The sequence below is a fragment of the Cydia amplana genome, chromosome 18 (genome assembly GCF_948474715.1).
Source record: "Cydia amplana chromosome 18, ilCydAmpl1.1, whole genome shotgun sequence".
Lineage (NCBI taxonomy): Eukaryota > Metazoa > Arthropoda > Insecta > Lepidoptera > Tortricidae > Cydia > Cydia amplana.
Genome location: NC_086086.1, coordinates 4,622,286 through 4,747,108, shown reverse-complemented (window position 1 = coordinate 4,747,108; position 124,823 = coordinate 4,622,286). Strand labels below are relative to the sequence as shown.

The following is a 124,823-nucleotide window of genomic DNA, read 5'->3' as shown; positions in this document are numbered from 1 at the left end:
AATAAATAGGTAATTATCAAGAAACCCCTCGAGGATTTTAAACCAATGGCGGTAGCATGGTCGCATTTTTGTCACCTGTCACTTTCTAACAAGTATATGTAAGTGCGAAAGTGACGGGCATAGTGACAGGCGATAAAAATAGAACCATGCTGCCACCGCTACACCTGTGAGAGCGTCATGGGAAAAGCGATGAAAGTCGTGTCATTAGGCACATCGTTCGAATTTACCTATTTGGTTCGCATGAGACGCCTAGCGACGCGACGCTCAACGTTATTATCAGAACAATATCATATCCGTAACAAATTGTCAAATCAGAATCGGTCTGCAGGATCATCTAAATCAGCAGGGCCAATGACCTCATTTTAATCTTTACCTAAAAGTACAATAGTAGGTACTTTTATAATATGGGTCGCAGTCATGTTTTTAGAAAAATACTTTTATTTTTAAGTTACATTTTGACTTTTTTAAGTTGAGCCGGGTCATACACATTTTATAGTATGGTTAACTCGTTCGCGTCTTTCCTGTAGACATAGCAAAGTTAAGGGATTTTTTTACGCTACCACTCTAACAGACGTGATACATTTTTTCAGTACTTGAGACTTGAGACTCAAATACGAAAAACGAAATACCTTTGTAGGGTCGACTACAAAGAGATGTATCCACTTTTTCACCTTATTACAAGGCAGTAAGGTGAAAAAGTGGATACATTTCTTTGTAGTCGACTGTACATACAGGCCATACAGGGTTATATTTGGACCGTTAGCCATATTGTGCGAGGTGATTAGGTAGGCCATACTGAACAACTTATTCTATGGGACCAACTCGAAAATCACAAAAAAAAATTTTGCCGTTTCATACATTTTGGTCCAGTGGCGACATCCACCATCCACTATGGGAAGGGCAAATATTTTTTGTCATTTCGGGGTTGGTCCCATAGAAAAAGTTGTTCAGTATGACCTACCTAATCACCTCGCACAATATGGCTAACGGCCCAAATATAATCCTGTATTTATGTAGGTACTAGAATCGTTAACTTTTATGATAGGTATTGTCCACAAAAGTGATACTTAATTTACATTATGTATGTATGTTATAAATAAAAATAAATAAAATAAAATAAAATGCATTTAATTCAGACAAACATGGTCCATATTTTGTTAGTACATCTTAATCTAAATTTAATACTTATAGCTAAGGTTAACTTAAAATAAACTTAAATAACTATCTTAGGTACTAAAGATAAATGCAGAGAGGACCAGTGCCTTATCAGGCCACTGTCCCACCTGCCAGCCACGACGGCCAGGAGACTGTGGCGGCTGTCGCGCACCCTGCGGAGCGTCGCGGCGCAGCGCTTGCGCAGTGTCGCGTGGAAACCGTCCACATGAGCATCAGCGAACATGCCGGACGCACCGCAGTACCGAGGCAGCCGCAACAGTACCCTGAACGCGTCATTATATTGTACGCGCATCGCGTTAAAAGCCCTTTGCGTGTATCGAGTCCACAGGCTGCAGGTGTACAGCGATGTACAGAACGCTCGAAATAATGTTATTTTTACTTGCGCTGTACACCGGCTGAACCTGCGAGCTATCATATTGGCCCTCACGGCCAAGGCCCTCCGCTCCCTCTCGATATCAGCGTCATCGCAGAAATCGTCGGTTACCAAGTGCCCAAGGTATTTAAAAGAGGTAACCCTTTTCAGTTGCATGCCATTCAAACAAATGTGTGGGATGTGTGATGGGCACTTGCTTCCCGCTTTGAAGACCATATACTCGCTCTTGCTTACATTATATTTAAGGTTATGCGCTAGGGCATATGACTCACACCTCTCAATAAGCAATCTCAGACCACCGACCGACGGGCTCAACAGTACCATGTCATCGGCATAGCTTATGTTATTGAAGCATACCCTATCTATATGACAGCCCACACGTGTACTGCTGAGCTCGCCGATCAAGGCATCGATATACAAATTGAAAAGTTTAGGTGAGGTCAGTCCCCTCCCCATGTTATATGAGTCATAATAAGATAAATAATACCTTTCAAAGGATTAGCTTTTCTTTAACAATGATTGATACTCGCATCATTCATTATGATATTCATCTTTACTATGCAGTGCGTATTTTGCTTATGCAAGAATACAAAAACAAATGTCCCAAGAATGTTAGAATAAAAAATGATAAATTGAGAAAGGTATGTTGAGATGGTATGGACACGTGGAAAGAATGAGTGAAAGAAGAGAGTGTATAAGGGAGAAGTAGAAGAGGGAGTTGGAAGGAGCAGACCTCGGCGGACTTTCTCTGATCAGATCGGGGAAATCCTGAAGAAAGGCCAGGTCAAGAGTACCCTAAACCGGCGAGCGTGTATGAGGAATGTTATGTAAGTAACGGAAGCGAAAGAGGTATGTCAGGATCGTAGCAAGTGGATTATATTTATGTACTTATGTAAAAAATGATAAAGCCATCGTAAGTGTTTTGAGGTGAATCTGCTGTTGCGTATAGATTTTCTGCACTTGAATCCCGATATTTGGGATTACCCAAATGTATCCTGCTGTTTGCACAAAAATAAAACAGAAGTGCCACAACATTAAGTGCCCAAGTCGCCATACTAGCTTCTATAGAAAATTGGATACTTAATGTTAGGGCACCAACTGTACGAACAAGTACGAGCGAAATGGCGCGCAAATAATAACAAAATTACATAATTTTTGATACCAAAATGTAAATATCAAAATTTATTTATTCATTACACAGGTCAAAAACACAGAAATACAAAGTCAAAAAACCGGCCAAGTGCGAGTCAGACTCGCGCACGGAGGGTTCCGCACCATCAACAAAAAATAGAGCAAAACAAGCAAAACAAAACAAGCAAAAAAACGGTCACCCATCCAAGTACTGACCCCGCCCGACGTTGCTTAACTTCGTTCAAAAATCACGTTTGTTGTATGGGAGCCCCACTTAAATCTTTATTTTATTCTGTTTTTAGTATTTGTTGTTATAGCGGCAACAGAAATACAGCATCTGTGAAAATTTCAACTGTCTAGCTATCACGCTTCGTGCGATACAGCTTGGTGACAGACGGACGGACGGACGGACGGACAGCGGAGTCTTAGTAATAGGGTCCCGTTTTTACCCTTTGGGTACGGAACCCTAAAAATGATACAATTCATAATAAATACATGCTGCGTTTCCCCGCCGCATGGATACCTGCTGAACCAGATACGACTCAGAGCGAGGATAGCAGCCCCTCTCACGCAAACGACGCCCTAATTCCTTGAAGAAGCAGCGAGCCTTTGAACCACAAGGTCCCGCCGTCTCAATATTAGCCACCGGCACAAAGTCATAAGCTGATTACTTAGTGCTTCGACTTTGCCGCAGAAATGTAAATTAGATGTGGCCTCCTCGAGGACTAGGAGGTCGAACCCGATAAGTCAAAATATTTTTGACGTGATAACGTCTTATGAATCGATCGATCGAACACCGGTAGCATGCACAAAAAAGTCTCACGTTGGGAACAGATCTCCATGGTAACGTTGCGGACAGATCTCCATGGTAACGTCATGGACAGATTTCCATGGTAACGTTGTGCACAGATCTCCATGGTAACGTATAAAAAAAAGTATGCAATTTTTTATCAATGTTTTGTTATGTGACGTTATCACGTAAAATTATCGTCCGTAAACCGACTTTACAGACAACTATATTTTTTCATTCAAATTAGAACTCCACGTATGTCACATATAGTTCCAATTTCAAAAACCCTTTTACTAGAGTTATCGAGTTTGACCACCCACCCCTCGTCCTATTCTCTCGCTGTTTGGGTTTTGGGAGAAACTGTGAAAATCCGCAAATTGTGTCATGCTATCTTTTAGTCGCTAGTCGACATAACCATCATTTACATGCACCTTAAAGTATGAAAAATAAAAGAAAATAAAGTATTTATATTTCTTTACACGGTAAAATATTGCGTTTACGGATACAGTTACCATATAATTATTTATTCAATCGGTAATGTAAGACATTAAATGGCTACAGGTCCATTATTATCAGGGATCGGATATTCGGATTGATATTTACCTAAACTTTGGCGGCGTGAACGGTATGGAGACGGACTCAACTTTATTTTCGTAATAAATTTCCCGGGATTTCCCGGGATTTGTTAACTATGTAACAAGGCAATCTAAACTCATATTTGAACATTTTAATACGCTTATTTATTATGTATTTAATGTAATTTACTATGGAGAAATATTAAATTCAATGTACCTGAGATTTATTCAACTAGCGAAATATCATTATCATAACTTAGTTTAACGGAACTTGTCGTGAGTACTAGTACTTTTAAAACTACGAGTACTTTAGAAATTGTTTTCCTTCGACGTTTCAAGGACGACATTATGCCCGTGGTCTCAAATTTTTTCCCTTCCGCTATCTCTGCTACCGCCATTGTCTTACGCATAGCAGGTAAAAAAAGACGGGCAATACAAAGAAAATTCGTCACCACGTGTACTTTAGGTATGTACTTGGGCTTTATCTTAGAGATTAAGTGGGGTGTTGAGAGTAAATCATTGTGTCACGAATACCATCAAGATTTAACTAGACGTGAACCTTATGTACAACTGACAAAATTGTACCTTTTGCTTGAAAACTATAAACTAAAACCCTTGAATCTACTATAATAAGTAGTAAATAGTTATGTAAGATATGTATAGAGAAATGCTTACATTATTTTGCCAATTCACGCTGCGGCTACACTACATACACTGTTCTTGTTAGATCTATATAACAACATATTTCCTTACAAAAATTGTCAAAAATAGCCATAAACTAAACATGTAGGTAAATTTGTACCATCTTATGTCATTTCGTGCGATCCCGGAGTCCCGGAGCATATTTATTAAACTTATAATAAAAAAGAAGCCGACTCCATATTTTCCCAACAATTTCCGGAATTTTGCCAAGTTTAGGTAAATATCGATCCGAATATCCGATCCCTGATTATTATTCCATTTTTAAAGTGCAAAACAAGTTTAATATTTGAAACTTTCTATCATTTATATATTATAGTCTTAATGATTATTATGATACAGGATTAATTTACAAATATTAAATTTTATTTCATAAAAATCTATATTTGGCAACTTCTCTCTTAATTATGTTATATATAAACTAAACAGGCCATGTTATCAGCTTTGATTTCAGGTTTATCTTTTGGTATAAATACTTTACATGAAAGGGTTTGTTGTATATCGGCCTCACCGTTCATAATGAGGGCTTCATTGTTGTTTTTAGTCGTCGCTACGGGTAAGTACGGACATAATTGCGTTGTAACAACACCCATGTTTACTAGTTTTCGCTTTGATTTGAGTTTGAAACGTTCAACATTGTTCAGGATTAAACGTGGTCAGGAAAAAAAGGTTACCGTAAAACGGGGTGAGTAGGTTTCGCGGGGAGAGGTAGGTTATGAATGAGAAGGTTTGAGAGGAGGGTGAGAAGGGATTTTAAGGCTACTGCTACAAAAATAATGTATTCCAATTTAAAATGGAGCTATAGTAATAGGATTAATAAAAAAAACGATCCAACAATCTTCCAAAATCACCTTTGTATGAAAACCCCTCTCATCCCAAATACGAGGCACTACGTGGTGAGGTGGGTTTTCCTCTTTATCCTCAAAGTTATGAAATTGAACTACCCAAAATAAAATAAAAACTAAAATACAAACGTCCGGAACACTTATTATATACACCATTCAGTTTTCATATGTAAAAATAAAATGTTATCGAGGTATGAATTTCAGTTTTGACCCTACTCACCCCATTTTACGGTATCTAAATTTATAATTACCTTACGCATCGCAATATAAAGAAAAAGCTTTTTGCATTTAAGTTGAAGACTTAACTTGATTCGATACACAACTGTGGGCACAAATCAAATTATCTTATTAAATATACATATTTGATTTATGTTTTTTTTAAGTAGTCACACTACTATATATAAATTATAAGCTGAAATAGATGTCACCACTGGAGGGCTTCGTCACTTTTCCTTTAACATCTATTTCAGTGTATAAGTACTTGATTCGATATTTAATTAATCACTAGCACTGGTACGTTTTTGCCTCCGAAAACCGCGCTATATTAATAATGATACAAACACATGCAAAGACTTAAAATCTTCTTCCTGCAGTCGAATGAAAAGAGTTCCAACATGATAACAAAATGATAACACATTCTCATCAAACTGGCCTTCGTCAGTTCACGATTATTAATTGTGTTCTGTTAGCATGTGTCGCCGGGACACCGGTTCCGGAAGAGCCGGCTGACTACCATTACCCGCGATTCTTCAAGATGGCGGGAGGAGATGGCATGATGCACGACATCGACCTCGAGGCCAGACCTGACTTGGAATTACTGGAAGAAGTTACAAGGAACCCTGCTAACAACCAGTACTTCTTGTATACCAGGTAAATATTTAATAATACGGAGGTAAAATATAAAAAAAACTAAATAGGTCACTTGACTTTGGACGAACAATAGAGCAAAACGTATTTTTACATGCCCATAGCAAAAAAGGGGTTTTTGCACGGGAAAATGTTATATTTATTCATGAAAATCAATTCTTATATTAAATCACTACATATGGCTGGAAATTCCAGTTGCTTTATACTAATTGTAAATACTACCCACGTACATTTACCTACAGCATTTGCATAAATTCTTCTTCCCTTTCTGATAGTCTCAAGCAAGTTTCACAAACTTCACTTTTAATGGTGACGTTAAAAGTTTGCAAATGATAATTAAAGGACAATACCTAATATAACGGACATTTGACATCCTTGAAGAACTTTCTACATTTTAGTAAGTAAGTAAGTAAGTTATATTTATTAGCACAAGAAATTAACAAATTAGCATAAAAAGTAACAAAATATAATAACAAAAATTCATTAGGACGGACAGAAATATAAAAGAACATTGTGCTAAAAGGTCCCCACTCAGCTTGGTGTCACGAAGTGAGTCAGGACCCACAACGTGACGCTGAGTTTCAGCGAGGCCTGATAAAACTAAAAACTAAAACTAGAACTAAAACTATATCTAACAAATAAAAATATCCGGGAAAACATATAATAGTTGCTTTTGGCCTGCGCGAATGTGTGTGTATGTATGTATGTATGTATGTATGTGTGTGTGTGTGTGTGTGTGTGTGTGTGTGTGTGTGTGTGTGTGTGTGTGTGTGTGTGTGTTGGTTGCCTTAGTAATGCAATTTAAAAATGATTTGTTTGTTTTCAGGCGTAACTCCATCATCTCACAGACTCCGACTATCAACAATGCGAACACCATCCTCAACTCAAACTTCAACGCTAACAACCCCACGATCATCATTGCCCACGGCTGGCTTAGTAATAGGAACACCGAACCCAATCCTACTGTCAGGACGGGTAAGGATTTATACTACATGCCTGTAAGTCTATAACGGTGTTAACCAATATTGTAATTGTTTGTGATGACTGTGGGCCCTAACGTACAATAGGCTACATGACTAATTTTCATTTACGGTATCAATCGAGCGGGTTTGATTTTAGGATCAACTGTCTATATGGGACCAATTGCATTAAAGTAACACAAAAGTCAGAAATTGTAGTCAAAGGCCGGCACTTCACTCGCGAAACGCCCTAAACAAAACGATAAGGGAACGTGACGTCAAGGTCTCTGGGAGCCCATCTTGTAGTATGGACAAAACAAGAAAATTGCGTTTTTGTCGGTGAAATATTGCGTTTATGTATATAGTTGCTGTACAATATTTTTTTGGATGAAATGTAAGGAATCGAATGGTATCCTTACTTTTATCGTTTTTGGAAGTTAAAAAAAAAAAATTAAAATTTGAAACTTTCAGGTCCAGTATTTTTGTAAGTTTTCAATATTTTATTTTAATATCTACATTATTGTGATAAATTGCTCGGTTACTATCTATTTTACTAGATTTTGTTATAAAATTCAACATGTGTCATCATCTCTATTGCGGTGGCAATAGACATAGACAAGGCTCATACTAATCCTTGATAAAACATTTTGGTTCCAACTAGCGGTATTAAGAACCAAGGACCGCAACATATTGTTTCAGATTATAGTTAATTTCTTAAAGTAAGCTTCACGGGCGGTCTTAAATATACCTGAATAAATTCTAAACACCTGTGAAATAATATTAGGGTTTATTGAAGAAATCGAAAATTCTGTCTTTGGTGATAGCCGAGAGAAACAAAACTTTGTGTTTATAAACTTGATTGCACGATATAAAATTGTACAATTGGCGGACTTAATGCCTTAAGGCATTCTCTACCAATCAATAATTGGGTCAAACATAAACTTAAAGTTTTCCAGCCTTTGTCACCAATACTATACGAGTATTTTGCTTGAAGATTTATAAATATCGTACCTGCATTTCAGCTTACCTCAACAAGTCCGATGTGGACGTCATCGTAGTCGACTGGAGCAGACTTACCCTCTCCGACTACGCGACTGCCGCGTTAGGAGTCCCAGCGGTGGGCCGCGGCGTGGGCCAGTTCCTTCGCTTCCTCAACCAGGTCACCGGAGCCTGGTTCGACAACATGCACCTGATTAGCTTCAGCTTGGGCGCCCATATCGTGGGCAACGCTGGCAGAGATCTCGGTGGTCAGGTTATTCGTGTCACCGGTAAGTTTGTACCTATTGACATCTCTTCATCCTAGAAAGTAGCCTTGCCCTCTCCGACTACGCGACTGCCGCCTTAGGAGTCCCAGCGGTGGGCTGCGGCGTGGGCCAGTTCCTTCGCTTCCTCAACCAGGTCACCGGAGCCCGGTTCGACAACATGCACCTGATCGGCTTCAGCTTGGGCGCTCATCTCAGGGGCAACGCTGGTAGAGAGCTTGGCGGTCATTCGTGTTACCGGGGTAAGTTTTTACAGATGTAGTGCTATATTCATAATTATTTTCCTTCGCATTTTCACGGAAACGTACGAACGTATCTTGTTATTTCAGGCAGTCTCGGTACAAAAAGTATTGAGGTTGATTGATGTAGCATGATAAATACGAACGTTGCCGAGAAAATACGACGGAAAACATATTTATTGTAATATTTACTTCCTAATTCAATGTTTCTTATAAACATTTTAAAGTATTTTTGACATCATTATCACACTAGAAAGTTACGTGATATACTATTTTATGCCAATTATATAAAATTGACACTGGAAAAGAAAATGAAAACACATGATACATTTCTAAAGGAACACGAGTAAACTAGTATAATAGATATTTAATTATCTAAAGCCGCTGATACAATATATCTTGTAGATTATAAAATGCCTAGTAAGTAATTAAATTAAGGCGAGATTTATTTTATCATTATCAGCACAGGTAATGATAAATGCTGTTTATAAACAGCATTTATCATTTGATATATCAAATTATCAGTAATTGTCAGAGATCGGACAGATTGGCGTCATTGCTCGCAATAATGTAGACATGACTCCAAATTTGATTAAATAATTAATCTTTTAATTAATTTTTTACCTGAGATTTAATTTTGTTCCCTAGTCAATAAATAGCACTTAAATATATTTTCGATATAAAAAATTTGTACCTACAGAAAATTTGGAAAACATACTGATTATTTTCTTTAATAAATTTACAGTTTAAGAAATCTTTGTGTTATTTATTGATTAGGAATCAAAATTAAACCTCAGATAAGAAATTAATTAAATGATTAATTAATTAATCAATCAATTTTGGAGTCATGTCCACACTATTGCGAGCAATGACGCCAATTTGTCCGATCTCTGGTAATTGTAGACATATTTTGCAGTAGAGAAAGAAATAGGTACTTAAATTAAATACAAAAACCTACCTAAATAAATATTAGGTTAGACTAGGTCAGTCTTATTCTATTGCGAGTATTACGACAATAGTCAATTTCTATTGATAATAACTATTGATTGATGAAATTGTATTAAGAGCCCATCAACGTGCACACTAGCGCCACTGCTAAATAATCGTGATTATTTCAATTTAACGAAAGATATTTAAAAAAGGGGGCCGCTACGTACTTTATCTTGTATTAAAGTTTTTAAATAAGTACATCAAACTAGTTTCTATGTTGCTGGATTCGTCAATCTATAAATATAACAAAACAATCTATATATAACAAAAAAAAAAACTAAAACGGCCGTTTTAACTTTGGACACATAGTTTGACGAATCCAGCAACATAGAAACTAGTGTGATGTATTCAAAATGGGCTCTTAACGTGTAATGCTTTAAACATTATGAGCCTATCGAACCAAGCAGTAAAGTTTACTGTTTGTACTCGTACGTTACGTATGTACATTTGTTGTAAAAGCAGTTAATCTTAATGAAATCATTTTAATGTGTGCTCGATAGATCATATTTTTTTCAGTGTATCCTTTAGTACATGTATTAACGAGGTTTTTTTAAAGCATATTTACAAATCATATCCAAGGTTTGGATCCCGCTGGTCCTATGTGGAACTGGACGCCGACTTCTTCCCCAACGGCGGAATCTCTCAGCCCGGCTGTTACACCAACATCTGCAATCACAACCGAGCTTGGGTACTGTTCGCCGCCTCCGTCACTTACAACCACCTGGTTGGGCAGCAGTGCACGACGAATCTTCAGATCACTTGGAATACGTGCCGTGGAACCAGATTGAATTTGGGCAACGATGACTTGAGGAAAACGGGGTAAGAATTTTGTAATCGAGGTTTATACTACCGCTTTTTTTAACTATTTTGACGGTATCCCGGATATTTGGGAGACGCCGCGCCGGCGCATAAGGCAAAGTGCACACATATATATAGAACACATTTCTATATATATTTATATTTATTGTGAGCCTATTGTGTCCCACTGCTGGGCAAAGACCTCCCCCCTTTTCTTCCATTCATCCCGGTCTTGAGCTACATCAGGCCAGTCTCTCAAAAAGGAGACCAAGTTATCCCACCTTTTTATAGTTTAATGAAATTAGGTATTACTACTTATCTTTAATAAAACCTAAACCGTTTGTTTCAGATCTGGCATGTGTCGCCTAGACACTGGCAGACGATACCCCTACTAACGGACCTGTTGCTACTTGTACGATTACAAAATAAAATAAAGCTTTAAGATATCTAGAGGAGTTTGAATTTGATTCTTCCTGGTTCTCTTTCATCATAATGACCAATATGGCCAACTGATCACCAATAAGTGCAGTCTCTGAACAAAGAACTCGTTTTTTTTCTTGCAAACATACCTACATACTATAATACAATATAATATGATATGATATGATATGATATGATATGATATGATATGATATGATATGATATGATATGATATGATATGATATGATATGATATAATATAATATAATATAATATAATATAATATAATATAATATAATATAATATAATATAAGTACGTATTCGCAATGGAATACTACTTTAGGCCTAAATTATAGTCTGAGTTGCAGGGATAGTTACTAGTAACACGCAATTTCTTGAGTCATGTCAGCCAAGCGGGTTGGGTAGCTCTAGTAATATAAATTCAACAATAATTTACTCCAATACTACAGCAAAAGGAAAGTATCCCTTAGAAACGTCACAGTCCGCTACGCCGACCCAACACTGCAGTAAAGTTTACAATCTGATCGGAAAAACTTATTCCCGGGTGTTCTAACACAGCCAACGCGCGAATGCAGAAATACTTTCCACCATATTGGAACTCCGACTCGAATCCCGAAAGCAAATACTGGAGTACAAAAACTTTGACTAACTTTGCGGACATAGAAATGGAGTCGAATGTAATTTATAAAAAAACTGATCACCGGTTAGAAATAATAAAAGCAACCAGACATAGATATACTGTATAATATTATGTAACATTGATCTTCATGTTAGTTTCATGTAATTTATAAATACAGGGTGGATTTTCTTTTTGGGTCAGTGAGGGCAGCTACCAGATCCCGTGCTGCTACGAGAAAACGGTCTTAGAAGACCTTCCCTCGATTTCAAATTAACAAATTAATTGCGAGAAAAAGGTCATTTTTGACAAAAAAAAAATTTCATGCCAATCGACCCCATTCCTATTGAGTATCAAAAGCTTGTATGGAACCAAAAAAGAATTCCGGCTAGAAAAGCCACAAATCGAGGAAAACGTTTCCCATACAATTTGTATGAAAATGAAAACTTTTATTTTTCACATGTTATTTTTGTATGCCAATCGATTCCATTCCTATCCAGTATCAATGGTTTCCTAGGGGTCAACTTATGGTAATGTACTAAAAAGCCACAAATTAATAAAAACTTTTCCACACAATTACTATGGAGAAAACGTGAAATTTTATTCACAATTTTCTATCTGCCCAGTCAGATGAAGGATAACAGGATACCATCATCATCATCATCATATATAAATATATATATTAAAGCGAATAGAAAATTGTATTTCGTCATGTAATATGTACAGATATAACCATGTTGTTTAGCGGTTCTCAGTATGTTATATTTATAACCAACGCTATCTATAAAATGAACAAAGAATAATTATACATACTTACATTTGTAAAGTAACAGAAATAGTCATTAGTGCCCTGTTTTTGTATTTTGCTATGAAGTGTAAGTAAAACATAATTGGATAGTTAGTACCTATAATATACGGTATATTATACTAGAGAAAGATCACACAATAACAGAAAAGATATAATTTATTTCATTATTTTAACAGCCGTGACTCCATGTCATCGTTGTTCTCAATGAAAGATTATTTCACCGCCTAAAGGGAAAAAGAGTGCAAAAACTTTAATTAAACAAGTTTCGGTGTGAATCCCGCTGGAGACTTTTGTAAACGGATAATCGAACCTTCACCTTAGGACTCTGAAGGGACTGACAATCTCAAATCAAAGTGGAAGTCAAAGTGAAGTCTGTATAATAAGGCGTATAATATGTTCGGTGATACCGACGGGCGGGATCGCTTTTATAACTTGCAAAGTTCGTCCGTGAACAGTTTGATAGAATTTTTACGGAGTTTTGATGAACGGGTTCGAATCAATTATTAAGTTTTCAAGAACTCGGATGTGTGATAGGGATTTTCAGATATAAAATTTCTTGACACTTTTTGACATGTTTTAAAAAGTTTGTACCTGCTCATAATTTTGGCTGGTTTTAAAAGTAATGAGCTCCTAGTAAGTTAAATTACTATCTGTGACAAAATGTTCATTGTATTAATACTGTTCTATGATATTGATTCTTATTAAAGTTAAGAATTTTATTTAGTTTGATAGGTAAATTAATATAATATTACTTTATTTTATAAATGTCAAATACATGTCATTATTTCATAAATTAATAAATACAATAATACAAGGTAAATAACATATTAGTATTTTTTTTACGCTGAAATGTTATCAGCTATGTATTGACTTATTTTCAAGTTTAACACATATATTACCTACCGTAACAATTACCGTAGGTAGGTACGTTTTTAGTATGTCTTTTAGTATGACCATCATTTCTATACTCAGCGTTAGTACGTCACAAGATTAGAACCATGCTATGCTCTTTGTACGAAAATAATTAGCCAAAAGTCGCCACGCTGGCCAGTGTCCGTTTTATTGAACCAAAGTATGACATTACCACTCCCCGCTCTTTGACGAGACCCGTGTGTGTTGTTTTAACGACATTGGACAGATGTGGCGATATTGCAGTGTTGGACCCTGTGCTGCTGCCGTAAAGTTTATGGCGTGACTAAAATTTTAATAAGGATCACATATAAAGATTTTTACTCTTCGTAGCTTGTGTTTCAACTTGTCAATTTGAGACTCCAAGAACAGAGGCACTAGACTTTGACATGTAGGTAATTTGAAGCATACCTATTCTACAATCCATATATCTACGACTATATTTCACTATCCACAGTAAGTAATACTAACTAACCATCAAGACAAATGTTTCTATTAAAAACGTTTTTGAAAAAGGGTTTTTAAAGGTTTTTAAGATGTCATTACACGAATTACATATTAACTCACATTTATAGACGGGTCTAATGCGAAATTTATTCAATTACCTTTATTTACCGACGTTTCGACACAGGTTTCACTGGTCATGGTCGCGGCTAACTAAATATTATATGTCATTACACGAATCTGCTTCGTTAAATCTTACTCCAGGGAATTAAAGGTGAATACAGAGTGTTATTCATTATTAGAAAAAAAAGGTGTCTTCCTTCTTTCTTTCTATTCATTATTAAAATAAAACGTTACAAGTACACTCAGCTGCGAAAGTGCATTGCCACTTTATCAATGAATTCTTCTGAATTCTGATGTTTCCATGCAATTTGTGCAGCTCGTTGCACAATAATTGACATATCATACATTTTTTTATCTCACTGCTTATGATAACAGAGACAGAAATACAATATATTTATATTTTGATTTTGGCAAACCTCGACGGCGATGGCGAGATGACCTTTGACGGGAACTGGTGGGAGACGGGTCATGACCGGGATACGTGGAAAGGGAGGAGGGAGGCCTTTGCCCAGCAGTGGGACACTCTAGGCTCATATAAATAAATAATTGTAAGGCACTATCGTACAGCTGCGCAAAACACTTTATATTAGGATAATATACAGTTAGAACTGAAGAGAATTGTTTCTATAAGTACCTACTTATTTCTTGTGTGAAAACTTCTGAGTGGGTATCTTAACTTTGCTAATAAAACAACTACACGGATCAGGTTTAAATAGTTCAAATTTGTTCAGAAAACTATGAGAAGATGAACTTAGAAAACTTTGCTAATCCCACAACCGCCGCACCGGCGCGCACACTTCGGTATAGAAAGTCTGCTTCCTGTTTTTAGAATTTATAAGATAGAATTGCAAAGTTCTTAATATCACACACATTAATATTACATTACCTAAGTTGTTATTGTTTTTGTCTTCCTTCGGTATCCTAGTGGTACTTTAGGCCCTCACAAGCTCCCACCGCGCTTTTCGATACCCAGCAGCGCTCATAGCATCATTTCAATAGATTTCAGAGATCAGAGATTTTAGAGATCTACGGTTATGTCAATTTATTGAGACCAAAACACGACTGGTTAGATCATTTTCCCAAAATCATAATTTACCTGTAGCATCATTTCTATTCGCATTTTTTCTAACATGATTTTTCCATTCGCATTTTTTCCTATTCTTAATTTACACCAGACGCATTAATTCCTAGGTTAAATTTTTCTCATATAGTCCGTCAACCAAATCTTGTCAGTAGCAATGTAAAGCAAACTAAAGTAGGGCAACACTCAAAGAGCAGTATTGCGCTAAGAAAAGCAGCAATGTACATCGAACCAAAAGATTTTTTTTTTCCGCTGAGCGCGCCCTGCGTACGTCAATTCAAATTGTCACTCGCGGTTTATTGAAAAAATTTAAACATGGACGATGGACGGACAATTTAAAAGCGATGTTAAAACAATGTTAATCAAAATTATGAACAAATTTGAAGATATCAAAAACAACTACCTATCGTAGTGCTTATATTCTCTTTGTTCCCTATCTATGTCTTCTAAGTTTACTAAAATAAAATCATATCAAAATGCAGATAATTAGATAGTGCATATATTTGTTATTTACAATATAATATGCCACTTGTTAATGTAAATTAGTGTACTGTTCTGGATGAATATGACATACCTGTGTATTTTTTTTGATTGGTATATATTGTACAATATACATATTAAAAATAAAACAATAACAATATTTCGGTGTTTATTTAATTTAAAGGTAAATAAGATAAGGGTCACTTTTCGACTTGGTTGCGTTGTACACGTACATAAACTGCCATAGGTAAGTATTGTCTGAAGAGATACTACCTACTACGAACGCCTTATATTGGGCAAGATTTAATCCTGCAACAAACATGTATGGATTAGGTAGATATTGCGAAAGAACGGCGATATAATCAAGGCTCTTAATACTGTTTAAAAGGTTTACCTTTGTAAATAGTCACAACTGATTGCTGAAAATATTAGACATGTGGGCCTATGGACGGTTTCCAGGACACAATTTATGGTCTTGTTGGATAGATTTAGGCATACGTTTTAATTTTATTTATGCCTTTTAAAACAAAAAAACTGAACATAATCTTAAAAGTTCGAAAGAGTTCTTCCAGTACTTGTTTGTTTGTTTCAGTAATGTTTACCATCAACGAGCATGATTGTACATTGTAGGCCCCTTAGCTTTGCTTATTCTTATTTAATGTATTGGTATTTAATGGTGACAGCAGAAATATCTCTTGAAACAGAAACGATTCAGAATGAAAACAAATAAGGTGACGGCTGTCATTCACGATCCACATTCCACAGATAAAACACAGATGACACGCGTTTTGGAATTATTTGAACACAGTGTTGCTAACCCGCGATTTTTCAAATTTGCCGCCTTTTACTACTGACAAGATTTGGTTGACGGACTTTAATTAATACTTTCCAAGACGTTTTATTCGCATTTTTTTTTATTTCTTAGGCGTTAATATTATCATGGTCCCACCGCACTGTTTCTTTTAAAAAAAAAAACATTTAGTTTACAACTTAGCTAGACGGAGCCCCGCCTCGCGGGGCTCCTATTTCTGGGCGGTTTGCCCTTTGGGCATCTGAAGCTACCTAACGAACCTAACCAACCATCACTTTTTTCCCCAAAGTGTAATGTTTTCATGGACGTCACACTAAATTAATAGGTTAGGTAGGTTAGGTTCGTTAGGTAGCTTCAGATGCCCGAAGGGCAAACCGCCCAGAAATAGGAGCCCCGCGAAGCGGGGCTCCGTCTAGCTAAGTTGTGAACTAAATATTTTTTGAAAAGAAAGTGGGGTGGGGAAATCGATTTTTTGATTATAGAATAAACGCCGTAAGAAATATTTGTGAGTGGCTAAATTATCTAATGGGAAAATATACGAATAGAAAAATCATGTTAGGAATTAATGCGTCTGGTGTAAATTAAGAATAGGAAAAAATGCGAATTGAAATTATGCTACAGGTAAATTATGATTTTGGGAAAATGATCTAACCAGTCCAAAACACGCGGTATTTTTTACGAAGCGAATTAAATAACGTTTAAGAACAACAAATATACTAATTAATTTTACACAAATATCCTTTATTCGGAAACAATTCATCAGTGTAAATTTAGATCTAGCTCAATCACATAATATCTCGATTTATATTCCGCAAATCATAGTGCATAAAATTTCCCCGAGTGCTGATTGATTAATGATTAGGCATAGCAGTAGTGCAACGAGATAGTTGTTAAATATGATCATGATAGCTCCGCATCCATTAATGTGGAAAATAAATGGTTAATCCATAAGTAGGGAGAGTCCGGGAGTCTTGCCCAGGTAGGAGATTTTATAAACTGTTCAATTAAATGTATTAATATATTTTGTTAATGTTTAATGCATACACATTTTCTTTGTTGTCGACTGAGGTCATATTGAAAGTCATAAATCATTCTAGTACAAAAAATCTTAGATAAAAATTATAAGAGCTCCTGACATAGGTACAATTTTCAAACTGTCAGCATTCCTAAAATATATTAAAAAAATATAAAGAGTTATATTTTCAAACCAATAAATGTTTTATTTCACTGCGTCTTCTCTAAGTGGCTCATTATACGAAGTTTCACCATTGCCTACGTATTATTAAGCTGCTCAATTTTATTGAAACAGACATTTCGTTAACGTCATTTTTTTAACTGCACGTAGGATATACTGGTGGATGCAGCACTGTACCCTTTGGGCTTTCTACCAATTGTTATTCATATTTGCAAATTGTATGCGTGTTTCGCTGTTTGTCGAACCATTCCGAGCAATCACGATACCTCAATACTACAAACACTAAATTCAAAATTCACAAACCTCTTATCTAATCCAAAATTAATTAAGTAAAATTAACTCAATCTTCTCGTCGTAAGGTTCAGACTTGAATGACAGGTCGGATTGGCACAGGTTAATTGGAAGAACATTTTCACGACAATCAGCGGCAGTGAATACATGACGGTGATTAAAATACCTAAGCGTGAGTGTGTAGTATTAGTCCCTGGGGCTATATTTTGATTAGAACATTGGATATATGTATCGGTAAATTGGCAGGATCAATGACTTTTATCAATTCATTTCATGGCCTGCTATTTAGGACCACCTACAAAAAATGTTAACTTTTTTCCTTACTGATGATCAAACGCCGTTATCAATCATGTAAAATTAATTAATATTAATTAATCAAGGGTTTGGCAAAAATACGTACCCTAAATTCGCCTATTGTACGTAACTTCGAATGAAATAGCATTAAATTAGGCTTTAGAATAAGGATTAGTTGAATTTTCATAATAAAATGTACCTATACCTAAGTATGAGTGTTGTGGCACCTTTCCCGATGGCAACGCGAAACTGACTATCGTAGCTAACATCGACTATTGTACAATTTACAACAAACATGCTCCATTCACACTGTATGTACTTTTCTTCACATCGATATCGATAACACTTGAGTTTATATTTAATCAATCACTAGCTGTTTTTTACCTTCGTCAAACCGGGGCGGTATTATCATGTTTGCTCTCAATACCTATGTGCAAGATTACGGAGCAATAAAGGTAAATATGTTCATTTTCTTTCGGTATTAATTACATTGAAATAGCGATCAATTATAATGTCCAAAGAGATGATCCCTGGCAATACTGATCACGTGTCAAATGTCGCAAGGTATTCCCTATTTGACGACTGTTTATCACACGTCCCATGCCCGATTACACACAACAAGAGTGTCCTGCTCAAACAACGTAGCACTGTCGGCGCACCTATAGCCATAAACTACAAGAGAATAGCCTCTTCAGCGATCTATGGTCAAATCCAGTCAAAAGAAATACTCGAAAAACTACTGTAATCATACACACTAACGGTTCAAAATAGAATAGCAAATAATCATGATAAGGGCAAAGTTGATAGCCGCCACTTCGTATGTGAGTGAAGCTCCCAAAATCGCATGCGCACAGCATCTGTGCTTCCCTATCTCCCTCTACCCGAGCCGCAGAAGGGCGTAAGTGTAAATACGGGTTTCGACTTTATGCGGGATAGGTAAGGTTACATTTGGAATGGTGGGGAAAATACCAAGAGAAGTTTTGACGTGAAACGCTATTGCAATAAGCTTAAAGGAGTTGTTTTTTAGATGTCTCTGGACCGTTCAGAGGCTGAGTCGTGCGCGACGGGCGGCCTCGCGAGTTTACGCGACCGAATTGAAACTCGGTTTCAGAAGTGTTATATTTAATTAGTATTAAGTGGTTGTTCTGTGTACTAATGAGATGTTTGTGACGGTTTTTGGGACTTTCTGGTTTTGAGGAGCGGTTGATGTAAGTTTAGAAACTTTTAGTCAAAGATTTAATTTTAAAAAACTTTTTTATTTTAAAATAAAAATAAGCTTATAATTCAGTATTGTGTTGCTAACTTGTAAGTATTGTAAAAAATAAATTTAATTTAATTACCAAATTTTCAGACCTCTTTTCGTAAAATGAAATGCGTAAATAAACGCACTGAGTATTTGACGTGCAAACACATACGTGATAAAACATTATCAACGTGACCTTGGCCATTCAAAATAGGTATCAAGTTTTTTTTAATAATAAAAAGCGGCCAAGTGCGAGTCGGCCTCGCCCATGAAGGGTTCTGTATTTAGGGGATTTATGACACATTAAAAAAAAAACTACATACTAGATCTCGTTCAAACCAATTTTCGGTGGAAGTTTGCATGGTAATATACCTACATCATATAATTTTTTTAGTTTTATCATTCTCTTATTTTAAAAGTTACATTACAAAATATATTTTTTTTCTAAACTGTGTGTCCCCCACACAGTTTAGAAAAAAAATATATTAGAAAACTCAATATAATTTTTGAAGACCTATCCATAGACACCCCACACGTATGGGTTTGATGAAAAAAAAATTTTTGAGTTTCAGTTCTAAGTATGGGGAGCCCCCAAAACTTGTTTTTTTTTTCTATTTTTGTGTGAAAATCTTAATGCGGTTCACAGAATACATCTACTTACCAAGTTTCAACAGTATAGTTCTTATAGTTTCGGAAAAAAGTGGCTGTGACATACGGACGGACAGACAGGCGGACAGACGGACAGACAGACGTTCGGTTTTTTGCCATTTGGCTACGGAACTCTATAAAATGAGTAACCTGCACCAAAGAAAGTCTGGTTCTTATTATGCTTGCCTACTTCCAAAATTTCATAATTTTATAAGTAACTCATTAGAGTTCAAGTGTGCCTTTTAAAAACCATTGAATTTCGAAGAGGAAAGATGCGGTGGTGAAAGAGAGGGAAGCCAAGTCTTACCAAGAAAAAGAAAAATTAAACCTCGTGTCGTATCAAAAAATCAAGAAGATGCCACAGAATAGGACTAAATGGAAATTTCGCCACTGACAAGAGCCAAAAGCGCTTAAATACACGATAATGAGACAACTCTACTTAGGTACGGCAAGTGGTTCAATAAAATTTTGAGCACACCTTATATTGTTAAAGAATCTAATTTTATTGTTATCGCACGAGATGATTGAAGATCTTGCGCTGCATCTAGAGAGATACAGAGCAGTTACGGTTTACAAGTCTAGTGAGAAACAAAACGTTTTGGGGCCCATTTCTCGAACGGTAGGTAATATTAGACTAGTAATATCATTAGTCCACGAAATTTCAAGTCGTATGGGTACCATTTACCATGGCAACATACTAATAATATTAGTCTAAACCCTTCGAGAAATGGGCCCAAAATTGGATTGAAGAGAATGCGTTTGCTTGAAAATTTTAGGAATTGCTAATTTATGCCACATAAAATGATTGGTAGAAAAGTGGGTTCTACTTTTCATTAACTATATAGGTATTAAGTAGGACTTAAATTATGATTACGACCACTTAGCCACGAAAATACATGGAGGAAGGCCAATTAAAATTTACACGTGTGCCCACGGGCCGTAAAGGTGACATTCCATTTCTGACCGCAGCTGCACTACTGGTACTGAACGCGTCGCTGTTACTGTCAATTTCCATAGTAAAATGAACAGTAGTGCAGCTGCGGTTGGAAATGGAATGTCACCTTAATGTGCGTTCGTTTGCGCATCGTCTGTCATTTTCCGTTTAATTCAAAGTGTTCAGATGGGGTCACCAGTGTGGAAGTGATGAGCTACTGATAATCTTCAGATGAGCGACAATGAAATTCTTCGTGTAACTCGACAGCTTTATTTAACCCTTAATCAAATACCGGGAAATTATTTCCCACTTCATTCTAATTTACGAAATATTTTTTATCTTTTTAATGACAGCACTCAGCGATACCAACCATACAAATTTAAAATCTTAGTAACATTTTGAATTTGAAAAATGGCAACACTTTTCTCTACTGGCCGCCATTTGTGACCATACGTCAAAGTCAATGTCAGTTGACGTGATTTTTTTTGCAATATCAACAGTTTTTTTAGTGTTTTGAGGTTAAGTGCGAAAAAAAAAATCTTGTAAGTGCATATGACACCGTAAGATTGTGAACCCGTTAGTTTATAATCTAACGTAGGTTAGGTTAGGTTAGATTATAATCTCCCTACCGTCAGTTTATAATGTATCTAGCGAGATTATAATATGACGAGTGTTTACAATTTTACGGTGACACATACACTGAATACTAGGTATCATAAACTAGACTTATTTTCCCTGTGTTTTGTTTGAAAATAATTGTGATAACGATATGATTTAGCCAAGATTTGTTCCGATTTACAAAAAATTGGTAGGTTTTATCAAGTGGGAAATTATTTCCCAGTGTTTGTTCTTCACCTAAATTTTAATTTGTTTCCATATATAAAAATATGTGCCCGTTTGTCTGTTACACAAAAAATCTGTGCCCTTTTTTGTTTTATTTTTTCTTTTATATATTTCTTTGAATTTCTTTTTATTTATTTCTTAGATTTTCTTTTTATTTGTTTCATTTATTTTATTTTTATTTATTTCTAGTAAAGAGAAATGGAATGGTTGTATTCCCAACTTCTTGTAATAAGATAATAAATAGATAATAACAATTTTTCATTTTAGGCCTGCATGTTAATTTTTTTTACTGTTAGGTACTAAAAATCATACTTGAATTCCAAGCAAAGCCGCGGGGAGCTACGAACTAGTAAAAAGTTCGTAACTGTATCGGACAATGGGAAACTATTTCCCACTTCATTCAATATTTTGCTATTCCGTAACGGATAACGGGAAATTATTTCCCATCGCAAAACCCCCCTTTACCCCCCACTAAAATTTTTTATACATATTTTTTCGTAATCTACGCACCCAAATTACCTAAAAACCATTCTTAGTTTTCAAAAATCTCATAAAAAGTGTTCCGTTTGATTAAAGGTTAACTTCTCACAGTATTTGTAGGAAAACAACAATTGATAATAAGAAAACTAACGACTCCACTCGCGATAGTTGAACTAACAGTATTTACATATTCATTATAACGGTTAGACAAAATCTTCAGAATAATCTTCACGTGACAGATCACTGACACACAAGATAGCTCTGGCCTGCGCGATTGCGCGCATCGGCCAGTGCTCGCCACGTTTCTATGAACGTATGATATTTATTATGGATCTTCACACTTTGTCACGTCAAAGTCGGTGATTGAATGAGAATTAAAAAAAATGTAATGCGAGAAAGGTATCTATCAATAAATCAGCAACAGCGTGTAAGTTTCACTTCAAAAGTAAACAGACAGAAACCGTTCATTGCCGTTTCTTTTGATAGTTATTTCGGGACGGACGTCTTTATTTTTAGCTTTGGATGTAACTAAATTGTCCCGTATAACACTGTTCAACTTATCCCGAGGGAACCCTTCATTATCCCGGAAAAACCCTGTATGTATTCAGGGATCTTTGATATTTCGCTAAGGGATTATGTAGGATTACGTAATTTATTATTTACACAAAATTATGCCTTTTGCATGTATAATTACAGAAGCTTTGAATTGACTCAAGCAATTCATCTTCTATTTAATTAGGTTAAAAAAACTGATTTAGGGGCCGTTTAATAAAAGACTAATATTTAATTGTTTGTTACCGTAAAAAACCGTTTTCCATTAAAACTAGTTTTGACTAGGGAAAATGCGTTTTCACTAGTAGCGTGCACTTTACTGACAGATTTTTGACAGATTGCTCACTCATATTTATTTGGCGACTGAACCTATACTTATAGTAATTTTTATTCCATGGCCTAACGAAAAACGGTGAATATTTTTGATCTTTCATCCCAGCAGCCACGGATATCATAAAAATATCGTAAACACGACAGACACAGCTAGGTGATTCGTAACGGGCAAACTTTACGCATATTTTTATTACGACGTAATAAAAGAATATGCCTAGGACTAGTCGTCGTTCTAGAACATTGCATGTTAAAAACCTTTACAGATTCCCGCAGCATACTAAAACTTTTCTAAGCCTTTTGTGCCATGTATTTTTCGTAGAGTATTTTTCGGTATGAATTTTGTGTACCTATGCTTAGTTTTGCGGTGGTTTTGTGTTTCATAGTTTCTGTATGGAAATATGCGTTGTTATTTTTTTGGATACAATAAGGTAAATTTCGAGGTTCTGTACCTGTTTTTTCTAATTAAATTTAGAAACAACTTTCTATGAACATTTTATTAATTAATTAAATATGCGAAATTTTATTTCTGTTCAATTCTAGTAAATATATATACCTCTCGCGTCGAATGATGGTCCCTATGACGGTTCATTTCTATATAGAGTAAAATATCACGTAAAATGTTTGTTTGACATTTTTTAGTTTTGTAGGTACTTACATTAATTTATTTAGAACATAAAAAACCAAAATAAAAACATTTTTTTGTTTTTAACATTAATTTATTTATATTTTTTTTTTTTATATTTTGAAATAAGCCCAATCAAAAGAGACTTAAAGGAACTGTCATAGGGACCATCACTTGACGCGAGAGGTACAAAGCTAAATTAAGGTTGAAATTCAATCATAATGTATATTTAGCATAAAGGCAATATTTTGTGTTACCTATATCTTTCGTCGTATTCTGTGTTATATCGTTAAGTCGTTAACATTATGACTAACTCTAGTAAAACTACCACTTAGAATTTGAATAACTAAAAACTAAAAAACTACAGTACCTACAAATATATTTTAAAACTTGTACCGACAAGCCAGATACTTTTCAGCCATCTTCTTCACAGAATGGTCCAACTTTTTCTAATAACCTCACCTTTAGATTTATCCTCGTAGCAAAACGGCACCGTTATAACAGCAATAACGTTAATCGAGCGACTATGCAGTTCTAGTGATGTGTCGTCATCGGCAACTTTAGCTGGGGATATACTCGTAGGGGAAACTTTCCTTAATCGTACCTACGCCTAAAACGTACCCTATCAAGATCTCGAGCTGTGAAACTGCAGTGGCGACGCCTGTGCTATAAAATGAAACTACTAGTTTGCCATCTCTCATCACCCGTATAACAATTCCACGCTGCCCTTCCGTATGAAAATATTAAAAAAATAAGTAATTTTGCTGTTTTCGAGTATTATTTTTGGTTGATACGTAAGATTTTCAATTCCGTACATGTCGAGATATGAAAATTAATTTTTTATGCTTAATTATATACTCTTTAACGGTTTGAAATAATGGACGACAGACGTCAGCCCGGCAGCCTTTTTTTACGCGGCAAATTTAAAATCATTAGTTGTCATGTGCCTTATTCATACTGAACACTTTGTTTTAATTCGTACTTTAGAAGACATATACAATGCACATATCGTAAAACCTGGATTCACGAACTATGTGCTGGAGTTGATAAAAATACTCATAATTTTATTTCTGATGACTGCAAGGAGTTAGAAAATACAGCTAGATCTGCGATAGATAATTAAAATGTTCATTCTATATTTGAGATGATTGGCGACAGAAGTGGACAAATTATTTAGATTAGTGAATCAATTATAATTAATATTACTTATGTATGTGAATTGCGGTGATTATGAGACTGATACAAATTATAAGATCTCATAGTTTGACATGGATACATACGGGTACGATATAGGAATATACGAGTACGTTTTAGGGACAATTAGGCCTAAATCGCACCTTTTCCACTTTTTTTAAAAACTTTTTTTTCTTAGAAGTTGTTGAGGTTTAAGTTTAACTTGCTACTTTTGTTGATTCGTTATTAAATAAAGATTCTTTACACACAATTTGTATTTTTTTATTAATTGTATTTCCAAGAAATTTGCATTTTCTCTTAAGGGGTACGAATTAGGCAAGTTTCCCCTACGTACAAGCGTGTCCGTCAAATCAGTATGGGTTTGGGTACATGACCGGTATTGAAAATCCCAGATCGCAAAAAAAAAAGATTTTTATGATTCTACAATTGACGGACACATAATATGTGTATAGAGTTGAGCCAAGATAACACAGCACAGGATCTGAAATGACAAAGTATGGGACACATAAAAAACCTCCTGTTTTTATAGAAATGTGTTTATACGGACTAGTTAGCTTAGACGGACTTTATATGCCTAGCTAGAGTTTTGCTGGAAACGTTACGCGAATTTCGATTCATTAAATTATTTAACTGACGGTCTTCGTAACAAAAAATGCTGATCTTCTCCATATTGGCCTTTATTTGAGACTTATTTTTGTTTTTTTTTTTCGCGTTAGTTCTTTTATATAACCAAATATTAATAATAATAAACGAATTTTCTAGGCCGCTAAAATTAGTTAGGTACCATGGTTGCCGCCATGATAAATATTTGTACTTAGCAAAGTTAGATAAGATAAAGATAAGAATATTTTTGGGAAAAATTGTGGGAATATTCCCGATGATGGGAATATTGGCATCGGCACATCACTAAGCAGCACCGACATCAGCTAAGCCCGTCGAAACTTTTTCAATTAGGTACCTATATATGGTGGCTCTCGTATTTATGACGGACGGTATGACCTGAACACGCTGGAAGTTTCTAGTGATGAAGGTTAAATGAAAATAGTTAACTGACGTTAAGAAATTTATGAAATTTTGTTAAGTTGGTATGATTAGTAGGGATGATGTGACGGCCGGATTCGAACTTTATATCTTAAAAAAAAAACGTGCCTTTTAACACAGATATATCCGATCCATATCTCATTTTTAGCAAATTTTTAACGTATTTTTGAAGTTCGAATCAGCCCGTTAGTGTAAGGCCTGAGTGGACGCTCGAAGCGGAGCGTTCGGCGGGGCGTGCAGCGTGGCGTCGAGCTCACAAGTGATTTGAGCAGCGTGCACTAAGGCCGCTCCTATACGCTTGCATTTGTTTCACGCCGCACGCCCCGCCCCGCTGCACGCCCAACTCAAGCGTCCACTCAGGCCTTACACTTAGTAATGCGACAAGCGGTGATGACTAGTTTAACTAAGTTTCGAAATGCTGTTTGTACCTAGTTAGTTTGTATCTAGTCTGTACATGTACATACTACAATTAAAGTTACGGACTTCGGCAAAGGCTATGGCTCGTGAATATTTAATATTGAAGTGTCTCCTGTGTCTTTAGTCTTCATAGTTGTTATTCTAAGGGCCAGTTGCACCAACCACATTTGACAGACTGATCAACATCACTCGGCAGAGAACTATGAAAATTCCCAATAAAATTTAGCGGACGCTTTAACGGTGACAGGCGGTTTGGTGCAACCGACCCTAAGTGTCGTGGTAAACTGTTAGAACCCAACTGACAGGCGATCGATTCAAATTTAACAATGTAATAGGGTTTTGATACGTCATGTACGATCGTGTTGGTGATTGGCTCGCATCTCACTTCATGTCGCACGCACCAATCATGGTGAGCGATTTCAAGGTCGTATCAAGATAAGATCAAAACCGTTACAAGTTGTTAAATTTGAATCTGGCTCCAGATGTTCTGCCCCATCACGTGCAACCGGAAGTGACGCTGGTAAATCAGTTTGAACTTTGCGCCAGAATACGTTAAACAATTGTATGACTTACCGATTTTTTTGTGTTGGCATTATGGCAATATAGTGTTCTTGTGCATGAGTTAATATATAGTCTGTGCGGAAAGAGAAGAGTCGTGGAATGTATTGGGCCCAATACATGTCACGACTCTTCTCTTTCCGTACAGACTCTATCTACCGGAGCGCTGCCGAAAAAAATTCCATAGGTACTGCGGCGCTATCATGGTCGCATTTTTATCACTTGTCATGCCATGAGTCACTTTCGCACTTTCATACCTTATTAGCCCCACTGGACGGTATAGGTAAAAATCATAGCATGTTGTTCTACACCATTTACAAAAACGTCTTAAATAAATTACTTTGCATTGACAACTCTGTATAATATTCTTCATGAAAAATAAATGATGAGTGGACTGAATTGATCAAACTTTTTAGATAAATAAATAATACTTCAGTCACACAAGCAAAAGGGGCTTTAGTTAAGTTTTTTATTTACATTATAATTCGTTTTATGGAGCAAATTGGTGTTAATAATTGAAAACGTTAAACTGTAGTCTAAGATAGGCAAAGGTTGCCGAGGTAGTCTTAAATGTACTTATAGAATTTGGGCCTCGTCGTTGATTCATCCCAGTCACCCGGGGTTAACCGGTTAAACCGTTAATCCAGTGTCAAATTGTACTGGTAACTATGGTAACTCCAGGTTTAACCGGTTAACCCCGGGTTAGTGAATGGTGCAAGTGGACTTTAGTGTTCTGAACAAACATTTTGTTTTGAGCAAACGTTTCCTCTCCCATTTACTATTGGAGCAGGTGCTTCTACTCAGAGTTCGAAAAGATAATTATCAATGATAGTTATCGCGATAAGCATCGTGATTTTTATGCCTGATAATTATCGTCAGGATAATTAAAAAGACTCTTCATTCATTATCAAAAAGACTATAATTATAACCCTCCTTCTACTTATTAACCGAACGAACGATTGCCCGCTCAGAACTGTTCAGAACAATAAGTTCAAACGCGTCTTTACTTGGTCGAAGCTAAGATTTCAAGCAATATTAATTAAAGCTAAAGCTAACCCGGGGATCAAAGGGACAAATTCATCAGCAGACAATGCGAACGAATATTTCTTTCAAACACCCCACTATGAGCTGCTGCAATAGACCTAATAGATGCATCAGTGTGAACAGGATAATTACAAGGTCCGATGCACACTTAGGTCAAACGAATGGGGGTGCCCTCCAGACATGTGGGTGTATTAGTGTGAACAGCCTCTCTTTAACATTATCCATCCCATTTTCTTTAATATAATAGTGTTTATAATGAAAAGAAAATATAAATACTTCGTTTGTTTAATTTTGGGACGTTAGAACGTGAATAAATAAATCTAATAGAATATAAAAGTAAATAAAGGAAAAATATAAATATACCCATATTTCGTTAACAATAAAGGTAACAGTTTTGTTTACAATTCGTAAGGATATGATATAGGTACATATAGACTGTAGGTCACACTTATTAACATTTAAAATAGGATAAAATCCAAAAATCGCGGGAAAAAAATAATGTTCTATGGAAAACTTTTACATTTTATTTAGCAAGTACGTTATTTTCTAAATCGATTGTATGCTATGGTAATTGGAATAGAAATATTAGAAATCACAGTAAAATTTCACATAATACAACAATCATCAAAATCCAATCATATTGTTCAAAATATCAAATTCATCTTTAAAACCCTCTTCATTAATAAATAAATATCCGGAGAAACTCATTATCATTATGATAATTATTTATACCTACCTAATGAAAATGTTTTGAAGCAAAAGTTGTAAACACAGTATTTAACAAATACTTTTCTTCTTACCTTATTTTTCAATTCTTTTTACTCGAGTTCAAAACTTGGTTAGTTTAAATCTGAGCCAGGTTTTTCTGAAATCCATTTAAAATTTACCATAGGTACTTATTTGTTTTAGGTGAATAACCCTTGTTTATATTTACTGCGTAGAATATATTTCCATATTTTTGTTAAAGCTGATTTAATGGGAAGGCTTTATTGATGTAAATACTTTCCATAAACGAGAATTTACTTATTTAAGATAGACACTCGTACAAGTTAGCAAGTTTAATTGGTATGTATCCTCCCGCGTTTGTCTATGTTCTTTCGTTGATGTTGACAATGTTCACTTCACACAATCATAGAGAAATATAGTAAGACAAGAGTGCTCACTCGATACATCAGTTAGACTATTAATTTCAGTGTCTACATCTAGCATCGAGTAGCGGAACTATCAGTACTGCTACATCTATTGTCAAGTAGCAGTACTGATAGTTCCACTACTCGATGCTAGATGCTAATAGTTCTTTTGGTACTAAAACTGATGTATGGAGTGAGCAATCTATGTATTTTTTTCTCTATGACACAATGTTGTTGATGTTGTTGTTGTTGTTTCGTTATGTTGTGGTGTTGTTGTGAGACAGAAAAATATATTATTTTGTCTAGAATCTAGAGCTTTATTCATGTTTATTTACGGATTATTTCCATACATCTAATTAATCCTTTCTTGAAAACATAAAGGTGAGATGTACAGGGTATACATTTGTTTTAATACTATGAGAACGACAACTTACGACGCAGGGTTCTTGCCGTTCAACAGGTTCAAACGGTGTTCGTGATCAGATTAAACAAATACTCGTAAGGACGTTAAATTAAGAGGATCGTAGTGGAGGGCTTCTCCTTACGTCATAGTCCCCATTTTCCTCTCTGGACATTGACATTTTGGAAAATATTTTTACACAGTCTGATGTATATAAGCCTACGCCTAAGCTACAAAATCTTATAAGTCAAAAAATCAAGAAAAGGTAAACGTATACAGCTATGGTTAGTAATAATATTAACCAAACATCAAACAACAAATTAACATCAAATATCATCATTTGATATAGATCAAATTGTATAAACATATTTTCCATAATGTCAATATCTAGAGAAGACATTGGGGACTACATTTGTATGGAAAAGGAGTACTCCACTAACCGCTTAACTCACCTCAAAAATGACTCAAGGTGAACCACGCATACGTAACTTTTGCGTCAATTTATGGTTTTTGTGCGTACCCAAATTGTAACCTGAAACGGGGCAGGGTCATGACATGACTTGCAATATTTATAAAGGCGAGCTCATATGGGTCACTAATTACTTTCGTAATGGCCCTCGATGTTACAGGTTAAATTGAATTCCTGGGCCGGCCTAGTAATAATTAATTTGGTTCATTGTTTATTCACTTAGCGCCACTTGCACCATCCCACTAACCAGGGTTAGCCGGTTAAACCTTGAGTTACCGTGGTTACCAGTACAATTTGACACTGGGTAAAGGTTTAACCGGTTAACCCCGGGTTAGTGGGATGGTGCAAACGCGTACGCCACGGCAGATACAGAGGCCGATTTTTGAATTTCGATCGCTCGACTTCGTGTTCTCCCTTTAATACTATCTCCACTACAAAGCATTTAAATTCAACAAATATAATTGAAAACGAGTGGTCAATACCACTAGATTCCCAATTTCTATCGTTCGTATTTATTCGTAAACAAATACCGCCGTTTTACACAGATTTTTGAGTGACGAAATCGAGCGCTCGAAATTCAAAAAGCGGCCAAGTGCGAGTCGGACTCGCCCATGAAGGGTTCCGTATTTAGGGGATTTATGACGTATTAAAAAAAACTACTTACTAGATCTCGTTCAAACCAATTTTCGGTGGAAGTTTGCATGGTAATGTACATCATATATTTTTTTTTTAGTTTTATCATTCTCTTATTTTAGAAGTTACAGGGGGGGACACATTTTACCACTTAGGAAGTGTCTCTCGCGCAAACTATTCAGTTTAGAAAAAAAAAATATTAGAAACCTCAATCTCATTTTCGAAGACCTATCCATAGATACCCCACACGTATGGGTTTGATGAAAAAAAATTTTTTGAGTTTCAGTTCTAAGTATGGGGAACCCCCAAAATTTATTGTTTCTTTTTTTCTATTTTTGTGTGAAAATCTTAATGCGGTTCACAGAATACATCTACTTACCAAGTTTCAACAGTATAGTTCTTATTAGTTTCGGAAAAAAGTGGCTTTGACATACGGACGGACAGACAGACAGACAGACAGACAGACATGACGAATCCATAAGGGTTCCGTTTTTTGCCATTTGGCTACGGAACCCTAAAAATCAGCTACACGGTCTGTAAAGGACTCGTCGAGCAGTAATTCCAGGAACAATACATATGTAATGTAATTTAAATAAAACAGCTTTGACAATTTCGATGAATTTTTGATATGGGGGATTACGAAAACGGAAACCCGACACGTCCGGGTTTAATTTCTGCCAAAATTCATTTCCTGAATTTTCATGCGCGTGAAAATAAAATAAATGGTTAAAATTTTATGCGAGCTACTATACTAGGTCAGCTTTCATTGTATGACTTTTAAACGTTAAATAGTATTGAGATATCAGCTGTCAAACTATCCTATCCTTAATAACAACTTATAACTTATTATTCTACTCACTACATAGTATAAACCAAAGTCGCTTCCCGCTGTCTGTTCCTATGTATGCTTAGATCTTTAAAACTACGCAACGGATTTTGATGCGGTTTTCTAATAGATAGAGTGGTTCAAGAGTAAGGTTTATGTATAATTTGTTAACCCGTGCAAAGCCCGGGTCGCTAGTAAATAAATAAAAATAAAAATATTAAACATTTCGTTGATTGCGTAGCGCAACCCCTCACTCAGATATGACTTGTGTTTCATTCTAAAGCCATTAAGGAAGCAATCAGGGAACGTTTTATTCGAACCGCTTACATTTTTATTGCGACGAACATCTGTCTGTACAACTTTTTTTCGGTTTCACGTGTGACAGAAATTTGATATGTTTTTTCTGCCCGAACTTGAACTTGTACATGTACACTTATGTTGTTGTTTATAAATATCTTATAAACTTGTTTTGGTTAAGATACTGTTATAATAAGTTTGTGTAAATGAGACATGGCCTATAACCTATTTAAAAACATGAAAGTAGAAGTGTATCTACTTACATGTATATTCAATTTTGAAAATATTTTTATGTATCTACTTATACAGGGTGCCATTTGAGTCGTGATCATTAATATGTTTTTCTAACTCCATAAACAACGAGTAATTTAATGCCCCTTCTCTTACTAAAGTCAGACAAGATTTTTTTATTATTTGTTTATTTTTTGTCATTTATTCTACTTTTATAAGTGGATTTAGGATATTACAACGGCTTATTAAGATATTTAAATTAGTAAATTGAATCGTCTCTTTGAGTCGGAACTGTCATTGACATCAATTTTGTCATTTATCCCAGTTAGAAATAATAATTTACTTAATATTTCATTTGAAATATCTTACAAAGCTGTTTAAATACCACATTGCCACTTGTAAAAGTATAATAAATGACAAAAAATAAACAAAAAAATAAAAAAAATCTTGTCTGATTTTAGTAAGAGTTGGGGCATTAAATTGCTCGTTGTTTATGAAGTTAAAAAAACATATTACTGATCACGACTCAAATGGCACCCTGTATAAACTTATGAAAAAATATATAATGTTCTAACGTGCGCCAATAAGTGAAAGCAGAACTGGCAATAAATCTAAAAGCACTCCACAAAACAACGGAACTTATACAAATAAGAGGAATAATTCCAGAAAATGGAGCTTAAGATTGTTAATAAATGTTAATGTTTCCCTCGCGCGCAGTAAAGATAACCGGGGCTTATTCAGAAACTTTAATTTTGATACCAACCGGACAACAATAGTATTAAATATAGAGAGTCGTCCATTATGAATCCTTTAGTAATGATTTGAATATTAAGAATATTTTTTATAACTCCTTAAGTTAGGTTGCACCACATCAAGTGCGTGACTGATCAATGATGGCAGATGATGATGATATTAAAATTTAGAGATAATAATGTAATGTGATTTAAAATATAGCTATAAAGGTGGCATCTAAAACGTGTTGATTGCTAAAGCATGTATTCTGTGAAAACGCACACACATGAATGTACGAGTACATTTCAAACTGCACCTAGGTATTATATTTATATTCTGAATAAGCATCATGCCCAGAAATGTATGCATTTATGTATAATACGAGTAATATCTACTTAATTACGGATTCAGAGAACACTTTGTTTACAGAAGTGCAGTATTAGTCTAACCAAAGAAGGGATTAGGTTGCACTACTTATAATTTTACGGTGGGATGCGAGTCAACCAACTCGTAAATTGAACAGAACTTCATATAAGTATACAGTCGTGCCGTAACATCCTTGTTTTAAAATATTGAACAAATAGGTATACTTAAGTAGTTGTTTTTAATTTAATACACCTTGTCTAGTGCAGTAGGGAATTATTCAAACAAGACGATAGAAACACATAGCTTTTGTTCAATTGTATTGTATGGCAGGTTTCTGCAACTCAAAACTGGCGCCTATTTAGCGTGATTACCTTACAAAACAACAATACAAAAGGTAATCACAGTTCATATCCCGGTCGATATATGTGTAGTGAAACTAACCGTCTATAATTTTAACTAAATTAAATCGTTTAGCACTTGTTAGTTAGTTCATATTCTTCTTAACAACATTACCGCATGAATAAAACTCCAAACCAAGTTTAAGCTTCATTGATTTGACTATCATGTAGTAATAGGCGACTGCTAGTAAGGCAAGCAGATGTCCCTAAAGAGTTAATTATGTTCTAAGAATAAACGCCGGTGGCTCCCTCGGGAACGCTCGCTCTTGTCCTTTTTATTTCTGTACTACGTTACAGGGAAAGGAGGATGGGCAGATTTATATGGATACTGGCCTATGAACCAATAAGAATAAGCGACATACCATTGGAAAGCTTTTTTATATACTCCATTTTTTTGTATGACGAGACTTGTCAAATCTCTGTTTAAAAAAAAAATATGACACAAAAAAACATAGGAAAACGAATAAAAAACTAAAATATCGTGATACCAAATCATCCACAATAACACAACCTTAATGATCTGCGACACAGGAACTTAGTATCGAAAAAAACTATACAGTCACGTTTAAACTCACACTACTTTTTGCGGTGATAACTTTTTTCACACAAAGATTTGGGACTATCTGCCATAGTAAAAGTTTTAGAACTTAGAATAAGCTATCCAGTGACATATCGCTTGTCCTTATTGGTCAATAGGCCAATCTGCCCACCCTCCTTTGATAAACATGCCTCATATAAATAGGTACTCGTAAACTGCAGGGTTTTAATGGCTACGTGTTCATCGTGGCGCCGCTGCGGGACCCATTATTCATTTTATAGTTGACAAGTCGCGTTGTAAAAAATAATGAACCTGTTTTTGTTAATAAATAATGCAATAAATAAAACTAAAGACTTAATTTATAATCAAACACTTTACTTTGAAAATAGAGTTCACTAATAGGTACTTAAGGCAATATTTTGTAGGAAAAATCTTTATTTTATGGCTTAAATTATGAAAGTTGAAACAGTTACCTATAAAATTAAATTAAGTATAAAGTGTACCTAGTGCCTGAATTACAACCATAATGGCTCCATCTACAATCATAACGGCTGAGCCGAGTCTCCTGGGAATTTGGGAATAGGTATAGCCAGGGGAATGAGATTGCTGTGGATTGACCCAAAAACTTTTTTTGTCATTTAGGTGTTGGTCATAATACTCATAATAATACAACAAAAGTCGTTTGGCATAGCGTAACCTACACATGCAACTTGCAATGCAAACTTGTAAATAAAGTTATTTCCATCTTTTATGATAAAAATAAAGATACGATAAAAAATAGTTCATTCAAGAAGGCATATTACAATGCGCTTATGAACGTCAAATAAGCATGTAGCTACACCGGCTCCAACCCTACACCTCTGCCTCTTTTGAAAATGAATATATAATATCCACAAAAGATATAACGTTCATGTAAAATTTATAAATTTTAATTTATTTATAATGGGAAATTCTAAAGCTTATGTCCCTTAGAAGAACAATAGACTACATATTTACGTTTCTATAGATCTGTGAAAACGGAAATCCTATTAAGGAGCTGTCCTTCAGCCCTCGGCGTCCTCTCGCGCTAGTGAATGGGAAATTGTACTTACTTACTGGGAAATAAACACATATCTCGGGGTCGTTTGTTCGATTTCATTACGAGTAGTTAACAGTTTTGGGGTTTTAAAGACCGATATTTTAACTATTGTATGTAAGAAGAGAGATAATTACCGTTATCTCACTTTTTGTATACAATTGCCTTTTAGAAAGGAACAAGGATAAGCGTAATTTTAAAGAAAATAAAGCAAAAAACAGCTATGTATGCCTAAACCAAGAACTCAGGGATTATACAAGTGAGGAATCTATCAAAGATGCTAAAAGATATCACTTGTTTACCACAATATTGCTATCGGTAGTGAAGGAAAATGGCGTTGCTTTGCGAGATTGATATTTGTTAAATACATTGTTACTTTGCTGCTCCAGCACATTGACGTGGCTGCTTATAATTGGTGTCAAAAGAAGACTCAAAGACACGCAAAGGGAAGGAGCGAGTTAAGTTCGAAATGTCTTTTGCGAGATGAAATTACAAATGAGAAGGATCGCAAAATCAGTGGGGAGACAATCCTCCTTTCGGGCAAACTCGGCTCCATTCGGCTCAGCATTGCTCCGAGCGATTATTAGGGTTGGCAGTGTTGGCACCGCTTGACGTCCTATTGCGTGCACGACCACAGATATATAAAGACTTGAATTTTGACAACCCTAAATAGCCGAAAGGGATAGTGCCATATAAGGGGTAGAGAGAGCATGATTCGTCCCTGAATCGCTATCAAACTTTGGTTTTGTAGGAAGCGTCCTTTCCGTACGGTAGTACTATTATTTATTATGTGGCAACTTGGCAAGAGACCCGCAGGGAATTGCCATGGTTAATTAGCAGCGTGCTGGAAAATTGCACCTAGAATCCATGGCTGCAGGAAGAAAACGTTGAGTTGTGGTTGTTAACTGAAAAACAAGGATTATGAAGGTCATAATAATAGTAGATAGGCGATTAGGTCAAAATAGCAGGAAATCATAAGAAAACAAACCCCCAAACATGAATCCTGAAAACAATACACTCCTTTTTTGGGGTTGTTGTGTAAAAAGGGCAGCTAGTAGAGGGTGAGGGTAAAGTGTATCCGGCAAAGGACAGCTTTCTACTAGACTAGACTGTTAGGTAGGTAGGCGCGTCAATGAAACAAGACGATCCGGTATAGACTGACGTTTAATGCACAGATAGTAAACCCATATCGAGGGTTGCCTGGTGAAACCCAATAAGTATGAGAAACCTAGTTTGGAGAAAAACGATGTTAAAGGTTTATGGTCATCAAATACTAATTTTTGATAAATAAATTTGTAGTTTTATAATTTCTTCGTGTAGGTAATTTTATCCACTTTAAGTTAATTTGTGTTTTAGTTATGTAACTCATTTAGTTTTCCTGTAAAAAAATGTCTTTTACCAAAGGGTCTCGACTTATTGGGTTTACGCAAAAAGAAAAAAGCCGTTAATGTTACTAAGAGGTTTTATTACTTATAAAAAACTCAAAAAAAGAAGTAAATCTACAAGTGAGAACGGAATTATTCTTCATCTGAAACATTTGGTGCTTTGCCAGCAAATGTTTTTAGGCTTCTTATCCATCCATGTTACTCCTCAGGTATAATTTGTTTCCTGCACATGGTCTCTAAATCTTTTTTTTAGCAATGCTTATAGGTAACTGACTACTGTATCTTGGCTCTAACTCTTCTGGCCATGGCATTGCAACTGATGGTGGGTTAGACTGTCTCTTAGCTCTTGTTATAGGTATATTTGGCTTTTGTCTCGAAACATCTGACGAAAATCCTCGGACATGTCGTAATTGAAGTAAATTTTGAAATCTCCTTTCACGTACCTAGTCCTTTTAATTTTCAGCCAGTTCACGGCCTCATTCGTGGTATCATTGGTTTTTGAAAGAAACATTTTTTACTATATGAACGCTTCTTTTTATTAGATGCCTTCTGTACTTTTCTAGTTTTAACAGGCTGAATTTTTATGCAAGAAAGAATAAAGTTCTTTCTTGCTCGGAAATCCATACTGTAGAAATAACGGCACAAACTGCTACGTTCTTCTTCGGAAGACTTTTCAGTACATTTGAATTGGGATTTATCACATTCAATAGGCTTTGGAACTTTAGCAGGACGCTTAATGCCTTGGGTCACACAAGGTAGCCCTTCCATTTTTCGCTTTTTGGCGATATTTATTTTCCATTCAGATGGCTTAGCTTGCTTACGTCGCTTCAAGGGTTCGACACGACTCCAAACTCTGTCTAAAATATTGTCTACAATAAAGTAAACAGTGTCTTCCACTTGTGAACGAACACCTGAACTTTCAGGGATCATACTGTCATTGCAGCTAGAGTCAGTTGGATGTAATACTTTTAATGGGTCGTCCTCTGAATCTGGAACATAAGAAGAAGCTCTTTTTATGCATTCACCTTCTCCAGAAATACAAACGTTGTTAAATATCGACAAGGAACGTTTCTGCTGTTTGCATGGGCTGGGAGTTTCAGGAATAATAATATCATGGCCGGAATCATTTTGCTGAGGTGTATCGTTTTCTGAATCTGAATCTTGAACATAAGCTGCTGCTGAATAGTCACCTTCTACAGAAATCCAAACTCGATCTAAAACACCACCAAAAAAAGTCTTCCTGTTTGGAGAAAGCATTCGGACTTTCAGGAATAAAATCAGAGTCTGAATCTATTTGCTTTGGTGAATAGTCCTTAGGATCTGGCACGTAAGTGGGATCTTCATCCGAATAGTCACTGCCAAATAAATTACTTTCATCATCTGGAAATAAATATAAGCACAATAAATTAAGTTACATATTAACATAGTTAACGAATGGATCCTAATATCATTTTTTTTATATAATCTTCAAAAGACTTACTTGAGTCTGCCGCAATATTATTATCATCGGTGACAATATTGTGCATTTGGGCGGCGATATCAATTTGCGATTCATCAAGATCGGAGGAGTCATTGTCTGAAAACGAATAAATTAAAGTATGAGTGCCAAAAACACAATAACTTAAAATCATTCACGGGCAGTAACGGGATTATAAACTCGGGTAAGTACAAATAAGGTCATACACAATACATATTTTAATTATTGATCTTATCCATAAGTACAATAATGTACAGGTATTTTGCGGACTATTTTGTACTTTTACAAGTACGCGGGGACTTACGAGGTTAATGCACAATATACTATTACGGATCTTTAAACCATGGAAACTTACCATCATTATTGTTTTGCAGTTAACATCTTATGTTTTCGTTTGCCGTTAAAACACTAGGTCCCGACATAGAAAATCTGTTATTAGAACCACCTGATCCCGCTGGAACGCAAAAAATAATCATTATTATTCAATAATTTAAGCAAGCATAATTTAATTTAAACTACATTTTTATTGTTTTGTACCGTACGGTAAGCATCACTCAAAGTCGCGTGGTTCGATTGATAGTTAGTGCTAAATCCCGATAAGCTCGCTTGAAGTCGCACTAAATGAAACTACAACAATTAAAGGGGTGAGTGGTCAAACCCGATAATTTGTGATTGGTATATGAACGTCATTTAATTTACCTACAGTTACAATTTCAAAAACACATTTGCTCCACTTATCGGGTTTGACCACGCAACCCTCGCACTGCTTTTCGTAATTTATTAACGGTTTCAATATCTTAGATATATTGTTATTTAAACACAGTACTATAAACACGAAGTATATCGTTCAGGCGATTAGGTCATAACATGATTAGGTATCCTTATTTTGTACGACAATTCTAAATGTATTTCTAGGTTAGAAAATTAGATTTTACCTGTTTCTAGCCTGTTACTGCAGGCTAGTTGCACTAATTTTCTGCCTCGGTCACCCATCGCACAACTTTTAACACATACACAACCTTCATTAATACAATACACAACTTTTAACAGCTATTTTCAATTAAAATAACTATGCAACGACGAAGCGCAGCGCTTGCGATCGTGTGAATCGCGTAACTAGTCACTACCTGTCGAGGCGGCGCATGACCTTGCGGTCGTCAAAAATACTTATTGGATTCTTCTCCGAACAACTTTTTAAAGAAATTTGTTAAAGGCCCGTGCGAGAATCCGATAATTAGACTAAAATAAATATTTTTAATGAATACTTATTATAAGTTTGTTTATTGGGTTACTCTTTTAAATAGTTTGTACGTTTAATAAAAAATATCGTAAAAGTAGAATCCGACAAATGCTTTAAACGTATTTTAATTCTTACTAAAATCGTCTTAAGGTTCGAATCGTAATGAGGTAAGACCGGATAAGTAATAGTAACTGGTTCTACATTGTGTGTTTACTTGAATTTAGTATAAATTACTCTGCACTAAATACCTATAAATGTGTCTTGTGTGGTTCTTCCACTAAGTAATATTAAAAACTGAAGCCTTAAATGTACTTGTAGTATTTAGTTCTAAATTAAAACTTCAAATCAAGTACTTATTGGGTTAACAACTCGGCATATTTCCGTGATACACGTCAAATCCGCTTATCCGATTTTACCATTAGATTGAGCGATATCGAATCAATCTAAAACTTTCTTTACATTAAAATCTCACTTTTCGTCACTTATTGGGTTTCACCAGGCAACCCTCGATATACATAACACTTTTCCCCCCCTAAATATTTACTAAAACTAACGATTTATATTTAGTAACTACCACAAAAGTTAGTAGGTAAAAGGTACAATACTGACTAAACATGTTTTCGTGTCACTCAAGTTACATAGGTACGAGATATGTACATACCTAGGTAGGTTACAGACTTAAATGGTAGCATTTACGAAAGACATACTTAATACAAAATGCTGTATAAGTAATATTTAAATTATGCGAAAAAAAATATATTGTTCATATGAGATGTAAACAACATGCAGCAATAGATAATAAAACCACTGGCGTAAGGCAGGTACATTGACATGCATGCCAGTATCTGCCTTATTCCCATCACATTAAGGTTTAACCTCAAGATTATATTGCACATAAAGGAATATCAGTTATACCTGCTAAGTGCTAAGATAACACAACTAACTAAAATGATTCAAAATTGAATCTTAATTCTATCATCAAAGAGTCGAGACAACATATTTATGTAGGTATCACATACATTTCCGTGTTTATGTTCTTATCTAAATAGGTATTACAATGAAGATTGCATTTCTTCTTTTGCATGACATTCTAGTACCTGAAGTTTATTTTTGTTATGCATATTAATTAAATAACTAGGTTAATTCTCTAAACTGTACATAGATATTTAATACTTTACGAGTATGACGAGGTAATAATTATTAATTAGGTAAGGTATTGGGAGCATTAGGAGGTTTTATGACCTGTGCAAGTATAATAATAGGGCAACGACTGCAACTAGGCATTATGTAACCTTTCTAGGCATTTTAAAGCCGCTTTGCGCTTTAAACGAGGACTACGATCGGGCACTGACGCGGACGGTACCTGTGCGGGCGAGCCCGAGCGTGCACCCGGCGATGCTGGGTCAGCTGAGTGTGCCGCTACACTATCATAAAACTCCTCTGTATCTACCTATGTCTTCCACAGGCCTGTGCGACGTTGTCTTAGGGTAGTTAGGACTTACCGGTGACTCATCAGGTACCTGACTGAGCGAATGGCGCGATTTCCTTAGGCTATTTGTTTTACTGCCTGTCAAAATTTGGTCAACATGACGCTTATGCGTGCGCCCATCGCTCGTTCTTACCTCATATGACACCGGACTTGATCTTTTTGTCACGACCCCTTCCTGCCACTTACGCCCCGCCTTGGAATAATCTCTAAGTAATACCTTGTCTCCGGGGTCAGCGACCCGTAGCGCGCCTTCGCGGCGCTGCTCGTGCGTCAGCTGCGCGGCGCGCACGGCCTCCTCGGTGTCCGGGCGCAGCAGATCGAGCCGCCCACGCAGCCGCCGGCCCATCATCAGCACCGCGGGCTCTCGCCCGGTTGTTGTTTGCTCCGAATTTCTATAGGTGAAGAGAAACCTACTAAGTGCGACATGTGGGTCTTCGTTTTCAAATTGCGCCTTTTTCAGTACGCGTTTAATTGAGCGTACTGCATTTTCAGCGGCTCCGTTACTAGCCGGGTGATACGGAGCTATCAACGTATGCTTTATGCCGTTACGCAGCAAATATGTGGCAAATTCCGAAGACGAAAACGGAGGCCCATTATCGCTGACTATTCTTTTTGGTAAACCGAATCGAGCAAACATTTTCCTTAGATGCCCGATTATCACAGGCGCTGAGGTGGTTTTTACTTTTTCAACTTCAATCCACTTCGAGTGGGCATCTATAACTACCAAATAATAGTCACTACAAAATGGCCCTAAAAAATCTATATGAAGACGAGACCATACCTGGGTTGGCCACGACCACGAGTGCAGCGGCGCCACCGGCGCCACGGGCCTCTGCGATCGGCACGCCAAGCATTCGTGCGCCACGCGCTCGATGTCGGCATCCAGGTTCTCCCACCACACGTAGTTACGGGCTATTTGCTTCATTTTCACGATGCCCGGGTGTCCGTCGTGTATTTCTCTTAAAATCTTCTCACGTAAAGATTTAGGAATCACAATCCTGTATCCCCACACGAGACACCCCTGGTCAACGTGCAAGCTGTCTTTCCGGCTAATGTATTGTTTTTCAATTTCATTTAGACCGTTGGATGGCCAACCAAACATCACATACCCATATATTTTACACAACAAAGAATCTTTCGACGTCTCAGTTTTCACATCTTTGAAACTGAGTGGAAAGTTGTCCTCTATGAAATGCAGGTAACTAAACTCTTCACGACACTTCGTTCTAGATCGAACCTCAGTCGATCCTAGAGGAAGGCGAGACAGAGCGTCAGCGAAACAGTTTTGAGTGGACCTTACAAACTGTATCTCAAAATCATATGCAGCTAATTTGACGGCATAACGCTGTAAACGGCTAGCGGCCGTTACTGGTATTCCCTTATGTTTGCCGAATATATAACTTAAGGGATGATGGTCGCTACGCAATATAAAACGCTTACCGTACAAATAGTGGTGGTGTCTAGTCACACCGAACACAATAGCGAGCGCCTCCTTATCCAACTGAGAGTAGTTGAGCTCGGCGGCGCTGAGCGTGCGCGACGCGCAGCACACCGGCCGCTCGCAGCCGTCCGCGCCACATTGTGTCAAGGCCGCCCCCAGCTCGTACGAGCTACTGTCAACTGACAAAATTAGTGGACGCGACGGGTCGTAGTGTGCCAGTACAGGAGCGCTGCTTAAAACCTTTTTTATTTTTATAAATGCCCTTTCGCAGTCGTTACCCCATTCCCACTTAACGTTTTTCTTTAATAAACCATACAGTGGTTTCAATATATCACTCATATTTACACAAAATTTAGCATAGAAATTTATGAGTCCAATAAAACTTCTCAATTGAGTTACATTACTTGGAGTGGGAGCTGCTACAATGGCCTCAATTTTTTTTTCGTCTGTGTGCAGCCCAAATTTGTCAATTTTATAGCCCAGATATGTAACGCTGTTTTTGAAAAACGCGCATTTACTGAAATTTATACGTAAACCGTTATCTTTGAGCCTTTGTAGCACCGCCCTTAAATTTGCCAGATGAGTGGGCCTGTCTTTGCCAGTGACACAAATATCGTCTGCAAAAACAGCCGTTGACGGCAAACCACTCAGCGTTTCTTCCATTATCTTCTGAAAATTTTCTGGAATGCATTTGATGCCAAACGGTACACGCTTATAAATAAAAGTACCGATATGAGTGGTTATCGCCGTCATCGGCTGCGACTGCTCGTCCAATAAACATTGTTGAAACGCATTAGACAAATCTAATTTTGTGAACTGCTCGCCGCCCCCCAGCGCCGCGAACAGGTCCTCGATCCGCGGCAGAGGATAGTGGTAATCTTTCAATAAGGGATTTATAGTAATTTTATATTCACCGCATAGTCTAATGCTGCCATTCGATTTGACAACTGGCACGATCGGTGTGCCATAGTCAGATCGCTCAACTTTACAGATTACCCCCTCCCGCTGCAACCGATCGAGCTCGCGCTCCACGGGCTCGCGCAACGCAATCGGCAGCGCGCGCGCCTTCACAAACACAGGCGTTTTATCTTTTAAATGCAAGCTTAACTCTGACTTAAATGTCCCCAACCCATCTGCAAAAACCTCCGGGAACTCATCTTTCAAGGATCTCGCCATTGAGTCGTCATCAGCAATATTATTAATATCGAATAACACTTTTAACTTTCTGATCCATGTTCGACCCAACAATGGCGGTCCTCCGTTTTTAAACACATACAATTTAAGTGTTTCCACATTATCGCCACAAACGACATCGACAATAATATAGCCTATTGGTTGAATGGGGTGACCGATGTATGAACGAAATGTTGACTGTTTATTTTGAATTGGTATATTCGAAAAATGATTTTTATAAAAATGTTCAGAAACGGCCGAAATTCTACTTCCCGTGTCTACTTCGAAGTTACATGTTACGTTTGCCACTTTTAGAGAATCGTAAAACGGGTCGTCACCCTCATTGCTAGCTACCAAATTATAAAAATGGCAATCGTCGCTGGCATCGCTGTCGCTGTCTACGGGATCGTTAAAATGTAACTGACCTTTTGTCTTGCCGTTCCCACGACCGACTGCACTTTTAACTTTGCACATTACCTTTAAGTGACCTTTTTGTCCACAATTGTCACACGAATAATGCTTGAATCGACACCTGCCATCGACGTGCCCCGCCTTGCCGCAGCGCCCGCACACGCGTTGCTGGGTTTTGCCGCGCGCGGCGGCAGCGCCGGCGCCTGGGCCGGAGCTGAACCGATGCAAGCCGTCGTCCCCTTGTGCTGGTTGTGTAGCCGGGAGCGCTGCGCCCTCGGCGCCATGCGCGCACGCTGTCGCCGCGTGCCGCTCCGCTGCCTCCAGCGCCAACGCCAACTCCACGGCGCGTTTGTAGTCTATATTCTTTTCAGCGAATATCCTGGACCTCATATCTTCATTAAATAGCCCCGACACGAACTGATCACGAAGGCAAGTCTCAAGGCAAGTGCTAAAATTGCACGTTTTTGCTAAATGTTTTAATGCTTGAAGGTAGTCTCGAACACTTTCACCTTGCCGCTGAGTTCTTTGTCGAAAAACATGCCTTTCCGCTATCTCGGACCTTTGAGGCTCGAGGTGTTCTTTTACTAATCTTACGAGCTCCTCATATGTTTTAGTTTCGGGGTTAGCCGGTGCACACAGGTCGCACATTAACTCGTAACATTCTGGTCCGACAACCGTCACTAACGTGGCTACTTTCAAGGTAGTAGCAATTGAATTAACTTGTATATACTGTTCAACACGTCTCACATATGTTTCCCAATTACCGCTAGAGATATTAAAACACTCAATATGTCCATAAGGCATTTTTAAAGAGAAAAAAATCACGCACGCCTCGATCAAATTTTAGTTTTAATATACTCGTTCGCCAGTGTTAGGTAGGTAGGCGCGTCAATGAAACAAGACGATCCGGTATAGACTGACGTTTAATGCACAGATAGTAAACCCATATACATAACACCTAGCCTTTCAGTAAAACATTATACCTTTAAATCCACTTTACGCGCTCCGTCTTTTTTACGTCTTTCAAAAGAAAATACTTTAAAGAAACTAAACAAAGCAACTGAATCAACAACAATCACACAGTACTGCATTGCCCATGGGATCGCTAAGTAAAGCAATACCTTGATTGCTTGGAGGATGGCGGGTATAAAATGGAGGCGCTCACGCAAGTGCCCTCTTTCACGTAATGCTACTCCCATAAACGTCTAACCCGGACCTTTGATACAGACAAGTGGAGGAAAATGCTCCCTTAAATCATAGCGGTTTAGTACGGCGCAGGATAAGTTTAGTGTGGCGCGTTGTGATAGTCGGAAAATTTGGCAAAAAGTGGTTAACTTTTATTAATCTAAGTAAAATTGTAGGCTAGGCCACCTCAACTACGGTACATTACTAGCACACATCTGTTAAGTGATAAAATGTGATCAATTATAAGATTGGGCAAGATTCACACATGTAAATATATAGTCTTTGAAGTACTTTTTACAACTCTAGTCTTTCTGAATATATTAATCATATTTTTTCCATGATAATATTACGTTAGGTTTTGAAACGCAATTAATTTAAGACTGTGTAAAAAATTGTTTAACTCACAATTCATCCAAATCATATTTCTTTTTTTTGTGTTAGGAAAATCTCTTACGATACGATTATTTTTATTTGGTAGCTAATATATTCCAAAATAATACTTAAATGAGAAATACGTTGTACTTACCAACTTGCCTTTTTGAAGCCTAGCTGTCCAGAAATCCAAACGTACTAAATAACCCTCCCCTTAACTAAGACGTTATCTTAATTGTTTCAGGTACCCAACGGCGGATAATTTCATTAAAAGTGTAGCAATATATTTAGTGGCCAAATAAATTACTTTTATTGGGCGTCATAAATTACAGACAGCCGATGTCATAAAAAAGTGTGGGCCATAACGCCCATAACTGTCTGATTTCGTTTATCTCGAGCCACGTTTGTTTCTGAGAACTGTGCTGTGTTTGTGATGTTGCGAGTAGCTGCCATAAAAGGCGGCGTTGCCGATAATACCAGTAGGGATGGGGGGCCGTAAAATGGAGTTATTTTCCTTCCGCGGAGACAAGATGCTTCTGACGCTCTACTTCGCCCTGCTTCTCTGGAGAATCGACTGCGTTGTCGAGAGCACCAAAGGTAACTTCTATTTCGCTTACGGACGTGCTTTACGCTTTTAAGATTTTTAGGAGCACGTTTAGCCTTTTTCGTTGGTTTATGTTATGATGTTGTAGATTTATGTAGCCTGTGGAGGGTTTGATGCATGTTTCGTACTTGCAAAATTTAGTATACCGTACTTGTACAGCAGTATACAACAATATAAAAAAACACAAGTCATTTTAATTTAAATTTGACTTGGAGAATTTTACGATGTCCGATCAATATCAATGCAATGGCGTCATTAAATTCCTGAAATGGGCTCATTCAACAGCAATTCCGTTGGAAACCGGTCGCTTTCTGAATTAACTATTCTAGCATTCATCCCGTGCTACTCCATTTATTGAGCCCGAACTCTGATCCATTCAAGTTTGATGTAACTGGCAAATAGTAATTTTAATATTTGCCATTAGAATCGTAGTTTTTTTATAAGACTAATGGCTTCATTAAGGTACAGATATAACCTGTTTAAATCATCATCTTCCTCGCGTTGCCCCGGCATTTTTGCCACGGCTCATGGGAGCCTGGGGTCCGCTTTGCAACTAATCCCAGGAATTGGCGTGGGCACTAGTTTTTACGAAAGCGACTGCCATCTGACCTTCCAACCCAGAGGGTAAACTAGGCCCTAGTCGGGTTTCCTCACGATGTTTTCCTTCACCGAAAAGCGACTGGTAAATATCAAATGATATTTCGTACATAAGTTCCGAAAAACACATTGGTACGAGCCGGGGTTTGAACCCGCGACCTCCGGATTGCAAGTCGCACGCTCTTACCGCTAGGCCACCAGCGCTTTTAGCATGTTTTAACCTGATTAAATAATAGGTACATTACTCTTGCATAATGTTTCTAAATATTTTAAATAAATCGATTATACATATAACCTAAAAACCTGATGTAAATTAAAAAAAGATGAAACAAGCCCACAATTTTCATGTTACTCGACTTCGGTTGACTAAGCGCAAGCTGAACAGCAAGTTTACGAGCAATAATTCCGTTAACACAAGCACCGATGCATACTCGTAGCTCGCAATTACCTTCGAATCAAGCGAGATAACCTTTACAGCCTTTAGCCTTGGAGAGTACGAAACAATAAACACGCGTCTACGGCAGCGGTACTAAAGCGGCGGGGTTGAGGATACAAATCAGATTTCGTGACGCAAGCATAAAACATTTCGCCTGTACAAGTTGTACGGAAAGCGCCACTAGTCCTCGCCCCAGGGAGTGACAAAACGTAACGAAGCGAGCGCACCATCCTTTTACCCAAATACATTTTTCGCCTCGCATGCCGACTTGTCTTCGGCTAGATTATTTATGTTGTCCCACCGTTTCCTTGGAGGTGCGACGAACGTTAGCCGGGCCCCGGCTTATTCCCGGGGAATCGTAACGCGAATAAAATTAATAGATGTGACACCTTTGAAGTTGGGATAATTTGTTTTGCGCGGCGGGGTTTCTGTGCGATGCGTTGGTGAAAAGATAAGTAATATTATATTTAATTATACGATCGGGTCTACCGCGATATAGTTTTGTTTTTACCTTAACTTCCGATTCAGCTGAGTTGCACCAGCTGTGGTCACGGAAAGAAGGAATTTAAGGTAAAAACAATGAAATTATATCGCGGTAGACCCGTTCGTATAATTAAATATGTGTACAAAACGCGAGAGTTTATAGTGTAATAAGTAATATTTGTTTGATTTTAGCCTTTTCATGCTTGATCTAGTTTAGGTTATCAACTATAATCTATCATAATAATAAATAAACAACTCCAATAATTAAAATATAATATGTAGTACCTAAAGTTAAATAAAGTATAGGTTGATAGTATTTTTGACAATTTATACTAAAGCTACATTCGAGACAATGATGTAAGATAACCTATTTTTACTCAACAGTCCTTCTTACCATTTTAACTATAATTATATTAATTATGTATTTGCGTCAATTGGAATCACCTATGAACGAAGAGCGAACGAGCGAATCGAAGAGTCTCTTATTAAAAACCTTTCGACGAAGACGATTTCATCAATATATTATTGACAATAAAATAATCAAATTACCTCCATTCTCTGTTTTGACTTATTTCATAAAGTACCTAACTTTTGACTTATGAGTAATGAGCGAACGAAGTAATTTTATAATCTTTACTGCTTATACTTAGTAGCGACACAGGATCTTTCATATACATTTTTAATGTAGCATTAAGGGCCTTGTAATCATTCGTAGCAAGCGCGAGCAAGAAAGTATCATGTGATCCTAAGAGTTTCAACGGCTTCAAGTTTGTTATTGTTTCGCGTTCTTGGACCGAAGAAACGTTTTTGGATAAAGTAAATTTGTTGCCATAATCTTTGTCTAAACATCTTATTCGATCCTATGTAAATGGCACATTTCATGTGCCTCTTTACCTTACATCGAACATAATACCGTCTTTATTTTGTTTACCAAACAACATTAAATCAATCACGTATTCAATGAAACCTGTATCAGGAAGATCCAAGGCGCTTGGTTACCTTCCTCGAAAAACTCGGTCTGTGGGCAAAAGCTTTTCACTAATTCTAAATTTAAATGCATGAGATCGAATGGATTCACGCAGAGTGGATCCGGTGCGGAGTTTTCCGATTGCCAGTGCTTATGTATTTAGGGGAAAAATGGAAACGTTGTTCGAAGGATACAAAGTGCGGTATCAATTGATTTTCTTTGAAGGATTTATTTCATACTGTTTACATCATACAATACAGATTTTACAATTAAACTGCGTTTTTAGGGTTCCGTAGCCAAATGACAAAAAACGGAACCCTTATAGAATCGTCATGTCTGTCTGTCTGTCTGTCCGTCTGTCTGTCCGTCCGTATGTCACAGCCACTTTTCTCCGAAACTATAAGAACTATACTGTTGAAACTTGGTAAGTAGATGTATTCTGTAAACCGCATTAAGATTTTCACACAAAAATAGAAAAAAAAAACAATAAATTTTTGGGGTTCCCCATACTTCGAACTGAAACTCAAAATTTTTTTTTCATCAAACCCATACGTGTGGGATATCTATGGATAGGTCTTCAAAAATGATATTGAGGTTTCTAATATCATTTTTTTCTAAACTGAATAGTTTGCGCGAGAGACACTTCCAAAGTGGTAAAATGTGTGTCCCCCCCCTGTAACTTCTAAAATAAGAGAATGATAAAACTAAAAAAAATATATGATGTACATTACCATGTAAACTTCCACCGAAAATTGGTTTGAACGAGATCTAGTAAGTAGTTTTTTTTTATACGTCATAAATCGCCTAAATACGGAACCCTTCATGGGCGAGTCCGACTCGCACTTGGCCGCTTTTTATGTTTGTATACATATTACAGGTCACATTTTATTTGATTGATTATAACGTTGAAGCATTGCATGCATTGGAGCGTAAACATCACAGTGTAAAGTAACGTTTTTTATTTGAAATTTACCGTCAATGTCGTATTTTGAAAACACGTTCAAGGTTAGAAACGTCGGAAATGTCGGATATTTAATAAATGTTAGTAACAGCTAATTAGGTTTCACGTATCAAATGTAAGTATAATGTTACCTTCTATATAATTATGTCTTATCATCCCGTTATAATAAGTTTTCTAAAGCAGATCCCCTTTTCTTTACACGTGACCCTTTATTTGAGTCAACATTAATAAATATTACATTAAGATTTAATTAGCTGCAGGGAATTCCAGCCAGTCATTGCACAAAAAAGAACATTACCCAGCAATATCCATTTTTTCCATATCTACAACCGACAAAAGGCCCCAAGTGACGACAAGTATAGTAGGAGACATTTTTACAAATAAAACAACTAGTGATGTGAAAAGCACAGATGTGTAGTGCGTTCGCCGCGTTTTAATAGCGAGCTGTCGTTGACACAAAGTGGCATTGTGTATTGCACAAACGAGCCACGGGGGTGAACAAAAAAGCCCTTCTAATTGTTTGCACATTTCGACCCCTTGAGATTTAGCACGCTAGGGACGAGGGACCGAGGGCTGGGTTGGCATTGAGCGCGTGATAGATGAATTTTCAAATTCGATTTTGCTTTGGGTGTTTTGATACATAGGTTCGGGGAGAGGTGATAGATTTGGTAATATTGGTTTTGATACGACGGATCATATTAATGACTATTTTATTTGGGAATACTCGTATTCATTCCCCGGCGACATAATCGTAGCTTAAAAATAAACGATTGACAGGCCTATTCGAATATACGCATGCATCAGAATGTCAGTTATCGTGAATTTCGTTCGTAACTACTTTTATGTAGGTACACTTGGCGCGAGCGAGACGCACGGATAACTAAGTAAATGTCGTTATTCAGATGTCAATGATGTCGGTATATGTTCGAATTAACCTGTTAGTAATTAAAAGTAAATAAGACGTAGGCAGTTAGATATGTTCTGACAAGAATAAAAAAATCGTTATCATGTCAATACTTTTTTTACATTTGATTTTCTTACTTAAGTTACCATAATTATGCAATGTACTTAAAATTTTGAGCATACGATGCGGTTAAGGTTTATCTGCAGTTAACTGTACTTAATGCGTGGTTACAATGCAAGTGTAAAATTGCAGTGTAGCATAATATATTATAATTAAAAAGTACCTACTATACATATTTTTACCAAGTAAATAGATTAGTTGCGCCTGACAAGCAATGCAATCGATCCTGTTCCCGATGTTATCTTAACTAGCTTGTTGACGTGACGTCACACGTAGTGAAATCGCGTGCAAAATACTTTTGGAAGGCTAAGACGATATTTTAGACTTGATAACCTGGGACGTATTTTGAAATAAATATTTTTTAAGATGGTAGCTAACAATCCAGTAGCTAAATAGAGTACAATTAAATACGTACGATTTTTATCGCTGGAAATAAATGATGTATGGTCGATATCATAATCTGATCTGTTTATCCTGATTGTAAAAAAAAAATCATATACTCCAACCACAAATAGGTAAATACGTATTTATTCTGTGGTTGAAACAAGATTGTATCCATCGCGGCAAAATCCCTACACTAAACAAAAGAAAAAGACGACCCTCTATTACCGATCACTTTTCCATCAGCAAAACAAAAAGTGCTCAGCGAAAATAATTATACCGCGGCTCGGCTCGGTCTTCTAATCGAAAATTGCACGCGTGTGTTTGTGAAACCATCTCGGCCATTGTAGCCATAGGCCATCGCCGGCCATTGTGTTCCAAGTGGCTGTTACGGCCTCATTTTTTCCCAAGCTCCCAACAAAGGATTGAGAAGAAATGGCGATTGTGATATCACCCTTCTGGGATTGGTCAATTATCGCCAGGGTTATTTAGATATTATGCCGAATAAACGGACGGTTAAATATGGTAGGTATATAGAAAGCGTTTAGCTTGGGTTGTTATATAACAGTTTTATTACTAGTCTTCATCTTAAAATATCTGGGGCGTATACGTATTACAAATTAAAGATATCTTATTGATACGGTTTTAACACCCCCTGGCACTGATTAAAATAACCGACTTGGTTTCACATTACATCTCAAAACTTTTTTGTAGTAAAAGCGTTGCGAGACTTGCACCTTTTTACATGTAATGTTTTCCCGATCTAGTTGGCAACCTAATACCAAGAATTCACGAACTAAGTAGTTTTCACGAAAACGACTGCCATCTGACTTTCCAACTCATAGGGGAAACTTGCCCTTTTAATTGGTATTTTAACGGCCTTCGGAGCTGCCAACGAATCTGGGGGTCTTCATGGGATTGGAGCCCCAGTTGGTAAGGGCTCCGGCTGTTTTACATATCGCATAGTATTCACAACTAAATACACTCGTATTATGGCTCCTCTGCACGATGGGCTAGCGCCGGCCACTCTAAGGGACGCGTTTATGCGTTAGAGGGAGCAAGTGATATTGCTATCTCATTCTACCGCATGGCTGCGTCCCTTGGAGTGGCCGGCGCTGGCCCATCGTGTAGAGGAGCCATTAAATACCTAAATATAATTCAACAACAGGAGTAGGTATTAACCTGGAGGTTTTTCCTGAATTAGTAATGTTTTAGCCGGAGACTTATTTATCATGATAACGGCTGCTAACTTAATCTGTCAGCTCCCACGGCTCATATATGAGCCAGAACGCTTATGGTGACGTCATATCGTGGGATTCGACAGGTTAATCAGTTAATGATCGTCTTTTGTCCCTATCTGTCGTTATGCCATAGAGAGGGACAAACGACGATCGTCAGCTGATTAACTTAGCAGACGTTTATTAATTACGTACGTAATTATGCCGTAAGTATATACGCCGTATATTATTGCCAACATTATTAGAGTGTCAATAAATGCTAGTCCGATACAAAACAACAGTAATCGGTCAGATAAGGGCATTTCTCAGGAGGGCCATTTTTACGTGTCCGGGGCAAAAAGTTATTGAATTTACTGTTCAATAAATCTGAATTAATTCAGGCATGATCTTCAGCATATATTCTATCTGGGACACTATGAAACTAATTATTTGTTATTTATATAATACATGAAAAAATATCCAAATGCGAAAAATGATGTTCGGTGGGCGTGTCCCGCGCCCAGATTTTTTGAAACAAAAAAATTATTACTCAAGATGGGGCATTATATCGAAGTTATTATTCGGTATTCACGCATAAGGTATTAGTTAACTGATCATATTCTTTATATCAAAATAATGTGTTAGCTCAACACATTGAATAAAACCAAATTTACGATGTGTCCCGGGCTGTAGACTGATTTCGGTGTAATTTACAAACCATGTCTGTACTCTTACAAAGTTGTAGACCAGGAACTCAGTGGCTCAAACAAAGTATGCTTTAGTTGTGCCTTAACCGTTGAATAAAGTAGAGGTGCAGTCACAGTATACTAAGGTAATTTTTTAAATGTTTCTCTGTCATTCGGTGGGTTTGGTTCTATGTTTTTTTGAGATCGGTGGTGCAATTTTCTCCCACAGTTTTAGTGTCTTTATCGTTATGCAAGTGATTAAGAAATCCTCGAAAGTACGTAAACCCATCATTATTACATCTCCTCTGTATCATTCATACTATTTCTGTAATTGCTAAAAAGCGATTAATTTTGACATCACTGGTGTTGATTTCCTTGGTTTCAGTGGATTTTTTGACCACCGATATCAAGAAAGTGATCACCGAATTCAAATCCTGCTTTGTAAACTAGTTTATTGTACTTTATTTTCCAACTTATCACACCTAAAAAGTACAAGATACGTTTTATAAACGTAAAACTATGCTTGTACGTAAATTAAGTCATAGTATAGGTAAACAAAATCACTAGTTTACAATTATTTCGAATGTTTATTTAACGTAAAAAATACAAACTTAATACTTAAGTACCTTATAAAGTTGACAATGAGTAGTTTTTTTTCACAAGACGTATGTTGAAAATCGTAGACCCAATGTATCTTTCTCTCTATCCGCTGTTGTCTTGATTTCTCTTCAAACCAATGGAGTATATTATGTGAATTTGTCGTCTGTATCACTTGAGGCCCTCCTACACCACGATACCTTGAACTTGAGCCAATTTAAATAAATGTAGTTACTTAGATCCCACTTCGTTTAAAATAACTTGTGTATTTACATACTACGCAAGGTGCACCCACAAAACAAGGGATTAAAAATAAAGTGGCCTTCTAATGTCGAGATCGCTTCAAAGGCATTGAACGTACCTACTGATCAATATTTCTAAAGCATAGCCATGAACACATATTCAACATAGCTAATGTTTTAACAATCCTCAATGTCTGATGTATTTATGTCTAAATATCGGAGTTACAATTTAGCTCAAGTGTTTGACGGTGCAGGAGATCATAATGAATAGGTGATTAGATCTTTAAGCATTAGTCAACAGCTTCAAATAGTTTTAAATTGAGGGAATACACGCTTTAAAACTCTGTCATTCAAAAATACTACATATTTTTAAGTCTAGCAAAAAAATTGTTTTACGTATTGTTTACATTGTTTTATAAGTGCATTAAATATTTTTGAGTATTGGACACCACTCAAAAGTATCTTGTTTATCGGGTGTAGGTAACATAAGTTTCTTTTTGATGAGTGTGCCGTTGGATTGTGTGAAACAAACATTTTCTTTTTCATGGCACTTAAGTATGTGCGAATTTGTGGCCGACATGTCTAAAACTCGTTTCGGGACCATACTTACTTCGCCCTATTGTATGAGGATAGTCAATTAGTGTGGGATATATTCTAGAGATGTTGTTTCATAAGCCGCAACTTGATTATTTTAAAATCTTGAGTAAAATTTATGTAAGCTATGCGATATCATTAGCCTCGCTACATCACTTATCATCAAATAATAATGAAAAATATGAATAGATTATAATATAATTTAGATATAAAATTGAAGTGTGATTTCTGTGTAAGCATTTTTGAATTCGGTGAGGCAAATTGATTTCAGTGCCTGCACATGATTTCGGTGTTTTTTAAATCTCAAATATCAAAAAAACTATAAGGTTCTAATGGAGGCCTCCACTAGCAATATTTTTTATATTAAGGCTAGATTTTAGGAAATGAAGTCGTGTATCAAATAAGTAAAAAATAAAATTCGGCACCGAAGTCAGGCACCGCACGTCATCTCTGAGAATCGCCCATAAAGGTAAACAAAGGTTAATATATATATATATATATATATCGGCGAAGGATGGTCCTAAATGGCGGTGGGCGCGTGGGGGTAGTACCTAGATGTATTACTTCACAGCCAAAATAGCAGGTACCGTAAACCGGGGTGACTTTCAAATGCAGGGGCGACTTCGATATTTCAGTTTTTCAGCCGTTACATATTTTTATTCGGATTTTTTAGTAGTAGGTAAACAAGTATGTATAATAATCTAACTTGTTACACGAACAGTTCGAGAAAATAATGACTAATGATAATTTAGTGGCAGTTTTAAAACTATCAAAGTATCCCCAAAATTTCCTAAAGTCACCTCGTTTTACGGTATGCCACCAACGCATGAAATAAACATTCGGACTCATCAACCATACCAGTGCCTACTATATTTCAGTACTAAATGATGAAAAGAACCAATTGCTATTAGAATGTTGACTGGTTAAATTGAAAATAAAAAGATCACATGAAATCGTTCAAATCTTTATTTCAGTCAAACTAAACCGGTTCCAACCCTACACCTCTGACCCGAGAAGATTCAACCCGGCAACAAACTCGGCGGGACACATCTTTTCAAAACAACACATAGTTTCTTTACTTTACAAAAGCAAGCTTCTAATGGCACATAAGAAATCAAAATAACACTTGGAATAAAACACTTAGCTAAACGGTTAAACAACGTGAGAATCTATAAGCTTTCAGAACAATCCTTCAGGTGTAAGCCCTCAGGAACGTAGCGAATCAGGCACGAGCCTGGCCAACATCCGATCTCTAGCGCGGCCCGATCAAGAAGAAAGAAGCCAGTTCCAGCGGCGGAGCCAACCGCTCCCGCCTCCAATTCAAGTTGGTAAACCTGCCTGACCAGTCTACCAACATAACGACAAAAATGCCTGCTCGTGCCTACGTTCACTCAAGATACACATCTTGACGTTCCAAAGCCTTCTACCTGTCATTTTCGTTCATCAATACGCCAATAGATGGTGGCGTTATTCACTACGCAACTTTATTATTTCGTTACAAGCAAATAATACGTAGCCAAACATTGCTAATCGACTTTTACAGGCGTCTAATATGAACTGTAATGCTGCAATATGTCTTTCTAGTGTCTCGCTCCGACATATATATATATATTTTTTTTTTTTGTACCAGTACAAATAGGTGAAATGTATACCTAATAAGTAATATCTGTAGGACGACCCTTCTAACTTCTGATTGATCTTGGAATTATTTATTTCACCCCTGACAGGGGTCGGTAATACGGCTATAAATATACTAACACATAAACAGACCTACTCAGATAAAGGTATTCTCCGTAATTTATTTCTGTCACGTATTAAATGGAATACTTAATGTCTAAGTATCTTCGTTCGTGAGAAACGATCTTGATCTTTCATTTGATTTATATAAAGTAACATACATGTGCTTATGAAATTTATTTAAGAACTTAGTATATAGAAAGTTACTTCATTTGTGGCATTACAGATCTAAGCTACATACAGCCAACCTTCAATAAGGTCCTAATTAACCATAAATAGTAAGTGGTACACGCGCCAGCTTAGAGCGTTTGCACACTGTCCGATCGGATATCAAAAACACGACTACAAGGAAGCAAAAAGTTTTTTTTAATTAAGTATATGTACAATTAATTATTGTTTGTCGAAGAAAACGTTAATGCAAAAATAAAAGGACTTGATGTCATAGGCCATTTTCTAGCTTTTTCTCTATAGGTAATCCGATATCGCAGGTCACAAAGAATTATTTGTCAGAGGGACAAAACTGTTAGAGTCTGTGCGGAAAGAGAAGAGTCGTGGAATGTAGGGGAGCCCATACATTCTACGTCTCTTCTCTTTCCGCACAGACCCTATCCTGATGTTGAATTAGATGCCTTTATACGCTTTTGGTATAGTTCTGATTCGTAATGTTTGTCCGTTTTGACCTTAGCCATATTTTTGATCTTCACTGTAAGGTCGGTGTGGCTAATTCCGTCATAGGGTCTATTCCGTCTACTAGCTTTCTCGACCAACGAACAAAATTGATAATTACATCGACAAAGCAGCGATTGCTTTTAGTTTTAGCAATCAAAAGTAGATGGCTTTTTTCCTACGATTTAAAGTCAAAGAAATATAGGCTCGTGGGCGGAATATTCCCTATATATGACGGAATTTGCCACATTGACTTTAGGTAATTTTCTACAGAACACCAACGATTAAGCCCAACACGAAAACTTAAAATATAACTTGGGAGCTGTTCATAAATTACGTCATCTATGTTTGAAGATTTTTGACCCCCCTAAAATCATCCAAAAATCGTGCTTCGAATGACCCCGTTTCCTGCTACGTCATGCTACCATCATCCGATGTCCAGACCCCCCCCCCTCCCCCATTTGAAATGACGTAATTTATGAATAGCCCCTTGGCAGTTAATTACCGATCTTCCAGACCCGCCTCCAGTGTCTGGGCTCGTATTTTTAATTAAGTAACTAGAATAATTTCGCAAATGCCTACTTCAGAAAATAATTTTATATTACTTCGCTATCCGATGATATTACCTACATTTATTCGATAGGTAAATAAATAATTTTAATTACGTATCAGTAATTAGATTCTGCGCCATTAACAGCCGGCTCAGCTACTCAGTTTATTTATAAAATTTAAATTCATAATATTTTAAGAGCCAACGCGAAATTGTAGTTGCTAATTATATAAAATTTATACACGTTTTTAGGGTTCCGTACCCAAAGGGTAAAAACGGGACCCTATTACTAAGACTCCGCTGTCCGTCCGTCCGTCCGTCCATCCGTCCGTCTGTCACCAGGCTGTATCTCACGAACCGTGATAGCTAGACAGTTGAAATTTTCACAGATGATGTATTTCTGTTGCCGCTATAACAACAAATACTAAAAACAGAATAAAATAAAGATTTAAGTGGGGCTCCCATACAACAAACGTGATTTTTGACCGAAGTTAAGCAACGTCGGGCGGGGTCAGTACTTGGATGGGTGACCGTTTTTTTGCTTGTTTTGCTCTATTTTTTGGTGATGGTGCGGAACCCTCCGTGCGCGAGTCCGACTCGCACTTGGCCGGTTTTTTTAATAAAGGGTATGAAAAAAATCACACGGAAACTAGAATATATTTTGGCAGACTCCAAATTAAAATATTAAAAGCCAAACTCGATATACAACAATCACGAATACATGTCGAAAATAATTTATTTTAAATCATATAATATACCCTGCATACTATAACTGTAAAGTTTTAGTACCTATAAACAACTAGTGCTTGAGCCGAGGGATCTGGCAAGCAAAATTTTAAATTTAAGTATACTTTCAGAGTAACTGAGATAAAATGTAAAAACCCGCGCGACGCCCACATTGGGCCCGATTCGGATTTTGAAATAGACATCTATTAGATATCTTTTAGACATCACCATGATACGATAACGATATGTTTAAGATCTAACCTGTCAAAGACGTTTGCGCGATTCTGGAGATACTCTCGAACGATATCCACAGGATATGACTTAGAGATCCAATTCAGATCTAATAGATATCTAACTCTATCTGACGTAAAAGTGACATTGGTTGCCCGAATTGCGCTGCAAAAGAGAACTAGTTGATATCTAAACTATAACGTATCTAGAATAGATCTATAGTACGTGTCGTCTCTTGTAAATATCTTGAAGTTCGAATACGGCAGATTATCCTTCGCATGAAAATGTGGCCGACAAAAAAAATCTATTTAATTATAGAACCAGCTCACAAATTTTCAATCGTCGTATCCTATCGACAAAATAATATGAAAATCAGCTTCTTAAGGCAACATTTCCATAATAGTTTCGCCATTATAAAATAAGGAAATAAACAGGGTGTTACGTATTACTGGAACATATTCTTAACGCTCTGCATCGCACCCCGGAATCTTATGAATTAGGGGCGGCAGCGCGGACAAAGAACACAGAACGCCCTCGGTATTAAGTTTGGTATGGCGAATGCCGTCCATCCATCCACCCATGTGATTCATGTAATACATACATACTTTACTAAACTAAATTATTCGCTATTCTAATAATATAGTAAATAGGTACTCATTAAGAGGAAATACCAGCAGAGACCCTTCTCAGATTTGAGAATTTTAGGCAAATATCTCCGTCGCGTTGACGGGGACGGTTACTAAAATTAGTGTGTAAAGGACAATTGCAGCTTAGGCAAAAAATCTGATTAAAAATCTCAGAAATCGAGTTTTCGTTCTCAACATTTTCCTACTCCAAAACTTAACCAATCGGCCACCGATTTCCAATAGGGAAAAGTGTGAAATTAGTTCCTACTTATAATGAATAGAATCAGGCGTTACTTTGCGGAAATCCGTATTAATAAATACCAAAATATTACTTTCCTACTTAATCCGCGAAAAGATTATAATAAATTAAAAATATTTTCTATTTTAGAGATTTATGCGGATTAGTAAAGTTATATTTTAGTATTCCTACTTATAATTTAAAAATATACACACATTCAAGACTTTCACTATACAAAGCTAACCTTATAGATAGAACTCGACCCTCCCTATTAGAACATCGATACAGCGAATCCGGGCCAACAGGGAATCCGTTTAAAGGTGTAATAAATCACTTGCACTCTGTATTAAACTCTGTTAGGGGCAGTCGGGGGCAGCCATGCGTATTGTCTGCTTGATTCAGATTACCACGCATAGACTTCGCATTAAGAAGCATAAAGGATGATTCATGCTACAACGGCCCGGCCCGGGCCGGAGCGCCCGTTACTTCGGTTTTCTATGAAAACGTCACGTAATCACCGATCACCCGTCAGAAAAATAAATGTCAGAAGCCACGTCCCGGGCCCGGACCGTTGTAGTGTGAGTCATTCTTAATATTACTTTACTTTACTTTATTTTGTTGTAAGGTCATGTACATAGTAAATCCAGATGTTATACAATAAATTCGAGTTAGACCATGACACCCTGTAAGGGCACACATATTAGGTACAGGGTCGCGCTCTTACCACATCTTTATAACCGTTATTTGCAAACTATACATACACATTTATCAAACAGAGCTGATAAATTCACCTGCATTTTTATATACTACTTACTGAAGAATTCTTGGTAATATTTGCACATGATCAGTGCCGTGGTCACAATAATTTATTGTGAGCGCCTACACTCAAAATCACTGTCTATTTAGGTAACTGTCTAATTGTTTTCCGTGCGCTATCTAGTGGATTAGTGATCTATAGAGCTGGCAGATGTGTGGGGCATTCGATTTAGGGAACGCCTAAATATATCTATATTTCGATAGCCGTTAATGATGCGTAGCCATAATCCAGATTACGAGTGGCAGTAGGTATCTATTTTGTCCGCGGTGCTTTTGTCTGTAATGTTTATGTCACAAAAAATTATATTTTATGTTGTCCACAAGAAAGACCCATAAACTTAATGTATACTAAAAAGTTTTTGACACTTATTTAAAATTACATAAAATAGCAGATTAGTAGGTGTCGTCGGTGCGAATAAAAAAATCGCTATGTATTTTTTTACGATTTTTTGATTTTGGCATATTTTAATTCCTTTTTCAATTTCCCGTCGACCTATATCAATATTTTTTTTATATCTATATTAATTTTGAAAATAACTAACAAAATTTGTACAAAAAAATAGCTATGTGATTTTTTTTTGCACATAACAAATCGCTATGTGTAAACTTTACACATGACGATTTTAAGTGAACCAAATTTAAGTCGCTATGTAGCAAAATTCTGGTTAAAATAATTTATATTGTAAAAATTTACGAAAAAAACTGTTTATATTCTGCATAAGTATCAATGTAAAAACCATTGATCTACCAGAAAAAAAATACAGATGCAACAAATATATTACAAACAGGAAAATAAACAGTTTTTTTTTGTCTCCTGTAAAGTAGCTAAAAAATACATGGCGATTTTATTATTCGCACCGACGGTATGTACCATGCTTTGCCATGATGAATGAAACCATCCTTGTGTTGTATTATGGTGATATCACATAACCCTCTTCAGAGCTTGTTAATAATTAATAATACAAAGTGAAAGTCAAAGTCAAAATATACTTTATTCATGTAGGCCTAGCAACAAGCACTTATGAATCGTAACATTATTCACCACCGGAAAGCTCAAGGAAGTAGCTTATTTAAAAAGCAAAGTGGTTTACTTACCGGAGGGTTTTGTATTTAAGTTAAATTTTATGAAACATGTATTGTATTACTTATAACCCGTGGTGATCAGTAAATGCGGGAAAATTTACCCGAAAAATACGCTTTAAGGGTCGAATTTTCCGAGAAAATAATGCTCTATTTGAGCATCAAAGCCATACGGTGAGATGAACAAGGTAAATAATTCCAGAGTTTAGTGGGATGGCCCATTATTCTCGATGAACAGGCCATCTATCAAGTGGTGGGGCTTTCAGCGGCCATAATGAACGTGCACCTAAATATCCACGGGGGGGTTAACACGGCGTGAAATATCGGAGAAATTGACAAGTTTATTTTTAATTTTAGCAATAGACGAAGAAAGAACGACATCTGCCGCTGACAATTTGGAGTGATATTGGTGCGGCTTTAAAATTTCTTCCTTGTGCTGATGGGGTAATAAACTTTAATTGTTTTCTGATAGGAACCGAAAGGGAAATTCAATTTAAAATATACGAAATTTGTAATTTCGCGGAAGGAATTGAACTAACTAATATAACACACAATATAAGAGGATTTACAGTGATATCACCCGGTTCCCGCAGCATGCAGTGTTCTGCAATATTGTACGGCAATGCTTTCGTAATCTGAACTTTACTTTATAAAGTACTAAATACTAGCGACCTGCCCTGGCTTCGCATGGGTTACACAAAACCTTAGCAAATTATACCTAAACCTTCCTCAAGAATAACTCTATTGATAGGTAAAAACTGCATAAAAACCCGTTCAGTAGATTTTGAGTATATCGCAAACATACATACGCACAGACAGACGCGGCGGAGGACTTTGCTTTATAAAGTGTAGTGATGAGTCGTAAAGCGTCGCATTAATGTCCAACACTTCATAACGCAACTTAACAAAGAGTTGCTAATGTGGTTTAGTAAACTAACATATTCCTAAAATATTATGACAATTCTATTCATAGCGTTTGATACACGTGAACACGGACATTAGCACTCCAACTAATGCGAGTGCGTTAATGTTGGGCTAATCTACCGTGCACGACCGTTATTCCCAAGCCACTGCTACTTGGTAAGTACGGTTGTTCAAGTAAAACCAACGAATACCCATAGTTTGCTGTCAGTTTTACTACCTATATTTTATATCGATCGCATAAAATGACAAGTTTCGTAAATTAAGTTTTGAAATAACAATTATTAGCTTTCACCGCCGATTTTTTTCGGTTTCTATGTGCGATCATTGGAAACCATCCTTGGTAAGCCAGCACCACCAGAGCCCGTACCATGAGTCACTGACAGTGTCAAAACTGACATTTACGCTATCGAGAACGTAATTTACTTTCTATACATCTCGTTTGCACAAATATGCGAGTACGAGCAAGATGTATAGAAAGTAAATTACGTTCTCGACGGCGTTTATGTCAGTGCCAAACTGATGGTAGCCGTACAGAGCTTTGGTTTTTAGCGGATCCATATGAAGGCCGCAAAGCCGGACATAGTAGGTATTATCCACGTAGTAGTTATTATCCACGTAACTCGCCGGTTTTCGTAAAAAAATGCCGTCCAGCGAAAGCTATAGGTAATTAGGTACTCTTGCAGTTTACCTGCTAACATTACGGAAGTGAGATTCCCTTATTTATGCAGTAATTTTACGTCACAAAAAAAATCCCATAACCGATCAAAAATTTGCCAGCTAAAAATTATAATTTTACTTTACGTTACTTCGCCCATCCGGAACAGCATGTTCATTTCCGTGACCCGCAGCTTCTGATTCTACTCAAACACCAAGGTTAGTGGCAAATAATGTTCCTAAACGGGTCACACAAATTTTGGTTCCCTAAGGCATGACGAGAGTTGGTAATACATGACCAGTTCGGTTGCGGTGTCGGCAAAATTATGCAAATTTGTTTAGTTGACTGCAGCCCCGTATATCACCGGCATTGCCATTAGCAGATAATGTGCTCATTACGACTTTGGTATTTACAATAGGTGCGTATCAGGATAGTTTATATGATTAGTAGGCATTTCAGTGTTGCTGATGGCAAATTACTACCTAAGTGTAGTAAATATTAACAAGCCATCCACAGGTTTTCTATTATATTGACTATGATCTGTATTTTGAGATACTTTTCTAAAGTAATAAGAACTTTGTGATTCTGACATAAAATATTCAAAGTATAAAAAAATCACGTTTCTTAGAATGGCGCACGAATGCTGGGTATATGAGATTTAGATATTTCATACGGTGCGTTAGACGTGGAAATGCCATTTAAATACAAACCCAACGATATTCAATTTGACATAAAGTCGTAATTATTAAATAAAGGAACTTATTTAAACTTGTAAACGTCCACGCCTTTGTAAGGGGCAATAATAACAATTACTTACATATAGTCGCCATCAAAGATATCGGAGCGGTCAAGGCATTCACAATATCTGAACACGCAGTCTAACACCCTGACAATAGAGGCGTGTTCAAATATTTGTGAGCGCCTTAGCCGCTCCGATATATCTGATGGCGACTGTACATAACATAGCACTCCCTGCTTCGTCAATCCCGGAATTAATAGATCTCGCGAACTATAGCGGATATTGAGGTTCACTTTTTCCTACCGCCGTTATTTGAGACACAACAAAAACCTAGCTCAGAAAAACAAAAAAGCGGCCAAGTGCGAGTCGGAGTCGCCCATGAAGGGTTCCGTATTAGGATTTATGACGTATTAAAAAAAAACTACTAACTAGATCTCGTTCAAACCAATTTTCGGTAGAAGTTTGCATGGTAATGTACATTATATATTTTTTTTAGTTTTATCATTCTCTTATTTTAGAAGTTACAGGGGGGGGGACACACATTTTACCACTTTGGAAGTGTCTCTCGCGCAAACTATTCAGTTTAGAAAAAAATGATATTAGAAACCTCAATATCATTTTTGAAGACCTATCCATAAATACCCCACACGTATGGGTTTGATAATATTTTTTTTGAGTTTCAGTTCTAAGTATGGGGAACCCCCAAAATTTACTGTTTTTTTTTCTATTTTTGTGTGAAAATCTTAATGCGGTTCACAGAATACATCTACTTACCAAGTTTCAACAGTATAGTTCTTATAGTTTCGGAAAAAAGTGGCTGTGACATACGGACGGACAGACAGACAGACAGACATGACGAATCCATAAGGGTTCCGTTTTTTGCCATTTGGCTACGGAACCCTAAAAAAGAATAAACTATAGGTCTTTCACTCAGGCAGTCACTAAGCCCCTCAAGTTAAGTCAAAGGTTCCTTTTTAGTAACTATTACGTTGATGACTTGATCACAGTCATCCAGCAGCGGTCGCTCGGCCGTCCATTACGCCATCGTCCCTCTAATATATGGCTCTCATTGTCGCTAACTAACAACAGTCCATTCTGGCTAACGGCCACGTTACGGCCTCAACGTCCGGCCATACACTTTAGGACAATAAAACCGTGGTTTGAACGGGTTTGATAAGGGATAGTTATTTAGTGCCGTATCGGAAGCAGGAGGGAAGGACGATGGCTTAACTTACATCTGAAATGGCAGCACTTTAGCCATAGTGGACTCAAATACAAACAGTAAATTAACGGGTAACTATAAAATAACGGGTTTGATAAGGGATAGTTATTTAGTGCCGTATCGGAAGCAGGAGGGAAGGACGATGGCTTAACTTACATCTGAAATGGCAGCACTTTAACCATAGTGTACTCAAATACAAACAGTAAATTAACGGGTAACTATAAAATCGTAACAAACGTCAGTGCATGATATAAATTACTTTAGACAGAGATTACAGTAAGTACCTAATCTGTGTCTATCTCGTGATACTTTGTGGCAATCTTTGTTTAGGTATTCTAGCCGTGCTCTTAATCATAATCTTTAATGATTTTTAACTGTAATAGCGATGAACTTTTCATCATTAATGTAAGATTAATTTTTATTTTCTTTTACTTGTAAAAAGAAAAAAAAAAGGAATATCTATTCCCTCAATTTATCTAGAATAAAATTATAAATATGGCACAAATATTGAGATATCAGTCTAGCAATACCTTTTAGGCTGTAATTATACAGGGTGGAACGTCACGAAAGACCTTCCCGGAAATATAGCGTCGTTTAAGTGATATAGAATAGATAAGTAAGAGCCAGAATCATGAATTAAATAAAAATTAAAAATAACAAATTCACTACTTTTTAACTGTGGTGATAACCCTATACCATAGTGTGGTTAGATTAAAGAAATCGCTGTCGGGAAAGCTCGGCGATTATCAACGTTTATTTCTGAACGTTGACGTAAGTAATCACACTAATGCATGAATGACGCGTAAATATGTCAAATACTTAAATTCATGAAATAAGTGCGAAAATATTAATATCAATTAAGATCTTTATTACATGATGCAGCCCGTGCCCGAGTATGAGATAGTACAATACAATACAATACAAATACTCTTTATTGCACTCCTCATTACAGAAAACAATACAAATAATACAGGAAGAAGAGGTATGATAGAGATATATTATAATAGATATGATAGAGAAGTGATGATGAAACGAAGCAAAAAGCTATTTTGTCACAGGGGAGATGAACCTCTTAGTATTGGCTTGCAATCCATCTTGGAGAAGGATACTCCGAAATTAAATCCCGGAATGGAGTTACCGTAAGGCGCGAGTAGGGTCCAACCTGAAATAAGCGGCAGATTCCTGCAGCCGACCTGCCTCCACACGTATTGGCTCGCCTTTCCTGTGGGTTAAGATAGTAAAGCCGAGAGGGTAATGCAGGTGCTGGGCATCCCTGCGTTTCCTTAATTCCGTTCCAGGCGGTGTTAAGTCTGGAGAGGTCATTGTCTCTCCGATTTGCACCATAAATCGTCTGCAATAGACGCAAAGGCCAATGGAATGGATGATGAGGATAGTGTATGCATTATTAATATTAACCTTTGGATTCCGTTCAAAATAGGTACCGCATTCGTTCATCTCTAGTCTATCCGCCTGTTGATCAACACATTATCCACGTTTGTTGGTCATTCTGAGCTTATTCGTGGTACAATGGGCTGATTGTCAGCAATCGAAATGTCAACCAAAAGCACGTAAAATCGTCCTACGCCCAGTCTGTTGCGTCCTACGCCCAGATATGTTTTTCTATTTATAAGAATCAGCCGCACTATAGTTGCATGTCGCGTATGATAGAAGCAAATTTAAACAATCAACAAAGGCTTTTTTATCGAATATGATATTAGGTAAGGTTAATGACAATGACATTCTAACCATAGTGTTGATTTTCAACCACGCAAAGAGGTCTCTAATGCACATTTTAAACTAAAATAATCATCAAACACAATTATTACATGAAAAAAAAATCCTGTTCAACCTGGGCACGGTTTCAATTTATTCGAAAACAATTTTATGAAACATGTCAAACCTTTTTATTACTCCAGGTAAACATAGGGGTTCATGGTAAAAGAGGTTACGATATTATTTTTTATTTTTTATGACGATTGAGTACTTTTGAGTGATTGCTTGTCAAGGTCACCATTTGCACTGTTTATTGTCGTTACTATTATTATATATTGTTTGAGGAATAAAATATATGGTTTAATAATTTGCTCTTGGTTTTGCAAATTTCAAAACACCCGGTATATATTATAATTTTTTTGTTTTATTTATTGGTATTTATTATACACAGTCACAATGATATTTATATATTACTAGATGACCCGGCGAACTTAATCCCACACAGTCCATCTGTAGGTCAAACATGGAAGCATGAATTCGCAGTAGGTATCATGCCAACTTATTAAAACAAGAGGGTTTTTGATGTACAGTGAAACCTGGTTAATTGGCACCTGACCTTGAGACCAAAAAGCCTCTATAATTGAAATTTTTGAACCTCTATAATTGCAATTTAGATTTTAGTGCTTTTCGTAATTTTACCTCTGTAATTGATCACATCGCAACTAAGACCTCTATAATTGACACACATTAAATGAAAAACCTGCTTAATTGACAAAAAATTGCCGGTCCCTTGAGATTGCAATTATCCAGGTTTCACTGTATATAGATCAACCTACCTACCGCTTCAATGTCAGTCAGTCTTTAATACTGTCGCGTGTTATTGTATCACGTCGCGTTATCTGTTTCAAGCCTTAATTGCATTTTGAAGTATCATTTTGTTTACAATCATGATTAATGTAACCGCTCATTACGATGGGTGGCGTTGAAAGCATTCCAAATAGATTGACGGGCGTGACATGTAAGGGGCGACCATCTAAAACTGTTGAAAACTCAACTGGCGCGCATTAGTTACTGTAAACTTTAGGTAATAAGAAACAGACATATTCGAACTGTAAGATACGTCAAATATTAGATTAGACATCACCATGATATGTCATTGTCAAAAGTGACGTTTCTTCAAACAAAAACGTCACAATTGACACTTGTTTGACACTGACAGATCTTGGTGATGTCCTGATGTCTAATAGATATCTACTTAGTTCAAAATCCGAATCGGGCCCGTAGACAAGATTTTTTGTACCTAGTCCCAAAAATCCACATGAAATACCTATATAAAAATTTCAGACGCACTCTAGGCTTTTAGCATGATTTTAGGTATTTTTAAATGGACAGTTTAATTAATACGCACCTTTTATCTATTAATTTAAGCGATGGCGTTTTAGTGAAACGTAGTTATAAATCTAGCCTCTGTGTTTTGTGAATTTGTGAGCGGCTAGCGGATAAAGTTGACTTTTTAACACATTCTTTTAGTACATTTTCTTTTACATACTTAACAATGCAATCAACGCTTATTTCACCTTTCGCTCTGTTAAGGATGACTCACACTAGACCGGGCTGGGGCCGGGCCGGAGCTTCCGACGCTACTTTTTCTATGGAAAGCACCACGTGATCACCTATCAGCCGTGATAGATAAAAACCGGCCAAGTGCGAGTCGGACTCGCGCACGGAGGGTTCCGCAGCATGAACAAAAAATAGAGCAAAACAAGCAAAAAAAAAAACAAACAAAAAAACGGTCACCCATCCAAGTACTGACCCCGCCCGAAGTTGCTTAAATTCGGTCAAAAATCACGTTTGTTGTATGGGAGCCCCACTTAAATCTTTATTTTATTCTGTTTTTAGCATTTGTTGTTATAGCGGCAACAGAAATACATCATCTGTGAAAATTTCAACTGTCTAGCTATCACGGTTCGTGAGATACAGCCTGGTGACAGACGGAGGGACGGACGGACGGACAGCGGAGTCTTAGTAATAGGGTCCCGTTTTTACCCTTTGGGTACGGAACCCTAAAAATTACGTATCGGACGCCTCGACTCGGGCACGGGCCGGTCTAGCGTGACTCATCCTTTTCTCTACTCCTACGCTATTTATTTCACCTTAAATATTACCTTATTTTGATTGAGACTTGCGCACAGAGACTTTAAACTTAATTATAGGATCCCGCGTATATAACATATATATAACAAGAAATTTGGGCTGTTCTTTAATGAGCGCGTGTTGTTTGTAACACAAGATACCCTGATTAAGATAACGCCTTCAAGAAATTCACTAAACAAGATAGTTACGTAACTAAGCTGAACGCCGAAATACAGTGTAGTTCTTGTATGTAAACCGGGCGCTGGTATGAGATGAACCAGTTTAAGACGATCTTTACATTCTATGGATACACGCCGTTCCGATGTGTGAGCGAGACACCGCTGTGCATGTATATAGCGATGTCCCACTCGTACACCGGAGCGTCAGTGTGATAAGTGATAACCGAGTAAGCCTGCGGTCGTAGCATGGTCGCGATTTTATCACGTCGCCATGCCTGTCACGCTCTAACAAGTATGTAAATGTGAAAGTGACAGGCATAGTGACAGGCGATAAAAATCTTACCATGCTACCACCTCTGAACTTCTGTGTATTAACGAATAAGCAAAGCAGTTGCTGATCTCCAGGCCAAGAGGGGCATCAAATCTCAAGGAATCGAAGGAATCTGACAGTAAAATTCATTTAAGACTGTAAATGTAGCTAAAGTAAGCCATAAGCAGTCTTCATTTTATGTAAGTGTTTAGTAGTGTTTAGCTAGATTTGTGTCTTGTGTTTCTTTTGCTGATTTTGAGTGTAACGCTATAAAAGTTTGGTTAAGGATTTCACAGTTTCTCATCGCTAAGACTATCGCTCTCGAGCTCTGTTGCAAGAATAACAGGCTGGCTTCTCATTGGCTTCCCAATTTAACACACTCGGTCGTAGAGAGCCATAATGGCGTCGTAAAAATTGTGAGGAACGTCTTACAATCAGAGGTAAGATTAGCAGCGGAGCCGCTATCGGTAGGCGGGTCATTCTTTTTTTAACCGGCTCTTAGAATGTTGCTTAACAAATTTTCAAATAAGATCTTATATTTGATTTTCTCATGGTACTACTCATAAAACAAAAAGCATTTATTTCCTAAAATCAAAATACAAATAGGTACCTTAAATACAACACAAACAAAGTAATAGATACATGGTAGAATGAGACCCCTTCCATAGGGTATAGGCCTGCTACAATACAAGTACCTACTTACCTAAATAAGTATTTTTCTTGTTGATAAGTAATGCCAGATTGCCTGAGTTACCGAAATCAGATGTAGTAGAAATGAAAAAAAAATGTGAAAAACTGGCATCATTATAAATTTTGTTACTCATTAAAACTGCATCCTAAAATTCATAAACAACTCCGCCTGTGAAATGAGCTTACTGCCAAGGTTTTCTCGAGAGAATATTTACATTAAGGTTCTTCAATAACAGGAATGTACAGGTTATTTAAAAGGTGGCAAACCGCATCTAATACCCCCAGAGTTGCCATCAGGCGGACCAGATCATCAGGCGTAACTTTGTTTGCAACCTTCGTAATAAATATAAGACAGAGAATAGTCCGGACGACGAAACTCAGAAATAGTGCCCCAAAAAAAAGGGTCACCAATTTACAAAAGGGGAAACAGTAGATTTTTCCTTTCCATTAAATGTGTAATGACATCGTAACTGAAGGATTTAGAGCCCGAGAAAAAAACGATAAAAATAACTTCGCTACTTTGAAACAGCTTACGTGCAACTGGAAATTTGTTGAAGAGATTAACGGGAACTCGAGTACTAGAGGAAATGTGTTAGTAGCTCAAAGTACTGGAACAAATTGTCTACAGTTTTCTTGAACAACGCAAGAGTTTTAAAGGTTAAGAGGACATTTTATCTGTATTTTTATGGCCGTCATAACTGTGAATACCACATTCGGCTTTATAATAGGACCTATCTTTGAATCACTTCCGTGGAATGCGTGTGTGACTTTCAAGGATATTGTTGATGAATTTATTTTAAATTTATTTGCATAATATTATCAATATAATGTTTTAGCATGGAAAATGTATAAGGTACACGTGTGTGTGTTTGTTATCAAATCACGAAAGTTAAATGACTCACTTCCCGGTTTTCCATGAAGCTTATACTGGTCTCGTTTTACAATCCGGTGAATGCACAATGGAAAGAATTGTGAGCAATAAAAGTTCATACCTACGTATTTGATATTGATTTACAGTCAGCAGCAGAAGTTGCTAAGCGGCCGAGGTGTTCAAAATTACCTTGACACGCTCTTATTCTCTTAAAAATAAAGTCGCGTCAAGATCATTCTGAACACCTAACCCGCTTAGCAACTTTTGCTGCTGACTGTACCAGTAGGTACCTATTTTTATAGCAAGAAAGTAGGTCGTAATGGTAAAGTAATGCGTTTCATGATATATTTCATGAAACGTTATCGTTACTAGGTAGGCCGAAGTAGGTTTCGGCTGACTTATATCTGTTGTTCTATTTAGCAAAGAAAGTATGACACGGAAGCTTAGCTACATATATTGGCGGTGCCCCAATATATTGAAAAAGTGGTATTTGATACTAACAATTCTAATTTATAAAGTGCTTACTTAAACTCCCAATGGTGCTGACTAAGCTCAAAGATAAATGCAAAATGAAATTCGAGTATGAGCATAATTCCCGACGTGGCACGGAACATAAAATTTTAAGTCCTATCCTTATCGATCGGGCTTCCATTGCAGCATATCCGATTTTTCATTGGAGCTTTATCCATTAACAAAAATGTAATACCTATTTATTGTTACCAAATTGAATGTGATATCAGTGTTTTGCGCTCGCATGTATGTTGGTATTATGTCAGTGTTAATTTATAATTTTGTGTAATGTTATGTTGACACTTAAAGTGCCCATTTTACGTATTAAATCGCGCTCTAAATATAATATTAATAAGAAATAGTGGTTTCAACATGCCATCTTTGTGTTAACAATGAAATGCTCTGGAATAGATTGCGATGACTTTTGACTGTGGAATTACTGAATGGAGTTTTTTAGGTAGATATTTATAATTGACGTATTGTTTAGACATTTTAGTTCTGTATAGTGCAAATTTAATTTTAAAAATAGGTAATCTGAATCAGGCCTCCTGCCACTGAAGGGTTTGGTCTCTTTGTCTTTAGTATATGAATACGATTCTTATCTATTTCAGCTTACTCTCAATCACCATTAGGTAGGTGATCATTAGAACTTGTACACCGGTTTGTTTACGATGTACTACCTGAAGTTGTGTCTAGCAAATAAATAGCGATGCGTATGAACATTGATTAGGCGCAATTAACCAATCACTGTTTATTCACCGAGGATAATCAATACACGCGAATCACGTTTCGTTACGTAAGTACTCATAATCGCTGTGTAAATCAATATTTAAACATTTATACTCTAAGTACTTATGGTTCAACTAGCCAATAAAATTATTGCAATATGTAAAATTAAGGTTGGTAAAATTAAGTAATATATGTACCTACCTATATGTCTTACCTATACTTTGAAATTCCATTTAAAATCTGATCACTTCATGATATGGTTAGGTTAGGTTTGGGTTTGACCTTTTCATTACGTGGCCAACGGATAATTAGGTACTTACATGAAATTATTGCCAAATTATCAATTCTAAGATCTGACTACGAAATATTATACATTTAAATTAATATAATAAATGCGAACTACCTACAAAAAAAATCGGTTACCTTTGCATGCTTAAACAGCAAAACTGTTTGAAGTAAAGGGAACGTCACAGAAAAGTGTTTGACTTCGGAGAAAATCGTGGCCAGAAGATGAATTTTAAACCTTTATAAGGCAGAGGGAAAAACAGACAAAATACAATAAAAATGGGTAACACGGCAGCTTGTTACCTAGTTACATGACAGGCCAACAGCGACTCAGATTTTAACCAAATATTTCTATTGAATCTTGTATTCTGAAATAAAACAGGAAAGGAAATCCAACTTATTTCTGTAAATGCGATTAAAAAAACAACAAAAAACAAAAGTTTTGAAAAGTTGAAGGAAAATCAAAATAGGTAAGTACCTTTTTATAGTAATTTATTTTTTATGCACGTAAAAGAACGTTACCTTGAAGACTTTCTTTTACCTGCTTGTTAAAAACTTAAATGAAAATACACTCATTACATGAAACTTTTGGGCTTAAAACTTTTAAGCTAAAGCATGTTTAAGTATATTTTTAGATAACTTACCTTATATACCTACTGACAAGCACATGATTTAACAAAACAAAGCTATGTTTCACGTAGCGGATTTTCTTGAAAAATAATTTTACATTTTTAATCGAAAATTAGTGAATGAACAAAACATAATATACTTACAAAATGCTCCCAGAGTTCACTAGTAGAATAGTTTAATTTAAATTCCGGCATCCCTGAGCAATCATAAAGCACAACACGGTCCTATCCTGACCTTTCCTGTTCAAGCTTGAAATCCTATTCTGTATTCTGTTACTTAATCGACCGTCGAAAATCACGTTCAGTACGAATACCTATTCCAGCGAGGCAAGAATCGGCGCGGAAACATATATCGTAACTCTAATTTGAATAGGGCTAGAGGGTCCGACCTCCTACTTGACTGAGGGTCGACAATATCACATAAATTACTACTTTATGCGTCCGTTTCCTATATCTTTGCACGCGGATGACCCACACCATAGAGAAAAAAATACATAGAGTGCTCACTCCATACATCAGTTTTAGTACCAAAAAGACTATTAGCATCTAGCATCGAGTAGCGGAACTGTCAGTACTGCTACTTGACAATAGATGTAGCACCGACCGGAAAGTCTTATGCTGTTGAGATAAGACTTTCCGGTCGGTGCTACATCTATTGTCAAGTAGCAGTACTGATAGTTCCGCTACTCGATGCTAGATGTAGACAGTGAAATTAATAGTCTAACTGATGTATGGAGTGAGCACTCTTGTTTTACTATATTTCTCTATGCCCACACGGGGTGAGGGATTCATAAGTGATCAGTATTTATGATAACGCTAAAGCCTGCTTTATGCGAGAGACGAAAATGGAATTGTCGTATTTTTTTACTTAATGCAATCCTTTCTCGGGCTGTGTCGAGAGTTTTCCCGATAAAATACAGGCTCAAAGTGAAATATACGAATCAGTTGTGTTTGTGTTGAACAATTGGTTGAGAGCAAAAAATAATTCGGCTCGTTGTTTTTTGACCTATTTACGTTTTAAATAAAATTATTAAATTATACACGTCACCGAGTATGTTGATACGACATGTTGATGTGAGTTTCGGTTCACAACATTATTAAATAATGTAGTTACTGTAAACTCTCTAGTAGTTTCAGAACGTTATTACCGCTAGCCTGTCTTTATTCCGTTTTCGCCCTGACCTGCGGGACCTCGTTGCATTTTTTAACGATTTCCAGCAAATGTCAGGACATTTCCCACTTGACAGTTATTAATAATAAACGCGGTTCCGCTAGCCTCAGACTTCACACTTGGAACATAAGATATATTATTCACATCAGTCAGTCGCAGCACTAGTGTAGATTTGCCTCGCCGAGGAGCCTGGGGAGTACCATCCCATTCCGTACGATCTATATTTTTTAACATTTTACTATTGGATCGTATTCAAAAGTGTTTGAAACAGGAAATTGAATAATGAAAAAGAATTTGGAACGAGAAATGCAACATCCTTTTTGTAATTAGGTTTTTTGATTGTAGCAATTTTCAATCGGAAAAGTAAGTATAAGACCAGTAGCTACAGACAAAATAACATTTTAGCATTTCTGGTTTTCCGGACTAGTACAATCCCTTTCACAATGCCATCATTTTTTTCCGAATATGCTATTTGATTAATAAAACCAATTCAATAAAGGATTCCATTTAAAAAGCCATGACTTGATATACCTATCGGGAATCATCATATTGATTCATGATGTTGATTATTTATGGTGGTACAACTATCACTATCTTCATCATATTCGATTACATACCTACTTACCTACGTACTTATAATTGTAATTTGTTTGGCAATAAATCTGTATCACGTACCTACCTACTAAAACTAATTGTACTTCCAAATTGTAAAAAAAAAGATGGTGTAACAAAAGATGTTCCTATACATGACTATTTCTTCTTGGTTAACTAGTATTTCTTGTATTAACCTGAGGCCGATTGCATAACAAACTACAACTAATATTACAAGCGGAACTCCTTATTTAATAAGTGAAATTAGAAAAGGAGTTCCGCTTGTAATATTAGTTGTAGTTTGTTATGCAATCGGCCCCTGGTCGATGTTATAGGTATCGTGTGTTTGCGAAATTAAATTAGCAAATATTTTCTTGCGTCTCTGTCCAACAAAAAGGCTGTATGTATAGTTCCGAACAATACTATCAATTTTTGAGGCTACTGTACAATTGTGCATTGACTACGTTGATTATTTAGCCAGAATAAATACTATTAGTAGATACTTTTGCGCCATAAATTGATTATAGAATAATTGATTCCTATTAATTTATTACTAAGTATCAGAATACTAATTATCGGACACCGGTAGCATTTTATGTCATTTTGACGTCCAACGTAATGACTAATTGCTCGTTTAAAGGTATAAGAGTGTTACGTTGGACGTCAAAATGACATAAAATGCTACCGGTGTCCGATCATTAAGAATAATAGAAGTCCATGGGCGTCAGGTCTGGACTTCTTGCAGCCCATCTAATCGTTCCATTTGTTAATGTTAGATTTAACGATCATTTTTATTTTTAAGACCAAATGTTTGTTAGAGAAATTTTATCCTGAATAATAATACTATCGATTAGTATAATAAAATATGTAGTGTTTTTTTTTTTTAATTTTAGTTGGTTCGAGTCCCGGGCGAGGCAAGCGAGTTTTAGAAAATCTTTGAATGCAGTTTTGTTTCTTTTTTAAAATAAAGGAATGTCTCCTTTAAGTAAAATGAGCCAGCTTAAGGATTTAAGGTAGTTTCCCCCCAGGGCCCGACTTATCTTTCCACACTGTATAATGATTTTTCCTTTGTTCCAGTGGTGAAAAGCAGCATCCGCCACCAAACAACATCGCCGCTCAGCCGAGTGGGCCCGACGGTGTCGCTCCGAGACGCGGAGCCCGACTTCGCGGGGCCCATTCAGAATGTCACCGTCGCTATCGGGAGGGAGGCGGTGCTTACTTGCTCTGTGCGCGATCTGGGGGATTTTAAGGTATTTGTAATTAAAATTTGATGTGTTTAAGTCAATATTCAATCAATGCAAAAAAGTAGAAACAATATTAAAAAAAAAACTTAATTGAAGCCCTAAGTAGAATACAGCAAAGTATTTTGTATATTTAGTCATGTTTGTAGAACTAGTCCTTAAATCTCTCGTCAGTTAATCCGAGAAGATGACATAAACTGGGTAACTGTGCGAAAGTTTCGGGAACTCTAAAAAAACACAAAATCAATGTTAGCTTCAAAAAGTTCAAAACGATTATGCTTATGTTAATAAACATATATATGTACATTAAATAAATATTAACAACAGAACAAATGAGACCATGCGCCATATTTTCTGCACGCAATTCCATAAGATTTAGTCAGTTCCTTTTAAAGCTCATTGAAAATATTTAGAAATAAATAACAACTATTCTAGGAGAAATGAAATTTACGTTTGCAGCTTCAACCACCGCGCACCTGGCCTTAAGTGCAAGTTAAAAAGTTACGACCCAATCAACTCTAGAAAGCTGTCAGCGTTTAATAAACAAAAATTCGGCCACACTAAAACTTCATTAATGCAGCAAAACGTTTAGTCCTCCTTGCGTCAAGTAGGTAAATAAGTAAGTACACGTCGAAAACAGTCCTTTACCAAAGGCTTTGCAAAAGCGAACCCAACTCTAAGTCTCCCGTAATTGTTTATAGGCAGAAACAATCCACCCAAAGTCTGGATTTGGTCACAATCCTTGTTAATCCTACCTATCCCAACGCAACATTGCTTTATTACACACGCCATGTTTATGTTTACCGTGTAAACAAATTAACAGACTGCCGGTGTTATGCTTAAGCTCGAAATAGTTGGGAGCTTGTTCAATCAACACTAAACAGCACGGTACGTTTGAGGGATGACAATTAAGTTTGATTGTAGATTTCAAGTTGTAGTATATACTACAACTTGAAATCTACAATAAATGTCAGTAATATATTTTGTAGTATCACTAAAATCGTCTTGTTGTGTACTCAGTGCTAGGAAACTGACATCTGGGTAGCTGTGAATGTCTTATAAGGCTAACTTATGCTACATATTGACCCAAGTGGGAGCTGCTTTTGTTAGGTATCTAACTAGCATCAAGTATTATTACGAGCCGTATTGAAAAAGCTACGTCAAGGCCTTTTTTATTTATTCTCTGTAGAATAAGTCAATAAATATTTTCTGAAGATTGACAGTAATCCGTACAGTATTTCGCTTCTCGTTTTGGTTGGAAAGGCAGCTTAGCGAGTTTTCCATCATGTACTATTGACGTGTCTAACAACTTCGGTATAATATTCTTTCACAACTTTGGTAACTTTTATTCACTACTGCTACCCAATACATTTTAAGTTGCTATGTAGTTACTCGTACTTACATTTTACTTACCTACTTATGTCTTACGTAATGAGAGAGAGCTAGCCCCAACAAAAATGTACACATTTTTGAGAGCAATGATACCTATCTAGTATGTTAAAGCTGTATATTACGCTTATTCTAATATTTTCGTGAGGATTTTATTAGTACCTAACCTACCTATTTAAAAAATCGCTAGTGAAACGATTCAAACGATACAAAAATCTTATAATACAGTTTTCGCATTTTCTCATGACCTTACGTATACCTATTCTCTTATTTCATTAGGTACACCATGAGCGGGAATCATGGGACACACAAAAAGGCTTAATGTTGATAATGTTTGCACATATCTGCCTACCAAAGGGCATTTGATCCCTCGATGCTTTCAATTTCGCAGTGAGGCGGTTCCTACGTTAAGATAAACTATCCTCAAATTCACGCTTCAATGGTATTGGAAATTCGCCTTTCATAAACTTTTCTTCGAAAACTTCTTTAGGGGGCATTCAATCAAATCCAACCGGACGGAAGTTTTAAAAACAATATTTTCGTAAATGGTTTTCTTGAGCATTGAGCTTAGTTAGAGAAGATTTGTGATTTTAAATAAATACAATAACTCAGTCGTAGAAATCGATTAAGATTTGTAAATCGTAAAGCCAAACACATTGCATGAGTATTTTTACTAGATATTTATGTACAATGTACTTAAACATTATACTATACAAGTAGGTAAAACATTGTACTATCGTACACGTAGGTAAAAGACATCCTGTACTTTAATGAAGTAGAAGCAAGAAATTATAGGAATGTACAATTTATTATATGTAGTACCTAATCGTAGTTACTCTAGCTTTTCCTTCAACGTTTCAACCGTGGCAAACAACGTACGGTCCGTTTAAAGTTTACATTTTGTAGCACTACTGAGCACTGGCTGCATTTCTGCAGAAGCACATGATCCCGGCCATCGAGATTGAAATTGACATCTAACCACCTAACTGCACTCCTGCAAATGAAAGGTCATAATTATTATCAAGGATTGATATTAAACTTACTGCAGAAATGCATAATAGCAGTGCTCAGGCTGGCCCCGTAGACAACATGCCAATCGCTAACGCTACGTATCGAACGAAAGGCAACTGTCACTGTCACACTAATATGGAAGAGTGATAGAGAGACACCAAGCGATTCGATGGCGAAGCGATATCGATCGTCACCTTGGCTAGACCGCCGATCTGTTGTGCAATGACAATTTCAATGTCAACGGCAATGAAGGAACGCTGATGGAACGAATCGTCTCATTGTTGCCCAAAATGAGCTCGTATGTATGTTTAAAAAGGAACTCTTATGCCTATAAATGCAGTCTGTAAACTATTGTATGCAGATAAACTCTTTTCTATATTAAAAGAAAATCCGTCAAAAAAAAAAAGATTATTAAATTTTTGACCACAGTATTTTTTCTAGACTACCATCGCCCACACTGTTAACTGTACACTGGACCTTATGCCTTTTGTAATAAGTTCCACCGATGTACAGTTAAGAGTGTTGCTGTTTGTAACTATTAAATGATTTCACGTTAAACTTAACTCATGTCCGTTATTATGTTAGACCTCAGCGTAAATTATTGAATCAGAATCCTTTAAACCCTTAGTAATCCCCCAGCCTAAAAATTGAATTAAATCTCACTAATGGTACTAACGTGAAAGTTAACGGTAGATACTTCGTCAAAATACTCGGAAGCAACTACCAGAGGGCAACAGATGGGAAGAGCTTAGCTAAATACGACTAATTAATAATTCCCATCAGTCAGTGCGAGGAAACAGACATGTTCATGTTCATAACCCTTGTAATTGAAAACATCCGGAACGTGGGAAATCTGTACCGAAAGCTTCAAAGAGAAAGTACCCACTAATGTAAGAAAAATGCGAAAATGTTTGTGCTTACATTGAAGGAACATCAGTGCGAAATATGTATGAGAGAAATTGTAAATTGCGTTCTTATTTAGACAAAAAATCAGAGGTGGTTTCTTCCAACCCCTTTTTACGTTTGTAGGTGAAGACTTGTTTTTGTTAATCTCCGTCTCCAACCGATAACTATTAATATGGCTTAGAAAGATGTCACGCAAAGCTAACCACTTTACTTCGTTCGTCAACGACGTGTCTTGTGTTATGGCACAACACGGCTATGGGCATGCTGCCATATTACGACAGTCCTCATTGTACAAAGAAACAACAATAATTTATGTGCTACCTTATTGTTTTGTTCGTACCAACGCTATGAAATGTTTTATTCGATTTTTTGGGTAACGTATTGAGACAATGAAATATTGGTGGCATTTTTGGAATGAATTCTGCTTCAAATGTAAAAGTTATCGATAAGCGCAGAATCAAATCTAATATTAAGTATATTTGGCGCTGGCGATGTAGATACTGAACTTAGATATATTTAAGGTACCTACGAATAACGAATGAATGAAAAATCTTTATTTAGGTACTACTCAACTAGTGACCCGTAGAACCCGTAGATGAGAAGATGTATCTTAATGCTAAAAACACTAGGTATTTAAGCGACAGAACAACGTGGCGTGGTTGTAAATAATTGGTAAAATATATATCTAATTATATAAAATAACATATTTTCCTAATCATATATTTAAGAAAAGCTTCATATAAGAAAATAACATTTGTAAATGACTATACAACCTAACAGTTCATAAAAGATTTCGTCTTTTCCTTCGTATCTTTGAATAAATATTTGAAATAATTTACCTTTTACAATTTTAGCAGTACCCAATTGTTGTTTCGTCTCTCATGGTTCTTGGAACTCACCTTCCCTTCTAACAAGCGGCAAGCCGATATTTAAAGCGCGGCGGTACGTATTTCCATGCGTCCGTTTTAACTGTCAGCCACAGTAACTCGTGCTCCACTTCGATTTATTCTGAAGCGTTCGGTTTACACGCCAAATTTCAGGTTAATTCTATGTACTAAAGTTGCCTTGTGAATTCTGGATTTACCTACCAAGTATTCTGATGAGAATTCACGACTGTTGGAAACTTATAATACGTATAATATTAATAGTACTGGTTTTAGTTTCAAGGCTTAGACGACTTCAAGAAAACATTTCTAAGGTCACATATTATCAATTCCCGTAGACTAGAGATACCTATGCTTAAAGTCATATCTCATCACTTCTCGTGATTTCGGGTGAAATTGTTCTTAAGCGCTAAACCAACCTCGTTGTTTAATTCAGCGTACTTACGCTTTGTTCTCAATTGTATTTTTAAAGAGCTGCGTAATATTAAAAAAGATTTACATTCTTTTAATTTCCTCGATCATGAAATATCCGCTTTAAACACTAGGAGATTTGCAGAAGCCAAGTCATTCTCGCAAAGCTGTATCAATTTAGATTAGTTATACCTAAGCCCTTAGCATACAGCTGAGTTGATATTCCTAATCTAACCGTAGCTTACGCTTAACTGTTTTATAGTCATAGAGATACTACCAAGAAGCTTAGTGGCGTTTGACTTGCCAAGTTTGTCTTTCGTAAGAGTGTGATTTGGGGTAGTTATCATCCCTCTCGGTAACCGAAGGCCGGCGCTTCTGCTACGTAGTTCTAAGCTGTTTAAAACTCGAACCTTACTTGACAAGTCACTTTGAACTTAAATGAAATATGCTCACTTGAAAGTTTCTCGTGCTACTTCTAACTTCATGTTATTACGTTCTTAGAGGAGGTTCAAGTTCTTGGTTTGTTAGCTAAATATACATCGACGGCATTATTTGATGCTATGTAGTAGTTTGGTTAAGAATTATCTAAACATGTATTACTAGACTTTTTATTTAGTTTGGCATTGTTAGTAGCTTCACGAAAACCTTTCACATTTGTTTAATTTTATAAACCCATGTTTTTTTAGCTGTGGTATCAGATAGCCATGCGAATCCCTGGTTCCTTTAGCACATCAAACTCAAAAACGACACTGACACACCCATGTATGGCTGCAAAGAAACGAGTCGTTGACAGTGTCATAAATCTTATAGAGGGACAGACCAAGCTAATTAAGCCTGACATTTGTAATGACAAAGTTTAGTGTGGTAATGTAATGTCAAATTTTGGTAAATAAAAACAATCTAAGTATACCACAAAAGTTTAAGTCAAACTAAAACTTGAATATATTTATAAAAGTGTATTTTAATAATATGTAAATAACACAATATTTAGATACGAGTACCGTTTTAAATACTTGTACTATAATAAATCTCAATAAATCCATCGACGCCCAGTATTTAATCCTAGACCGTAAAACATTTATTTGCCAGACCTACGCCTACGTAAGTACGGTCTACTCCTTGTATTTGTAGTTTAGTAATGGATACTTAAATGGCTGATATTTTATTGCGGTTAGATTGAGTGCCCTTCGGTGGCAAATGAGTTTTTTTTTTCGGTGTGACATCAATCATCTTAGATAAATGGCATTTAAACAGACTCTTCACTAAAGTAGTTTACTTTGCAAAACTAATGACAAGAAATTCAAATAATTTATTTATTTGTTTTTAATTTTTTCTCACAAACAATAAAGATTATGATTGTGATTATTACATGGGTAAAACCCAAATTTTGTTACCTACTTAACAAAAGTTTTGGCGGGACAAGGAAGGAAAAATTCGGTTATAGCAAGCTAGATTTTTTAATTAAATCTTTAAATCATCTGTCTGTCCGTTTTCATCAACAGCGTTGCTTTTTACACGGATTAACTTATTTGCGTGCTAATTAATATTGCTGGTTAGTTATAGTTACCTATTTATAGCCATTTTCTTATCAGATAAGGAATACCTATTTAGTTATACCTATAGGTCGAAGACGCGTTGTTTCGGTACACAGAAAACCTCTCTCTTTTTACTTTTTTGTGATTGTACCTATTTGAATGATATTATCTTTTTAATTTAACTTATTTTATTGGAAATAATCATATAATACCTGTAAGTACTCGTATATAAATTTAAAGAGAAAACAAAAACAATTTTTACCCGACAGCGCAACGCACAGGCATAAGGTATATGTATGTATGTATGTACCTATCAATCTTTTACTGATTTACTTATTGAAACCCTAAAACCACTTAACAAACTCAGTAACGATGTCAAACGCCAACACAGTATCGCATAAAAGCCACCGGCCGCTTTAGCAACTACTGAAATACGAAAACACAATTACGGTGTAACGGAGTATAAGATGCGATCAGTCAAAGTAGGATTAAGGTGGATTGCTTTCACGACTGTCCGGAATATTACATTTTTTGTAACTCTACTCGGAAAGCCGAAAGTTTTGTTGATGAAATATATAAGTTTCAATATGTTAGTGAGGAAACTTTCTATTGTTTATCCGGAATATTGAAGGTATAAGGTACTTCAGCATATTGACTTTTTTCCATTTTATCTAAGTTTTCTTTTCGTTTTTTCTCTTGTCTCAAAATATGCTTTCGAGAATAAAACGTCTGTTCTGGGAAATCTTCATAAAAATGATTGTATAATAAAGAAACAATCAACCAGATGGATTTCCAAGTAAGTATTGCGAATAAGTTTTTCCTTTAAAGCTCATATTTTTATTTAGCTTAAGCTTTTGGTTCCACGACTTCCACGAAGCTTAACAAAGTTGTCTAGTTAAGAAATATTATGTAGATAAAGCAAGTGAAATGGAAATATTTACTGAACAAGATTTTTTAAACCTATTGGATTGTGAAATATCTAATACTAATTACAATATTATCATGCATGCATGTCTGATTTAAATGAAGCTACAGAATTGTGATACGATCCTTAAATAGGCCGGTGATTCAATGAACCAGAAGACATAAATTTGCCTGGCTTGGAGAGAATAAATGTACCACAACAACACGCTTCTCCCCAAGTTTCTACTCCGCGTAATAACTTCACTACAGACATTTATAATATAACATGTAAGCTAAGCGGTAATTGTAAATCGTGACGCGATGTATTTACTAAATGAGCGTGCAAATTCAAACGTCTGCCCCAATTTGTTCTCAATCCCGAGCGCGTCCCGGCCGCCTGGCACTCTGATTCTATATCAGCCAAGTCACTGGAACACTGACCTCCGTCCTTTTCTAACAAACCGTGTTTCCATGATGTACAAGCAAGATAGAGCGATGTATTCGTACGTTTTGTTTCTGAGTTCTTTATCGCGGCTACAATCCGTGTTCGGGACCACCCGACCGTCAAATTCATTTGCATTTCATCCAGCCGTTATCTCATTACGATATGCTGATTTCTCCTCCACCTCATCAGTATCTCAGAAATAATTCATAAGACTTTGGGGAAAGACCGCGTTCACAGTTTGACGCGCCGTCGATACATATTTATTTATGGAAATCTTTATTGGTATTTCTTTCTCTGTAGGCTGATAGGATTTAGTTAAGAGTCCGTTATCGATTTTAGAGCAAAAATCTAAAATTGATAGATTTAGTCGTTGAAATTGTACACATTTTGTTACGTAATATCTAAATAAGAAGTATCAGGTTCTATATGCACGTCTTCTCATCTTGCCTTTTAATAATGAGGTCGCGAGCGTGCGTCACCGGTAATAGATGACGAGAAGAGGCAGTTTTTAAAAATTCATCAAAAAATTATGGTGCTAAATTGTACAAAATCATATATAAGAACAGTTTTATAAAATGTTGTAGATTGTTTAAGTATAAAAATTACGTTGAAATTAAGTCGATTTTCACGAGAAATTGCCACTTCTTTAGAAGTAATTTCTGGTGAAAGTTGATTTCGTCTAACTTTCATTTACTCTTGTTAAATATCATATAACACAAATATAGTCTATTAAAGATAAATGACAGGATATAAATAATACAACAACACCACTTTTAACAATCAAAACTTTTCAATATTTATAAATAAGGACTCTGAAGTCAGAGCTTTACGCGGATTTTCATAAACGATCATCAGGAAAAAAAAAACATTATTAAATCACAGTCTCCTTTTTCAAAATTGTGATTATGAATTGTGATTGAATTGTGATTGTGTGTTTGTGTGTGTGAATAGGAAATATAAGAAAACGCGCTAATTGAAATAATTACTGTTTATTTCTATTAGTAAACGAAAACTGTAAAATATCAACGATGAAGTTTACCAATTTCTGCATTTTTCAACTTTTTTCGTGCACGGGCTCTTAAATTCTCATAAACAATACTGTTGAGTTTGTCATTGATTGATTACTCTTATAAGTAGGTAGCAACGATGCGCGATAGGATATTGCTGGTTGAGTGTCTCTGTCATCGAGTTCATTTGTTTTTGAATTTGTTTTAATTGTTTATGATAATGCTTTCTAAATGATGCGTTTCATTTGAGGTTTTATTAATACTGTTTGATGTAACAGTTACATAGGTGACGTGCAAGCTGATACTAAAGACAAAAAGCGTTTTAACATTATTTTTAAACAAACCCACTCAAGACCAGCGTCAAGATACCTGAAAGGTAAGTTGACATCAAGCTGAGGGGAGGCTTTTTCAGTGACGTTTATGTTTTATATTAATAAAAGTGTTGTATTAGATTTAAGTAATACTGTTAGCGTCCTAAATAAATTTATTTTCTTTCTTTTTCTTTCTTTCAAATGCAATCCCAACATGACCTTTCGTATTATATTACCCTACAAAATCTCCTACAATATCGCTGCAAAATCGCGTTGCGCGTGTTTAATTCGTGTAGTTAGTTTATGAAAGCATAATTATAATAGATAAACGAACTAATGAGGGCATTAGTGCTGCGTCCGGAGCAGCCTCGGCACGTTGCCCACAGCGTATTGGCTTTAAATATTATAAATATTCTCTTTATATTATTTGGTTATTGCACGCTTTTGTTTAACTTGCTATAAACATTGGGAACTATAAGCAAATCTATAGTTTCATTACTCAGATTGTTCTACGGTCGGACTATGAGGATATTCTTTAGTGAAAACAAGAATAAAAATTGCAACAAGCGTGAACAAAGAGTTTGTGCTCTACTCTCTTCAGGTTTTCAAAGGCATTATCTAAATTGAATGTAGTTAAAGAATTATTGTTCGAAAAAGAACCGTCATGTGCTTAAAACATTGTGCTTTTGTTGTTACATAATTTTGTATAAGTGAGATGAAATGACAGATATTTGCCCAGACAAATTAGGGATTAACAAAATGTTTGCATATCAGTTAAATTTGTGCAGTTGGTGTACAGTCAGCGGCAGAAGTTGCTAAGCGGGCGAGGTTCTCAAAATGACCTTGACACGCTCTTATTCTCTTAACAATAAAGTCGCGTCAAGATCATTTTGAACACCTGGCCCGCTTAGCAACTTCTGCTGCTGACTGTACAGTCCTCATATAACATACAGCTGGGTGGTTCATCTCTATGTGGTTAATTAGGTATAATATATAAGAGACCATTAACTTTTGTATATACAAGCTTGAATATATATAGCTTGGGGGCTGGATTGATTCCATAGACTCTATGGAATCAATCCAGCCCCCAAACTATAGAGAAACGGTTTTACGTTAGATCTCAACGGTCGGGCCGTCCGTTATTACCCGCTGCTATAATTACCCGTGAGTCGGCAACTAAGTAATGGCTATCGAGGGCCTTATACAATGGCGTATCATGCAATTATTATTTATTTGATGATTAGGTATGAATAAAAGTATAATAATATGTTACCGCAAAAACTTTAGTGACAACGTTTCAATAATTAAATAAAACTTTTTTTTAAAGGTCTCGGTGAATTTTAACTGGGATTATTCAGTCAAAACTAGTTTTCGCAAATTGCCTTGATGAAAAATAGTTTTGTGATACAATTCAAATATTTATTTCAGTGAAAAGTAGTTTTACAATAATTACGACTGCGTCATCCGAATTTCACTACTTGTAACAGTCAAACTTCGACCAAAAATAAATGAGCCACCCGCAAAAACAAGTGATGACGTGTCTGAATTAGCCACGATTAGCCATAATTTTTTTGGGGCGGGCTGTCGTGACGTAGGCGAATACAAATGTACCAAGATTTGAATTACGTGACGTTTTAGTTTGAAAAAATGACAATATCATATCGGTATCATATTAGAATGAGATGTAGGTACTAACTAAAACTAAAATTGGCCCAGGAGGCGGAAATAGCACAGTTACCTAGTTAATTTCAAATACCATATTTGAAGTATTATTTTTAAGTTCGTATATGTATATTATGCTCCGATTACTGCTTTATGATCAGGAAGCAAGCTGTAATCATAGTTGCTTCCTGCATATTGGACCTGTACAAAATTTTAACATAAATAATTCATTTGCAATTTATAACTTTCATTTTTAATTGCTTTATTTTATACAAATAAAACTGTAGCAATTCCCTTTTAATACAATATAATGTTCATATATAAACACAAGTATTTTATGATTTGGTTGACATTTCCATATAACAAAATAAAGTATTTTTCAACGAGGTAGCAGCAGCCACAGCAGTATAATTAAAGTACAGCCCAAAATTTCGAATAATAAAATCAACTTCGAATTTTAACGCGACGCAAAAACTTATCGGGTGCGCGTCATTAAAAAATAATTAATTTACGTCATCGACTGTCATTGCAAACTTTTATTAAAACAGATTACAGACGGGATTTTATGGAGAGTATTCCTATCAATTACACTTTATTTCCATGGTGGTGGAGATATCTTAAAATATTATTATGTATAATGATCAGCGATAGATCTGGGGCCTATTGCATAATAAAATACTAGCTAATACTATTAGTGATTTTGTATGTAAAATCTCTAATACTATTTTCTTATGCAATAGGCCCCTGCTTCTCTGTGAAAAAAATAGTCTACAAATTTGACGTACCCAATCGGATATAATAATAAATGTCTAAAACGTATTTATTGCCATAACCTTTTTGAGAAGTTATTTCCTTTTTATAAATCAAACAACATCCCATTATGACGATAATTAAAATCTATATCGCGAGTCCTCAGCGCCTCACAAACGATAAATATTTTCTATTAAAGTCTAAAATGTTTCCCTCCTCGAGGTATAAACAAGGTATAGGTACATTTTGTATTATTCTCTTAAATATACGTTCTAAAACAATGTATTAAGAGAACAAAAGACAGAAACTTTGTTGTTTCATATAAACACATGTCGCACAAACGTCACAATAATTTGTGGCGTATTCCATAATATGTTTCAATTAAAATGAAACATGTCTGTGAGTTTCAGACAAATGACATTGAAATTGTTTAACACAAGAATACAATTTCCTTACATTTAATTATGCCTTTCGGCAAAATTTGTATCAAACAATGAAAGATAATTATTGACACGTGAAGTTTACAAATGCGAGTTAACTAAATAAATATTTACTAGTAAAATAAGGTAAGTAGGTACATAACGTACGTAAACTTTTTTTCTAGCTAAAAAGGTTTTACCTTAAATTTTTAAAATACCTACGTCAGGAAACCCCACACAATAACTTCTTGACCCCCTAGGCATGTCCTATAGGTCGGTTAAGGCGAGATGTGACCAGGGTTATTTGTAGTATTTTGCATAATAATATGGTGAGCTTTATGTTATCGTGTAATCATTTAATTATGACAAGAGAAGCCGGTTTTGCGTTAATTAGGTAAATTAATGGTAGATTGGTAGATAAAGGTATCATGTAGTAGTAATACTTTAACTTGAATAGGTGTAAACTTATTTTGTTGTTTTAAATTTAATTTTAAATAAATTGATTATTCGTATTGTATCTAACACTTTATTTTGTTAGAGATTCTGATATTCAATAACTTCCTTATAGTTATATCTAAAGGGGCCCACTGAACAAAAAGTTGACAGTTCCGAACAACTGACAGGCCGATACCGTCCGGCGGACTGTTAATCAGTGGGCCCCTTTAGTGGCTGTGAAAGCTGTAGACTAGCCAAATCGCCATAGCTTAGCCATTTGAAAGAAATACAGAAACTCAATCGTCAAAAAAAACCTATGTAAACAATAAAAAAAATCTCAAAATTTCACAAGAATTCGTAGAGAAATGTGACCTGTAGAGGAAAACATTTTTGCCCAAGGTGAAACAGAGTACTTCGCTTCGCTTGGTCAATAATAACCCATTAGGTATATCCATTATTTATCAGCACCGGTAATATATTCATAATTTATAATCAATTATTCATTGTACGCGTTTCATCGTTATCATTTTGTCTGTATTTAAAATAACCTACGGTTCGTTATTTAAGTACTAATAACTGTGTAAGGATATTAATTTCTCTCTGTTATCTAAAATCTTCAAATCTTCTTATTATTTAGTTATCTTTAGCGGTCTCATTAAAAAGGTATTCAGTTTGTTTGATCAAAGAAAATAAATGTTTTATATTTATTTTCGTATCTGTTAACTACGAGTATTTGTATCTAAATATACAAATAGTATCGTTCACTTCTAGACTTTGATGACTCGATATGTTTGTTTGTGAATAAATATGTAAACTTGCGAGGATTATGCTACTTTGATATTAAGTATCGGAATTACTAAACGTTTCTTTCCAACAAAATTGTTAGAGTTTTATAATTTTAACAAATATAATTTCGCAATAAATACTGTACCTAAGTATAGTATTGTTAACCTTTTCCACGTCGTGTCACTCAGACGCCACGTCATTGAAGTGTCAAAACTGAAGTTGAACTTTATGTATATGCACGTAGGTCGATGTTGCTCTGTGGTCTGTGACCGATTAATCGGTCTTTGGCGTTGAACCTACGGTGCGGATATATCGGTCATTGGCGTCCAAAAGCTTAAAGAAGAAAGCCTAAATTTGTTATACCTAAATGAACCCGGTGTGTTGGTTGAAGATAGCCTTTTAAATGTTTAGAAATATATTAGAGTATTACTTCAACTTTTGCTTTCAAATTAGATTGTAAAAGCTTCCCTTATATAGATTCCATCCGCCCTACTTCTACATTCTACCACCCACCTAAACCCCCTAAATAGGGGTCTCTTAACAACCGTATTACTCTTCCTACTACTTCTCCCTTATCTACTACCATATTTAACCTACCGTTGCCCTTAACCCAATATTCAAGTCTAATTACGCTTTGAAATTATTTTATTTTGAGATAAATTTACTAAATTGTTTGAACCGACAATTATGTCCTAATCTTGTAAACCATCTAAATTTTCCATTTCAGTTAGCCTTCAGCATAAAGTTGCCTGAATAATTTTAGTCTAATTTGATTTAATAAAATATTCAGTGCTTAACATATGTTTACGTAGGTAATGGATCCAAGATATAAGTAGGTAATATATATTATAACATGGGTGTATTATAGTCTGAAATGGAGCCTGTGTCCCGATCTCCCGATACAAGATGTATATCGGTTTGCTAAAAAATAAAAATCTATATCTGTCTATCAGGCACAAAAGTCCACACACACTGCTGAACTTTTAGGCCTCCCCCTTAAAGTGCTGTCCTGCGTAGACCGTATTTTTTGACTGCTAGCGACTCTTATGGTGCTCCTACACTGACTGTTATATAACGTTATATAATATTGTGAGACAGGTACGGTAGATTGGTACGCTATCAATACTATAACTGCCAGTGTGGGAGCACCATTATAGGTCGCCCATCTACCTGTGTTATCTTATTATAAGGACTACAATGATTAATAATTATTATTATATTGTCCCAGGTCGCGTGGATTCGCGCAGACGACCAGACCATCCTAACGTTGCACACGCGGCTAGTCACTCACAGCTCGCGATACGCGGTCACTAACGACTCTCCGGGGTCCTGGCAGCTGCACATTCGACCTCTGAAGGTGGAAGACCGCGGCTGCTACATGTGCCAGATCAACACCAGCACGATGAAGAAGATGATCGGATGCGTCGATGTATTAGGTAAGTGGATGATAGGTAATAACTTGTAATTAGGCAAAAAATAAAACGTCAACTGGATATAGGTACGTTAGAATTCTTTTTTACATTATCTAAATTCAGTTATATGTAAAATACGTAAAACAAAGAAGGTAATAAATGGTTTACTCGCTTTTAATAAAACTATGTACCTACCAAACATAGTTACCTAAGAACTTATCTAAAATTGTTACCAGTAGGTAGTTAAAATCGCATCAGTAAAAGTATTCAAAACCCTAAAAAAATGCCATTGAAAGTCGTCAAGAATGGCGGAATCCGCCGCGCAAATAGAACAATGCTGGAAAAACTGGCTCAATCCTCATGGACAAAGTGTGCCGCCGGTAAATCACCTCGAACATTCGATGCACCACGAGCGTGGACGTGAGAGGACGCCTATTGCGGCACGTGACCATTCGGGTCTCGCCGCTCTGAGGGCCTACCGCGAACCACGTTCGACGTGTTGCCTCCCTGTCACACTTACGTACGAACTTACAAGTGCGACAGAGAGGCAACACGTCGAACGTGTTTCGCGGTAAGCCCTCTGCCTTATGTTGTAAGGAAAAAAAGCGGCCAAGTGCGAGTCGGACTCGCCCATGAAGGGTTCCGTATTTAGGGGATTTATGACGTATTAAAAAAAACTACTTACTAGATCTCGTTCAAACTAATTTTCGGTGGAAGTTTGCATGGTAATGTACATCATATATTTTTTTAGTTTTATCATTCTCTTATTTTAGAAGTTACAAGGGGGGGGGACACATTTTACCACTTTGGAAGTGTCTCGCGCAAACTATTCAGTTTAGAAAAAAAATGATATTAGAAACCTCAACATAATTTTTTAACCTATCCATAGATACCCTACAGCCTACACGTATGGCTTTGATGAAAAAAAAAATTTGTGTTTCAGTTCTAAGTACGGGGAACCCTCAAAATTTATTGTTTTTAACAAGCTTTTTATTAGGTCGACCTGTATGTAACTAACTATGTAATGGAATCTTGCAAGTTAAATTTGATCCACTTCCCGGTTTCCGATTGAGCTGAAACTTTGCATACACATGTAAGTCGGGTGACAATGTAATATTATGGTACCATCGAGCTGATCTGATGATGGAGACAGGAGGTGACCATAGGAACTCTGTGATGAAACAACGCAACCTTGTTAGGGGTTTTTAGAATTGTCTCGATGAGTATTAGTTGTCTGTCGTAAGAAAAGTACAGTCAGCGATAAAAGCTTGTACCAAAAATGAATTTTTTGCCAAAAACTTATTTTTCTATTTTAGTATGAAAATCTTAATGCGGTTCACAGAATACATCTACTTACCAAGTTTCAACAGTATAGTTCTTATAGTTTCGGAAAAAAGTGGCTGTGACAAACGGACGGACAGACAGATGGACAGATGGACAGACAGACAGACAGACATGACGAATCCATAAGGGTTCCGTTTTTTGCCATTTGGCTACGGAACCCTTAAAAGTCAAAAGTATTTTGATAGCCATTCGAAACCTCGTTTTAGCTGTACGGCACTCTAGAGGGCAATGCAATTTAGTGAAGTTTAGTTTCAACGGTGTCAAATTTAGTTGATGTTATACGTTTTTCATTGGTCCCGTTGCGACTTGCAACTTGTTCATTGCTATGCACAATGTTAAACCAAATTTCTTAGTAAGGAATTATGTATTTTTGAAGTGAAAACTTCTTTAGCGGCGCTGGGCACTTTTTGAGGTGGGGAAAAAATTATAAACTCGAGACAGCAAATATAATTCAATAAAGCTACATCTTGATGAAATCGCTAATAAAAGTGAACTCTAGTACTAGTGAATAAAACTCAAAATATCATGACCAAATAAATATATTTAGATGCGAGGTCTGCAAGGTAACTTTACTTCTATTCGAATTTTAAACAATTAACTCTACAAATTTAAGCTCACTGACCAGCTATTTAGGAACTAAAGTTTTTCAATAGAAAGGAGGATGGGTCAATTATACATAGTGCTGCAGACATTTTGGACTAGTCATTGAGTTTTCACTTCTGTCGGCACTCCCGGAGTGCAACCCGTTGTTTTTATTGCTACGCTATTTATAACATCACTAAATTTAAATCTGATAAATATGTGTATTTTTACAAGTTCAAGATCAAATATACTTACTTTATTCATGTAGGTAGGCCTAGCAACATGCACTTATGAATAGTAAGTAAATATTACATCTATAATATCTATTATCTTAAGCTAATTATCATTACATTAGTCCATCTCCAAAATCCTTATCATTTATATACTTAAATCATCAAAATAATACGGATACCAAATTAATTCTGACCTTTTGCCACCTTAAACACTTCGGTTTGATCCCAAATCCAGACATTAAACTCACTTTATTCGTTATAAAAGTCTTTACTGAGCCGTTACTCCATTTAAAAACCAAACGAATTGGCACATAAATCGTTTAGTAAAGACACCAGCAACGCCCAACCAACCACAAAGAGCTCATTAACACGTCAATGTACGAGGATCGACCGCTCCGGCGGCGATGTTAAGACGAAACAGGAGCTGAGATTTAAATATTTTAGGTAAATATACCCGTCTCGCTAACGGAAGCGGCTCTTAAAACTAGTGCGATAAGGACAAGGCGAAAAATCCTGCGTAAAAATCTCAAAAATCGAGGTTTCGTACTCGACTGTTTCCTCCTCCCCATAACTTAACCAATCGTAACCAAATTTGGAAATCTAAATTATTATGAAATTATCTGTGTCGGACCGTTTTGCTTTTTTGGCTAATTGATATCAGTTTCGAATACCACGCCCCTCATTGCGGCATAGTCAATTAGGCCATTTTGGCCATTTTTGAAGGGCTCTAGTGCCTTAAAAACAAAAATAATTATCAAAAAAAGCAAAACGGTCCGACACAGATATTAACAATATTAATCTGTGTTGAAATAATCATTGCTTTGACGACCGGTCTGGCCTAGTGGGTAGTGACCCTGCCTGTGAAGCCGCGGTCCTGGGTTCGAATCCCAGTAAGGGCATTTATTTGTGCGATGAGCACAGATATTTGTTCCTGAGTCATGGTTGTTTTCTATGTATTTAAGTATTTGTATATTATATATATCGTTGGCTGAGTACCCACAACACAAGCCTAGAGCTTACCGTGGGGCTTAGTCAATTTGTGTAAAATGTCCTTTAATATTTATTTATTATATTTATTATTATTTATTTATTTATTGCTCTAGCTTCCAAACCCACGGAGAAAACAGTCGAGTACGTTTGTATGGAGAAATGATCACTCCTGTTGCCTCTTAAGAAAATATGTACCTTCAGAATAAAGGACTCCCTCTAAAGAAACTATGGAAAATAAATCGTCGCTATACTTACTCAGCCTCATATCTGCAAGAATCATTTGATGGAAATGTCGCTTTTCTTTCATTCGGAACACGGGTGTTTTTGTCATCAAATGAGTGTTGCAGATACGAGGTTGAGTAAGTATAGCGGCGAAATATAATCTACGCCCGGGAAATAATTACAGAGAGATTGTTAACATGATTACGTTGTCGACAAATATAATAATGTTAGAAGTTGGTACAAGGTATTAGTAGTAGGTAGGTATATTTCGCAGGATATTTATGTACTAGAGTTATTGGAATAACACAACAAGTGATATCGAGGACCAGCTAAATAATAATTCTGTTTTATCCGACGATAATGAACCTATTATTATGAAAAGATATTAGAGAATGAAATAAGTGGGTACCTACCTGTCTAATTATTAGCGTGCATATGTATTTAATTTCACAAACGGGTCTACCGAGATATAATTTAATTGTAGACCCGTTTGTGAAATTAAATCTGTGTACAAAACGCGAGAGTTTAAAGTGTTATAGTGTGCATATGTGACGTTATCTATGAAAAGGGACCTTATTGTCGATGGCGGTTACGCCATTATTAACGATGCTTCGATATAAATACAATGCCGCGCGACGCTGTGCGGCGTAAGCGCCATCGACAATAAGGTCCCTTTTCATAGATAATGCCCCATATGCTTTTGTAAACTATTTCTTTAAAATCGATCATTATGCAGTATGCACGTTACTCTTGTAATCCATAGATTAGTATAGGTATGTTATTTGTTGTAATCTAAGTAATTATCATAGTAATACGTTAGCAAATATTTGTAGATAGTTAGGTATATTTAATAGGTATATATTATATTCATTATAATATTTATAATACATTGTTTTGGGCAAGAAGACCGTAAAATTGGTATTTTCTGTGAGTTTTCATAGATTTCATAGATTTAAATTCACATCGATTTGTGTCACAGTGAACTTTATATTTTATAAGTTTGCATTGTAACAAATAAAATGTATTCACAATAAGATTATCACACGTAAATAATTAAGTAGCTTATTGATTGTAGTACATTTATTTCCGGAGTTTGAAAAATATTAAGGGAAAAGGCATAAGGAATTTTTGCTTGTACTTACTTTCACTTTAAATTTGGCACGTATTTAAGTCAAATATTTATTCATACGACCGGCTAGTCTAGCCTTCCTTCTAAGTGTAGCAGCCGAAGAAAATAAAATTCGGGTCTTGTCAAGGGTGTTGGACACGCGCTAGCCGTGTCCTTTAACACGCCGTACGTACGTGGCATTTTTACCGACAGCGATAGTGGCTCAAATGTAAATAGCGACCGTAGGGAACACAGGACTGGTTTACATTTTAGAGGTTATTTTATAAAAGATATATAGCTCACAGATGAAATGTGATTTTGTTATGCTTAACTAGTAGTAGGTATGAATATGCAAGGCACGCAGAACAAACAAATTTTACTCCAGCTGCCCGATTCGAACTTTAAGATACGTCAAACATTACGACTAGATACGATATGGATTAGATATGTCAGTGTCGAAAGTGACGTTTTTGTTTGAAGAAACATCATATTTGACACTGACATATCTAATTCATATCGTATCTAGCCGTAATATTTGACGTATCCTAAAGTTCGAATCGGGCCGTAGGACTAACCGCGAAATTGCGAAAAACTGTTCCACACAAAACATCTTATCCTTTTGGGTCTCTGGCTATCCTTTCGATTATCCATTTTAACTTTGTATTTTTAATTTATTTTTTATTTTGGTTGGTTTATTTTTAATTTTTTTATTTATACAGATGTTTATGTTGTATCACTTTACAAAGTGTATTTTCTTACATTTGACAGTTTTGCCTTTTCCTTTTTTTAAAACGCTGGAAATAAATTATTATTCTTTATTCTTTTACCTGACAATCTTGTTGTAAATTCATTTTAAAGTTTAGTACTTTAGGCACTCAACATACCGTCTTGCGATCTATAAAACTTTGCTTTATTAGCGGTAGCACAGTTTTTCCTCAGATCGGCACTTGGGCCGTGAGTTGGTAGAGCCATGGCACACTTTTCTCTCACATTGTTTTCCTTCGGCAGAATTTCGCTATTTTCGACAGCTTTCAACGACGAAGTGACCTAGTATTTTTCTTTATTTCTTTTAAGAACGGAAACTTATTGTCACTGCAATAAATATAGGGGAAAGGAACCCTCCTTTCCCCGACATTGAATAGTTAAGGAATCATCCTCATGATTAATTATTTTTAATAGTTTATGTGACTGCTACTTAAATAAAAAGCATTAAGATACGAGTATAAGAGTAAGCAAGCAGTCCTTGGCAACACTTAATAAACAGCCTTAGGGACCTAAAGCAAGTGTACACGTTCGTGATCGTTATCTCTGACATTAAGGAAATAAAAAAAAACAAGGTGTATATTGATGGGTACGAATTTTTTAAAGTTGTCTGTCTGTCCGACCACCCCCCCCCCCCCCCTTTTATCTCCGAAACTACTGGATCTAAAATTTTGATAAAAAAATACTCAAAATAGTTCTTGACCTATAGATGACAGGAGAACCTATTAGAAATGTGCAGCCAAGCGTGAGTCTGAATAAATGTACGGAACCCTTGGGACGCGAGTCCGACTCGCACTTGGCCGGTTTTTAAATGCATCTGTAACGCAGTGTCTTTATTTTTATTCCGAATTAAAAATGTACAAAAGTGGCATGATATTTAAATGTATAAAAAAACTCAGGCTTATAAATTTTGTGGCTATTGTTTTTTTTTTCAAGCCTGCTTTCAATAATGTAGATTGGATCACCGCCCTATAAATCATGAGATTTCCGAGCGTAATTTGTGATTAAATTATGAGTCACAGTATTTCATTTAGGCGCCTGGCCAGGATTTAACTTGCAATAATATATATTAAAGATCCGTATCAAGAGATTTATGTTGTCCCAGCACAGGGAAAAAATGGGAATGTAACGCTGTAACGTTGACGTAGAAAATTTATTCCCTTACCTATGTACAAGGCTCTCGGTGCATAAATTATATTTCCACAGTTGGGGCTCCCCATCCAACTTTTATGAAGTACGCGGATGTCTTATCCGTTTAGGGAATTAAAGGAACTTAACCACTTGCTTAAATACTTTATCACTTTAACATCCACGCTTCGCGTCAGAAGCTTATTTCTGTTTAATTTCTAAAGTTACTAAAATAACAAGTCTGCTTTGTTCAAGTAATGGTAAGCCAATTATGAGTGCTTCGGTTTTTCCATTCGACTGGTCAAACGTATGCGTTATGTATACGTATGAGGCGATCGGAATATTGTAATTATCACATTATGGACTGTGCTCATTGTCGGCAAAGTGATTCAAGTGGTTCCCACTAAAACATGATAAATATGTGCATTCATATGAATCATTCCTATCTGTCCCCGCCTCATGTATGGCGGGGATCACGTGGGGCGGGGACAAAAGGAATACACCAACATAAGAATACTATTGTGTATAAACGCATGTGTGACTTAGATTTCAAAAACAGAAATATTTTATGGAGTTATAAGTGTTTTGTTAGCGATATGGATTTAGCGAAATTTAATTCTGCTTCTCCAGTCCTTCACGGAATCTTGTCAATTTGTAGAAACTGTTCTTGACTTATAAATAAACTGTAAGTTTTAATTCCAGCTAGTTAAATAGAATAGAATAGTTTTTTATTCGTAAACACACAGAAGATACACATAATTACACAAAAAGAACATAATGAAAATAAAGTGTCACGAAATGGCCCCCTCTCAGCATGTTGCTGGCGACTTCCAGCGCAAATATTTACAAAGTATTTTATTTGTCTACCGTCTTGTCATCGAACCGTTTCTTTTTTCAACAGTTCCACCAAACATCGTAGACGAAGGCACCAGCGGCGATCTGGTGGCGAGAGAGGGGGAAGACGTGAGCCTCTCCTGCATGGCCGAAGGTCGGCCTCACCCACGCATACTGTGGCGAAGGGAAGACGGCACCAACATTCAGTTGAGAGACGAGACAGGGGAGCTACATAAAGGTATAAATAATATTAAGTCGTGGGTATTTTTTAGGTAAATCCCATGGCCGAGAGTCTATTTCAAAGTGAATACTGCAGCGACGATAGGCATTTAACGATTTTTCGCACTTGTATCGTAATGTACTATTTTTGTTTACGTTGGCTATGAGTTATTATATCGCAGCAAAGTTTAAATAGTCGACTTATGTATTAATGTATGGGCGGAGGGGTCAATCATCTAATGACTTAGTAGTTACGACGTAGTACATCTGTTAGTTATTTTGGAGTAATATCAACTATTACTTTCTGGACGCCTGTTTGAAAGAGAATAATCTGAAAGTGTAATGAAAGTTAAATTAATTTTCGGCTCACTTTTAAACTTAGATTTGGGTAAATGAAGTTACGGAGTTTCAGGTATAAGTTTACAATAAGATTTTGGAACCGCTAGCGTTGCCATTAACGTATAGTAAGTACATAATTAGAATTAAAAGATAAAGACGTTATCATGAATAATAAATAAATAAATAAATGTTTACATGAAATGAAATTACTACTTATCGAGGAACGTCTCAATTTGCCTTTATCAAATATAATTATATCGAGAGCACAATACACAATGGAACGTTGTAAATTGGAAGTAAAAACAATTATGTTTTGAAAATCAATAATCCTTCAATTGTCATAAGCCAACTGCGCAGCGACGACATTTTCTATAGCGCTGACTAAAAATAGACGCGTTGTATCAAACTAAGATAAATTCCATATCAAATTGTTAAAATAGAATCGGCCTCATTATCAATAATAAATAAAATAACCGATTATAAAGTTCTAATGCTGCACCAGCACACAAATGAACGGTTTCTCGTTACTACACGAAACCGCCTCTGCACCAAACTTTTACGAAGATTACCCTCCTCAGCGGAAAACAATGCTACAAGCTACGGCGCGGCGTTGCACGTAAATTCTCGATATTTGTCAGTAGCTTTTTGCTACTAAAAACTTTGCCAGAAAACCTGCAATTGCACCTGAAGGAAAATTCACTAGTGTGAAAACCTAAAATCGGGCCGTAAGCAACCGTATAGTTTGTCGATTTCTAACAGACCCCGACGGCGAATCCTTTGTCTATTGTTAAGTAAAACCGCACGTGCTACTTACCTGCAAAAAAGGGTCTTATTTATTCTAATTGGCACCTGAGCGCGGGCTAGTTCAGCGCTCAAAAAACCAGTGTAGGTGCGCTTTCCGATAACGCGCGTTTGTTACGCATCTCGATGATACATTTTAGACTGGTTCTGTAGCGATCGACTCGCCGGCACTCAGTAACCATAGTACTGAGTGCCAGCGAGTCAAATGACCGAGGACCACACACAGCCTAGAAAAATATTTTTCCATTAGTTCATTTTGAAACTTATTGCAATCTCCATAGAGTGGTAATTCAATAACCGGTAAAAACGACCCAACCATTTTTTTAGGCAGGTAGAAGCACGTGCGGTTTAACTTAACGATAGACAAAGGATAAGCCGTACGGGGTCTGTTCGACAAACAATACACTTTTTCCAAAACCCAAAGCATTGTTCCACACAACAACGTACACGTTAATTAATGTTTTACGTGCATGAGCTGCGCACCGATTGTTGCTCCCTCACTAGAATATTTGGTGCGTATGAATATTCATCAAACAATTCTTTGGCAGACACTGCAGCGCCTGAAATTAGGGAGGCGGAAGTTTTTAATAAATGGTTGTGACAGTTTCGATTTACGGTACCGGGGGGGGGCTTTGTATCCACTTTGCTTTTACTTTAATTTATAATTCTTTGTTTTCCGCGAATCTTCTTTGGTTACAAATTATATACATACATTTTTATCGAGGTCCGTATTTCTGTTTTGAAGTAAATGTCACATCAAGAACATTATTAAAGCAGCTATAAATGTGAAGAAAGAGCTTTTTACGTCCACCTCTATTTATGTTTTGTCAATGTGCCCCTGTTATAATTTTATGCCATGGTCATAAACTGTCGAAATGCTGAATTTGCATTACATCTTTTGAACGCCAAGAAGTCCAGAACGCCAGAAAGTAAAGGTGACAGTCCATTTCCAACCACAGCTACACTACTGTTCATTTTAACTATGGAAATTGACAGTAACACCGACGAGTTCAGTACCAGTAGTGCAGCTGCGGTCAGAAATGGAATGTTACCCTAAGTGTGCTGTAGTGACCGCCGCCCAGAACTACTTTTTACTATGTTTTTGTACCTGCGCTGCAGCACGCTGTTTCTTTTCAATTATTTTAGCTCTTAGTACTTTTTAATATACAACAAAATGCTAAAGTATTTTTTAGGTCGTGTACGACCAATTTCTTAGCCTTGAACCATTCAAATGATGAATTTCCTATACCATTTACTTTTTACTTGTGATATATTAATAATAGTGACATTTCAATGCGGTTTGTATTTTACATTATATTTAGTGTAATTTATGTGGCTACGTAACTTTTGAACTGTGTCCGTATTTAAACAAAATTAATATAAAGTAAGCACAATTCTGCTAGTATTATTGATTCAATTTCCACATCGTAGAACCTGATGTGACAAAATGGATACAATTTTTATTCCACTTGTTATTAAATAATAGCCTCTGCTCGCAACTGTCTGCCAAATAAATCGTTTTCATTTTATATCAACATTTCTGTAGCATTTTTAAATAAAACACAAACATTTGTAATGAATGACAGTCAATATGCCACAAACCACAGAACATTATTAAAGAGGTTAGAATGGCTATCGCGCGCAGTTAGTATCGGAATCGGAACCGGTGTCGCCGCTCGTTCCTCTTCACATTTACTAACACTCGCGCAACGGTAGTAAAAACTTGTGTGCCTGGTGAATGGATACGACTCCTTAAGACAGATTTGATGTCTGGCTTCTTAATCTGAAGGTTATTGTGGCGCAAAAAGGCATGTTTACTTCGTTTTCGGTCAGCGCGGGCGAGTAGCATGCGAGCGTTTGCTCAAAACCGGCGGCGACACGTACCCTGCTCGCATCGCCATTCTAACTTGTTCTGTGCCACAAACACACTAAGTTCATTAAATCGGTCCAGAACTGTATTAAATGCAATTTCTCCCAATCCTACAAACCGGACTATCTCCTGAACTGGCATAATTGACGACGTTGCAACGTCGCCATCTCATTAACATTTGAAGATGGGTCGTAAATTCAGGCGCTTAGTAGTAGGTACGATAATTTCCAGTGGCCAGGAATATTCACACTCAGTGCTCTAACCTTAGCTTAGAGCTTTTCTAGTCTCATTCTTTACCTTACCTTTAGGTTAGATATATCCCAGTTTCAACTGCAGCAGTATTTGCTGTTGCAGCGAAAAGCAGTCATTGTCAATTTACTTGATAGATACATTGATTTGCAGTCGTCGCTGCATTACTGTCGCGATTGGAAATATATATATTTACCCCTATTGTGAGGTTAGATAACTAACCTCACAATAGGTTAAATTATAAACTACTACGCATTCCTACGTGAATATTTCCGTCCCATATATAAGAGATCGTTTTTTAGCGATAAGACCGCCTGTTCTTTACCTGTGCTTGTATTTCTGTTTTCTTTTATTGATGTATGCAATAAAGAGTATCTGTATTGTATTGTATAACAAGAGACATGTTTCATGAAACGGTCGTAAGGTGCGAGTGAGGTTGTCTCTGAACAAACCGACAAAAAAATAAGTTATGCATACACTAACTGCATACACAACGTTTTATATTCTGCTAAATATTTATTTAGAAATTTAGAAATTGAAATCAGGCAACAAGGCCCATATTACTAAATACCTTACAGACTAACATACATATGTATTTTATAAACTTAAAACTAAACACTAGTTATTTAGTCGACAAAACGGCGTGGCTCCGTTGCATCGGCTGCTCTTGTGTCTTGTGTTGTGATATTGTGAAATTGAGGATATTTTTTAAAGGAGCAATAATAATTGTGTTTCTTTTCCAGTGGACATGTTCATGGGTCCCAACCTCAACCTGACGAAGGTGGAGCGACGGCAGATGGGAGCGTATCTCTGTATCGCGTCCAATGACGTTCCTCCTTCGGTCTCCAAGCGCATCATGCTTAATGTTAATTGTAAGTAAACTTGTTTTTGCCTTCTTCCTCGCGTTATCTCGACATTTGCCACGGCTCATGGGAGCCTGGGGTCCGCTTGACAACTAATCCCAAGAATTGACGTAGGCTCTAGTTTTTACGAAAGCGACTGCCATCTGGCGGCCTAGCCAAGGTGACAATCGCTATCGCTTCGCTATCGAATCGCTTTGTGTCTCTCTATCACTCTTCCATATTAGTGCGACAGGGACAGTTGCGTTTCGATCGCTATGGAGCGTTAGCGATTGGTACTTTGCTACGCGGCCTGATCTTCCAACCCAGAGGGGAAGCTAGACCTTATTGGGATTAGTCTTGTTTCCTCACAATGTTTTCCTTCGCCGAAAAGCAACTGGTAAATATCAAATGTTATTTCGTACATAAATTCCGAAAAACTCACTGGTACGAGCCGGGGTTTGAACCCGCGACCTCCGGATTGAAAGTCGCACGCTCTTACCGCTATGCCACCAGCGCTTCGCTTTGTACTAAGTCGAAAATATTGTAAAACTTGGTTAGTTTTTAAAAAAAATTAAAAAGTATTAAAATAAGTTATTAAATAAATAAATAAAGAAATAAATAAATATTATAGGACAGTATTACACAAATTGACTAAGCCCCACGGTAAGCTCAAGAAAGCTTGTGTTGTGGGTACTCAGACAACGATATATATAATATACAAATACTTAAATACATAGACAACAACCATGACTCAGGAACAAATATCTGTGCACATCACACAAATAAATGCCCTTACTGGGATTCGAACCCAGGACCGCGGCTTCACAGGCAGGGTCACTACCCACTAGGCCAGACCGGTCGTCATTAAAATATATTGCTTTGTTTTCGCATCAATGGTCAATAAAGTTCATTAGATATTTAGTTCATAATTTGTTACAGGCTTTAATACGTATATTTATTATTTTATTATGTTTTGTTCAATTAGGGCTATTTAAGAGACACTGGATCCGTAAAGACGAGCGAGCGTTCTACAACTAAAACTTCATAAATTTAAAATAAATATACCTACCGCGAGTTTTATGTATGTAGATACCTACAGCGAGTTTTATGTATGTAGATAATCATGATCATGTAGGTAATAATTATATATTTCTGCTCAATTAATTCCTCATAAAATAATTGTAAATGTTACATAAATATTACTAGTAATTCACACCGTATAAAACGATCTGAATCTGAATTCTACTGAATTCACTTGCAATAATTATTCATGCTGCAACAATGTCTGGTTGCATTGATAGGTATCCTGTTGCACATAATACTTACAACATAACAGTAACGTCCATTAGCCTGAAAATCATATTAAGCTTCAATTACATTACAGCGAACTATAATGGAATTCAACATGGCTCCGAAATTTCGGTTCAACTCTTAAGTGCGTTCAAAATAAGTTCTTGTCCACAGTTGGCCCTTCAATAGTGGTGGCGACAAAGGTAATAGGAGTGCCGACTGGGTCTCAAACGAGGCTGGAGTGTTTCGTCGAGGCCTACCCTCAGGCCATAAACTATTGGCTAAAGAGCGGCCAGGAAATGATACTTTCGGGGTAAGTGTGCGTCAATTAGTTTCTTAGTTTCATCGAATTTGAGAACGTCGGGCCGCGACGGTATACGTTAAAACGTTTTGTTGTACACATTGTATTGTGAAACTGAAAACTGTTTATCTTTGTCATTTGTGAAAATCTATTTTTCAAAATATAACATAAGAATGAGTTGATTGAAAGCTGTTGAAGTTTTTGTGACGTTGAATACTAGAGTTCGACGTTTAATAATATTTACACTTAACACACTTAGTCATTTAAACGATAGAATCACCTATTTATTTAATATACAATGCTGTACACAGAGAACGATGTGAACCGAGAATTACACCTTACAAGTTACATGACGGCTTTGCTTTTGTTGGTATTCCTCTCTCGCAGCAATTGCGATTTAATTTAATCGCGCCAATGTGGCACAATCGATTTGTTACAGAGGGCGACACAACCTCAGCGACGACCGCGTTCTGCCGTACCAGACACGAATGGTGCTCAACATTTCCGATTTCAGAGGCGAAGACGCCGGTACCTACACCTGTGTGTCTACCAATACTATGGGCAAATCGGAAGGCACTATCAGACTTTATGGTATGAGATTTTCTTACCTAAATAACGTAATGGCACATAATATCTGTTTTACTAAAGAAATATAATATTGATTTATATTTATTTTTAAGTCCCTCTGCTGGCCATTGGACTTAGATCTCTTTAATATAATGATAATAACTGAAATTGGCAATAAATGTATGGCAACTTTTTTATGGAGAGTTTAATTAATGAAAGATCAAATGCATTAATGAAATAAATATATTAAATAATTATAATTGAAAATAGTGGTTGAAATAACCCCCTTTGTTTGTCTACTTTGATTTTAATTTTAGCTTTCCCGTAAAATCATAAAAGAGCCATTGTTCTGAAATATGGAAAACTCTAATTAGATTATGAACATAATGTATTCGTTGTCTGTAATTAAGCTGCTTTTAATAAAGTAATAAAGTGAACTGAATAGTATTTTAATAAGGTTTTCTATCTTGTATTATTTCAGAGGCAAACTATATGGGATATTTGAAATTAAACTTGCACGAAAGTCTTAGTTTCTATCTTATCTTATGTGATATTTTGTTTTTGTGCAGAAATAAAAATAACAACAACAACCACGACGACGACAACAACAACAACGACGACAACGACAACTACAACAACGACAACGACTTCGCCGCCGACAACCACAGAATACTACCCGTCTCGTGAGTATTTATAGTAGACTGTACTTGACTGATGTAACTGCAGTGATACACTTTTAATATTATATTTTGAGTCAAAAGGGCATATTTAGAAGCATACCTACTATTTCTTTACTATTTCTTGCCGGTCCCATATTGGGATACCTTCCTCCATTTGAGGAGGGATTTAAATCTTCTCGAGCAGTAGTGTAGGGTTATAGCCGGCGCGCGGCGTAGCTTCACAAGCGCATTGTAATAGGCCCACTTTAAAAATAAACTTTAATACGACATGAATGTGGTTTCAATTTCAGTGGGTAACGCTCATGTAGGTATATCCTCACTGAACAGTTCATTTACTCATATTTTATTTTGAAATCAAATTGATATAAATATACAGCTTTGCAATTGAAATTCCTTGTTTCAGGATACGTGGTACCTTTGCAGCCGGCAGAGCAAAAGCATACTCAAGCGCAAGACGCAACCACTTACGGTAAATACATGGCTGTGCATTATCTGATTAAGATTAATAAGACTAGAGATTGCTGTGCTATTAATTAACAGGGTCTGTATTACTTGGTACCTATATTACAGCAATAAAGAGGTTTTGATTTGTGTTTGAAATATGATACCTACAATTTGTCCCGAAGCCGTATTAAGCACGCCAGGTGCAAAATAAATGTGCTTAAATAAAATCACGATATTGTGTATTAGCCTCGGAATACAGCAGGGAAATGCTGCCAGCGTCCTCGGCACCATACCAAAGGGGCCCAATTTCTTGGATTTATTTAAATTTTATTTAGTATTCGTTTTTAGTTTTAGTTTAGATTAATTTAGTTTATTATTTTTCTAATGTATGGTCAATGTGGCTGATTCCGTCATAGGGACTATTCCGTCCATTAGCGTTTTTCTCGAACAACGAACAAACTTGATAAATTCATTGACAAAACAGCGATTGCTTTTACTGTCAGCAATCAAAAGCAAATAGGGTATTTTCCTACGTTTGAAAATCAAAGAAATATACGCTCGTGGACGGAATACCCCTATGACGAAATTAGCCACATTGACCTTACAATGACTTCTAACCTATGTTACTAAAATAAATCATTAAATGACATTTACTGATATTGAAAACAAATCACGATAAATATGATAATAACCTCGACTACTAGGTAGTAGATTATGGGCTTCCACCTATACACTAGTTTTGTTGTTTTAGATACGATGCAAAACGTCATCGAACAGTCTGTGCTAGACAACAACTGGCTACCGACTGCGGAGTCCACTGGCTCCAGAACCCACCAGGCCCTCCCGCTGCCGACCCTGGCCGCCTTCCTAGCGCTTCCCCACCTCAACTGTATTATACATAGTAGCCTCCAAATATTATACTCAATACTCGCTAACATGAAACACGACGCAAGATGATAAGGTTACTGGCCGTTTGGAAATCAGTGTCAATTTTACATTTTACAACTTAGATAGTTGTTGTTTAGATATCTGGAAAATTCATGAATTAGTTATGGTTATTAGTAAGGTCAATATGGCTAATTTCGTCATAGGGGCTATTCCGTCCGTTAGCGTTTTTATTGAACAAGCAATTTCTTTTACGGTCAGCAATCAAAAGCAAATGGGTTTTTTTTCCTACGATTGAACATCAAAGAAATATGCGCTCGTGGACGGAATAGTCCCTATGACGGAATTAGCCACATTGACCTTATCTCAATATTGTTGTCGTTCACAAACAAACAATTTTGATATTCGAATAATAACCAATATAAGGTAAACGTCCCAGTGCTCGACACGCTAATGCCTAATAAATGACACTCTGCTGTCACCTCAATTTCTACATGTATCGGGACAGTGATGAGCACTCGGCCGTATACCAGACCCCGTAGACAACATGCTAATCGCTAACGCTCCGTAGCGAAAGAAACACAACTGTCACTGTCACACTAATATGGAAGAGTGATAGAGAGACACAAAGCGATTCGATGGCGAAGCGATAGCGATAATCACCTGGGGTAGGCCGCCTGTTATTTAAAAATACACGTCCTATGTATCAATACTGAGCAAATCCCGTTATCAACGTTGTAATTCTTTGAAAATCAGGGTTGGCAAAAGTATCCAAGTATATATATGGTGCCCAACTTCGCCCAAGTAAAATCTTAAAGGAATTTTACCGCGAAATAGGTATCTGTTGAATTAACAATAAAAAGAGCTCTGTAAAAACAATTTAGTAGTTTAAAGCGCACGGTTGTTTTATGCGATAAAAGCAGCGAAGAACGCATGCGTTAACGGAATGTATGAGAAATGACAATGCGCTTACCGCTGCGTTAACCCCATTAAAGAATATAATGTCATTAGATTATCTAATTTAAAATGTATTTTTTCCTACATTCCGTTGATCGCATACGTTCAACGCTGCGTTTATCGCATAAAACACCGCTCCTCACAGGGATAAGTTCGCCTTTGTACTTCTTACTAATTTTATGTAACTTTTTAATACGTCTTTTTGTACAAAAAAGAGTTTACTACTACTACTAAAACAACCGCGCGCTTAACAGTAAAAAAATATAATATAACCTATCTTTGCCACCCGTCCCAACTTCGCCTTATCATTTTTTTAATACAATTTATAGTGGAAATATAATTTAATACTAGTTAATGTGAAGTTAAGTAACTAAAGGCGAATTTAGGGTGCGTATTTTTGTACATCCGATAAGGGTATTTTTAATGAATTGATATCGGGTTTTGCTCAGTACTACGAATTCTCATAGAACGTGATAACGGGGTTTGGTACTGAGTAAATAGCTGAATTCATTCGAGATTCATAAAGGCAAATATTTGTAGGTATAAAAATCTCCATTTACGTTGAAATTAAACTACAGGATAATAAAATTAATTTGTTTATTTTAAAATAATAATGCCACTGACATAAATTTATTAAAAATATTGTATGCTTATGGATGGGTGATATTCATAAGCATAAAAAATGTTTTGCTAAATATTTCAGGGTAGGTACGTATTCGTAATAAAATAATCAGTGTTTTTTTAGCTACGGAAAACTCATGATGGCTATGTAAGCATGAAATTAAAATGTTTCATAAACCAAATCCAAGTTAATTAAAAAGAATGTAATTACACAGTTGTCACTGGAAGTGACACTTAATCAGCTGTTCGTTTCGGGCCAATTAAATTTTTTGCGGTGTGCGTCAGTATTTTAAATAACAAGTAGCAGTTAAAATTACACTCAATTATGATTAAAATTATTTCAGATGGGTACACTTAAAAATATTATAAATATCTGTATTCTTATTTGGCGAATGAATACATAGTGAATACATTTACATGTATCAGATCTACTGTCATTAAATTAATTTTACGGTTTAAACTCACGTGTTTTAGTCACTCGCGCGATATATTTTGGAGAGCCTAGGTCTCCATTTTCAAGCACTAACAGTGCATGAGTGAGTAGCGGTCACGACGGACGTACTGCAGTACGCGAAGCACAGCCTTGGAGGATATAATCAAACGGAGACGCCATGTCTGTAATTTTCTGTACAAAACAGTCTGCCGATTTTTGCGGGGGAGGGGAACGTCAAATGTATGCGTAACGTAAAAATAGCCATGTCAGATAAACGTCAGTCCATACATTGTGTATGACCGTTGGCCGCCTATTTTCGACAGAGGGGAAAGCCTGTTAATGGCTACTCCGTTTAGTTGTATCCTCCAAGAGCACAGCCGTCGTGAACGCTTCTTATGGTTCTTATACACTGTCAGTGCTTGAGGAAGGAGACCTACTGCCGTATTTGAACTTCAAGATATTCACAAGAGACGACACGTACTAGATCCATTCTAGATACGTTATAGTTTAGATTTTAACTAGTTCTCTTTTGCAGCGCAATTCGGACAACCAATGTCACTTTTACGTTAGATAGTGTTAGATATCTATTAGATGTGAATTGGATCTCTAAGTCATATCTTGTGGAAATCGTTCAAGAGTATCTCCAGAATCGCGGAAACGTCAAATTTGACAGGCTAGATTTTAAACATATCGTTATCGTATCTTGGCGATGTTTAAAGATATCTAATAGATGTCTATTACAAAATCCGAATCGGGCCCCTAGGCTCTCCGAAACATGTCGCGCGGGTGACTAAAAAACGTGAGTTTGAACCGTAAATTTACGTAGTTATAATTTTAATACGTCTCACGACAGTTTAAATTCGATTATCCACTGTCAGTTTTAGGTCATCTCAAATAGTTTTAACCATACCATTAATTACTTATTAACTGTATAAAAATAAATATTTTCCATGATGAAATATGAAAAGCTAGTCAGTTTCTACATAAGCATATCAATAACAATGTATAAATCGATGATACATAAAATATTGTACATAATATTAATACCTAATTAAACTACTTCAATATTTTTTTTTGGACAAAGCAGTGTTGCAATATTTTTATTAATTTACTCTATGTTTGCAACGTTAACATTATTTAAAATTTAAATTTATAGGCTTAATAAACTTTTGCTTACCAATCGTAAAATATATAGACGTGAACTATTTATGTACTAAAAATTAACAGAATTCATAAACATATTCTTTGCAATGAATGAGCATCTAAATTGAAAATATATCTCAATAGGGTGTTGGAATATGTCCATTTTATTTATGTGCAAACTATTATAATGTTTACCGTTCAGAAAATGACTGAGGGCCTACCGCGAACAACGTTCGACGGGTTGCCTCTCTGTCGCACTAGTAAATTCGTACGAAAGTATGACAGGGAGGCAACACGTCGAACGTGGTTCGCGTTAGGCCCTCTGTTTTGAATTGCTGCTTGTCATGTTTGTAAGCGTTATTTAGTTTTAGGGGAATGTTATGTAAATATCGCAAGCTTAGAATTAACACAGTTTTATTACATTAGTCTAGGCCAGTATTACTTTAGAGTAAGTTTATAAAATAAGCTAAGAATGTAAATAATAAAATAATATGATTAAAACTGATTTGTAAATGTTTAGTTTTATTTATGTACAAAAGCGATAGAGATGCAAATACTCGTAGACAAACGACCGTAGTGATACGCAGTAGCTCCCATGGGCACATTGAATGAAGTTTCTACCCAGATTGATTTCGTTGTTTTCTGGTTGCATTCTGAATAAGATTCAACCGTGGTCTGCCTAGTAGTAGCGGCCTAAAATACTGCCGTATTCGAACTTCAAGATATTTACAAGAGACGATACGTATACGTACTAGATCCATTCTAGATACGTTATAGTTTACGTAGATTTCAACTAGTTCTCTTTTGCAGCGCAATTAGATCTCTAAGTCATATCTTGTGGAAATCGTTCAAGAGTATCTCCAGAATCGCGCAAATGTCAAATTTGACAGGTTATATCTTAAACACATCGTTATCGTATCTTGGTGATGTCTAAAAGATATCTAATAAATGTCTATTTCAAAATCAGAATCGGGGCCTTAATCTCAAGAAATTGGTTAGGCAATATTTTTTATATTTAGTTAGTTTTATAGAGTTTTGCATTAACATTGTAGAATATACTAAGCGACCAATTTATTATGGTTTGCTTATTTACTGACAAAACATACATAGCACCCCGGAGATTACTTGGTATTACTCAGAACTCAACAACGTTATGAAATATATAACAATAATGTTGCGAACGCAACCTTTATTTGTATAAAATCTCAATACCTATATTCCTAATGCAGTAGCTAAACGCGGCCGTCGGGCTCGGCTAGTATTCGGCAGCTTTTTCTTAAGCACCAATAGGAGCGCTCCACATACTTTGTATCGCGGCCAATTAGAGGCACCTAAATTTAAACCACCTTTTGTACTATTGAAATTATGCAAATCACTCTCTCATCAGCCTTCATACAATATCCACCACTTCTACATTTAACCGTTTTGGCAAGAACCCTTGTAAACCAGTACTTGGAAAATTATATCAGTTCACTATAAGAATTGAAGCTTTTTATTTGAGTCGTCGAGCTCCTGACCTGCACGGCGGCTACAATAACGCCTTCATCCAAATCAAACATTCTACTCGGCTATCGAGGGATCTCTTCAACCTAATGGTGCCATGTTTGCACATGGGCAGTAAATGTGCTTGACAGAAAATACATTTAAAAGACACGACTCGAATATTAGAAGTGAATTGAGACCAAACACAGTTATATGATGTGCTCTCAAAACACTTTAGTTAACAAGCTATTGTTGCCAATAGTACAGTCAAAAGCTAAAAAAATTAGACAATCTAAGAAGCCCAAACGTACAATGTTTACAACACGCATGGCAAGTAATATAAGATTTTCAACCTTGAGCCCGATTCAGATTTTACGACTTGTTACGTTTTCAAACTGGTTTTGACACGACTTTGATGATTGGCGCGCATCACACGCACGATTTTTAGTTAGTTTCGCATGCACCAATCACGCTGCAGCGTGAGAGATCTTCAAGGTTGTATCAAAATTAGATCAAAACCGTAACAAGCTGTTTAATCTGAATCGGACAAAAACACCCGTTCTGAAATTCTCGGTGTGACACATGCTTACGTCACTGTTGAATAACAACTAAAGTATGCCGTGCCGTGCCGTGGTTTTTGTCCCAGTTCTACAGGTTTCTATCACTAATGCAACATATTAATTTTGCATTGTCATCAGAATTCTCAAATTTAATTTTGGAGGAAAAAGGTTACCACTAGCACTATACTACTTTTAAGGTGACAGTCCATTTCCAACCGCAGCTGCACTACTGTTCATTTTACTATGGAAATTGACAGTAACAGCGACGCGTTCAGTACCAGTAGTGCAGCTGCGGTCAGAAATGAAATGTTGTTTAAGGTTATAAAATGTTTAATCTGAAAAAAAGGACTACTATTTTGTCAGTAGAAATAGGAGGCAAATTTAAAAAAAATAGGAATTTTGTACCCTCCCAACTGACAAATTGGTTTGCAACCTACTACATACTTATATAAATAATCAGCTGTTAAAACACCGCACAACACATTTCCCTGAATATCAATCAGACGCACTGTAAGTGAATCTGTAGCCACTCACTTCTCATTTCCTTATCGACCACCTATCCTACGGGGTTACTATGGCAGCCTATATACTTCGCTGAGATCATTGAACTAGATAGGTTTCTTTGATGTTTATTTCTTTAGATTACTTTATTGGATTGTTGGCGATGAAGCACGCTTTAAAAAGATCATTTAAGCTAACGATCAAAGTGAAATGTCACTCATATTTTCTTTCAGTTCCTTTTTGCCAGAGGCTATGCCCGCGGCGTGTTATTGACTGCCAGTTAGCGAAAATTTTAACGTTGTAGGAAAGAGGTATTTACCTACCTCAGCGCAATTGGTATTAAATACTTGGTAAAGAAAACCGAGTGTATATTACTGTATGTCAATTATTACAAAGATAGACTTCAAAATGTTAAAAACTGCCTTCATACGTTTCATTATTCAAACATTTTTATAGAAGTGCTTTGGAGATTTTATTTACATACTTAGCCGTTAATGTGTGAATGGTTTAATAAAATCGTGGATGTAAACCTCGGTAAAAAAAAACTTAAAATAAATTAATAACGTAACTGATAGCTGTGTTCAAGATAAAAAAAAAACTCAGAAGAAACCAATTAACAGGACCTCTTTCAAATAACCGATAAATGCCATCAGATATTCCAGATAATTCGCCAAAAATTTCTGCTAAAGGACGGGATTTAAATTCTCAAATAATACCCTTTTGTAGAAACTATGTTGTCCAAACTTTACTCTTAGCTTAGTTCTATAATTATATCGGTTGGGATTAGAGACTAGAGCCTTATTTGCGTGTCTCCTAACTTCGGTAACTCTTTGTAATGCAAATCTTAGAGCGAACACAATTAAAATGTTAATTAATTTACAACGGCATAAAATTGCACGGTCGCCTATTTACTGGCCATGTAAAAGTATAATTTACAAAACGTTGGAGTGTTGTTTTAAAATTTTAATTAAGAGACGTGGCCTGAATAATCTGATCTTTTTATTTTAATTGTACACTTGGAAAGGATTATGAAAATGTAATTTCTGTATGGTTTCGTTCTCTAAACGACCTCGTTTGCGGTTTGGTTCCGAATTTCAATGCGGCTCATGATACGTGAGTGCCAAAGTTTATTCAGATAAACCCGGGAGTCAGTTCAACTTTGTTTTGTTTTTCTAAGGCATTACACAACATTTTCGCATTAATTGATTTAACTAAGAGTTTTATTTTAGATGGACTAACATTTTATGTTTAACATTTTTTTTCGGATACGAAGACATTGTTTTTACTTCAACAGTGACATTTCTTCAACCAGAAACTTAAATTTCGATAGGTACTGACAAATCAAATCCAAATCAAATTTATATCATTAAATTAAATTTTAGAGCAGGTCATAGGATGTATAAAAATTCCATAAAATATCTACAAAGTACCTGTATTCACTGTGCTGGCGTGTGATTAACACTAAATACTTATCGGTCATAATGAAGAGAGCTTGGCTAAAAAGTCAATTTAGCCTGATTTACTAGCACCATGCCCATGCAGCCGTTAACCGTGTATTACTTTTACACACACGCAAATGAACTCCTACATCTATCCCGCAGTCGACTCACGCTCTCCGTAGGTACATTTATCTCAGTCTTGAATAAGATATCGTGAGACATGGACAAAGCTGAGATGTTATCGCGCGTCTTCGAGTGGCCACAATGCATAAACCGGGTGAATTACTTTGCTTGCCTTATTCCTGTAGGTAAAGGTAATCAGTTGGGGTTTTTATTATAATTTTATGAATCAGCGGTTCATGGAACCTTGCTAGTGGTCAATATTTTAAGAGTTTAATGGGCCGAAGTTCTCATTAAATACGCAAAGAGGCCTAGCGGTCGCGCGTCAGGTAAAGCTAAATTAAATGCTAGGTTTAGCACATATTTAATGGGCTGTTGGTGATGCGTTTACGTTCAATGGACATTCAACTTTCAAATGATATAATATTTATCTGGTGAAGTAAAAAAAAGATATATTTGTAATTTTTATAAATACAACAATAACCCTGTCTATTGTCAATTCACGCTGAAGCGACTTATATAAGGGTATGGAGATATTTTAAGTTCCGTGAACAACTTTTAAACAAGCAAAAACGGTTGCACTCCGAGAGTGCTGATAGAAGTGAAAACTCACCTCACTATGTTACCGACGCCCGGTAACACAATACATACGTTTAGCGGAGGTATTCTATTTATTTATTATATATTATTATCATTCTCAAATAAGATCACACTTTTTCATTGACATGTTTATTTACATACTGCCATGACAACGTCAAATTATTTGAACATAGGTAAAGAGTCTTGAAAAGGAGTCCGCAACATAAATGTCAAATAACATTGAGTTTTTCTTTATTGATTTAAATGCCATCTAAATTATGAGTAGCCATCTAAACCTTACGCTCCTTACGGTCACGTGATCGCCTTACGCCCTTACGGTCACGTGATCGCCTTACGCTGTCTCGAGTTTATCATTTTTTCCCCACCTCAAAAAGTGCCCAGCGCCGCTAAAGAAGTTTTCACTTCAAAAATTAAATACCTACGTATACATTTTGTTTTTAAGTAAACAAAAAACCGTTGAAGGTCATTTGTAAGGTACAGTTTTATTTCTATTTTAGATCCATCAATTAATACGCAGAAGGGTTAAATGCAAACCCATTTCAACCGGTCTCTGGTGTCAAATTTAGCTCCCTTTCTGATGCAGGGACCAATTAAGACATACTTTTTTTAGGGTTCCGTACCCAAAGGGTAAAAACGGGACCCTATTACTAAGACTCCGCTGTCCGTCCGTCCGTCCATCTGTCACCAGGCTGTATCTCACGAACCGTGATAGCTAGACAGTTGAAATTTTCACAGATGATGTATTTCTGTTGCCGCTATAACAACAAATACTAAAAACAGAATAAAATAAAGATTTATGTGGGGCTCCCATACAACAAACGTGATTTTTGACCGAAGTTAAGCAACGTCGGGCGGGGTCAGTACTTGGATGGGTGACCGTTTTTTTGCTTGTTTTTTTTTTGCTTGTTTTGCTCCATTTTTTGTTGATGGTGCGGAACCCTCCGTGCGCGAGTCCGACTCGCACTCGGCCGGTTTTTTTTTGGATTAGGGATCAACATGTCCAAATTTAATTTAAAAAGTATCGGGTGATCTCTCCTTTCGTTTATTTTGTATGTTTAAAGTGCACAACGGGTTACGGCTGTTATACTTACACTGAAATATCATCATCAATACACCTACATAGTGTCAAACACGGGTAACTTATATACAAAATATAAAAAATTAGATACTAAACTCGTGCAAGTATTAAAGTTTTCTTTAAATATAGTAACGCCTTCTAATAAACTAAGAAATAACGCTAAGTTCTAATAAGCTAAAAAAGAGACTCGAATTCACGTCACTGGTTCACTAGCCCATTCTCTGCCAATTGAGCTACCAAGACTTCACCCGAGAACAGCGAATATATCCACCATATGGACCTTAGGGTTGAATCCTAGCGACATCTACTGTAAGAATGTTACACATTTTTAACGGCTACCGGAGTTGCAAGTCATACTGGAAAATACGGGAACCTACATCGATCAATCCGTTTTGAAGATAAATGGGATCATTTGTTTGTACACGAACACACAAATAACTTATCGTCGTCCTAAACGAATTCACATACAGTCTTTATTCTATCGTAAGAAGTTTAGGGATCAGAGTATGCTAAGAGGCATCATAAATTCTGTAAACTGTATCAGTAAACAAGTTGAATATAGGAACAAGGCAGTGAGGCAATTGCCAGAGTTCAACAACATATTGAATTTCATTGAGAGGATAGAGTTTTGTTCAAATTCTGTCTGAATATTAAATATCAGCACAATATGCTCTCGGATGAGAATAGATGACCCGACCAATATATTACGACAATTATATTAAGTAAGGTATCTCCGGTAGCTTGCCGTGGTATAACTTAATACTACAATGTTATTAACTAGTGATATGATTTATCCTTACGTTTACCAGTGGTCAATGAGTGGGTAAGTTTGAATTAATGGATTTCACTCAAATTGTATCCATACACTTCTGCAGCTCGCTGTATGTACATTTATTCACAAAAACTGAAAGGACTAATAACCTGTATTTAAACACAATTCTATTACCAACCAATAAGAATAAATAAATAATAAATAGTTCAGAATAAATCTGTTTCGTTGAGACTAAGATTACATACAAAATCACTCGATCAGAAAAACAAATTTGACGAACCAGTCATTTCTTATCATCGGTAGTTTTACACGCCATTGCTGTTATACTTCGCAGAAAAATTATCAAAAACAGTTGAGTATGTTCCGCAAATATTTCAAAACATCGCGAGCAAAATAAATATGACTCTTGATTGTTTACTACAAGTATTTAAAATAGAAATTGGAAATACAGGTTTGGTAGAGGTTAAATTGTAAAGCCTTGAACACCGTAGAAAATTAGCTTATTTATCGGTATTCTTTACGTATACTGTTTCGAGAAATGTTCGAAGGGATTACATGAGCTAATCCCTCCATTTCCGTTTTGCCACCGTGGGACTAAGCGCGGACTTGCGTCCCACTCCCACCCATACGTTGTTACTCTGCCACACACAACGCTTTGCTTTTAACTTTCTCGTATATTCCTAGCCCACTAGGTATATCTTGGATTTTTTCAAATAGAGAGTAAATAAACAGGTCTTAGTTAAAGCGTGTTCCATCCTAAACCGCATCGGCACTTACCACCACCTAAAATTGTGGTCAAATGATCTCCTTTATCAATTAAAATTTTGTATGACATACCTACATAGTTGGTTACAATCGCATTGATATTATTTCTCGCAGTACAATAAATTCCTAAATAAGAAAACTAGATTACCTAATTTTACCCCTCAAGTGACATATATTCATCGGAAGCCTGAAATCATGAGGTTGTTCACGTTGAAAGCGAGGAGCGAGATCCGCAGTGGCTGACAGGTTTACGGGGCCGCGGCGATCGGAGGGCAGGTTTTACAGGCCAGTGGAGCTATTGTTGATTCCACGAGCTCACAAATTGGATCACTAAGTTTAAGTGTAAGGCCTGAGTGGACGCTCGAAGCGGAGCGTTCGGCGGGGCGTGCAGCGTGGCGTCGGGCTCACAAGTGATTTGAGCAGCGTGCACTAAGGCCGCTCCTATACGCTTGCATTTGTTTAACATGCACGCCGCACGCCCCGCCCCGCTGCACGCCCAACTCGAGCGTCCACTCAGGCCTTACACTTAAACTTTATTAGATACTTTATTAGATATATAAGGTAAACGTACTAGTGCTCGACATGCTAATGCCCAATAGATAACACCCTGCTGTCAGCTCTATTGACAATGGCTTAAGTTTCAAAATGACATGTACTGGGACCGTGACGATCACTAGTACGTTTACCTTGCCTAATGTTTATGTCTAGGAAGATGTGTAGTAAACGAATCGACGTGCATCGTGCATTTGCATACAAACTGGTACCATAAAATTAAAGTAGGTATAAAAAAACGCTAGAGGCAAACGCGTCAGCTAGCGGACGCTCTGAGAGCTGTAAAGTATGGCAGTCAATGGCCCCTACTTTAAAAACTATTTACAAATACAACAAATTAAAAGGAACGACATATCCGACGGCGAACCGACCGTTTCGTTTCCGGGCCGCAGTACCTTTTCGCGTCAATAATAAATACACGTCCAACGCAAAGGGATGGATAATTGTTCTATTTGTTGGGAGAGGGTTGAGGAGGGTCGATAGCCACTCGCCCTCGTAATTTATTTATTTGGAGGTGTTGGAGTGACATGTACGCGGCCCGTTTCCGTATATGAATGAAGGCTGATTAGCAATTCTCGTGTTGACAGAGGATGGATACGTTTGGACTATTATTTTTGGTGGTTTCTAAAATTGACCACGGAACAGGGTCACGGAATTTTTTGGCAAATATTTTGCATATTTTTTTTCTAATAACATTTGTTGTGCTTTTTTTTGTCATAACATTACAAACAAAACAATACAAGAATATACTTCAAAAATGTATTTACATACTAGCAAAAAGCAGAGCTTTGTAAGGGCTCGCGGAGTTTTTCTACCTAAACGTACCGGACCGTGACTTTGATCCAGTCCGAGGCTTGTTCGATGTTCGATCGAGCGGGTACGTAATAAGTCCGTTAAGAACGCAGCTATAAGTGAGAGCAAGAAAGAAATATACTAACCGGACCCCGGTTGCTGTCCGGTACGCTTGTCTGTCACAGCTTTTACTTTGTCCATTAAAATGTGTCCAGACGACAAAATCAAATTGCCAATATCATCCACACGTAATATACAATTTCATAAGCACTTATTACATCCTACACGGTCGCCCAGTACATTTTGTAAGGAAGCTAACTGGCTTTCCTACATGACGTTGAGTCAGCGAGCCAATGTCTTTGAATTTAATTTTGGCGTCCACACCACACAATTGAGCGAAAAACTATCCCGTCTGGATACCTACTGGCGATAATCACGCTGCTCCGCACATAAACACACACACACACAGTTCCACTAGGTACAGCCAGGGTTCAGCATCAGCTCTATCTTGGGTACTGCTCTTCTAAGTGCTCATCAAGACGTGTCAGATAACCAAAACAGCGTGTGCCTACGTTGCACTAAACCTGAGTTCCACTGGGTACAGCCAGGGTTCAGCATCAGCTCTATATTGGGTACTAATCTCCTAAGTCCTCATCAAGACGATTCGGATGACCAAAACAGCGTATGCCTACGTTGCACCAAACCTGAGTTCCAATAAGCACAGCCAGGGTTCAGCATCAGCTTTATCTTGGGTACTACTCTTCTAAGTGCTCATCGAGACGAGTCGGATGACCAAAACTGCGTGTGCCTACGTTGCAATAAACCTAAGTTCCACTAGGTACAGCCAAGGTTCAGCATCAGCTCTATCTTGGGTACTACTTTCCTAAGTAATCATCAAGACGAGTTGTATGACCAAAACAGCGTGTGCTGTGGTATAAAACCCGAGCTCCACTAGGTACTGTCAGGATTCAGCATCAGCTATCTTGGGTACTTAACTGGTCTACCCAGTCACACCTCGGACACACTGGCGATCAAATGTATGAAACAAACGCGTTCCTACACACACAGCCTTAGCTCGTGTAGGTGAACGCGTACCATGCTTGTGTGAGTGAGATAAGATATTGTAGGGTAACTATGAGGTAACCGAGAGCGGGTGGGCGGCGGTTAATTACGACGCTGCCGCGCTTCAATTGAAGGCACATTTCTCTAAAGCTATAGATATTAGGGCATGTGATATATCATTTTCAGATAAATTGAGGGTGAGGAATCTATTTTTAGAACAACAACAATGCACTTTCTAACAAAAAAAAATGAATAAAGTAGAAAAGACTACAAAAGGATTATTTGTTTTTTTTTTTTTATAATTACCATTTAATTTAAAGTATAACAGAAATCTCAAAACAAAAAATATAATCGTAAAGCTACACTTATCTAGTTTACAAAATTATATAGTTTATTATATAAATCTGTTGAAACATGGATGATAAAAAATAATATTCAGTGTAGGTTAGGGTGATCTCAATGCATGATCGTCCGTGAAGTAGGGCTTAAAGTAGGAAGTAGGTACTGTTTTAAACACACGAATGGTGAATATATTATTGTTTTAGATCTGTTAGCGCCACTTGCATCATCCCACTAACCCGGGATTAAGCGGTTAAACCTGGAGTTACCATGGTTACCAGTACAATTCGACATTGTGTTAATGGTTTAGCCGCTTAACTCCGAGTCAGTAGGATCGTACAAGTGGCGCGTAGTATTTTAAATGAAACAACGTCTTACGTCTTAATACGCTCTCGCGAGTTTAAAAAAATTTCCCCATTACAAAAAGTGCACAGCGCCGCTAAAGAAGTTTTCACTTCAATAAGATATGTTCGACCCCCCTTCACCTCAAAATCGTCTTACGTAATATAATAAATGAATGGCGCCAAAACTATTTCTCGAACTGAAAATACCCGATTTAAGTTTGCTAAAACAACATGACTGATCAGTTCATCAGCGTCACAAAACATACGAGTGAATTGACCTCCGCAGTGAATACACAGCAAGATTGATTATTCTAGTAGGTATTCACAGAAACTTAATTGCTAAATTGGGAATCAAACCAAGCGAAGCGAGGTGGGTCTGATTCCAAAATGTTAACCCACTTTTGTATTCATCGTTGTTAATGGCGTAAGCGCCATCGACATTATTGAAATTGAAAACACCACATTTTGTATAAGAATGTCCAATATTTATTTATTTATTTACTACTAACGCCATCTGTTAGAGAAATAAATAATGAACATTAGCACGAATGTTAATTCATAATTTTGCCAACAGATGGCGCTAGTAGTAATACAAAGTGTTATTACATTATTTTATTTTTTTAGGTTTATAATATGATATTTTTATGTTTGATAACACATCTAGACATGAATTTAACTTACTATGTTAAATCTCAAACCTAACAGTGCAGTAGTTTTTCCGTAAAGTGTACCACAAGAATGCATAGTTTGTCGAATAGTGATAGGGCTCGCTTCGCTCGCCCTAATAAATTCGAGAATATTATTCGTAAAAGACAGGCTTATTCGCTTAATATGAAGTTTTGTTTCTGTTTATAACACGGTGTTTTGTTCATATTGAAGTAAATTTTGCTCTTGTATATCATTGGTTGGCCAAAAGCCATTCATTGCAAGCTAATGATGCGTTGCCAGAACATACTAAATGTCAATTGTCATTGTCAACTCACTGGATGTGCACTGAATGGCCGAAATACATGAGTTTGTAACAATAGGACCAACAACGTGCAAAGCATTGAATTCAGTACACAAAATTTTAGCTGAGCTTGTTCGTGGCAATCCATACTTTATTTATTTAATATTATAAATGCGAACGTGTGTCTGTATGTTTCCTCTTCACGCCTAAACTGCTGAACCGATTTCGTTGAAAGGTGTGGATATAGTTTGTATTATTATTGGTAGTTTTTATCCCAGAAATCATCTTTTAAGAGGGTGAAAAGCGCGATGTACTTGAGATAATTGATGCATCGCCTGATAATTAATGTAAACATATGCTCAAATTTAATGATTGCCATTACATTTTATCCAGGCATTACTCTTAAAAAAAAGCGGCCAAGTGCGAGTCGGACTCGCCCATGAAGGGTTCCGTATTTAGGCGATTTATGACGTATAAAAAAAAAACTACTTACTAGATCTCGTTCAAACCAATTTTCGGTGGAAGTTTACATGGTAATGTACATCATATATTTTTTTTAGTTTTATCATTCTCTTATTTTAGAAGTTACAGGGGGGGGGACACACATTTTACCACTTTGGAAGTGTCTCTCGCGCAAACTATTCAGTTTAGAAATAAATGATATTAGAAACCTCAATATCATTTTTGAAGACCTATCCATAGATACCCCACACGTATGGGTTTGATGAAAAAAAAATGTTTGAGTTTCAGTTCGAAGTATGGGGAACCCCAAAAATTTATTGTTTTTTTCTATTTTTGTGTGAAAATCTTAATGCGGTTCACAGAATACATCTACTTACCAAGTTTCAACAGTATAGTTCTTATAGTTTCGGAGAAAAGTGGCTGTGACATACGGACGGACAGACAGACGGACAGACGGACAGACAGACAGACAGACATGACGAATCTATAAGGGTTCCGTTTTTTGCCATTTGGCTACGGAACCCTAAAAAGGAAGTTTGTATGGGGAATCAATATAAAGCAGATTGGATTAAAATTTGCTAAATATGTATACCTACCGAAATTACTAATTTCACGTAGACGAAGTCGCGGCCAAATCTAGTAAGCTTTATAAATACGCTCGTTTTATACTTGGTCAACCAGATCTTGACAGTAGAAAAAGGCAGCAAATTTGAAAAATGTAGGCGCGAAGGGATATCGTGCCATAGAAAATATGAATTTCGCGCCTTTTTTACTGACAAGATTTGGTTGACCAGCTTATAGTTGCTTCGTCATTATAATTATATAATAAATGCATAGAACCTCGCAACTTTAAGTTTGTCTCATAAATATGCATGATACGAATTTCACCTTACTTTTTTCAGTATCTAATTTATGAAATTACTAACCGTTTCTCATATTACAAAACCTTTAACCTAACCAATTTCCATCACTTGTTATATGAAATTACGGAAAGGCGTTGGTTATTTGTCCGCCGTGGGAAAAAACGAAAAAATCCAGCGCCACATTGTTTGTTGACAGATGCCCACAATAACGTTCTCGCTTCGTTTCGAATTTCCTTGTTTTTCTTCGATAACAAAAAATGTTGCGGTGCGAACAAAACATTTCAAGCCACACGCCTAAGCTTGCGAAGGTGGTACGCAAAAATAACATATTGTCAATAGAAATCCCTTTCATACCTTTCTAAAGAGTGGGTTGTGGAAGTAACGATTTCAATGGATATAATGCCTATTTACATACAAATAATTTAAAGGTACGCAATAGTTATAAATAAATAAAATAAATATAAAAAATGTAGGACAATTTACCACAGACCGACCGAGTCCCACACAAGACATATCGACCGGGACATGAACCGTAATTACCTTTCATCTTCAGTTACCCGTGAACAAGATGCATGTAACTGCGTCGAAATATCGGGAGCTCGTAAACAATACAAAAGGTAAGGATTCATATCCCGGTCGATATAAGTAAGTAAATACACTTTATTGCACCACAAAGAAAAATACAATAACAGATTTATAGTGTAAATAAAGGTAGCAACAGGCGGTCTTATCGCTGTAAGCGATCTCTTCCAGGTAACCTTGGGGTAGCAGGATATAAAGAATAGAAAACTTTTAAAACAGGAATTTAAAGTCTAATGAAGCTAACCGTGAATCATTCAAAACAAGTCCCACACAGCTCAATAAGGCTTGTGGTACTAGACGACGATACATATAATAAATATATATAAGGTTAGATGAGGTAAGAAGACCACTGGGACAAGACAAACACTTCTAGGGAAGCCTCATACAGTTTCATTTGCCCCGAGTAAAATAAATTATATGTTACTCTTACCCCACATGACCATACACAAACAAATGCCCTTACCAGGATTCCAACCCCAAGGATCCCAAGGTACGAAGAGGTAGAGAGGTACTTCGTAGGCAGGGTCACAACCGACTAGGCTAAGAGCCCTAAGAGGCCGTTACAAAAATACAAGTATGCAAGTTACAGTCTCTATTGTTTCCCAAAAAGTATTGTTTGCCCCATTTTCGTTAGTTATAATTCATTTGGTTCAGAAACGCGTCACTTCAGGATTGCCATAAAACAAACCTAACTTAATCTATCTATAGGATAACCTTACGAAAATCCTGAAAAGTTAACGGTTTCAGTTTTATGACTAATGATAATGTGACAAACAATACATTATGACTTGAAACTTTATGGGAAACAAAGGGACCCCAAGTTACATACCTACTTATTTAGTAAATTATTTCATCGACCCCAAATGTTTATATAAAATTTTCTCCACACGGTCTTTTCTAATGTAAAAGTCTTAACTTTACAGGATTGTTGTTAAAAATTTTAGTATTTTAAAATACTTACCTAGGTACTGTTTTACACAATGAAACAAACCACTGAGCGAGCACTATCCTATCGCGAAACTAGATTGTTCCTACTTAAAAGTTTGAAACAAAAGTCCAGCCGGTTGTTATTCTAGACCAGTTAGTGCGAGTTCGGAGATAAAGTAACAGCCGTATCCATTACTTCGGTCTACCACTATTTATACCTCTCGTATACCTAGTATAGTGAATTTTCGTAACACTTAGTTATTTAATCTAATACCTTTAAACGAGCAATTCTTGTTTATTTATTTATTTATTTATATTGTATATTTCGGGGATCTCGGAAACGGCTCTAACGATTTCGATGAAATTTGCTATATGGGGGTTTTTGGGGGAGAAAAATCGATCTAGCTAGGTCTTATCTCTGGGAAAATGCGCATTTTCGAGTTTTTTTATGTTTTCCGAGCGAAGCTCGGTCACCCAGATATTATTTAATAATTTGGGTTTCAAACAGGTTCAGTACCGTAAAATGGGGTGAGTAGGTTTCGCAGGGAGAGTTGGGTTATGGGGAGAGAAGGGATGAAAGGGGGCTGAGATGGGTTTTTAAGGCTAGTGCTACAAAAATAATGTATTCCAATTTAAAATGGAGCTATAGTAATACTCATAATAAAAAAAATCGATCCAACAATCTTCCAAAATCACCTTTGTATGAACACTTATATACAGCATTCAGTTTGCATATGTAAAAATAAAATGTTATCCAGATTTGAATGTCAGTTTAGCGCCTACTCAAGTACTCAACCCATTTTATGGTAGTATAATAATTAGAGAGATTGTATTTAACACCACAAACATTACTGGAAGGTAGGCTCACAAAATGAAATTCAGTTTTGAACTAGTAAATGTGTGCACACTGCACACGAGCTCACTCCCGCACCCTCAGATCAAAATGCACGAAGCTTGTGCTGATGCTGGGACTATACTACCTAGCTATGAACGAGTATAAAGCATAAATAGCGCACTCTAGCGCGAAATGTCTATAATTTATATGTATCACCAAACACAGCAAAGCGAATCAGAATCGGCCTCCTAATATCGGTATCAATGCTACGCATCATTATTATCGTTGTGCAGTTAAGACAATGACTATAAACAAAAAACTTACCCATAATAAAGCACCTTGAATTTACTCTTATTTCTGAACCGAAATTACGTCAAAAACAAAATTGTAAGGCTTTAATTTCCGTCGTGTTTGAAGCCCAGAAAAAAATATGGAAAGTAATAAAGAAGTCATTAACGTTTTAATTATGATTATCATTATAATCTTCTTTAACAGCGGTAGACAATTTTAGAGACACATAATTATTTTATTAATTACATCGTTAAGATTATTCAGATAGGCGTTTTACATCGGAATTAACTGAAATAAAAGTTAGGTACCTATTCTAATTAATATTATGTGTATTAAACATGATTTGCACTAAAGTTTATATGAGGGTTCTAAATCAATAGTAATTTTGTTTCAATTATATACATTTTGTCAAGTTAACACTTTTATAAGCTTTACTATAAATTACTGCACAACTCCTAGGATTGCGGAAACTCAGAATTTTAGAAATTTAGGACCAAATGAAGCTATTAAAACGATTTCCAGCTTGCTGGGAATTAATTCTTCAAAAAAGTCTAATATGATTGGACAATTCTTGGCCGCGAGTTGCAGCTTCGTGCATCGCGACGATTTCTCGCAAATCTTGTAAAATTTCCAGTGAAGACTACTTCTCAGGCGAACATTTAGGTGTGTTTGAACATGTATTCATTGATATTTACCTAATGTTCCTTATATTATCGTAATTAAATTATGTATTTAGTATGATATATGTATTATATTTATAAATATTTATCATGATATAGCGGGGAGCTTCGACTTAAGGAAATTGTCAAAAACATCAATGCTTGCCCACAAATTATCCTCATTCCAATTTAAAATATTAAAATAGGATTCTGTAACAAGGTCATTTGTCAATTCGATAAACCAATTAAAGTAGATAAATATTACGGATCGACGAACCCTGCGGTCGTCGACTTGGAACGGTACTGAAGCATTAT

General features: G+C 36.4%; 1 protein-coding gene, 1 long non-coding RNA gene and 1 pseudogene across 2 annotated transcripts; 2 read left to right on the top strand and 1 right to left on the bottom strand.

Annotated features, from left to right (window-relative positions):
• The first annotated feature begins 5,258 nt into the window (after window positions 1-5,258).
• LOC134656292 (pancreatic lipase-related protein 2-like) lies at window positions 5,259-11,113 on the top strand (annotated as a pseudogene).
• Window positions 11,114-18,764: 7,651 nt separating this feature from the next.
• LOC134656256 (lachesin-like) lies at window positions 18,765-105,517 on the top strand. The gene is made up of 11 exons (XM_063511771.1): window positions 18,765-19,404; window positions 45,618-45,970; window positions 75,261-75,433; window positions 89,507-89,714; window positions 96,961-97,131; window positions 101,115-101,243; window positions 102,678-102,816; window positions 103,244-103,395; window positions 103,941-104,054; window positions 104,455-104,520; window positions 105,247-105,517. Exons 2-11 carry the CDS (start codon window positions 45,859-45,861, stop codon window positions 105,450-105,452), a joined length of 1,470 nt encoding a protein of 489 aa, XP_063367841.1. The 5' UTR covers window positions 18,765-19,404; window positions 45,618-45,858; the 3' UTR covers window positions 105,453-105,517.
• LOC134656476 (uncharacterized) lies at window positions 38,081-39,156 on the bottom strand. Its single transcript, XR_010097519.1, has 3 exons — window positions 38,998-39,156; window positions 38,418-38,516; window positions 38,081-38,161 (listed from the first exon to the last, which is right to left on the bottom strand). It is a non-coding gene; the product is annotated as an uncharacterized LOC134656476 (long non-coding RNA).
• Window positions 105,518-124,823: the final 19,306 nt, after the last annotated feature.

Excerpts from the sequence above, each read along its gene's own strand:
- LOC134656256 (XM_063511771.1), top strand. The coding sequence starts at position 45,859 with ATGGGGGGCCGTAAAATGGAGTTATTTTCCTTCCGCGGAGACAAGATG. Across the intron at positions 89,715-96,960 it reads CGGATGCGTCGATGTATTAG|TTCCACCAAACATCGTAGAC; the intron begins GTAAGTGGATGA and ends TTTTTTCAACAG. Across the intron at positions 104,055-104,454 it reads CACAGAATACTACCCGTCTC|GATACGTGGTACCTTTGCAG; the intron begins GTGAGTATTTAT and ends TCCTTGTTTCAG.